The sequence below is a fragment of the Leptidea sinapis genome, chromosome 1 (assembly GCF_905404315.1).
Source record: "Leptidea sinapis chromosome 1, ilLepSina1.1, whole genome shotgun sequence".
In the NCBI taxonomy this organism is placed as follows: Eukaryota; Metazoa; Arthropoda; class Insecta; order Lepidoptera; family Pieridae; genus Leptidea; species Leptidea sinapis.
Genome location: NC_066265.1, coordinates 13,652,207 through 13,796,385, shown reverse-complemented (window position 1 = coordinate 13,796,385; position 144,179 = coordinate 13,652,207). Strand labels below are relative to the sequence as shown.

The 144,179-nt window shown below is 36.8% G+C and overlaps 2 protein-coding genes and 1 non-coding gene across 5 annotated transcripts; all 3 read left to right on the top strand.

The window, feature by feature from the left end:
* Nucleotides 1-17,814: 17,814 nt before the first annotated feature.
* Trnas-gga (transfer RNA serine (anticodon GGA)) lies at nucleotides 17,815-17,887 on the top strand. Its single transcript has one exon. It is a non-coding gene; the product is annotated as a tRNA-Ser (tRNA).
* A 31,007-nt stretch (nucleotides 17,888-48,894) lies between these two features.
* Nucleotides 48,895-108,203, top strand: LOC126966731 (luciferin 4-monooxygenase-like). 2 transcript variants are annotated; one of them, XM_050811009.1, is made up of 12 exons: nucleotides 48,895-49,027; nucleotides 75,089-75,246; nucleotides 87,724-87,931; nucleotides 92,812-93,010; nucleotides 93,576-93,698; nucleotides 95,856-96,030; nucleotides 97,724-97,858; nucleotides 100,033-100,158; nucleotides 101,416-101,499; nucleotides 103,932-104,078; nucleotides 105,188-105,353; nucleotides 107,083-108,203. In XM_050811009.1, exons 2-12 carry the CDS (start codon nucleotides 75,091-75,093, stop codon nucleotides 107,217-107,219), a joined length of 1,656 nt encoding a protein of 551 aa, XP_050666966.1. In that variant the 5' UTR covers nucleotides 48,895-49,027; nucleotides 75,089-75,090; the 3' UTR covers nucleotides 107,220-108,203. The 2 variants fall into 2 exon arrangements, with proteins under 2 accessions (XP_050666966.1, XP_050666957.1); XM_050811000.1 differs by lacking the exon at nucleotides 48,895-49,027 and adding an exon at nucleotides 54,028-54,287.
* A 5,373-nt stretch (nucleotides 108,204-113,576) lies between these two features.
* Nucleotides 113,577-120,966, top strand: LOC126967135 (ubiquitin recognition factor in ER-associated degradation protein 1). 2 transcript variants are annotated; one of them, XM_050811565.1, is made up of 7 exons: nucleotides 113,577-113,716; nucleotides 113,782-113,902; nucleotides 114,187-114,341; nucleotides 116,060-116,189; nucleotides 117,341-117,483; nucleotides 119,279-119,491; nucleotides 120,740-120,966. In XM_050811565.1, exons 1-7 carry the CDS (start codon nucleotides 113,714-113,716, stop codon nucleotides 120,899-120,901), a joined length of 927 nt encoding a protein of 308 aa, XP_050667522.1. In that variant the 5' UTR covers nucleotides 113,577-113,713; the 3' UTR covers nucleotides 120,902-120,966. The 2 variants fall into 2 exon arrangements, with proteins under 2 accessions (XP_050667522.1, XP_050667532.1); XM_050811575.1 differs by having other exon boundaries at nucleotides 113,663-113,716; nucleotides 113,788-113,902.
* The last annotated feature ends 23,213 nt before the right edge of the window (nucleotides 120,967-144,179 follow it).

Here is a 144,179-nt window from a genome sequence, read left to right as displayed (position 1 = left end):
ATGCTAAATTTAGAAATAAGTGTAATAAAGCTATTATTATGTGTAACTCAGAGCATGAAAAACAAACTATATTAAACTGTAATAAAAATATAGGATAAGATAAATAGTTTATTGGGTAAGCTTAGACAATCTTTAGATGATCTATATTAGGTTCATATCGATCATATTGATACTAACGAATATGGTAAAACAAGGCAGTCAAAAAGAGATTTGTGAGAAGTTTGCTTCAAATTTTTTAAATTAAATAAACCTTATCAAACATAAAGGTAGTGATAATTTTCTACAAAGGGCAGCTATGTGGTAAAGTGTGACGTGGGCATGAGATGGCAACCAGTCACTCAGAGTAGTGATATCAAAAAAGTTATTATCAATATGAATAAAAATAAATCAGTAAAAATAAATAAATCAATCTGGTAGCGATCTCCTACGCATGTCTAATATAAAGTCAGTTATTGATAAAGTCTGTCCTGTCATAGCTAATTTAGTTATTTTATTTATTTATTTATTCAATGAACAAAATTATTTTAATATATATAATAATAGAGACAAACTCGCAAAACCTCTAAGGTTTATGTGGGAGCGGTAAGTTCGCATTACAATTCTTGTTTTAATTACATAAGACTTAATATAGCATATAGTAGTATTATTAAAAATATACATCATAGGTATTTCTGGTTATTGGCTTCTAGATAGTATTTTTTTAGCTTTACTTTGAAATTTTTCTTTTGCAAATATATATCTATTAGATCATTAGGTAATGTATTTAATATCCTAGGTAATATATAGTTAGTAGTTACAGGTTCTTTTACCATATACATTGTTATATTTAGGTAGACAAAACTTATTTAGGTAGGCTAGTTTCCTCATATTTTGTTTTCTTTCATATTTCTTAACATTACAATATGTATTATTATATTCTACAACTAAAATAGCGAATCTTATTTTAGAGTGTATCGACATAACATTACAATAGGAAAATAGTTCTTGGTGGTTATTAGTAAATTTATATTTAACATGGTTAGGCACAATGGTTTTAAGTAATCTTATTTGTAAGTTGTGAATTTTTTCTAAATATGTTTTATACGTTCTGCCATAACAGCACAACCCGTATCCAACAACAGAGTCAGCCAGGGCAAGATATAATAGTCTCAAGATTTTGTATTTAAGTATTGATAATCTAGAAAGTATTGACCTTAGTTTATTACATACAAGTTCTATATGAGGACCCCACGTAAAGTTATTGTCTATAATTAGCCCAAGGTACATAGGTTCTTTCACTACATACAGTGGTGTACAGTTTGTGCTGTTATGACTGGTATTATTGTGCTGGCAGTCGTGGCAGTGGGCTAATATTAAAGGTTTATATGAAGATTTGTTATGAGGGGATTCAATGCACATTAACTTGGTTTTTGCGCGTTAATGGCCAAACCAACATCGTGAGACCATTGACACATAGCGTCGAAGTTTTCTTGGAGTTTTCTTTCTGCTATTTTAATATCAGTGTCGGCCACAACTATACACGTGTCATCAGCAAACTGGTATACGGAACCGTGTTTGAATAACCTGCACATATTGTTTACGTATATAAGGTATTCGTTCGTTGCGATCATCGAGCCCTGAGCAGTTCCTCGATCAGTTACAAATAACGAGCACATTAAGTTTATTATTCAAATGGACATTAATTTCATTTGCAAATTGACACAATAAATGAGAGGTACTCTTTCTTTTTTGAAATCCGAACTGTTTTTGATGTATGATATTGTTTTGTTTTAAAAAAGTGCTTATTTCATCTGCAATATACCTCTCAATTATTTTGTCAATGCAAGATAATATTGTGATAGGACGGTAGTTATTACAATTGCCGTGGTCACCTTTTTTATAAATCGGTCTAACAATACCTATTTTTAAATCATCCGGGTACTTGGAGGTTGCAATACTGGTATTAATTAAATGGGTCAGCACAGGTGTTATGTTTTTATTAATATTTTTTAAATCTATTGGTCTTATTCCATCTATACCTGGGCTTTTGTTGTTATTTAAGTTTTTAATTAATTTAAAGGTCTGTTGATTTGTAATTTTTTTTATCCTCATTGATACCTCCAAGCATTCCGGGGATAAGGTAGGTAGGATAGGGTGACAACAGGTTATTCCTAGGTTTTTTAGGTTACTGCTAAATTCTTGTGCAAACTTATTAGCTAAGGCTACATCTGGTATACTAAAATATTTATGTACAACATCTTCTATTATATAAGAGTTAGATAGATAGATATTATTACAAAAGAGTATAGTCAATCAACTTGGAAACGTTCTACAAAAAAATAAAATACTGAATGTATGCCAACATGGATTTCATATACTAATGAAATAAATACACATTGAGAAAATAAAAAAATTGTTGTCGCTGTATTTTACGATTTCAAAAAAGCTTTTGATACACTCGTCTCGGACACCCTTTTGAATGGATTGGATGAGTGTGGTGTGGGACAGCCGCTGAACCACTGGTTCCGCGACTATCTGACCTCACGCTCTTATCGTGTTAGAGTGGGTGACACGTTCAGCGAGGAGACCAAAGTAAAGAGCTTATGCGGAGTAATTCAGTACATGTTTGCTGACGATTTATCGCCGCCCCCGGAGAACAAAATGATAACTGCGAAAAAGCGATTTTACAGAAAAATAAAAAAACCGATTTTTGACTCTAACTTTCTAAGCAATAGATGTAGGGTAACGAAAAAAATGCTCAATGATAGCTAATTTTTTATATTTTATTATGTTTGAAAATATGTTGTGCTACCGTTAACCGAAATGAAGATATTTAGAATTCAAAAAGTTACCAAAATTCTATGGTTGGTGTTATTTACTAATAACATTTACCATTTTATTCTCGTTACATTCACTACAGAGATTGTAAGTATTGCATTACTGTTTTACAATAATATTCAACGAATATTATTATTCATTGACGGAAAACAATATCACTTGCCATTATATTATAGTTAAAACAGAAAAAACATTGAACGGTAATAGAACCCTGAACTTTAACTCCAGGGTTTACAATAAAAACAATGTTGTAGTAATCAACCATTGGCTTATCGAAAATTTAAGTAATTAAACATTAAAGAGAAGTCCCCTTGAATAATTCCTTATTAAAGTAACATAATAACAATAATCTCGTCGTGTCTCTCTTAAAATAACTAATTTTCACTTCTAAAATAACTAATCTTTCACTTCTTCATCATTACTATCACGTAAATGGTCATCAGAACTATTAATAAAAGTAAGAGTGATGATAATAAGTGAGTATGGCTTCTGCTCTACAAAGACTCAAGATCGGTGTGTAAATCCTTGCTTACTACTAGAATTGTGTGGTATGATAGTTTTAATTGCGGTTTACTATAAGAAGCTGAAGTATTGTTTGCTGTTTGTCTGGTACCTCGTTTGCTTTTTGCCGTGATTTCGTGATGAATGTCAAACATTCATCTGAGAATAGTTGGCATCAAATTCATATTAGAATGTTGTAATTTACTTCCATTACTTTACACTATTCTATTTTCTTTCCTTCCTCATCCTTGACCCAGTTCTTATTTTTAATTAGTTATTTTTAATACAAAAATTCATTCTGCGCTATTTCCCTCACATTTCTTTCTTCCTTCATTTTTACTTCTCATCATTAACTTTTGTATTCATAATAATTGCGTACATCTTTTCAGGAGTATATACAACTCTATGCTTTCATTAATATTCAATATTAGAGTGAGATCACTTTTCACGCTTTGACCATGACAGGCTTATAAAATAGGTGTATAATATTAATTTGAAGTTTCTGAGCTCCAAAATATACACAAAAGCAGATATAAACTAACTTTTATTTTGCCCTCCGCTACCTTCAGAGTAAAAAGAAATAATGATTGATGCTTTCAATTTCACCTAAGAGAAATCGCCATAAACAGCTGCCAATTTCTATCACCCCTCTTTTTGATTCAGTTGTGCTAAACATAGCAGTAACATTTAAGCCGAGTACCTAGTACTAAAGTAGACAGTAAAGTTATATAAAGGATATTTTTTTTTATTATATTATGAAATATTCCTAAGTGGAATATATATTCCACTTTGCATATGCAAAACCTTGTAATTGTATCTCAAATTTGAACAGATTCTTTTTCTTCTTTTTGAATTTGATATACCTGTTCTTTATTATTGTGTATACTACCGATCATATTTCTCTCGCAATCTCTTTTCGGGAGTATAAAAAGAGTACTTAAACACAGGTTTGGTACAGGCCGTCTTCAGGATCTGGTCGCATCTTTCCCTCTTTAATGGACCTCTATTGCGGAGAATAGTTAAACATGGTGGATGATGTTTTCTTCTGTTTCGATAGACATTTTACGTGTTTTTCTTTTTTGGTTTGGTTTGGTTATCATGGTGTCTTTTTTCATCAATTAATCCTATGTCAGTCTTGGCCTGTTCTAATGATGTATAAACTATAAGTTGTTAAATTTAAAGTGTTGATGTCAATGAACAATGTCCTACACACTTGCACTTTCTCCGCGTCTACATTGAAATAGTATTTGATACAGTCTACGATTGTTCTATTGGACTGGTGTTACTATTTTTGCTTTCACAGCTACTTTATGGACGGCAATGTATTGCCAGTGTTGCTCGTGATATTCGAGTCTATAATATTGCTGCATAATTTCCTCTGTTTGCACTTATCACTAGATTTCTTTTTACACTTATATTTTGCATTTATAGCCTTTTTTCAATTATTTTTATCTGCATCCTACATAAGCTTCTCCTGAACTCTATACCTTTTCACTTCTCTGGTTTCACTCTCATTTCGAATCCATTTTCTAGTCAATACCTAAGCATTACTTATATTCGTCGTAGAATTAATACAACAGCAGTTTTAGTTTATATTGGCTCTTTCTCTGGAATGTCCTTCATATTTTTTTTATGATAAGCATCATCATTATCACCATAATCATATCAGCCGGAAGACGTCAATTGCTGGATAAAGGCCTTACCAAAGAACTAAACTATTATTATACTTAAAGTTATATACATATATACTATCGTTTACCTCTGAGTGACATATCTTAAATCTAAATCATTTAAACTAGATGTCACATTTGTATAACTAACGTACATTAATGTATTTTTACTATAAATAGGTTCTGTTTTATGTTCTGAAGCTAATGGTGTTAATTTAAGACATTGTATATGTCATGACCTGATAACTCACGATTTTCATTTACTACTGAAGGCTGCTATGAAATCTACTTACTTTAAATTAAAAAAAAACGTATAATATGGTCGACGGCGTTCTTAAAAATATAACGGTAAACTGGAAACTGTTATTAAATAATCTGACTCTCCTCCAATACTTGATGATCTTATCTGAGCTGAGGCTGAGTTATCGTCGATTTGTCAGTCGATTTTGACTTGGCACATATTCGGGTGCATCTGGATTGAAGTCTTCAGTTATATATTCCATAACTGTATCTGTTTAAGTTCTTTTTTTACTATTTACTAACAACATGTTAATCCCCACGCCTATGCGGATTTTTACGAGAACAAAATGACATTAGCGTTCAAAATAATTTCGTCCTTTTTTTTTCCGAGAATATTATTGCAAAAGTTTTTGTCATTAATTTAATGAAGAAACAGTTTCACTAACATGATATAATATTTTTATTCTAGAAGCCTTGCGTGTTAAGTGACGAATATTATTGCATTATTCCATAAATTTTTGAATAATGGCTGGAAATTCACGAAAAAAATTGGGTAGATGTATTCGGCACCACAGACTTCAAATATGGGATAACACTAATACTATGGCAATATCACTTATCATTTTATTCTCCGGGGGCGGTGTTATGTACATTGATAGCCAGCACCAACCTCGCTGAAACGTGTAGCTTAGTACAGTTAGACATAGATAGCACGTCGTTAAGTGGTCTCACGATAATACAGTTATGAATTTGCAAAAAATTCAACTAGTTATTATTCACTCACCATATTTACCCTTACAGATTCACCCCCGATATGTATATACATAGTCTACTGTGCCTTCAAATCGAAGCATTGCAAATACGGTTTTTAAAATTTCTTGTTTACAAAAAAACAAAAGCAAAATTAAAGGCAATTACTCAAAGTTATTTAAAATTTGTAATATACTCCCAATAAGTAAAAAGCACAAATACCTATTAGCCTTAAATAACCATGACTCTCAAGATCATACCCCATTGGCAACCGTTCGATGACATCATCCAAACTTGAAGTACTTAGAGAGAGAGAAAAAACTATTGAATTATTATAAATTATTGTTGAAGTAATATTTGTAAAAAACGTTTCAAGATTTATTTTATGAGACTCACGATCCTAACTCGAGACAAACTGTGTAAACAGTTTTACAGGCCTTTGTATTATGTTAAAAAGAAACTGTATGTGTATAATAAAAAATGAATGTTTTAGGGTCTCCAAATTATCATGGCGTTTAGATCAAGCCGTACTCTCAAAAACTGACCATAAATCATAATCCAGCGGATTAAGATCGGGACTAGATGACGGCCAGTCTCCAGCTCTGATGAACGTTCGTTTCCAACCCGGTGCAAAGTCTTGCTGGAAGGACCTTTATTGGTTATTGAACATGGTGGTTATGAAATGTTGCTCAATTGTAAAATTTTCTCATCCGTAAACAAAATTTTTGTGTCTGTAAGTGAGAGCCCCTTTGCATACCGCTTCAGTAGCTGTTGTTTCGATTTAGCCATCCTATTCTTTTTAAATTATCAATTAAGAAATGACCAGTACAGTACGTCTCATTTAGGCTGCAAGTCCTAAGTCATTTTGTAAGATACGCGACATTCTTGCATTTGCCATATTCAACTCCCGAGATAAAATCTTTTGCTTTCGGACAGAATTTCTTCGAATTCTTTCCCTTACTGCTTTGACTACCTTTTTCGTACGAACACTACGTGGACGGCCAGATGTTGTTGTGTCACAAACAGAGGAGATCTCATTGTACCTATTAAAAGGTACACAAACATTTTACGAATACAAAGCTTAAGGAGAGTTTTAAAAATGTCATTTTTCTCCATACCTACTTCGTGCATTACTTAATACACAAATAAAATTATGCTGCTTTTTAAATTTCTACTTAAAATTTATACATACAAATGTTTTTGTCAGTTTATAAATAAGATAATGTTAAAAATACTAAAGCCGAGAACCATCATACTCTGAAGCAATTAACGCACAATTACATTTGATCGTAGATGACGCTAACGGCCATATTTCTCATAATTCATTAACACTCGTTTTATTAAATGTAAATGAAAATTCAGCGTCTGAAAATTTACTTTTATAATTTATACGGCTATACTTTCTGCGTTCTTCAGACGATATATTTGCCACCACAGAGCAGATGTCTATTACCTGTTTTGTGTTTGCCACAGTATCAAACATACCGTCCATATACAATTCATTAGCACTGTCGTCACTAAACAAATCCATTATATTTAATAAAAAATGGCGTGCGTAAAAATTCACGTCATATTGTCAGAAGTGAAACTTCTTTGGAAAACTAATTTTTAATCTCGTTTACTTATATTATTTATCCTAATCTGTTCTCTAAACCAAATATAACTGTCAATATTAGCAATTATAGGAGGCCATATTAGTGTTTCCTTACGGAGACGCAGATATCTGCCGGGGTATGTGTGTACGTTAGGGAGGATATCTGCTGTCGCCGTCTCGGCAATTTTGAGGGTAGGGACCTGTCTACTCTCTGGGTCCGCGTAGATTAAGAGGATCGCGTCCGCATCTATGTGTGTGTTTACAGGTCCCATAGTGGTAACGCAGAAACCGATCATCTCATGGGCTGTGTTCAAGCGGCAATTGACGACGTGCTTGCACAGATCCCCTCCGCTGAAATCGTAGTCTTGGGTGATTTCAACGGGCACAATGCCGAATGGCTTGGATCACGTACCACAGACTACACAGGGCGATCTGTGCATAATTTTGCATTGGCGTATGGTCTGTCCCAATTGGTTGAGTCACCTACGCGGCTCCCGGATGTGGATAGCCAAATGCCGTCCTTATTAGATCTTCTGCTGACTACACATCCCGATAGTTAACAGGTCTCTGTCGACGCCCCTCTCGGAACGTCCGACCATTGCCTAATCAGGAGTGTAGTGCCCATCCGACACCAACGTCGCAGACCACCAGCGACCCGCCGCGTTTGGCACTACAAGTCAGCAGATTGGGATAGGATGCGTTCCTTTTTTGCATTCTCCCGTTGGGACAAAGTTTGTTTCCCTTCGGATGATCCTAGTGCCTGCGCCGTTGCAGTAGCCGATGTGACACTGCAGGGCATGGATATTTTTAAACCAAGCTCTGTAGCACCGATCGGTGGCAGATCACAGCCCTGGTTCGATGCGTCAGTTAAAGCAGCATCTGACTGCAAAAAACAGGCGTATCGAACTTGGGTTGCGGCGCTGGGCACAATGGATCCGAACTGCAAAGTTCTTAAGAGAAAATATTACCGCGAAGTCTAAGCACGTCGTCAAAATCGGCGAGCAGCTTTCCACCCGGAACCCCGACCAGAACACGCAAGTTCTGGTCGTTGTCGGAAGCTGCTCTCGGTAACTTCAACTAGCCGTCCATGCCACCGTTGCACGTGATGATGAATGACACCCTGGCCCATACGGCAAAAGAGAAAGGCGATCTCCTGTGCGCTCTTTTTGACTCCAACTCGACTCTTGACAACGGAAAAACACCGCCGACCATCCCGCGGTGTCAGAGCTCTATGCCTGTAGTACAGTTCAGACAGAAAACTGTTCGGCGACCTCTTTTTTTGTTGAACGTCAGGAAGTTGAGCGGGCCGGATGGTATTTCTCCAATCGTGCTTAGAACGTGCGTCCCTGAGTTGACGCCGTTGATGCTAACGCGTTTATTCCAGCGCTGTTATTCCAAAGGCGTAGTCCCTGACGTCCTGACTTCCATGAAGTCAGCCCTTGTACATCCGATCCAAAAAAAGGAGACAGTTCGGATCCGGCAAACTACAGGCCTATTGCTATTACCTCCCTGCTCTCCAAAATCATGGAGAGCATAATTAGCCGCCAGCTTTTGTTATACCTAGAGGGTCACCAGCTGATCAACGACTGACAATACGGCTTTCGCCATGGTCGGTCTTCAGGTGATCTTCTGGTATACCTAACACATAGATGGGCGGCGGCTATTAAAAGCAAGGGGGAAGGCCTGGCAGTTAGCCTGGATATAGCGAAGGCCTTTGATCGTGTATGGCACAAGGCGATCCTCTCAAAACTTCCATCATTTGGGCTTCCCGAGAGCTTATGCAAGTGGACCTCCAGCTTCCTCACTGGGCACAGCATACAAGTCGTTATCGACGGTTTTTGCTCGAATCCCAAGCCTGTGAACGCTGGAGTGCCCCAAGGCTGTGTGCTATTTCCCACGCTGTTTCTTCTGCATATCAATGATATGTTGGACACCGCCAACATATATTGCTATGCAGACGACAGCACTGGTGATGCCGTATACACGGGCCATGCAGGTCTCTCTCGGGAAAACGTCGACCAGTGCCGGGAGAAACTTGTGTCTTCTATCGAGTCCTCTCTCGATAAGGTCGCGGAATGGGGTAAATTGAACCTTGTCCAATTTAACCCCCAGAAGACTCAAGTTTGCGCGTTTACCACTAAAAAAACTTCATTTGTCGTATCACCGCTCTTTGACAACACTTCCCTAAAAGCCTCGCCTAGTATCGGAATACTGGGTCTCGAAATCTCGAGCGATTGCCAATTCCGTGGCCATCTGGAGGGCAAAGCCAAATTGGCTTCGAAGAAGCTGGGCGTCATCAATAGAGCACGGCAATACTTCAAGCCGGCCCACATTCTAGCGCTCTACAAAGCGTAGGTCCGGCCACACATGGAGAATTGCTGTCATCTCTGGTCTGGCATACCCCAGTATCAGCTCGATCCATTTGACCGCGTGCAATGCAGATCAGCTCGAGTTGTCGGGGACCCAGTGCTCTTTGAGCGGCTGGATCACTTGGCGTTGCGTGTGGACGTCGCTTCACTGTGTGTCTTCTACCGCATTTATCACGGGGACTGTTCCGAAGAGCTGTTTAACCTGATTCCTACCGCCGAATTCCACCTTCGCACGACATGCCACAAGTTAGGATATCATCCCCACCATCTGGATGTGTGACGCGCTAATCCTGCACGATACAACGCTAGTAAGGAAGATGTTCTGCTTTTTCGCGGCCGCGTGCTAAATTTGCACGATACAACGCTAGGTGGAAAGATGTTCTACTTACTCAAGGCCACGCGCTAAGCCTGCACGATACAACGCTAGTAGGGAAGATGTTCTACTATTTCGCGGCCGTGCACTAAACCTGCACGATACAAAGCTAATGGGGAAGATGTTCTACGTTTTCGCGGCCGGGTGCTGATTCTGTACGTTATAACTCTAGTAGGGGAGATGTTCTACTTACTCACAGTCGCGGGCTAAGCCTGCATGATACAACGCTTGTAGCGAAAATGTTCTTCTTAATAGCGGTGCCATGTGCTTCATGCTCCGTTCGCCATTTCTCACACTATCTCAATCGGTCTAAATCTCGCTCTCCCTCTTCTTGAATAAAAACGTCCCACATTTTCGTGACACTTTATTGGCACATAGACACTGGATTTAAAAAATTATCCTAAATTCGTTACCTGCACTCTCGAGCACCTCGGATACGGTATCCATAATGTTGAAATCATTATTTTTCGCGGCGGCCATCTTGGTTTTAAAAAAAAAATGCGTTTACTGCACGCGACGTTATGCGACAGAATTGACATCTAAAGTTCTAATATTTAAGTATGAAACGAACACATCAACCAATAGCGTGAATTTTATTCTCGATCTCCCTTACTCTCTCTCTCAATCTTTCTTACTAGCTCTCTCCAACCTCTCGCTCCATGGCTATATGATTCATGCTACCTTCGCCCTTTCTCACTCTGTCTCGATCGGTCTCAATCGCCCTGTCCCTCTTTTTCAACAAAAACGCTACACATCTTCGTGACGCTAATATTATTTTTATTGCGTTTCATATTATTTCAATTCAAAGTTATCTTTAAACGCGCCTCAAGAAGTTTCACTTCAATAAAATTCGAAGTTATCTTTTAAATATAGAAGATAATCGCCCGAATTCGAGAATTAATAAATTTTCGAATGACAGTAATAAAAACAAAGTTATGCTAAGCGGTAAGCTCTCCCAAAGGTAGATCAAAGTTGAAGATATAAATTTCTATCTATCTTAGTTTATTGAAACGCATAGATGCGGCTACAGCTATTTATGGTAGCTAATTTAACAAACTGTTAAAGATAAGTAGGTTATTGAGATCGGCCGTAAGTATTCAGTATGGATTGCATAGCTATCTGTGAAATAAATAAAAATATAAGTAATACTAGTCCGCAGACTATACTGTACTGTACAGATTACGTACTTCTGGAACGACTCAGAATAACGGAAAAAATAAGTCTAATAAGAAATACCTTACAATTACAGTTTATAGATACTTTTTCAAACTTATTTAGCAATTATTATTTTGGTAATGCCTACTTGGGTAGGTACTTAGGCTAGGATACAAATATTTTTGTCTTTTTCTTTATTTTATGAAAAAGGAGGACAAACGAGCGTACGCGTACGAGTCACCTCGTGTTCAAATTCAAATATTTTTATTCAAAATAGGATTTATAATCACTTATTGAACGTTAAAATCTACCACACATTCAAAAGAGACTGCCTCAGACCTGAGAAGAATGGGCGCAAGAAACTCAGCGGGCTTTTTTTTTATATATAAAATATGGATTACAATGTAATATCATACAATAAACATTTATAATTAAAGAGCCTGAGGGTGTTCGCTTTAATCCCAGTCCGTGGTGTCATTAAGCAAATCGTTTATGCTATAATAACCTTTCCCACACAAACGTTTTTTAACAATTCTTTTAAATTTCGTAACACATTTGTTTTGTACATTTTCTGGGATCATATTGTAGAAGCATATACATCGCCCAACAAAAGACTTACTAACTCGACCCAACCGAGTAGTAGGCATAACAAGTTTATGTTTGTTCCTCGTGTCAACATTATGAATGTCACAGTTTCTAGAAAATTCCTCAATGTGCTTATGAACATACAAAACATTATCAAAAATGTATTGAGAAGCAACAGTCAAAATGTTTATTTCTTTAAATTTTTCTCTTAATGATTCTTTAGGACCTAGGTTATAAATCGCGCGAATAGCCCTCTTCTGCAGCACAAAGATAAAAAATCCTTCAATATGGGGGCCCCACTGCAATTTGGAATCAAGAGTAATGCCAAGAAATATAGCAGATTCCACTGGTTTTACCACCTCTCCATTTAATAAAATATTCGCATCTAATTGGCGCGGTGAACTTAATATATTTGGTTTTATGATTATTTAACAATAAGTTATTTGCGCTAAATCAGTACACGATGTCAGATAGAGCATTGTTTACTTCGTCATATAAAACTTGGCTTCGTTTCACTTTGAATATAAGTGAATTGTCATCCGCAAACAATACCACCTTGTGTTTTTTTTTCTACAAGGTTAGGTAGATCATTTATATAAATTAGGAAGAGGAAGGGACCAAGAATAGACCCTTGTGGTACCCATACCGAGAGGAGTCCCAGGAGATCTCCTGCCATTCACCTCGACCCTCTGAATCCTATTATTTAAATATGAGATCAGAAGATCGAGTGCAGATCCTCTTAAATCATAGTGGCATAGCTTCCTGACCAGCGTTGAATGTTGAACACAATCAAAAGCCTTAGATAAATCACAAAAGATACCAAGTGCATTTGTGATTCCTCCCAGGCCTCAAAAATATTCCTGATGAGTTCAACACCTGCATCCGTAGTCGAGCGTCCCCTAGTAAAGCCAAATTGTTTTATATGAAGTAACTTAAAGTGAGTAAGCATTTGGCTTAAAATAATTTTTTCAAAAATTTTACTAAGGGTCGGCAACACCGAAACAGGGCGATAGTTATTCGGGTCAGAAGTGAATCCCGATTTAAATATTGGTTTAATTTTACTATACTTCAGAAGGTCAGGAAACACGCCATGTTCAATACAGCTATTAAAAACTAGTGCTAGATATGGTGCTATGACATCAATAACAGAACTTATTATTTTTACAGATATGCCCCATATATCAGCAGTTTTTTTCATTTCTAAGGATCTGAAAGTTTTAATTATTTCTGCTGGGCTAACAACACTGAATTTGAAATTTTGTTTACATTCCATAACATTTTCCAAAAGACGTGACTCGGCAACACTGGTGGAGGAGACAAGGGTGCTTGAGATGGAAACTGGAATGTCAGAAAAAAATTTCTCAAAAGCAGAAGCTACTTCCTGCTCAGAGTGGATTTTTGTATTGTTTATTATTAGATTATACTCAAACTTGCAGTCTTTCGCTCTTCCAGATTCCCAGTTAATAACTTTCCAAGTCATCTTTATTTTATTTGAAGCATTTTTAATTATTTCTCTAATATGCATTGACTTAGCAATAGTACATACTTTCTTAAATAATTTTGAATAATTTTTCACATATACAAGGAAAGATGCATCATGATTACATGATGATCTCTCACAATACAGTTCATATAACCGTTGTCTGCTCCTATGAATACCAGCTGTTGCCCAGTTGTTATATGACAAGAGACCACCCGAGTTGACTGTCTTTGAAGTAAATATAGAAGCAAACTCTGTTTTAATTATTTTAAATAACTTACCATACATCTCATTTGGAGTACTGTTATAATTCAAATACAAGTTTGAGAGTTTTTCTGAAACATTTCCTCTATATTTCTCCATTCGCCTATTGTTTACCGGAACAAACATAAACTTTTTAGTTGAAGTACATTTGTTCCCTTCAATATTAAAAGAGGCTAATTGACCAAAGTGGTCTGAGCTCAGTTTACTAATTATTGATTGAGAAATAGGTTTATAATTAGTAAAAATATTATCAATACAGCTTTTAGAGGTGCTGGTTACTCTAGTAGGTTCTAAGAAAATGTTTGATAAATTATATGATTTAAACAAAGATTTGAATCTAATACTTGTGGTGGATTTTTCTAATAAGTTAATTTTAAAGTCACCACAAATCATAATATATTTCTTAGATTCTGATAATTTTGATAGAACCTTCTCCAATACACTCTCACATAACTCATATAATGCATCGGGGGGTCTGTATATACTTACAACAATGGCACACTCAAGCTCTGCACAGGCTATTTCAATGGTAAGTTCAACAGAGAGGCCCACAATATCTTTACGGTCTTTGAATTTAAATGATTTACTTATAAGTATAAGAGAGCCGCCACGTGTTGCCTTTTCTCTGCTAAACACACTTGCCACCCGATGACCACTGGAGTTAAAAATGAGCTCATATTTTCTAAGCCAGTGTTCAGTAAGAAATAAGATATCAATATTTTCATGGTTCATTAGTAACTCCAGTTCCAGTTCTTTATATACATATCTTATCACACAATGAAGCGACATCTCTGACATAGAGCACCAGGTCCTCACAATTCCAGCTGCTCTGCGTTGCACGCAAAATCAAAAGGATCGAGGTGATACTGGGCTCATTCCACAGCATTGTAGTACGTGGAAGAAAGCTCCTTATAAAAGGCACTGTGGAGCACAGCCACACATCCTCCGTAAATGGATCAAGCTGATACTAGGGTGCGCCAGACCAGAGATGACAGCAATACTCCTTAAGTGGTCAGACCTGCGCTTTGAAGAGCGCTATAATGTGGTCCTGCACAAATTATTGCGTGCTCTATTATAATATGAGGTCACAAGAGTTTTTCTAATTAATAATTTGATTATCCATGAATATAATCAAATCTAATTAATCTCCTAAGCTATATTTAGGTAACCTGGCCGATAACTTTCGTATTAAACTCTTAGATAATAAGTAATAAGTAGTGATATCAATGTGTGACGTGTTCGTTTGATAATAGATTTTAGTAAACAACTATGATTATATAACATACCAGTACCTATCCAAAGTTAATTCCGAACATGAATATAGATTATAAAGGGTCCTCTTAACAATTGTTGCCTCAGCATAATTAAGTTTTATACATATAGATAGTTCATGTCGTATAAAAACAACTGTATGACTGTATTAGGTCGTCCAGGTCGTTCCAAAAGATTTCTTTTTCAGATGTTGTGCACCCAGTTTGTGGTGCGTATCCTGATACGACCATCATGCATGGCTGATTATCGAGGACAAATTTGATTGCCATGAGCCTGTCACTTCCACTACGCGCTCCTGTAGGTCTTGATCGATTACAATGGCCACTCCGTTTTCATTTGTGATTGAGCCGTTATAGAGTAGCTTGAAACCGTTTCCAATATCACGGGATTTCGATCCCTGCCATCTTGTCTCTTGTATACAGCAGATGTTTACACGTCTTCTTAGAAGGAGTTTACTTAGCTCTTAGCTACGTCCGGTCATTGAGCCCACGTTCCAGTTTGCAATGCGCGGTTTCTGGTTAAATAGGTGTGCGGCAATGACCTTTGCGTAGCTTCGGGGGAACGTCCTAGCATTAGCTACATTCGTGATCACAGTGTCGTCGCTTGAGGGGGACGCCCTTAGCCCTTAAATTCGCTCTTGTTTCCGTACTTTTCATGATTAGGAGTAGGTTGTCGGCTGTAGATTTTTACGGCCGGTTGCCTCCTGACACCAAGCTACTAATCCTGCTTAAGACTGTGAGCGTCAACATAGAAAAAAAGATTCTTTGCCGTCGACTCTTTTGCATCGCCGCGTCTTGCGATACAACTCCAACAGGGCCTATTTGACCCAATAGTGGGTGTAGCCCGCTGATGGGTTTGTGCCTCCACCGCCTGATCCGCCGTTCCAATGGACTCCATCTCCGCCTTCATAGCCGTTGAGGTCTTCACCCGTAACCCTGGGCACGGGTTCCACGTTATACCCCGTGGGACTGGGTCCCTGACCGAACTCGGCCACCGACATTATTCCGGCCTACTGGAACAAGTAGTGCCCACCCCCGCGACGTGGACGCGCCAGCCAGAATTTGCCTCAATGGATAACAGACAGGGACTGCATATTCCCTGGGGCCGGGTTAATGGTATGTGTACTTAAACCAAAGGCTTTGCAAAACATAGTCTCGATTTCAGACACAAGTTTGTTCCGGTTCTCGTCGACGCTATCCCGGGACATGTTGGCACGGCCGGTGTAGGTAGCATGCCCTGTGCTGTCGTCTGCATAGTAATGAATACTGCTGATTTGCACCATATCATTGATATGCAGAAGAAACAGTGTAGGGGATAGCTTGCAGCCTTGTGTTTATGGGTTTTAGGACTGAGCATGCACCGTTGATAAGAACCTTGATGCTCCGATCGGCCAAACCGCTAGCGATCCATTTGCACAACTTCTCGGGAAGCCCATAGGATGGCAGTGTCGCTATAAGTGCTTTATGCCAAACCTGATCTAAGGCCTTCGCTATGTCCAAACTCACCGCCAACGCCTCTCCATTTGACTCAACCGCTTGCGCCCATTTATGTAAGCAAGAAGATCACCAGCTGAAGGACCCTGACGGAAACCGTACTGGCAGACGCTGATCAGCTGGTCCTCCTCTAGGTATCCCAAGAGCTGGCGGTTGATGATCGACTACTTATATACTTTGGAGAAAATGGAGGTAATAGGGCGGTAGTTCAGGGTAAGGGTTTGATTGGCACAGTGACAGTTGGACACACGACTAACGGCCGTTCCCAATATTCAGTCTATCTCTTACTTGAGGTAAAAATCGTATCTATCGTTGACTTTTTTATCCCAATAAACTTATCGACGGTAACTCACCTTATCTATACACGCTGTCTGTCAATGGGACGACCTATTACTTACCAGCGCTAGAAGTTTGTATAGAAATTGCAATTCACGCGTCCCAATATAAGGCGATAAGAATAACTTATCGAGTGTATTGGGACTTCAGATTATTGATAGCTAATTGACAGAAACTGACAGTACAAGGTAGTAATTGATCTCTATCTGTAGATAGTATATTGGGAACGGCCGTTAGGATAAAAAAAAGCGTGCTAACATTGTATTTGCCTATCCGCTATTGCACTGTGAATACGTCATTGCCTGAGCATATAAAAAATAAATTTGATATTAACTACCAAGAACAATATTTTAAAATTTAGCCAACAGGGGATTTTGGGGGCGATAAATCGATCTAGTTAGGTTTCAATTAAAAGAAATGTAGTTCAAAAAAATGTTTTAATGAGAAACGGCTACAATAACATTAGAATACAAAGGTAATTTTCGCCACTATATACAAGACTATAATAGCTCAGATTGGGTGATTCAAAAGCAGAAGACCCCGGTTCGAATCCAGATGTCCTATTAGTTTTTTACATTCTTATAAATCGAACAAGGCTCGGTCGTCCGGATATTTAAGTATTAATTGAAAGGGCGGGCCTGAAAAAAAAAACTCAACAACTCAACTATTCCAATCAAAATGTTACAATTCATAGGTAATTCTTTATTAACGAATCTGCTGTTTTTTTTTTAAATATTTTATAAAACAGTATGTAAAAATGACAAACTGTTTAGATTGTAAAGTGTGACATCTCAAGTCAATACCCTAATATGTAATTATTGGGGCTGAGCAGGTTATCAATTGTAAAATAGATCCTGTAGATGAGACCTAAGAGTTGAACAAGATATACCAAGATTTACGATCGATGTGTCTCTCGAACGGTTAGCTCAATTGGTAAGAGCGTTCGGATGGAACCCGAGAGGCGCGGGTTCGAGTCCCGCATCGTTCGTAAATTTTAGTATAAATTAAATTTGCTATAATATATATGGCATGGCATAATGTATATGGCAATCAGTTTTACTGGTAGATTCTTAATTTTATTGTTATTGCTACTCAAGTCCCTGTGAGTTCTTTTTAAATTAATACTAAAAGGCTTATATATTTTTCTTAATTAATTCATGTTGTATAATTGTATGGCCAATTTTCCTATATATTGATAGGCAAGGTATGCTATTAATCAAATGAAAACAAATGTTCATTGGCGAGTAATATTTATTTGAAGGTATTAAAAAGGTAGATATAGATTATTCGTTACGTCGCTACATCGTTACGTCAAAATAGAATATGTAGTGATTACATTTATCAATATTGTCTATACATTGTCTACGAGTAGATATTGACTGATAGGCAACTCATAATAACGTTGGAAGCTTCAATCAAAGCAGGACTGATAGCTAGTTAGATAAATAATAATTACCGACATGGAAATTTCTAGTTAGTGTTGAAATTTATTTAGCAGTAGGTAAGTCTTCATCAATATTTTACAATAAGAGTTATATTTCAAATTAATCGAATAAAATTATAGTGAAAATAGCATATTGTATTAGGGGTTAAAGCGTGAAATGAGCGGTTTGTACTGAAAAATTTTAATTCGTTATTATTATTTAACATTTAATTACCCATATTATCTATAGGTACATTGCTGCCATGTTTACGAATAGGAAGTTCATTTATGCCTTTGCCATAGAGCTATTGTGATCTAGATTCGACAAACTGTGTGAAAGCATTTTGTACTGCCTCCAGAGAAGAAAACTTTTTATCACGTTAAGAATTGTCCAAATCACGAACAATATAGTAGGCCGTTGGTCTGGCGAATACGGAGGGTGTTGAATGATTCCTGTAGAGTTAAAATGGTTTCTCGTGCTGGATGAGGTCTCGCGTTATCATGGAGTAATAATGATGAAGATCGATTCTTCTATTCTATTCGAGGCTATTTCTCAGCTAGTTTTGTTATCATTGTTCGGAGTTCGGCACAGTAGACATCTGCCGTTATTGATGAGACCACGAAACAGTTACCATTATCTTTTTATTGGAAAGCTTTGCTTTAAGATACGTTGTGGCGTGTGACCTGGGGTCAGCCATTGCATTTTTCGCTTCCGGTTATCGTAAAGAATCTACTTTAATCGCATGTCACAATTCGATCCGATATTCCTTTATTTCTGTATCGATTCAAGAAGGCAACACGCGTTTCTTTCTGCAGATCAGTCAAATCATGCGGCATCCATTTCTCACATTTATTTAACCGACTTCAAAAAAGGAGGAGGTCCTCAATTCGGCGGTATGTTTTTTTTATGTTTGTTTCCTCATAACTTTTGACTGGGTGAACCGATTTTGATAATTCCTTTTTTAAAGTTGGTGCTTCCCGTGTGGTCCCATTGCAATTTGGTCCAGATCTGATAATGGCAACCATGAGAAAACCATAAAAGTATGTGCGCAACAAATTTACGAATAACTCAATATCGCGCCAACCGATTTCGATAATTCTTTTTTGCTGGAAAGGATATGCTTTTAAGGTAGTTTGGTGAGAGTTTTTGGTGAAAGGTTCTGCTAATGGGATCCATGACAAAGTAACGGAACTCTTCAATTGTTAGGAGCGAATTAACGATATGTAATCGTACCGTAAGGGTGCGATCTGTGGCTGAATTTCTATCTGTAATTAAATTGCAATGCGCTTACATTCATTGCTGCAGTACAAAATTTTGTAGATCTACACAAATAAAGACAAATTATTAGTACACTCACTTCAGTTCAGATTCACTTAAATTCTAAAAATAAAAAAAAATAACCAAAAACAACCGACCTCAAAAACACTATTCCAAAACAATAGATATAATATGCACTAAAAAGTATAAAAATAGTTGCGTATTTTATACAATCTAATTAAGAAATCGAATTCTAGTAACGATTATTGTTTTTTTTAGAGTCGCTGTGAGCCAAAATAGGTTTGTAACTACATACATTGTTATAGTTGAGATGTGCTTGAGTCGCACGCGCTACGTGAGGAGGCGAGAGGTAAGAGCGGGGCCGCGGCGGGAGGATACCGACCTTTTTAGTGCATTAATTTATTGTTTTTTTTTATACATTATATCTATTGTTTTGGAATAGTGTTTTTGTAGTCGGTTGTTTTTTAATTAAAAAAAAATATTTTATTTATTTGACGCAAATGTGTTAATGTTGTTGGTAAGGTAATGTTAAACTATGTTGCATAAAACTAAATAATCAAGCTGAATAAAAAGAACAACCTAAAGTCTATAATCGAATGGTGCACATTTTTAAAAGAAGTACTACAAAGATACCACGTGAAAAAAGTTTCATTCAAAAATCTCAAACCATAAAGGTTCTATGTCAATTTGAAGTACTTATTACAATAAATCGCCAATTACATACTTTAACCCCTATTACAATAACTAATTAAGAAAAGTTTTGACCACAATTAGTTTTAAAATTGTCGTTATCCTATTTACAGGTATTGAGAACCGATTGTTTGAATCCTTACGGAAACTCTGAGTGTTTTCTATTATTATGGACTTTCGCATTGATGAAGAGATAAAGCCATGATAAAACGTAAATCATCGTTGGAGGTGACGCTACGGCTATCCCAAATATTAGCCGTGGCACCTATACGGTTCAGAACAGCATCTTCAGGTCGATGTATAAGGATAAAACAAATAAGGAAATCAAAAGCTATGTATCTATATAGTATAATAGCATCTTTTATAATTGGTATGTTGTACTTTTATATTAAGTTGTATGTATCTGATGTTGCTTTGGAATTAAAAGGTCTTTTTATATTTCACATGTTGTGTTAGCACCCAAACTACAAATTCTGTACAAAAGTTAATTTGTTTAATTATAATAATATAATAAATGCAGTTGAGATGAGAGCGTTGAGGAGTATGATAGAAGTTAAACTGAGTTACAGGATAAGAAATAGTGAGATAAGGAACGTTGTGGTCTGAAAGAAGATGTTGTGACAAAAATTGGAAAATGTATGCTGAGATGGTTTGGCCATGCCAAGAAAGTGTATAAGGCCAGTGTGAATGAAAGTGTTGGAAGGGGTAGACCTAGGCGGACGTTTCGAGATCAAATCAGGGACATCTTGGAAAAAGGCCAGGACAAAAGTACCCTAACCCGAAGGGCATGGATGAAAGGAATAATGAAAGTGGACGAAGCGAAACAAGTATGTAAGGATCGTAGCAAGTGGAAAGAAGTGGTCTCTGCCTACCCCTACGGAAAACAGGCGTGATTATATGTATGTATGTAGAAGTGACAAATAAGAATAATAGCCTTGATTCCTGTATTACAATGTTTTAAATTATAATATAATTCAACAGGCAACCAGTTTGCTTACTGTACAGCTTGTTCTTGGACCTCGCTCTCCTCCAGCATCTTCCAACTCCTTTTTATGTCAAGCCATACATAGCCACAGGGGCCAGCTATACTACGTACATCATCCTCCTTTTACCTCACCATATAAACTGTCTTCCTCTTCGCCTTTTTTCGGTTAGTGGTATCTACTCTGTAACTTTCTTTGTCCATTTGTCTCCTTGATCTGTAAGTATGTGTCCTATCAATTTCCATTTTTGTCTCTTGCTAAAATTAATGGCATTTCTGAACTTGGTTTTGCGTGAAGAAGAGACAAATATACATTTCTTTTGAAAGAAAGAAAGCAATTTCTAAACAATAAATGGAAATATTGCACTTTCTGACCGGAATTGCATTAGAATGAATATTTAACAATAACAAGTAAATACATTTTTTAGGTATCATCCAGTTGTATAATGTCTTTTATATAGAAATTTCATTTAAACCAGCTACATATTCAGAGTCACAGTCAATACCCAGACATATCATTAGACCATTGCATCACTGTATATCTCTTATAATATTTATAATGGCATCGCTTGGAGGATTTAAAAGAATGGCTATAATAATACGTATCTTACAAAAAAACCACAAAGGTAATTTTTTTCTTCTTAATTTTCATATTAAAACAAAGTTATACTGTTACGAAGGTCACGTCGAATATTTTGTGTAGAATTCCGAACGAACAACTGGCGTAAAGGAATCTGACATACCTTGTTTGTTGGTTATTACCACAGAACAGAAAAAACTAGCAGAAGTGGCATCATGTCATTTTACTGTAGAAACCGATGTCGCCGAACTCACACATTAATCTAATAAATATGTAATACACACACTTAATTCCGGCTTTATGATAGGCCTAAATTCACAATAACGAAAAGACATAACTACAATTTTTTTTATATCAAATTCGAATTTAATACAATTACGCTAATCTCATATTCTTAAAGTGATTGTTACAACCTTAGAACTTTTTCTTAAATTGAGAAAAATAACGTATAAGAACTTGAAGTAATAGGAACTCTTTAACCATAGATTTGACTTATGTCAAAATACCTAGTGTTGTATAAATATGAATAAACATATCGATAGTTTAGTGAAACCAAGAAATGATCTAATCAGGGTTGATAAAGTATATAATTACCGATAAAGTACGTCGTAAGCTAAAATAATAAAAGGCCAATATTTTTTCTTAGGTATAGTTTTATTTAAAAGGATGGACAATATTTCAATTCAAATAAAATCAAGACAGCATACAAGAAAAGTCTTGGAAAGTTACAATCAATATTATATTTACCTGGGAAGCAAGACACGCATAAAACATAGTTTTTTTTATAAGTATTCATCGTTATTCTGTATAAACCCAAGGGGCCAGTAAGAATGAGATTTTATAAACCATACTGCTTCCATACGTAATGTGCGTGCGGAAAGAAAATTTCCAATACAAACAGTAACGAATGATTTATAAAAAGGGAAGTTATATTACTGATGAAGTATTAATAATCTTGTTAGTCTTATGATATATGATATTTTATAATATCATGTACATATGCTAAAATGATGGCAAACATTCCCAGAATTCATGGTTTTCGATCTATGTTTTACAATTAATACTTCACTAGTGGGAGGCTCCTTTGCACCGGATGCCGGCTAGATTATGGGTACGCCGTAGCTAGTGAAATTACTGGGTAAATGAAACTTGACATCTTATATCTCAAGGTGACGAGCGCAGTTGTAGTAACGTTTAGAATTTTTGGGTTTTTCAACAATGCTAAGCGGCACTGCATTGTAATGGGCAGGGCATATCAATTACCATCAGCTGAACGACCTGCTCGTCTCGTCCCTTATTTTAATAATAAAAAATTTGATGAGGTGTTTCTTCTACTCCACCTCGGCTACACCTTATCGTTGGAACATCAATAAATGAAAAATATTTAAATTTCAAAAAAAATTGTTTGTCTATATTTAAAAATAAACGCTTATTTAGTTTAACTGGTATCTTACACATATTTGTTAAATAATTATTAGCTGTACCTAAGCGCACTTAAAACTATTAATTTGAATTCATCGTAGTCTCGAGTACACAATTACCACAACCATAATGCTTAATTACACCCTTATCGCATAATGCATGGAAAAGAGCAAACCTTGAATACAATTTATAAAGATAAAATTTATTTCGATAAAATTATATCGATATGTACATGCATGCAGTTGTTGAGTAGCAAAATATTTTTATTGTTTACATTAATTATTCTAACATAAGTTACATCGATTAAACGTAATGTTAAATGAATCATGCGTCGTAAAGTTATGGTTCATTTTTAATTGTATATTTTTCACAACTCAAAGAATGTAAAACGGAAAATTATGATTACCGATGATAGGAAATCCCTTTGTTGGACATATTTTTATTGCGGCTATGATTTCTACAGTCAAACATGGCACAGTAATTTACACATATTTGTATTTTTTAAAAAGATAATTATGCTTCACTTGACATCAAACGACTGGTCTCACTTGAGCCTCGAGTAGGTACATTTGTACACAATAGTGGCGACAGGGTAACGCCCACATGCCACTTCCACTAGTTTTTTCTAATCGAGAGCATTCGAGCATAATCCTTAGGCACATATAAAGCACTTGCAATAAATTCATTTGGCCATTCAGTAACTGAGGGATATCTTTATCGCCCTAATAATGCTCTTGAACATTCAGTGCGATGTACAACTACTAGTGGGTTATTGGTAATAAGTATTGCTATTTACTGAGTGAAATCGCTACTTAATAATAAGTGTATTACTGACAGCTAGTACGTGTAATGAATTATACTTATCGGAGTTTTCAAGACTGATGTAGTCATGCCACGTAACAGTATTAATTTGTTAGTTGTAACTAGTTATTACAATTTATTACTTGTTTGTAATTTGAAAGCAAAACTTACTTGTTCGTTGTTCCGGAAGTCACTCAAAAAACTTACATGAATTACTTTTTCTACAAAGCTTATCCATTCATTAATTTATTAATTGTTAAAAATATTAAAACATTCGAGTAAAACAAAAATACTAGTTTTCAATGCCTTGTTTAGATTGTTGGTATGTCATTGTAAATTAAGTATCATTAATTATTAAGTTAAATTAAGTATTCAGTAATCAGTTTTCCGCTAGCTTTCGGGATGTGTGTTCGATCTGTCGGAGTATCCGTGATTCCAAGTGGGCGACTTACGCAGCGCACGAGTGTTTCAAGTGATTGACTGTATTTATTAATTTAACTTTCTAAAAGTTCAAGTGAAATGTTTAAATCAATTTTCATTAATTTTAATTCCCTAATTGTTAAAAGCTTGTTTACGAGAAGAGTAGTAACAGCCGATTTGCCGCTTGTGTGCTACGTTGTTGCTCCTCGGGGTAAGTACGTTGTCTAAACAGACTGTTATCTTTTTTCAACTTCAATTTTGATATTTATTTTCTTTGAAAATTTCACTTTTATAATTAGGGATTTTACTTAAATAAATAATTTTACTTTACTTCTATGGACCAACTACTTGTATTTTCATTTATTTCACATAATATATGCAATCTATGCTGTATATAGCCCTCTATGATGCGGTTCGATAACTGCATATTATGACCACCATAAAATAGACTGTTTTGTTAAAACAAATTTACTATATGTGGCAATATTATTATTTCTAAATAATAACATCGATTTCGATACTAATAATGCTGATTATACCAATAAATAAGTTCATAAAGCCTCATAGCAACCAGTTTGCATTTCGACCTGGATTGTCTATCCGAGAGTGCTATACTTGTGTCAACAATATAAGCTACGCAGACGACATGGTGCTGCTCAGTGCGTCTATTTGTGGTCTCAGACAACTGATGGCCATATGTGAGGCTTATGTGGGAGGACATGGTCTTGCCTATAACGCTAGAAAAAGTAAAGTGATGGTCTTTGAGGCCGGTGGTAAAACACCAAATAAAGTACCACCTGTAATGCTCAATGGTACAGCGTTGGAGAGAGTATCTACGTTTAAATATCTTGGTCATATGTTGACTTCCGACCTCAGGGACGACACGGAAATCGAGAGAGAACGGAGGGCGTTGTCGGTGAGAGCGAATATGCTGGCTCGCAGATTCGTGCGTTGCTCAAACAGCGTCAAGATTACGCTGTTCAGAGCCTTTTGTACAACTTTCTACACGTGCAACCTGTGGGCCATGTACACTCAAAAATCCTACAACGCGCTTCGTGTTCAATATAACAATGCTTTCAGGGTGCTGATGGGGCTGCCCCGATTTTGTAGCGCATCAGGGATGTTCGCGGAAGCACGGGTCGACTGTTTTTATGCGACTGTACGCAAAAGATGTGGATCCCTGGTGAGCAGAGTGCGGGGCAGTACCAACAGCATTCTAAAGATGATTGCGAGCAGGTTGGATTGCAGATATGTGGGTCATTGCTGCAGTATTTCGAACGGAATGGTGCAGCGGTGACACACATCTGTAACTTAATAAGTAATAGGTTTAGGATAAGTACTAACATAGAAAATAAGTTTGCTGTATTACTAACAATTAATATGAGTCATGATACTCGAAATAAAGATTTATTATTATTATTATTATTATTATTATTATTATTATTATTATTATTATTATACTGTGTGTTAAGCATGCTGTCACATAATGTCACAACTATACTAAACGCAAGACTCCAGTTTATGCCTGTTTCCTTGACTTGTCGAAGGCATTTGATCTGGTTTCATACGATATCCTATGGTGAAAAATGGAAAAATTGAATAACCTTCAGAACTGACCAATATCATTACATTTTGGTATGGGAACTATGTCAAGAAAGTCCGATGGGCAAAGTCTTGTCACGTCTATATGGGTTGGAGTGTCGGGTGAGTTTGGGAGGATTGAGCTCACCAACGCTCTTTATTCTTTATGTGAATGATTTGATTGACCTGCTCAGTAGTGTCATGGTCGGCTGCTTCATAGACGGAGCTTGTATCAATAATAAGAGCAACGCTGAAGACATGGTGCTGTTGAGTGCGTCTATTTGTAGTCTCAGACAACTGATGGCCATATGTGAAGCTTATGTGAGAGAACATGGTCTTACCTATAATGCAGAAAAAAGTTTATTGATGCTTTTGAAAACACCAAATAAAGTACTACTTGTAATGCTCAATGGTACAATGCATTGGAGAGGATATTTACATTTAAATGTCATGGTCATATTATGTTAAAAAGGCATAAAAGGCATTCATTTTCTCAAAATTGATTCCTTTAGAATTCTTTTTGATGTCAATTCTTATACTACTAGATACTACTACCACTTCGGAAACAAATGGCGCTCTGAGAGAGAAGAAGCGGCGCAAGAAACTCTCCCAGCATTCTTTTTTGCGCTCTTTTCAATAAAAATATACAATATTGTACAGTCATTTCTATCGCTATAAAATAATCAAAATCTATTCCCAGGCTGTCCGATCATTTAGATATTCAGCAGTGGAGTAATAGGATTTACGACAGAGCCATTTTTTTATAAAACATTTAAATTTATTTTTGATAATGCCTGAATAGTGGCTGGGACTTTATTATAGAAGTGTATACATTTACCCTTAAAGCTATTATGTATCTTATGAAGCCTACTAGAATAAGATACAAGCAATCCCTTATTTCTAGAGTTATAATAATGAAAACCACTATTAAGAGCAAAAAGGTGACGATTTTTGTGAACATATATTAAATTTTCATAAATGTACTCACAATGAACAGTCATAATATTTATTTCTTTAAATTTTTCTTTGAGAGACTGTCTATAACCAAGCTGATATATAGCACGAACAGCTCTCTTTTCCAGAGCAAACACTATATCAATGTCATCAGCATGACCCCATAGTAATATACCGTACGTCATGATGCTGTGAAAATAACTGAAGTACACTAATCTAGCGGTCGCAACATTCGTGTACTCTCTAATCTTTCTAAGTGTATATGCCGCAGAGCTGAGTCAATCTGCTAGATGGGCAATATGTGGACCCCACTAAAGCTTTTTATCTAACGTGATACCCAAGAAGACCGTAGTGTTCACAAGTTCCAATCTCTGGTCATTTATAACGTTGGTTTGTACCTCCACTGTGTTTGGTGTAATGAACCGTAAACACTTTGTTTTTTTACTGTTTAAGTGCAGATTATTCGTCTCAAACCAACGCACTATCTTTGAGAGTGCATTGTTTACCTCGTCATCAATATCCGCACGTCGCTTCACTTTAAAAATGAGTGAAGTATCATCAGCAAACAATAAAATCTCATGGCTATCATCTACCACAAACGGTAGATCGTTAATATATATAAGAAAAAAGAAAGGACCGAGAATAGAACCCTGTACAACACCTATTCCCACAGGTTTACCCGAAGACCGTTTGCCATTTACATCGACTATCTGAACTCTTTCGCTTAAATATGATTTTAACAGATTTAGGGCTCTTTTTTTCACTCCATAATGTTTTAGTTTTAGGAGTAAAGTTTCATGGTGGACGCAGTCAAATGCTTTGGACAAATCACAAAAAATGCCCAATGCATCCTGTGACTCTTTCCAGGCGTCAAAGATGTGCTCAATGAGTCTAGTACCCGCATTAATTGTTGATAAGCCCCTAGTGAAACCAAACTGATTTTTGTTCATTAATTTACAAAAATACATTTTTAGCTGTTGAAGCAAAAGTTTTTCAAAAATTTTACTAAAAACAGGCAGCACTGAAATAAGTCTGAAATGAGCAGGGTCAAAAGAACTGCCCGATTTGAACAAAGGTATAACTTTGCTGTATTTCATGAGGTCAGGGAACACACCCTCAGATGAGGGAGAGATGCATTCATTAAATATTATTGCTATTCAGGTGCTATAATGTCAAGTATGTATTTACAATATTAGTCGAATGGCCCCATAGGTTTTTTGTATTTTTTAGGTTAATTAATTTGAAGATTTTTATTATATCGCTACCTGTAACATACTTAAATTTCAAATCAGTGGAAGATACTGGTACGTGTAATTTAAGCATATCATCGCTTTTGGCGAAGAGTTAAGGTCTTTGGTCGTGACAATCGGGATTTCGGAGAAGTATTTATCAAATTCATTTGCAATTTCTATTTCCGAATTTATAACGCGATTATTAATATTTAAACAGATAGAGGTGTTACGGCAATTCGATCTACCAGTTTCATTGTTACTTACACTCCAAGTCGCTTTTACTTTATTATTACTGTTTTTAATTTTATCTGCAATGAAACGTGTTTTCGCTTCATGACAAACTACTTTAAAGAGCTTGGTATAAGAGTATTTTTTACATATATTTTAAATTCTTTACTATTATTGTAATGTTTCTCATAATAAAGGTCATATAAGCGTTTACGACTTTTGTGGATACCCATTGTTGTCCAATCATTAAAACAATGTTTATTGTTTACTGTCACCGTTACTGGAGTAAAAATCCTGTCAAATTCCTCACAGATGGAATTGAAGACTAAGTTATAGTGAAAATTAGCAGCTTCACCACAGTGTAAGAATGGTATCGTATTTACCAAATTATTTCTAAACTTCTCAAGACGGCTACCCGTAACTGGTATAATCGTCACCTTTTTTGGTCTGACATTGTCCAATCTTGTATTTACTTTTATAAGTTGCCCACTATGGTCGGACTGAAGATTATTAATTATGAGTTTACTAGTAATAGTAACATCTGTAAAAATATTATCTAAACAGGTTGCTGTTGTAGAAGTGATTCTAGTAGGTTCCCAAAATACATTGAACAAATTAAAACTTTGAAATAAATTTTTAAGGCTAGTACAATTGACCAAAGGTTCAAGCAAGTTTATATTAAAATCTCCACACACTATAATTGACTTGCTGGTTTTGCTAAATTTTGATAGTACCTCCTCCATTCTATGTTGGAATTGTTCATATGATGCAGTGGGAGGGCGGTATATACTTACAATAATAAATTGCTCTAGTTCTATACAAGCTACCTCAATTAGTTGTTCTATAGAGAGATTAACAATATATCTTCTATTTTTACATTTTAATCTATCATTAATAATAATTAGGAAACCTCCATGTATTGCCCTACTTCTACAAAACGAACTGACTACTTTATGTTCTCTAAAACTAAACTGGAGCTGATGACTCTTACGCCAATGTTCTGTAATACATAATCTATCTATATTACAGCAGCTCAAAAACAGTTCAATTTCTAATTCCTTACTTGAGATACCTTGTATATTCTGGTGAACAATATTTATGAGCTTTATATTATGATTACCCCTAGCAGTAACATTTATATTTGGTGAATGTTGCCTATTTTGTATGATATTGCAAGAGCTGTTCTCCCTTGTCAAATAACTTAATTTAAATTAATTGAAGAATAATCTTCATTGTTATATTTTTGTTGTCTCCGACATCAAGGGTGACACTGATATCGAGAGGGAACGGAGGGCGTTGTCGGTGAAAGTGTATTTGCTGGCTCGCAGGTTCGTGAGGTGCTCGAACAGCGTCAAGATCACGCTATTCACGGCCTTTCGTACAACCTTCTACACGTACAACCTGTGGGCCAAGTACACGAAAAAATCGTACTATTGCTGGGTGCTGATTGGGCTACCCCGATTTTTCAGCGCATCAGGGATGTTCGTGGAAGCATAGGTCGCATAGGTCGTTGTTTTTATGCGATTATGAGCAAAACACGTTGATCTATGGTGGGCAGACTGCGGGGCAGTACCAACAGCATCCTGGAGATGATTGCAAGCAGGTTGGACTGCATATATATAGGTCATTGCTGCAGTATTTCTAACGGGATGGCGCAGATTTGACACGCATTTTTATCTTAATGAGTAATAGGTTAAGGATATGTACTGACGTAGAAAATAAGTTTACTAGTATTACTAACATATATGAGTCATGATACTTGAAATTAAGTTTAGTTTTACTTTATAAAAATGCCCGAGCGGCGTTGTATATACGTATACATTAACTTATACAGATAACACTAAAAGATTCATTCAAATTAGCACCTTATTTCGTGGTAGTAATGTTCAAAGTCCATTGTCTACGTTCATTAATTATGGTGCGGAATGTTGTGTATATTGTTTTAGCAATTGAAATGTAATTATTTAGCAAAATGATTAAAACGTCAAGTTAGTAACATAATTTTACTAATTTAAAGAGGCACTTATCGAAATACCACACTCCATCCTTTTTAAGTTTGGATATGCTCTTATTTGCGCAATTTTTCGCTGGATAATTTGTCATTGCGTTGCGTATTCAAAGTGCGGTCAAAATACAACTGAACGAACACACTTCCTAAGCTAAGACGCGTTTCTTATAGTTTTGCTTCTGACAATTTAAAGCGCGATTGTTAGTGTAGTTGGTTATTGTACGTCAAACGTATATTTTTAGTGACTAAACATCGAGACAACGTTACAACGCTGCCACTAATGTACACTTAATGGCAGGACAAAGAGGCTGTCTTATTATTGGATTTATTACATATTATTATATGACTTCCCATAGTTTAACACTAAATGGTATTATAATTATTAACAGATACGGAAACATATGGTCCTGGATGAAAAACTTAATACTGAGCAGTTCCACCGATTTGCGGTGGTTGCTATCTGCTTATACACTTGGCTCATTATTCTATTTGACTTTTACATGCATAAATCACTTTGTAAGTAACTTTATCCTTAATCAACACACATTATAATTACTTTATTTGAATTCTATTTTAAAAAATAATAATTTGATACTTTACTTCACGACCTTATAATAAATATTGTGGCTCGTGTTTATTCGCTAAGGGCTTTTCGATGTTGGAGAGTCACGCTGCCGAGTCACGTACGATGGAAGCGCAAACAGGGCAGAATGGACCGATAAGTACCACTCTAGTATAGAACGACGTAAAGTTGCTACCTTGTGCCTCTATGTTACCCATAGTTCACTGTCGAGAACCAGCCACCCCCCCCATACCTCCATTTTGATAACGGTCATCAAAGAGATTTAACTCCAAGAGAGTAGACAGTAGAGAGTATGGCTCTAGAGGACACGGGGAATCCCACCCCAACCCATAACGCTGGGGCCAGTCGTATTCTGGATGGGTATAGGTATGGTTGGGTATCCACTTATAGCTGAAGATAAACAAGGCAACAACACCACAGCCTCCCATTCCGCTCTTAATATAGACTTGTCAAGGTAAGGGAAATTTATTCCTACATAAGTAGGTGTATAAACAACGACTTTGTTATTCCTTAAGGAAACACAGTCATCTCGACCTAGCGACACAGGGTATGAATCCCCTGAGTACAAAATTTAACCTAATTTTTGCCTCATATCGGGGTATTTGTGTTCGTTAGGGAGAATACCTGTCACTGCTTCGGAAATTTTTAGCGTAGGGGTCTATCCTCCACTGAAATCGTAGTCTTGGTTGACTTCCACAGGCATAATGTTGAATAGCTTGCATTGAAGATGGTAAATCTAAATTTTTTGAGTCGCCGAAGTGACTCTGGGACAAAGACATGCTATCCTTTTTGTAAATTCTGCTGTCAACATCCCCATTATCCCGAGTTGCCAGGTCTCCTTCGACTCCTCTGTTGGAACGACCGATCATTGCCTGATCAGAAGTTTATTGCTTATTAGGCACCTACGTCATATAAAACCACTATTTCACCGCGTACAAGTCCAAAGACCCTTAGGGCGAGGTTTATTCTCCTTTCGATAGTCCTATTGCTTGTGCCATTGCAGGCTGACGTGAAACTATAGGTCATTGATATTTTTCATACAAACTCTGTAGTACAGATCGGTGTGGCAGATAACGTACAATTAGTCAAGTAGTAATACAGCAGCTGAAACAACAAGTAACAGGCATAAAGAAGTACTTAAGAGGAAATGCTACCCAGAGAAGTAGAAAAAGTAATCAAAAGTAAAAAAAAAAATGCTAAATCGCCCACACTGGACTATATTACAATATATGAACTACTGCAAGCACCTATGGAAGACCTATTTCCTGCCCTAAAGCAAATTTTTAAGGACGTACTAAATTCTTGTGATTTCCCAGAACAAGAGGCAAAACGCAAATTATTTTGATACACAAAAAAGTGGCGAAGAAGATGTCGAAAACTACAGTTCCATTAGCTTAATATCAAGTATATAAAAAATAATTGCAAAAGAAGCATAAATAGAGAGAGCATTGAATAGAGAGAATAAGCCTCATAAGTCGAACAAACGGGCTTTAGGAAAGGGTTTTCAACTATAGACCACATCCATACAGTAAACAAAACAAAAACAGGAAATCTAAAAGTATAAAGTAATAATAATAAAATATAGCATAACAAAACCACACACATGGCGTTCATAGATTACCAAAAACCATTCGATAATCTGAGTCACGATCATAATATGGAAAATTCATTCAACAAGGAATACCAGAAGCATACGCCAACACCATCCCACCTATACCAACAGTAAAGCTAGAATTCAATTAGAATCCTTGGGTGACGAGTTTGATATAATGAGGCAGGGGGACCTACTGTCTGACCTACAAAGTTGTCTTCCGCAGTTATAGAAAACATTTTCCGTGGATTGAACTGGAAACAGTTTGCTATAAAATAATATATAAACGGGAAAACAATCCATAACATCAATAAACAAAGATTTATAGTTGAAATAATAACAGTGTGATACTTGGTATAAAAATCAATACAGAAAAAAAAACAAAATTTATAACCAATTCCCAATTAGCTCAAATAAAAATAAGGGATGAAACTTTAGATTGCCTAGGAAACTGCACATATCTTGGACAAATTATTTCAATCAATGACCAAAGCTCACAAGAAATTAACACGAGGATTGCAATGGGATGGAAGAAATACTGGTAATAATGGAGTATGCTGTCACCCATAGTCTGGCTCAAGCCAGTATCAGCTCAAACGACGTTTCTAAAAGGCCGGTAACTATTCTATAAAAAAAAAAACAAAGGCTTTCTCATAGTCTACAAACGCCAAGCATATTGGCTTGGCATATGTATGTGGTCTATGGCACTAAAGCCTTTTCGGATTATGGCTTGTTCGGGCTGGAAGTCGTCGAACCTGCGTAGTAGAAAATTCCTGACTTCCCTTAAAAACAGGTTATATTAATGGATCTGAAGTGATATAGGTCTACAGCTCTTCAAGAGCGTTTTATCGCTATTTCTTTTAGTACAGAATCTGTGTATGAATACTTCTGTGTAATGCTTGTGGCATTATGCCTTCCAGGATGACGGAATTGCATGAGGATCTTAAGTATCAGCTCTTAGAAGCTCGGCTGTAATTCCATCATCACCCGGCACCTCCTTATTTTTAAGCCGATTTAGGGCCATACTAATATCGTCCAGTATGACGTCGGGATATCTTCGGCATAGTTTCGGGTTAATTTGGCTGTTGGTTCTCTAGTCTTGTTGAACACTGTGTAGTCCTGTATAGGTGTCCGTAGAACTTCTCAACTTCCGTCAAAAGTTCGAGCTTAGACGAAACGACTCTGCCGTCGCTGGTCTTTAGCTTCTCGTGCGCATACTTTAGAGCCCTTGATACGCTCAATGGTCGCCTTTACATACTCTGTGTTATGGCGGCATATTTCGCGAGTCAAGGACTTGGCGATCTGTCAATTTAGCTGCCTACACTGGGAGGCATCGTCCGGGAATTGAAAGATCATTTGACGACTTACATCCATAAATCTGAGATTTTTCTGATTAAGGCCAGATTTCGTTCAAACTTCGTAGATTTATAAAGGACCGATGACAATATAGTATTAATTTGATAAAATTTTTGCATTTTTCAATGTGCAAAATAAGATTTTTGTTAATTTATAATATAATTTTTTCATCGATCAAATGAACATTAATTCCTGCCTTATCAAATAAGGCAGGAATTAATGTTCATTTTAAATTTCAACCATTATCTTTTCAATCAAAGCGAATTCACTCCTTGGGTAGGTTGGGTAAGCAACCGCACAGCAGGGGCTTCGCATATTCTGTGGAGAGGGAGCAGCATACAGTGCAATTATCACTTAGGAACTTGACGCAGCGAGGTTTCTCCTCGCAATTGCGGTCAGAGTCTCCATTTAATTGATAGTGGAAGGAACAATAGCGAGACACTTGCAGTCGTTGACTGAATGATAACAAACACAACATAATACACGTAAAGAAACCTGGATAAACGAACAGTAATAATAAAGTGTACTTAATATGAGAATATTATGATGGTTGATAAGGCATACAACTGCATGGATAGCTATAAATCAAGACTAACGACTAAGCATTATAATTATGATTATCACGCATAGACATCATTTTTCACATGTACGGTTTGAGACAGAATCAACTAAAATATATATATATAGCTGCTTAAACAAAATATTAATGGATTCTTAGATTTTTACTAATTTATTAATCATAAAAATAATTTTTCAGGATTATCTAACTGTAAAACTATATCTAACTGTCACATTTACTATACAAAAGAAATTATTCCAGTGAGATACATTAATGTGAGGACTGCTAGGCCACAAATGGCTATGAATGCGGGTAGGAGAAAACTTATAAAAAATGGATATTTTCTTTACATACGAGTCAATATATGTGAATATTACTAAGTTTAAAAAATATAAAATATGGTACAGCAGTAACTAATGTTAGTAAACAAACACACTGAGGTAAGAGGTACAACTGGAACTAATGTTCAAAGCAGCTGATGTCATCTTACTCGTGGAGGTACAAATTTTTGGGTGTCACTTGCCCCTTTGGTGGGCGAGCGGATGCATCCTTTTATGGTCAATCCGGTAGTGAGATTCTCGCCCTAGGTTGGGACTAGTGATCTTAAATCAATTAACTTAAACTAAAAACTCCAGAAGTACTTAGATACAGTAGATATCAAATCTTAAATGGGAAGATATTTCTAAAAAAATTAATCATGTAAATTAATACTAACATGTATTTTTCCAATAGTTGGAGAAAGGAAAGCGAATAACAATTATATCGTCACACTCCGGCTCATCATTAGATCGTATGTTGAATTTTGCAGCCAGATGAGAGATCTAAATAAAATGGATGGTCTAAGTTGGTTCCTGCAGATCATAATTCTATCAACTGCATTCCTCATTAATGTCTTCACAGTACTTTCATATTTCCAGCTGTCATCAAAAGATCAGTTTATCAGTTTGACAATTCAGAAATGTTCTCTGCTGTGTAACAGTAGACATATGTAACAGAATGGAAACTACCTACAAACGATCGAAATGACACACTCACACAAACATTAACGAGGCCCCTAAACGGTTTTCGCGGTACTGCAGTAGCGAGTGTCGCGGCAAGACGTGTGTCCCGTTGTTATTTGTTTCCGCGATCTTTTTATAAATGCCAGCGTATTGAGTGGAAAACGGCTATTTGAATTCGGCTCCATCAAAACCGGAGCTACCATTTAGTAACTATAAAGATGTATAGTACATTAAGAATGATTTATTATAATTAGTTATATTATAATTATAATTAGTAGATATTCGAATTATAAGTGCGTGAGATCGATTGTAATAAATTTGTGAATCTTATTCAAAATGTTAATCTAAGATTGTGGCTGCAATATTTACGATAAACTTTTTTTTAGTGTGGTTTAAAGGTTTTCGAGAATGTTTTCATGGTTTTCAAGGGTGATGAAATAGAGAGTACTGTCTAAACTCAAAACGTAAATCCAAGATGGCGTAGGCGTGAAACGCTATTGCATCATGGGTCTTGTTTTCGTGGTTTTTGAGGATGTTGAAACTGATAGTGCGTTGGAGCTACATGAAATTATTAACTTTTTTATCATGTGTGTTGTTTTCATGATTCTCGAGGGTGTTGAGGCCGATAATGTTGGACTTTTAAAATAAAATTGTGTTTTAAGATTGAACTTTTTGTTTATGCAAATCAACACCTTTTATGATTAAAATGACTAAGAGAATATTTTATTATACTTTTCAGATGTTCGCAATGGCTTCGTTTTAAAGTCACATCCGCCATCTTGGATCTCAAAATATATGTCATATACGTAACTTATTGACTCTGTATTTTCTTTGATTAACGCGAGTGTTACACAACATTTTAAACGCATGTAATTGTTACTACGTTTTTAGATTTTTGGGTAAAAATTTTTTTTTTTTATTATTATACTTAAGCCAACGCGTCAAGACCTTTTCACAAATGAAAATCAAATCTGATTATTATGGTTATTGATACTCCCGAAAACCTCGAAAATGATACCCATATTGATTTAAGTGTAAACGTCACATCTGCCATCTTGGATCCCAAAAAATTTTATGTCTTATTCGTTATTGACACTCATGAAAACCTCAAAAATTATACCCATATTGATTTTGTTGTAAACGTCACATCTGCAATCTTGGATAGTAAAAAAACAGATGTCATATTCGTTATTGACACTCCCGAAAACCTCGAAATTGATACACTTATTGATTTGATTGAAAAAGTTATTCTAAATTGACACTGACGAAAACGAGAAGAGTTTCATAAGACTGTGGTAGAAGTGACACGTCAACGGACAAAGTTTAAAAACAAATATGTCAAAAACAGTTCCCTCTCAATACTTCAAAGAGCAATTCAAAAAAGTGTTTTCAAGAAAAATATTCAATAAAAATCTTTTTAAAAAATTTACAAAATAGTCACATGTAGACTATAATAATACATTGATACTATATAGCCATCATACATACACTATTCTTCAAAATATTACGCTTTTTACTTTTTACGCTGCGCAACTACAAGGAACTTCGTTCCAAAATTACAGTCGAATTGAGAACTTTCTCCTTTTTTAAAGTCGGCTAGAAAAATAATATGACAACCCTATTGCTATGCAATGAGGTGAAGGCACGCGTACGTAAGTATTCTATAAACAAGGCTTTGTTTGTATATTGTCTATATCTATTTATATATATACGAGCTGATCGTATCGACATAAAACTCCCACCGTTCGATGCAAAATTATCCTGGATGTTTTATCGAATTCCGACCTTTTTTTCGAATTCCAACGTTCCCTCTTTTTAAAATTCGTCCAGCATATATATATATTTTTCATATCGTCCATGCCTAATTACTTATAATAGGCATAGAATCCCATCCCAACAAGGCCAATTTGGGAATGCTTAGTCATATTTGGGCCCCGTAAATTAATAATATAGGTGTTCTGTTAAAATGTAATAATCTTTTATTTTAGATAATATTAGTCTGCCAATCGCCATAAGTGGGGCATGTTGGCTTGTTCTAGATGGTTGTATATTAATATTGTTCTCGCTGCCTTCATATCGAATGGAAACAGAGGTACCTAATTATTTGTTCCTTTAGTTATTTTTTCTTAAGAAATTTACTGAGGGGAAAATGTTGGCGAATCCTATAAGGATGCGGGTTGTGTAAGCACAAGGCGTAGTCAAAGGCCTTCAATACACCCGAGTAGGGAAATGGCACATTCTCCGAATGATAATATATTATATGTAGTGAATGATTCTTGAAAAACCTAAAAATTCTGAGTGGCGCTACAATTGCGCTCGTCACCTTGAGACATAAGATGTTAAGTCTCATTTAGCCAGTAATTTTACTAGCTACGGCGCCATTCAGACCGAAAAACAGTGATGTTTAAACATAACTGCTTCACGGCAGAAATAGTCGCCGTTGTGGTACCAATAATCTAGCCGGCTTCCTGTGCAAAGGAGCCTCCCACTGGTATATAGTATAATAGCACGGTTCAAGTTGGGTTGAATATATTTGTGGAATTTCTTACTGTGGGTTGTGCTCTTAGTTTTGACCCTCGTTTGAATGGCTTGGGAGTTGTCGCGACCTTCAGATAAAAATGTCGAAGCATAAGGGTTATAAAAACTTGGGGGTGAAAAGAAATTTAACTGAGCTCATTTAACTGTTGGATAGTACAGTTTTGATAAAACAGACTCAACAGAATATATACAAATCATATTATTAAGAACTAACAATGGTCCGAGGTTTCATTCGCGTACATACCGTGCTCGTGCTAAAGGAAAGTCTACTACTAAGTCGGACTATACATTTATTTTAATTTTATTATTATTTATAAAAGTTTTTTTTCACTTAGTTATTATTTTATTATTGCATTATTTTCTTTAGGACGACATTTAAAAATTATGGGTCCTAAATCGAAAAAAAAACTATTCTATCTCTTAAGTTGGACTAAACTGCACTCCATGAAGTAATTAATCTCCATTAAAATCCGTTCATTAGTTAAGGAGTTGACTGGAAACAAACATCAGGACCCTGGATTTACACATACAAAGACTTCTATTATTTATATATGGATTTAAATTTCCTGTGCTCAATAAAGATTTTATTCCACAGCTGCTGCAAACAAAACTATTATTGGCGAAGATATATAACGTTATTGACGGGGAAATAGAGTTGTTAAATGAATTGGATTTGTTTTGGCGGCAATTACGTTACAATGAGCCACAATTCATTGCTTTTAACGTCTGCAGTGTCAATACAAATTTTTTAATCACAGTATGTTTTCATTCTGTTCATTTTTATACAATTAGCCAAACACTTCTCTGTTTACTACTAGACAAGCTCAGTGGTCTTAAATAATTGCTCACTGAGTTTCGGTTCCGACGCCGCAACTCGTTGAGTCCACTGCGAGCGAGCGAGAAGACCAGAGCACTGTTTTGTAAGCCTCAAACTCACACCGATTTTGTATTATGTGACCATTAAAGCATTGTCATTTTTATAACATCTAAGTTTGCAAGGCATAATCGCCATGCCTGCTTCCCTCTTTTTACGCCCGCGTGATCTAAAATTGCGACACAATTGTTATTCCAGATTTCTTGTATAGTAGTATAGATAGAATTGGGAGGATTCCTTGCACAGGATGCCGGCTATATTATGGGTACCACAACGGCCGCGGCACCTATTTCTGCCGTGAAGCAGTAATGTGTAAGCATTATTGTGTTTCGGTCTGAAGGGTACCGAAGCTAGTGAAATTACTGGGCAAATGAGACTTAGCATCTTATGTCTCAAGGTGATTAGCGCAATTGTAGCGCCGCTCAGACTCCTGAGCGGCACTGCATTGTAATAGGCAGTTTGGTAACACGTCTTTTACTCTAAAATAAATAATGTCTTCTTAAGACCGACCATGACAATAGAATTATAGAGAGGCTTCATTTTCTATATTTATCTATTTTCTGCTTGTGTCTTGTCTATTAATATTTTTATTTTATTTCAGGTACTTAGCACAACAAGCACATATTTAGTTATACTCTTTTAGACGACGAGACCATCGTTAGCATTGGGTTAAGTCCCACATAATTAACTTAACGTTTTTAAAGGGCTGTTATTAACGGTTATGTGTGATACAGTTTTGATATGCTCTGGAGTTCCACAGGGATCAATTCTTGGTCCCATTCTTCTTATTTATAAATGACATATTAAGGTCACGTTTTCAATTTAGCTATTTTCTTCCGTATGCTGATTATCTTAATTAAAATATATCACTCCATAGGCAATTTAGATTAAAATCATCATCTACATAAAGACTTGTATCGTTTTCTGTTTTATTGTAAGAAGAACAAGTTCGATCTTAACTTAAATAAACATAAGTTCATGTACTTCACACGAAAACAAAACATAATTCCACTTACTTTCTTGTTAAAGTCGTTAATATGTATGATTTGGGAATAAGTCTAGACAGTCAATTAATTCATCATGGAAACTTATAAATAATTGTAGAACGTAACAAAACTAAGAAAAAACAAATCGTAAGTATGTCTAAAAAAGTGGGAGAAAAAAGATATATCTAAAAGTAACAATGAACTATTTACATTTCAGATAATCGGTCTGGCTATCACGTTTATAACGACAGTCGTACAGCTGAACTTAAAGTTTTAAGAAGCCATCTTTAGTTTTGTTTTGGTGTGATTTTCTTCTCATAGTCGAATCTTATGCGACTATACGACTCGCACTGGCACTTTTCAAGCGTTTTTAGCAGCACTATGAATATTGTAAGAATTAAAATGAAATAAATATTTTACAAACAACTAAACTATGTGCGTTTTTGTGAATCCAGTATTATGTGATTGTAGAAATTTAATATATGGTAGTAACCATAGATTAAGACGCAGTAGCGTCATCCGAAAGCATGGATTAATGGTCAAAGCGCTGCATCGTATCCCGAGAGGTGCCGTTGAATGCCGCATCGTTCATAAATTTTGGTATATAAATTAAATTTCTAAAGGCAGCATCTGATCTCTAAATTGACTGGGATGTACTGCTTAGACCTCGTGTCAATGATGTTTTAATTCCTTTTAGTAGTAATGACAAAAATCAAGGCTTACATATAGATTCAAACTTATTTTGGCAGACGCAACTCAAATAAAGTAAGTAAAAAAGTTTTCTCCGCATATGGATCCCTGCGCCGGTTACGTAATCTTCTCCCGATAATGATAAAACACGGCGTAAATTGTGAAGCCAAATGGCTTCAGAAACTGCACTTTATAGGGATGAAATTTTAGGTCTTACACCAAAATGCGTCCCAAAAATGTTCTTTATACAGTGACCTGACCTGCAGATGCTCAGCTCAGCTCTAACTTCGTCATTTATTGTTTCCATCTTCTTGCTGATCTTGGACGTCCCGCAGGATCGTGGTTAATAGTCAAACCATTGGATTAGATTTTCTGACCTATGACTTAATCATATTTCCACTGGGAAGACTGCTTGAATTTATGTAATCCGAACTCGAAACGAGATAAACGACCAACCACAGTGCACGGATCGCCATTTTTGCAATAATTTTCTACACAGACGTGCAGTCTGTATAGAAAATTATTACAAAAATGCTGTCTTGTACTGTTAGATATTCTTTGACGCAGTACACCTACTTTGTGTACTTGTCCCCACCTACCACGCACCGGTCCCTCATAACGATTCAATGAAATAGTGTTTTTAGATCGTACTTTTTTCTGGCAAACGTGCAAACTTTCGTGCTAAACAATGGCACTGTTTATGGTACTTTAATGATAACATTCACATCAAACTTGTGCACGAATATAAGTAATATGTTTTAATTAAAATTAAATTACATAAGTTTGAGAAAGAACTATATTTTAATATTATCAAAGTCAAAGTCCAATAAAATTTATTCAATTACGCTTAAACTAAGTGCTTTTGAATCGTCACTACAAATATTTCTTTTAAATTACTGAATTTTGCATATATATATTTTGGAAAAAGTTGAGCTCGTGAGAAGAATATACAAGAAACTCAACGGCCACTATTTTCAATCAATAGAGTATTTAACATTACTGTAATATAACAAATTAGTTAGTAAGGTGCCGCATCCAATTTATGTATCGTGTTGAATTACATATATTATTTCATAAAAGTGTGGAAATCTCTTATATATATATATATATATATAGATTGACCATGGGAAATGGATTTTCTTGATTCAGACCACAAATTTTCAAGAATTGGCCTTGAGATTTGTTAATGGTCATGGGGAATGCAAGACGGATCGGAAATTAAAGATTTGCGGGCTAACTCGACATGCAAAATGTTCATGAAGTAGTTGCTGCAGATCATGAAGAATTGCTATTATTATTGCTGCATTGATCTCTTCATGTCGTTGTTCCTTCATGGTGCCCATGAAATATAATTGTTAAAATTTATGGTGTGCATCTTCGAGAGATTGCAATGATCCAATTCGATGGTGAATCTGTCCTTGTATCTACAAAATCAAAAGCAAAGTCCGTATTACTGATTTGTAAACACTTATTTTTAGAATTAGCATACATAATACATAGGAATAAGTATAGTGGGTATGTTATGCTTCTACTGTATTGTGTGTAAGAATATAATAAATTAATACCCTGAATGTCAGATTATATCGTCGTTCTTAGATAATGTCTGCCCCAAATGAGGACATTTGGAAACAAACATTGTATTTTTGAGTGTAGTTTCCTACCCGAGTGAAAAATTCATCAAAAACCACCAACTGAAGGCCCAATTTTGGTTGTCACTCCAGACGAAGTCAGAGCGTCCATCGGACTCATGGCAAATAACAAGGCCACTGGGCCCGATGACATACCAGCAGAGCTCTGGAAAAAAAAGCACGGAGAATCCTTTCTCACGTACTTCTTCAACAGAATTATCACAGACCAGCTACACGGCGTGACAGCTTTCTTGTGCCATTTTATAAAAATAAGGATGACATAAGACTATGTGAAAACTATAGAGCCATCAAACTAATATCCCACACCCTTAAAATTTGGGAAAGAGTAATTAGCAGAAGGCTCCATTTAATCACCAGTGTGGCTGAAAACCAATGTGGCTTTGTCAATGTCATGTCAAATTATAAAAATTGTACATACTTGACTTTAGCAAAATCGTACCCTGGCAAGAAACACTTCATTCATGATTTTTGTTATAGAATAAATAAGCTTATCGACTCAATGTATTATTGGCAAAAATATTTAGTACCCGGTAGTAAAATTATCATGGCTCGTAGTGCGAAAGGCAGTCAATATCAAGCTCAAATATCGCAGTCTGCCAAAACTATCACCAATAGTAAAATAATAAAAGGTACTATACCATATTATTTCAAACTAAAAAGTAAAGAATAAAATAATGATCTCAAAAGCGATTCATTTTTTCGAGTCCAAATTTTATCTTAATATAATGCATCAGAATATAGCAAGCGTTTTAAGTAAAAAATATCTACTAAACATAGCTCTAACTGAAGGCAACCAAGGCGGCAGCGCCTTTGCCTTCATGCTCGAGCTGTCAGAGCTGTTCGACATAGATGAAATCACAGCCCTGGCCAGCAGGCTCGAGGCTGTCCGGGACGACCCGCCGTCGCTCCTGCAAGTTATGGCGGACAACGCCAAAATATTCCGAGCCCTCACCGCTATAGGGCAAAAGTATAAAAACATTCGCGATGCCTAATTACGTAAGCGGACGGGTTAAACCACATACGCTCCGTATTGCGTATTTTAACGCCCAAGGCCTTAAGCGTCAACTATACTTGGTGAAGGAGTTCGCTCACGAACATCAATTAGACCTATTCTTAGTGCAAGAGACATTTCTAAAACCACGTATACGCGATCCGCGTATCGCTAATTACAACTTCAAAGTCAAAAGTCAGAAATGATCGCACCACCCGTATGGACGGTACCCTCATTTATTTTAAAAGGTCTCTACACTGTATACCTATAGATCCTCCGGTCCTCACTAACATCGAGGCCTCTGCCATCCGAGTCAGTATGGCGAATCACCAGCCGATCACTGTTATTTCAGCTTATCTTCCGCCCAACAAACAAGTATTAGACACAGATATAGAAGCATTACTCGGCCACGGGGCCGCAGTCATAGTGGGCGGCGATCTTAACGCCAAACACTCCAGCTGGAACAGTAGAGCCACAAATAGAAACGGAATCTTATTAGATTCGCTGACAGACACGCTGAACTTTTCAGTAATAGCACCCGACGAACCAACACGTTATCCGGATAACGTCGCGCACCGACCCGACATTCTAGACGTTGCGTTACTTAAAAACGTAACGCTCAATGTAAATTCAATCGAGGTTTTTCACGAACTAGAGTCAGATTACCGGCCCGTCGTCCTAAATCTAGGCCCACCGGTTAACCTTCAACCACCGACGAAAAGAGTGATAGACTGGCAACGGCTGGAAAAGGATCTCGAGTCTATCAAGTCCGACGACCTTGACCTTATACCGGACGTCATCGACTCGGTCGACACGGCTCACAGTGCTATCTCTCATGTGACGTCACATATACAGAATAGGATCAAGGCCTGCTCCAGGCAGGTTCCGACGATGCAACCGCTTCGCCTAAACCTGCCTCCAGAGGTCAGGAACTTACTCACACAGAAGCACAGAGCCACTAGACTTTACGATAGGTATCCGTCAGAATAGGCGCCACCTCCGCTACCTACAGCGGGTGGTACGGGAACGTATCGCGGAACTCCGCGGCGAACGTTGGGACCGCTTGCTCGGCAACCTTAAGCCATCACATGTGGCTTTCTGGAAGCTGCTTCGCGCGTTCAAACAGGAGCCGCCCACTGTCATGCCTCCTTTGGACAGACCGGGACTGCAGCCGCCGCTCGATGACGATGAGAAGGCTGAATGCCTCGCCGATAGTCTCGAGAGTCAGTGCTCTCCAAATGCAGCAGCCGACCCGACACAAGTTGACGAAGTTGATCGTGAAGTTGAACGTCGCTCCGCTCTGAGCCCTTCAGGCGATGTAATAAAACCCACCTCTTACGAAGAGGTGAAGCTAATAGCGCGTTCCCAGAACAATGGAAGGATTCCATTGTTATCGGTATCCCAAAACCCAATAAACCTAAAGCGAATCCGAGTAGCTATAGGCCTATTAGCTTAATTAACTCGATCGGGAAACTTTACGAAAGATTAATTCTCGCGCGTCTTAATCATTACATCGCGGAGCTCAACCTGATACCCGACATACAGTTCGGATTCAGAACCGCTCACTCGTGTCCCCAGCAGGCTCACCGACTCACCGAGTACATTCTCGTACGGCGTCAACTTCACGCTACCACGGCAGCCGTGTTTTTCGATGTCGCGAAGGCATTCGACAAGGTATGGCAATTCAAGCTGTATCAACTGGGAGTGCCAGACAGGCTCTTGCGCATCATACGAGCCTACCTTACTGATCGCTCCTTCCGATATCGAGTAGAGGGCACCCTATCCTCACCTAGACCCATCAGGTCTGGCGTGCCACAGGGTTCAGTCCTCTCTCCCACTCTTTTCTCGCTCTTCACGAGCGACATTCCCTAGTTTCCGAGTGTCCAGCTCGCTCAGTACGCTGACGATACGGCACTCTACTTTGGCTCCGCTCTATTGAACCGCTCAACCTTGAGCAGGAACATTAAAGTGCTTCAAGCCGCCGTCGATGAACTAGGCAACTGGTTCAAAAAATGGCGGATTGAAGTGAACCCCACCAAGAGTGCAGCGGTACTCTTCGGTAACGCGAACAGCATCCGCGCTACAAAACGACCGATCGACGTCATTAAATTGTATGAAACACCCATACCGTGGGTGAAGGATGACAAATACTTAGGAGTCACGTTCAACAGCAATATGAACTTCAAGAAACATATTGATACGGTATGCAATAGAGCCCGATTTGTCCTCAGTCGCCTTTATCCACTTGTGTGTGGGCGAAGCAAACTTCCGCTCAAACACAAAGTGATGCTGTACAAAACCATCGTACGGCCCATACTGTCATACGCAAGCGTCGTTTTCGCGCACACCCGACTGAGCTACTTGCGTCGTTTGCAAGTAGTTCAAAATAAATTCACGCGCATGGCAACCGGAGCCCCGTGGTTCATCCGAAACGTTGACCTTCACCACGACCTAGAGCTTCCGACCATAGCTCAACACTTTAAAGAGATCTCGCGACGCTTCTTTGACAAGGCGCCTAACCATCCCAACATATTGGTTAGGAAGGCATGCGGGTACACCCCCCTTCACCATAGTCTCAACCCAATAAGACGTCCCAGACACGTAACGGTAGACCCGGATGACGACATCACCATCGCGAACGCGACACCCACACAAACACCGACACAGACACACCGCCTTCGCAGGCGTAGGCGCGGTCAACCACCGCAAACCACTGGCACTCGTCACTCTGACGATGGTCAGCGGCCCGCACCCTAGATACACCACACATTGTTTTGATACCCAACGAGACGCTAGTCCTCGTCCTGTAATCGTTTCACTACACTCACTCACACACGGACTGACTGACGGACTGACATACAACACTTACACAATCACAAACACACTCCACAAACAGACACAAACACAAACATACATGCACACAAACATTTACTACTTACATACATACAAACATACATACATACAATCATAAACACATACATACACACTTACATACATTACACAAAACATCACCACACTCGCCGGCGAGTGTGTTCTTATCACCTTTTCATCTTTCATCTTCATTTTCATTCTCTCTCCTTCCCACAAGCACACAGCCGGTCTGAGGTTCGAGTCTCCTTAGGAGACGCCCCGCGACTGTTGTTGCGTAGTCTTTGCGGCCTCCACGGCCCACGTCCTACTTCGCTGTGAAAGCCAGGGCTGCTAACAGCACAGAGGAGGTTTTAGTCGGTATGGGGTGTCCGCCTACGCGGACACTCGAGTCCGACATATTACGCCCCGCTCCGGGGCGTAAATACGTAACCATATTTCCTCCTCTCAAAAAAAAAAAAGCTCTAACTGAACTTTTTGAAAATGGAAAAGTAGTAGATGTTATATGTCTATCAGAAACATTCGTGAATGCAGAAAACAGATCTAATATTAAGTTGAATGGATATACAATGGTATCTGCTTTTTGTAGACTTAAGCAAAAGCGTGGTGGGGTCTGCATTCTAGTCAGAGACTATATTGAGGCTGTAAAATTTGATGTCATGGATGAGCTATGTGTAGAATATTCTTTCGAATGTTGTGTTTTAAGAATACCAAAGCACAAATTAATTGTAATATGTCTATTCAGGACGCCGAATTCGAACGTTGCTGAAGTTTTGAATAAGCTTGCTTTACTTTTACACAAATTAAGATATTGGGAGACCAGTAATATTGTGATTGTTGGTGATTTTAATATCGACACTATAAAAAATACTAAAACGAATCTGGAGTTTACTAATTTATTGCTAAATTATAATTTTTTTAAACATATTAATGAACCTACTCGGCAAAAATCCTGTATTGACCTCTTTGTTAGTAATATAGAAAATGCCACAGGGGAGATTCGTCAGTTAGGCCTGTCGGAACATGACACAGCACAATTCTTAGTAGTACCGACAAAAATAAATAATTCAACACCTTCGTATAAGTTAATTTTCAAAAGAGATTTATGTAATCAAAACTTAAACAAATTTAAGGACTGTATAAAAAGTCTTAACTAGATAGACGTGTATGACGCCCAGAAATTGGACGAATCTTTTGATGAATTTTACAATACATTTACGTTTTCCTCTTCTTAAGTATAAAATTAATATTTCAAATTCAAAAATAAAATGGTTGTCCAAAGGAATAAAAAAATCATGTGCAACAAAAAGAAAATTAAGGTATCAATATTATAAGAATAAAATACCTGCCAACAAAAACAAATTTAATAATTATTCAAAGATTCTCAACAAGTTTATAGACCTAGCTCAGAGAAGTAGTAACAACAAATATATACCTTACTCGAAAAATAAATGCAAAGCGTCGTGGAATGTGATTAAAAATAAAACTAACTCTAATGTAGGAATTATCGATGAAATTAATTATGAAAATAAAATTATAAATAATCCAACTCAGATTGCTACTATTTTTAATAATTATTTTATAAATATAGTCATACAAAGTCAAAGTCAAAATGTAAAAAATAAAAAACCTATATATAAATTAAAACATAACAATTCAAATATTTTCTTAATGCCAACTGATGAAATGGAGATAATAACCGTTATTAAGTCACTTAATAATTCAAATTCCACGGGCTGCGATGAAATAGCAACAAAGGTAATGAAGGAATGTGCAAAGGAACTAGCTCCAGTCCTAGCCTACTTAATAAATCTATCTTTTGAAGAAGGTAAGTTCCCATCAAATTTAAAAAAGTCAAAAGTAACACCTTTACTCAAAGCCGGTGATAAAAAGGATGTTAACAACTATCAACCAATCACACTCATTCCTGTTATCTCAAAAATGTTTGAAAAGATACTGCACAAGCGATTAACATCTTTTTTAACAAAACATAATATCATTTTGGAGGAACAAAATGGTTTCCAAAAAGGAAAATCAATAACTTTAGCGTGTTTTTCGCTAGTAAAAGAAATATCGGAATGCATGGACACACAAATTCCAGTAACATCAGTATTTTTTGATATGAGCAAAGCTTTTGACAATGTTCGTCATGAAAAACTATTAGATAAATGCGCTCAATATGGTATTCGAGGTCTAGCAAATGACTGGCTTAAAAGTTATCTTTCAAACCGTACTCAATACGTTGAAATTGCTAAATTAAATAATAAACAAGAAGTAATACCTTATCGATCAGAACTTAGACTTAAAACAAAAGGTATACCACAAGGAAGTATATTGGGTCCACTTCTATTCATAATCTACATAAACGACTTACCTAGCATTACTACTAATAACTGTACTCTTTTTGCTGATGACATCTCTATTGTAATTAAATGTAACAATGAATTGACATATGATATAGAAATTAATAAAACAATAAAGGACACAATTGAATGGCTTACTGAAAATAACCTGACTGTAAATATAAAAAAACAATGTATATGCAGTTGTTTGCGCCGTTATTGTTCGCATTCAATAGCATATAGCGCCATCTGGGGGGCTGATGTACAATCCGAGCAATTGGCATCACCCTGGTCTTCGCATCGGGCGCTGAACGACTCTCTGGCCGCTTACAACGCGACACTTACCGATTGACCTTGTTCGAGTGGACACCGCTGACCACGTACGCGCCGCGTTACGCATTCGAGCATCATTGTCGCACGTGGTTTTTTATACTACTTTTTTCGCATTATCGTAGTGCCAAGTGAAGTGCTTGTCTGAGGAAAGGGCTGACCAGTATCAGGTGAGTACTTCAGCCACTTGGCGTTTTATGTTTATTGATTGTGAACAGGCCAAACTAGATTACCCGCAACCTCACTTAACCTGGACATCTAGCATTACACCGCACCCCATTTTGACTCCCTCGCATCATCATTAATTTTTGATCCATTCGACCCGGATAGAACCAGCAGCTTTTGCTATTTAATTTGCTTTTATTTTTGCTTACCTAACTTAGAATCGATTCGCAATTTACACCTATTTCCAACCTTCGCATTGTGTTAATATATTTAGCTATTTACTTTAGTTTATTATATAAATATTTGTTCAATAATAAACACGTTACTCATTAATTTCGCATAATCTAACAGTATCATAACGAAACACATACATTTCATAAAAAAACATTACAAGTTTACAACACATTTTCAATATGGTGCTTGAAACAAAAATCAAACTTGTAGTTGGTAAGAAACAGGCAATATTTTCGCATATAAATGAACTGTATAGTACTGCAAAAAAGATTTCTATCTATACAAATACGCGAAGTTCACAAGAAATTGTGGCCACGTCGGCGAATATTGAGAAATTATATAGCGAATTTAACGATCTATGTGACCAACATAACGCTTTATTATTGGAACAAAACCCAAAATTTGAATTGAATTTTAACAATTGGACCGCATTTCAAACATTATTTTCTGTTGTACAGCAAACTCGGAATGAGTTATTACAATCTCGTCGTCATCAAGTTGAACCGGATAAATCTAATTCGGTTAATAATGATTGCCGCCTACCACCACTTGACTTGGTTAGTTTTTCAGGACAACCCGAAAGCTGGCCTCTCTTTTATCACAGTTTTAGCACAAACGTTCATAATAATAAGCAACTCAATGATTCGCAACGAGAGCAATATTTGGTAGTCAAGCTAAGTGGAACCGCGCTTAACATTTTTGCAGGTATCATGCCTAATGAACACAACTATTCGACAATATGGCAGTCGTTAGTTGATAAATACCAAGACAAGCGAGCATTTGGTACTATATATTTAAATAACATACTCGACATTAGGTATGCATCTGAGACCCCCTCCCACTTCAATAGTTTTGTTGAAAAGTTTCATGCGTCTATGTCCGCATTAAAACAATTAGAAATTTCAGATTTAACAGATTTTATTTTTCTTCATCTCGCGCTTAAGAAATTAGATACAAATTTAGTACAACGCTTTGAATCATCCATTAAAAAAGATATTCCAGCGAGTGCCGACTTAGTTGATTTCATAAGATACCACGTTAAGGTTCTAGAACGAACAACCAACACCAGTCGACCAAATAATATATCGAACGTTCAAAGATCTCGCGGAACCGTTTCTAAACCATCGCATAATTCTCATACCTTTGCAATAATACACAATGACAACAACACTTGCAATTTATGTAAAACCGCAAAACATTCTCATATATATCAATGCCCGGATTTTATAAAACTATTAGTTAATGAACGCTTCAATTATATTAAAAATAATAAGTTATGTATTAATTGTTTAAGTTCAAAACATATGGCGATTAATTGTAATTCAAAAAATACTTACAAGCAGTGTAATAAGAAGCACCACTCATTAATCCATTTTGTTAACAAAAAACCGGTTCCGCAACCGCTGTTACATACGGAACATCACACAGCTGTAGGCTCGTCCAGTACAGCTGAGCGGCCGCATGAGGATGGTGCGCAGTCGCTCTGCATGCATTCGGCTAATAGTAACGTCGCATTACGTCATTTGCATAGCTTTGACACTTTATCTATTTTACCAACCGCGCAAGTATATGTTGTGACTGGTGGTCGAAAAAGTACTATAAGGTGCTTAATTGATAGCGCCTCGCAAAATAATATTATCACGCGCGCTTCTTGCATTAGATTAAATTTAGATGTTAAACCTCTCATAAATTCATCGATTAAGACATTAGGGTCTATTTCCACTCCTATTAAAGGTTACGTTTCGCTTACAATACAGTCACGTGTTTCAGACGCTCAATACAATTTAATTCTTTTAGTTGTAGATAATATAACTGAACCGTTACTGGCGCACACGATTGACAAGTCGACTGTACATTATTTCGAACATTTATCGCTCGCTGATGAATCTTGGAACGCGCCCGGAAATATAGACGCCATTCTCGGTGCTCAGATGTTCGCTTTTATATTATTGGGCGGAAAAGTTATACCACCACCGCTCGGTCGCTCTGCTCACTCGTCCAGTGTCATTTGCTCAGCACCCCACGCGCTTGAAACAACGCTTGGCTATATTGTTATGGGGGAAATACCTTCCACTCATTCTAACGATATAGTCTGGTCCTTCGGCCCTTTAGTAAATAATTTAAATAACATTTTAGTAAATTTTTGGCAGCTGGAGCAAGCGCCTTCTGTTAATAATATAAGTCCTGAAAATAAGGAATGTGAGCAGATTTTTAAATCAATGGTCGCAAGAAGTTCTTGTGGTCGCTATATCGTTTCGCTTCCTTTTAAGAGCGATCCTAAGTTATTAGGTAATTCTTTTATTTACGCTTAACGTCGTTTGACCGCGTTGGAACGAAGATTCCATGCGTTTCCCGCTTTACGTAAAGCCTACAATGAAGTTATTGTAGATTATATTGAAAATGGATACTTATCAGAAATTCCCTATTCTTTAAACGCTATATCTGACGGCTACTTTATTCCGCATCACGCTATTTTTCGGCCAGATAAATCGACAACAAAAACTCGCATAGTTTTAGACGCAAGTGCTAAAACCGATTCTGGCGTATCGCTTAATGACTTATTGCATATTGGGCCTAACTTGCAGGCAGATTTATTTACACTTCTTTTAAGGTTTCGTTATTTTAAAATCGCTTTAAACGCAGATATAAAACAAATGTATTTAAGAATTTTTTGTCAGAAAATGATCGTAAATATCAAAAAATTTTATACCGCTTCGCTGATAACGAACCAAATCGCATTTTTCAATTTAATTCAGTGGCTTTTGGCCTTCGCTCTAATCCGTACTTAGCTATGCGGACTGTACGACAGCTCGCAGAGGATGAACGTGAACACTTTCCTCTCGCTGCTGAAGTTGCTACACAGGAACTATTCATGGACGATCTGACCACCTCAGTACACTCTGTTGACGACGGTATACGCTTTGCGGACGAGTTACGCGCGTTATTCAAATCCGGAGGATTTAATTTTGTAAAGTGGGCAAGTAACTCGCACGTTCTTCTCACACACTTACCGGAGTCACACCGCGCGTCGATTGAGTTCAGCGATGACAATAGTAATTTAAAGGTGTTAGGCTTGAAGTGGATACCTACTACCGATACCTTCACGTTTACTATATCCTCAACATCTGTAGGCAGTACTAAACGGGCGATACTTTCAACTATTGTTGCACCTGTCATATTATACTCAAAACTTTTGATACAAGAACTTTGGCTTGCAAAAGTAGAATGGGATCAGGAACAACCGGAAACTATAACCGAACGTTTTATTAAATTTAAAAATGAATTATCATTATTGGCTAACTTGCAAATACCACGCCACTTAGGTGTCGCAGCTGGCTGTACTGTGCGCATGCTCGCCTTTGGGGACGCTAGTAGCAAAGCATACGGCTGCGTATTATTTTTGCATGTAACACATCCAAATCATGAAGTTTCCATACATTTTGTTTGCGCCAAATCAAAGGTGGCTCCTCTTAAAACAATTACTTTAGCAAGGCTTGAATTATGTGCCGCATTGCTTGCATCTGAGCTTGTGAAACAAGTGCATTCTGCATTACATGACCGCTATTCTATAGACGAAATCAATGTTTTCTCTGACTCCACAATCGCATTGTCTTGGATTCATTCATCTCCACATCGGTGGCAAGTATTTGTTGCCAACCGAGTCAGTAAAATACAAGATATTCTTTCGCCTGAACGCTTTTTTCACATAGATGGGTCACAAAATCCAAGTGATTGCCTATCAAGAGGTTTATTACCCTCTCAATTAATAAATCACCCGCTTTGGTGGTATGGTCCTCCATGGATGCGCCGTCCGACAACGGACTGGCCTATAGTGCCATTTGAACCATCACGTATTGATGGTATAGTTCCCGAGTTTAAAAGTACAGTTACTCTGACTGCTACAGTTAATAATAACAATTCGCCGGTTCTGGAATTATCGCATAGAATTTCTTCTTGGAAAAAATTGTTACGCATCATTGTTTATATACTTCATTTTATGAAAAAACTACCACAACACGTCAACAGTTGTCATGTTATGAAGAATTTTTGACTTTACTAGTGCAAATTGAATGTCTCTTAAATTCGCGCCCACTCTGCTTAATATCGGATGAACCACATACTATTCTAACTCCCGCACATTTTTTAAACACGACACCTTTACAGTCTCTGCCCACATATGAAATGGACGAATCTATGAGTCTCTCGAACAGAAAGAGACTCTTAGATAGTTTAGTTCATAGTTATTGGAAACGGTGGCATGTAGATTATCTACACACATTGCAACATAGACAAAAATGGAACACTCCAGATAGACCAATTCAGCCAGGTACCCTTGTTCTCATTCACCAAGATAATACACCACCATTGCGCTGGCCTACGGGTATTATTGAACAAGTATTCCCCGGAAAAGACGGAGTTGTTCGCGTTGCATTAGTACGCACTGCTACTGGAACTTTTAAGCGTCCAGTAGTTAAGTTGTGTCCGCTTCCATCACAATAATTTTTTTTCAGTAACTATTACATTTATTAATAACATAGATTCTTAAGCATTTTTTTTGTATTCGCATTTAATTTAACGCATCACCGCATCTCATATTATATATTACGCACCGCATTTTTAAATATTAGTATGTTCATGCCAAATTTTCTGATCATAACCCTCTCCTACTTTCTTACACCTTTTCCTTACCCGCGTTTTTCCTTTGAAAATCCCATGGATTTCCAAGCCGGGGAGTATGTTTGCGCCGTTGTTGTTCGCATTCAATAGCATATAGCGCCATCTGGGGGGCTGATGTACAATCCGAGCAATTGGCATCACCCTGGTCTTCGCATCGGGCGCTGAACGACTCTCTGGCCGCTTACAACGCGACACTTACCGATTGACCTTGTTCGAGTGGACACCGCTGACCACGCACGCGCCGCGTTACGCATTCGAGCATCATTGTCGCACGTGGTTTTTTATACTACTTTTTTCGCATCATCGTAGTGCCAAGTGAAGTGCTTGTCTGAGGAAAGGGCTGACCAGTATCAGGTGAGTACTTCAGCCACTTGGCGTTTTATGTTTATTGATTGTCAACAGGCCAAACTAGATTACCCGCAACCTCACTTAACCTGGACATCTAGCATTACACCGCACCCCATTTTGACTCCCTCGCATCATCAGCAGTATTATAATAAGAATGGGAAAGGAAAAGATATTAATGTTAATTATCATAATGAGAATATAAAAGAAGCACAACTTGTAAATTTTCTTGGAATTTCTTTAGACAGCAACTTGTCCTACAAGTCACATGTTGACAAAATTAGCAAAAAAATTAACCAACATGTATTTGTCCTCAAACGCGTATCAAAAACAATAGGTGAAAAAACAGTGCTAATGGCGTATCATGCATTGGTGGTTTCAGCTTTAAGATATGGATTGGTCATATGGAGCAACTCGGTGAGCATAGGGCATTTATTTATTGGACAGAAGAAGTGTATCAGGGCGGTTTGTGGAGCCGGCCCCCTAGATTCTTGTCGACCGCTATTTAAAAAATTGAAAATTCTATCGCTGCCATGCCTATACATTTATGAAATAAGCCTATTTGTTCAAAAACATATGTGTGATATCTATACAAAAAAAAGCCAGAAGGTTTTAAACACAAGGTATCCAAATAAATTCATAATGCCCTTCTGTAGAACTGCATCTTTTAGTAGAAATTGTTACAGCATGTCTGTGAAAATATATAATAAATTGCCCAATGAATTGAAAGATTTACTGTTCAAAGTTTTTAAAAGAAGACTGCATCAGTAGTTAACAAATAAGTGCTTCTATAGTTTAAATGAATTTTTCAATACAAAATGAATTAGTCTATTTGATAATAATATATGTAAATTAATATACTTTTATGACATTGAATTTGTTAATATTATAATATTACATAGGTACTAAATGAATTATTAAGTTATTTACGTCTCATATTATAATATCTAAAAATTTCATTTTATAAATATTATTGATATCATTGTGAAATCCGACATGTTTCGGTATAACAGTACGAGTAGTGTTTAGACAATTTTGTAACATATTTTGCATATCAATTGACGAAACATAATTGATTATCCATTGTATTGTTAACATCTTAAGTACAATGTTTCCTGCAAATAAAATTTCATTTCATTTCATTTCATTTCAATTGTAAGTTTACCATCGACGCTATCCACACAATACGAGTCCTTATGGAGAATAAACAAGATCTATATATGGTCTTCATAGATTTAGAAAAGGCCTTCAACCGCGTCCCCTGAGATCTCATTTGGCAGTCCTTGCGAGCTCAGAACGTACCAGAATGGCTCGTACAACTGGTGATGGACATTTTTTTTTTATTAATTTTTAAATTAAATAAGTACACTTTTAACTTATTAATATATCTTGCCAAACTTCAACAGTTTGTTGGCAAGTTAATGCGCTTAAAAAACATTTAATTATGTGTACATACTTAACTACTACGTACTATAATCTAAACTATTAGGACTTACAACTAAACATTATTAGAATTATTCAAATTAGACAAAAGAAAACATTTACTAAATCTATTGTTGTATCTTGTTATTGTTGAATAACATTGAACAACATTCAGTGAGAGTTATTCAATGCTATTCAACAGCGCATTTTTCATCTTAAATTTAACTGCATTTTTATTTAGTTTGGGAACACTATCTCGTTGTATCTCGTTGTATATGACTGGCACCACATATTCATTCAATCTTTTGCCGTAGTAATTTTTAATCTTTGGAACCATTAACTTTCCCTCCCTCACGCTTCTGGAGTTATATTTATTTTTTATAGGAACTTTCAGACTATCGTTAAAATAAAAATCTATTGCTATTTGGAATTTGGTTTTTAAATCAACAGGTAGTATTTTAGTTAGTGAATATAGTTTTCGATAATCACCTTTACAATTATTTTTATCTTTTTTGCTTACCAAATATTTTATAAATCTGGTTTGCAAGATATATACCTCTTTAGTATATGTATTGTAGGTACGACCATACACACCAACAGCGTAGTTGATAAGCGAATCAACTAGCGCATAGTACACAGTGCGAAGTGTTTGTTTATTATTTACGTACCTTAGCTGATAATATTTGCTTAAAATAGCTCTCAATTTTATGCATAGCGCGTCAATATGTAATTTTAAATTATAGTTCTTATCAATAACTAATCCTAAATATTTGTATTTTTCTACGTATTCTATTGCGGAACAGTTACAATTTGCTTTATTTCGGTGTACAGAGAAATGAAAACTAAGGTGCGCAGCCCCGCCGGTCTGAGTGACCAATTTGACGTGGAAGTCGGCGTGCATCAAGGTTCAGCTCTCAGCCCATTACTCTTTAACTTAGTGATGAGCCACATTACAGCAGACTTTCAGAAAAAGCCCCCATGGAACATCTTGTACGCAGATGACATAGCGCTCATTAGTGAAGACGCGGAGGAGCTACAGACCACACTAGAACAATGGCGCAGTGCTTTGGAAAATGCTGGACTGAGAGTTAGCAGACAGAAGACTGTGTATATGCACTGTAGCTTCTCCAACTCAACACATGGCACCATACAACTCAAGAAAACCCCACTCAAAAGGGTAGAGTTCTTTAAATACCTTGGCTCTATCCTGACGAGCGACGGCACCATAGAGCTCGACGTCTCCAACCGCATTAACACTGGCTGGATGAAATGGAGGGAGCTAACAGGTGTGCTGTGTGACTCTAAAATGCCCATACCAATAAAAGGCAAAGTCTACAAAACTGCCGTAAGACCAGCACTAATGTACGGCTCGGAATGCTGGCCGCTCAAAAAGCAGCAGGAACACAGGATGCATGTCGCCGAGATGAAAATGCTCAGATGGTCTGGTGGCGTCACTCACTTGAACAAAGTGAGGAATGAGCACATTCGCGGCACCTTTAGAGTTTGGCCAATCCCAGAAAAGCTGTTGGAGACTAGATTGAGGTGGTATGGGCATGTCATGAGGCGCCCAAAAGATCATATGACCAAGAGAGTGCTTGATATTAACACCGGACCAAGAGGACGCGGAAGACCCCGATTAACATGGAAATCAGTAATAGACAAAGATCTACAAAAAACCCAAATAGATCCGCAGACGACCCAGGACAGAACGTCCTGGCGAAGACTGATTAGGAGAGCCGACCCCAACTAAAATGGGATAGTTGCTAGGATAAAGAAGAGGAGAGTGTAGTTTCCCACTAAGGCAGCACAATCCTGGTGTTTCTACGGAAAACTTGCAAACAACGTCCATTGACCCAATGTGAACTCTAGTATTCAAGTGGTAATCAGTACTGCAATCGTATCGAAACGCTGCTCTCGATTCAAATCAATACTTCATAAATTTCTTCTTGTGAGTCGAAAATTATCTAGTTGTTGATCTCTGAGGTTTACTGGCTGCCTCGCTTTGCTCTTGTGATTCAGAAAAAAACACAACGTCGAGCCCATACTAACGCGGTGCTTTTTACCTACAATTTCTTGTTCTTCGTCCATCCAATTCGCAATGTTTCGAATCCTAGTTGCATTACGTCTATGTAAGATGGCACAATAAGCTAATAGAAACTCGAAACAAACACACTCACCCAATGACATTCTATGCATCTTATGTATAGAATGTTAAATTAGGTCATTGCACCCACCAGTAAACTTGAATAACATGACGTACACTGTCAGTTGTATTTTATTACTCATGTAGCGTGAAACTAACAAAAAACTTCATTGAATTCTTTCTATTCTCGAGATGTCATGAAAATGTCAATCCATACAAAATGTATGAGAAAATAAATGTTTTTATAATAATATTTTTTTTTGTGATTTTTTCGATATTTTATTACTTATTGTCCTATTCCGGACTAAGAGAAACCTAAAAAATCAAACAACAAAAAAAATGGTCTAGCCGTTCTTGAGTTATAAATGGTATAACTAACACGACTTTTTTTTTATATACAGGCTGTCCCAAAGTTATGGGACATGAAGGGAAAGTACCTTAAATATCGAAGATAAGCTATTTTACTGAAAGAAGACTTTATGTTATTTTTAAAAGTTAGTTATTCTGCATTCAAAGATTTTCTAAAAATTACTTGCCTCGTATGGGAATCGAACCGACTTAAATGTAAAAAATGAACACCCCTACTCTTGTGATGCCACTCGAAAGAATGGCCAAAAACTAATAACTCTTCTTAAGTAACATAGTATTTTAAAAGTTGAAGAAAATGTTTGAATGCAGAATTACTAAATTTTAAAAATAACAAAAAGTCTTCTTTCAGTAAAATAGCCTATCTTCGATATTTAAGGTACTTTCCCTTCATGTCCCATAACTTTGGGACATCCTGTATATAGATATAAAAGAGATTTCCACCGGTAATTTCCTCATCACGAAATCTCAGAACTTACAAAGCCTACAAACTTGGAATTTGGAAGGTAAGTTCTTTCTAGGACATAGGTGTCAGCTAAGAAACGGATTTGCGAAACTCCTCCACTAAGGGGGTGAAGTGGGAGGGCGTAGAAGGTTGTATGAAAGTCGTATATTTTGAAGTTAAAGACGTAAAAATCGAAATTTAGGTTACTCGCTATAAATAATGAAATCTGTACCTATCGTTATTTTGGGAAATCTCCCCTTAAGGGTGGTTAAATAGGGGATGAAATTTAGTATGGGAAAGTTTTGATTATTATTAAATTGAAGTTTGGTTGGTCTTTTTAGGGAGTAGTAGGTATCTGCTAAGAACATATTTTACGAAAACTCTCCTAAGGGGGTGAAATTGGGTTTGGATTATTGGATGAAAGTCTTATGAAGTTCGACCGTAGTGGTATTTTTTGTATAGGTACCTATATAATTAAAGTAAAAGTAAGTAGTAAATATTGTTACACTTAGTCATTTAGCTTTAAAATAGGGATTGCTTGATGAAGTCAAGACGGCTCATTCTGCTTTCAAATTACCTTTGAACCTGAACACGTGCTACGAGATGCCAAAATTATTGTATGGGATGAGTATACTATGGCCCATAAGAAATGCATTGAAACTCTAAATAGGACTCTCCAAGATATAAGGAATTGTAGCCGACTTATGGGATTTGGATTCACGGTACTATTGGCTGGTGACTTCAGACAGACGTTGCCTGTTGTCTCACGAGGGTCAAGGGCAGATGAAGAAAAGGGTTGCCTTAAGTCACCAGTTCTATGCCCTAAAGTTAATATTTTGTCCTTAAAAGTAGATATGGGTGTCTATCGTCAACATGATTCAAAGACGGAGTAGTTCTCCAATTTGTTGCTCACATTGGTGATGGAAACGTTTTGGAGGAGGGATGTAAAATAAACATTTCCAGTAATCTTGGTCATGTTGTTAGAGATCTGACTAGCTTAGCGGACAGAATCTACCCCTATATTGTTCAATCTGGAGTAAATTGCGCTGCATGGCTGAGAAAGAGGTATTCTTTCTCCAAGAAACGACTCAGATAACAGTATTAACCATTTTTAGTTAGTTCAAATAAAATATGACGCTTTTGACACTGTATTGGACGTCGATGAATCTGTGCATTATCCTATAGAGTTTCTGCACACTCTTGAGCCACCAGGAATACCACCTCACATCCTACACCTCAAAGTTGACGCTCCAATTATTTTAATGTGCAATCTAAGCCCTCCATAACTTTGCAATGGAACCAGACTTCAGGTCAAGACCTTGCATAAACATGTGATCGAAGCCAACAGTCTTTATCCCTAGGATTCCCTGGATATTCAAATTCAAATATTTTTATTCAAAATAGGATGAGACATCACTTATTGAAATTCAAAAACTACCACCCATTCCTAAACGAATGTCTCAGACCTGAGAAAAATAAGTGCAACAAACTCAGCGGGCTTTTTTCATCGAAAAAATATGTTTACAAAGTAATATTGTACAATTAAACTTATTATTTAATAGCCTGAGGGCGGTCGCTCCATTCTCAATCTGTGGTATAATTAAGAAAGTAATTTATGTTTACCACACAAACGTGTATTAACAATTCTTTTGAATAACGTAATACTTTTGTTTTGAACATTTTCTGGGATCTTGTTATAAAAGCATACACCGCCCCACAAAAGACTTACTAACTCGACTTAGCCGAGTAGTAGGCATTATAAGTTTATGTCTGTTTCTGGTGTTAACATTATGGTTATGTTAGTTTCTAGCAAATTCACTTACGTGCCTATGAACATACATTACATTATCAAGAATATATTGAGAAGCAACAGTCAAGATGTTAATTTCGGCAACGTTGCCCCATAGCAATATACCATACGACATAATACTATGGAAATAACTAAAGTATAACAGTCGCGCCGTATCTATGTCAGTTAATTGTCTTAATAACTTTTTAATCAGAAGATCGAGCGCAGTTCCTTTTATGCCATAGTGACATAGCTTCCTGTCCAGCGATTAATGTTGAATACAATCAAAGCGTTAGATAAATCACAGAAGTCAGGATTAATACAATTATTAAAGACTATTGCAAGATATGGTGCTACGATATCAATTATTGAAATTATTATTTTAACAGAAATGCCCCATATATCAGCAGTTTTTTCATGTCTAGAAATTTAAAAGTTGTAATTATTTCTCCAGGGCTAACAAAACTAAAATTGAAACTTTGTTGATATTCTCTAACATTTTCCAGGAGAAGTGAATCAGCAACACTGGTGGAGGAGACAAGAGTGTTGTGATAGAAACTGGAATCTCAGAAATAAAATCTCAAAAGCAATAGCAACTTCCTGCTGAGATTGAATTATACTATTGTTTATTGATAGATTATATTCAATGTTGCGGTCTATGAATCTGGCAGATTCCCAGTTAATAACATTCCAAGTCATCTTTATTTTCGGAAATTATGCGCGGACGAAGTCGCAGGCATCTGCTAGTATAATATAATAAAGAAAAAAATTGTTAGTAGTACCTTATTAATTTCGTCACTAAACATAAGTCTATTGATGTGTAAATTCATCTCAGCAACTTGCTTATTATCACGATCATTTTAAAATTACGTAATTATGAAATAAGTAATATATACCTAGATGTACAACCTCAGTATTTTAATATGATTTAGATTGAATATTGTGCAAGTGTTCAACATATTCACTGATATGTCTTTTAACCAATTTAAAAAAAAATCGAGGAATGTCTTATTTTTTTAAATATTATTACTTGAAGATAAAAATATAAACCCTTGAGTTCTTGAAGAGCAAATTTGGAGAAATTCTTTTGAAAACTATAATATTATATGGTTTTCTTTTGTTTAAATAGTTTTAATGTTCTGTTTGTTTTCCAAATAAAGTAAATAAAACTAATTCATAGGTGGTCCCATGGTCATCACGCCCTCACATCATTTCTTCGGGTTCCCTGGTCAGAATCTGACGATGGAAACCCGAAGAAATCGAGGTAGCTCTTCATTACCAGTGGGAGGCTCCTTGGTACAGGATATCGGCTAGACTATGGGTACCACAACGGCGCCGATTTCTGCCGTGAAGTACTAATGTATAAGCATTACTGTGTTTCGGTCTGAAGGGCGGCGTAGCTAGTAAAATTACTGGGCAAATTAGACGTCTTATGTCTGCGCAATTGTAGTTTGAATTATTGGGTTTTTCAATAATCCTAAGCGGCACTGCATTGTAACGGGCAGGGCGTATCAATTACCATGAACTGAACTTCCTGCTCGTCTCGTCCCTTATTTTCATAAGGGAATTTCATTCTTATAACCATAAGCTAGTAGCTGATGGTTTACTAACTCTTCACTTGATATTTCTTACTCAGTTTTATTTTATTTGGTACCTGATCTTGACGGAAAAGTGAATGACTAAAAAGACTCACTGTTAAATTATGCAATCCTCTAGTTTGTGGAGTTTTTTTTTTTATAATATTGACACACTTTTACACAAATTATCTTGACCAACGATATATTTAATACAATATACTTACTTATATACTTACAACATACATGACTCGGAAACAAACATCCATATTCATCATATAAATCATTGCACCTACCGGGATTCGCACGCGGGACCTCTAGCTTAGTATCTAGGGTCACTAACCATTCGACTACATCAGTCGTCGAGTTGATCTTCGAAGCTCTATAGCCGTTGGAAACCGGTATTCAAAACAGTTAGTGAACAAATTAATTAAAAATAAACAAAAACATTTAATTAATTCAGAACTTTATCCCGTCCTACCACAATTAAATACCAAATATGTGGGTAGTTTGACATATATTGGTCCAATATCGGATAAAATAGCTAAAATATTTAGGAAAAACAATATTAATGTGTCCTTCCGAACGAATCACAATGTCAGTCGAATATGTAATGGCAAAGATCGATTAAATAATTCCGAAAAATCCGGCGTTTATAAATTAAGTGGTGACACTTGTAACGGGGTATATATAGGTCAAACAGGTCGAAATTTCGAAATTAGATTAAAGGAACATATTGCCACATTTAGGAATAATCATCCCGAAAAATCACACTTCGCGAAACATTTAATTGATACAGGTCACTCACTCGGAAACAACAATAATTTTAATATTTTACATACATGCGAAAAAGGATTTCGCTTAAATGTGTTAGAGCAATTAGAAATAATAAAACACAAAAATAACATGTTAACATTGTTGAATGAACAAACAAATTTAGTCCCATCACCTTTGTTACGTGTCTCTTCGGGGGGTAATACGTCACCACAGCCGACCAATCACAGCGTGTCATATAATGCGTCGGCTCATTTGATTCAGGCTCTTGCCAGATTTTGGCGAGACAACACGTCCTGAGGATGCCTCGTGTAGAGGCGAAACACGTGTCGAATTGTTTTAAAAACAAATATTGGCGGAATTAACACTAAAGAACACTTAAATCATTTGTATAATTATGGATTTCCGCAAAGTAACGCCTAATTCAATAAATATATTATAATACTACAAGTACGGAATCTCACTCCGCGAAATCATTTAAGGAAAAAGGGAATCTTGCGGTCATACAATAAGGTGTAATTTAGATCGCACGGCGCTACTAACCGCCATTCTTATTCACCTGGAAGTTGCTTCTCTTTCTATAGCGTGACTCTTACCTCTTCTGACGACATTAGATTTGACTTCTTTACCTAAAACTGTATCTACCTAGTAAGAGGTAATTTTTTAAAAATAGCTGAGTTTTTTCTATAATATAAATAGGTATGTAACCATAATTTTAAAGCAATATTCATTCGTTGTTAAACCTACATTAGTTGCAGATAGTAATAGTCAAACCTACTTGTAGAAAATAATAGGCTACTATCATTGAATTTGAATTTGCTTAATTTGTGTTTCTCCATTTTTAAAATATCGTTCGGATCGGTGAAGTAGGTGACAAGAAATCTCACGCGTGCTTCACTGCTCGCTGTTAGTCCCTACTAGCTGGCCTACTGTGCAGAGGCCGCCGCACCTACTTACGATATATATACCAACACAGGGAGTGAAACAGGCCTGTCCACGGCAAGTCATAATAATATTGTGAACTGTATAACATTATGACTATATTAGTTATGTGTCTATATATTATTTGTATTAACTATTTTACAATCATTTATAGTATCGGCAATCGACTCCATTCTAAATTTATAGCACTGTTGTAAACATAACAATATACTCATATTATACTTATTAATTATAATTATTTTATCACAGTCTCTCTATCTATTTGTTCTGCAATTATAGGCATATTGGAAAAAACCATTCTATAAATAAATAACAACGTCGTGGTCATCTGCCATTCAGCCACAATTACTTTAAGTATGTTTATTTTATAAGTACCTCCTTTGTTCTTGTAGTTCTGTGTTTACATTTGCTTTATGCCCCTTTAGTTCGTAATGTTACACTGCGTGAGATGTTCGATAAGTGTTAATTTAATTGTTGTTGAAATGTTATGGGCTAAATAGTTTTCTTCACATATTTATTACAAGTGTTTACACTTAACATTTTCTAGTAATCCTTATAAAAGCTGTGTGCATAATAATTACTTATGAAACACGAAGACTACACTGACTGAAGAAGGTATAATTTTTTGATTGATAATATTATTCAAAAACAATTATATTTACGAGAGCAAGTATTAGGTAGTTGTTGACATCAGATCCGTCGGTCGTCGTTAATGTTCAAATTTTTAAGTAAATCAAGGGCTGTTGAAGATGTAAAACAATATTTAACCTTCTTACTGCGATTTTCAAATTGTCTACTGAAATTCTTATGCGGATTAACAGGTCAATATGACCTAGGTACAAGGTATAGCTACTGGTTTGGCTTTGGATCAGCTGACGAGTTGCTATTCTATTAGGAAACTTAAGCATGATGATTCGTGCAAATTACTAGAGCATCAATTCCGATTAATTCGGATGGAATTATTGGTCTAAGCTTTTTCTCTCTCATTCGCTTCGTGGGTCAGATCGTCATTGACCCTGTATAGTAAAGGAATGGCAAGCTGACAGAATATCTTCAGATAATCTTGGCAAGTCACAGGAACACATGAGGTCCCGAAACAAGGTATCCAAGTGTCTTGCCTATTCGGCCAATGTGCTTCGATTTCATCTCAACAATAACCTCTTTGGAAGATCTCTGAGCGATCATTTTAATGTTTTTTAAGTTCACCAATGCTTGCATCTTTGTGCCATTTGACCTATCCAGCCATACATCAATTTGAGCCATCCAAACTAGTTTAACGACGCAACGGCACTACATCAGCAACGAAGTCAGCAACGGCATCTAGATCATCCGGAAATCTGCCCACAGGTAGGTTGCAAAAAAGGACCTGTAGTGTCATTCGTGACGACAACCTAAAAAGGACTATCTTCGCATCTTTTATTAGTTTTATAAGTAGGGTTACAACAACAATAACCGCAAATATCTACCGGAACTTTTGAATTATTTGTAACTATAACAAACCAATTCACGGACTATGTTCCCAATATTCAGTCTTTAACCGGTTGTGGCCTACTTGAGATAAAAATCGTAACTATCGTTGGCTTTTCTGTCCCAATAAACTTATCGACGGTAACTCACCCTATCCGTTCACGCTGTCTGTCAATGGGACTATGTATAGCTTACCAGCGATAGAAGGATGTATGGAAATTGCAATTCACGTGTCCCAATATAAGGCGATAGGAATGACTTATCGAGTACGTTGGCACAGCTTCAGATTATTGACATGTAATTACTGAGAGTAATATATCTCTATCTGTAGATAGTATATTAGGAACAGCCATTGAACAACTAAAATCAACAAATTTTAAATAAATACTTGTATAATGAAACAAAATATCTTTGTCAATGATTCCCGCACAAACACATTAAGAATTGATATAATGTAAATTACATTCGACAGAACTGAATACTAGATAATGGTATATCATTAGCGGACTGGCCTGTAATTCGAAGATAACTATGTGAGCTTTGTTAATGAATAATAGAGTTGAATCAGGCTGCAAAATAGTAAATAGCCCGCGCATTAAATTATTTTAACTTAAAAAATAATTTTAATTAATTTGCTCATCGAGTATTTTTATCACCTCAAAAGTCATTAATTACATCCATCATATTTACACTTTAATCAAAAATTTTATTTTCATCATCATCATCGGTCTTGCTGCAGCGAACCGAGCAGGCCTCGCAGTAAATTATTTAAACGAGCAACCAGTATTTTCATTTTCTTGCAAGTTATTAATTTCATTCATCACATTAACATTTTGTTTAAAAACTACATGTTCATGGTATTTCCCCAAATCACCACTCAATATTTTTTGAAATATGTCGTAGGATTGCTCAAAAGTTTAAATAAGTTTCGTGTAAACTGGACAGCCGGCCGTAAGCTACATTATGTTCAATTACTCCAGATTACATACTCTATCGCGCTTTCTATACTTCTAAGGTAAGTACGTTTATTGAGCTGTCTACACACTGGTTTCTGGTATAAAATTAGGTCAATGTGTAGGTCAATATTAAATTAGATGGGTCGAAACTGAAAAATTTTGAATAGGTACTGCAATCTTGGTTCCACTCCGACACTTAAATGTCATCAATGGAAAAACTAAGTTTTCTCAAACATCACGGAGCATGATTATGCAAGACCAGTTATTTCACTATTTTTTTTAATCTTCAGTTTTACTCATTAAAACGCCTAGATGTACCTAATATACTAACCTTTGCGTTAAGAAAGAAAAAAGTATTTCTAAGACGACGCGTCAAGGCAATTAAAATACAGAATAGAATTATTTTAGACCGACCGATGTGGTCGTTGAACTATTTCAATGGTAGTTTACGCACTAGATCCGGCTTCCGTCATCCGATTTCTTTTTCGAAATGGTTCTACGACTACTACGGGCAGTATTTTCACGGATACGGATCGGATTCGGATCGGACGTAGTGCGAAAGTGCTCTAAGATCTATAGAGCGTACTTAGCCTTCACTCAGACTTTACTTACGTGAAACTTAGCTGAGTGCTAGCTTAGCATAATTCTCTAATTTCATTTTTATACTTATTTGACAGCTGAAATTGTAGTGAGCTTAACACTGGCCTCTTCTATATAGTGGTATATACCACTGGACTGGCGGGTGTCAAAGTGCTTTTGTGTTTGTTTGATATTCGCCTATATTTTGGCGCTGTTGTCTATGTAGCACATGTCTGCGGTACTAAAACAAGTGATGACAACCTAGTGGACAACATAGGAAGAGATTTACAAAAAAAATGTGTACTCTATTACGTTGATTATTGAAGTATGAATAACGGAAAACGAACGAAATTTATTCAAAATATAAAATTACTTCAGAGTATTGTACGTTCCTTGGCAGCCATTCGTATTATACGTCAAAATTAGTTCTCTGGACAAAATTCAAACATATGGAACAGCCTGTCCAGTGGTATTTATACAGGTCAGTGTGAGCATAAGCTAAGACAGCCCATTGCAAAGTTCAGTTCGTTTCATCACACCCGCCTAAATTTTATGTAAATAAAGTCTTAGCAAACTCTAAGTAGGTTCTATAGATTAGTCAAGTCTTGGCCTAGGCCTTAGTCAAGTCGAGATGCCCTTATGAGCGTAAATCAGCGTTGTCACTTTAAAAACCTTTCTTGTTTCACCAGTCTTATCATTATTTAGCTCCTTGCTTCATCCACCTATTCTGAATGTAACAGTAGCAGGCTCCTTTGCACCGGATGCCGGCTAGGTTATGGGTAGGTACCACTACGGCGCCGAAGGTTCGAAGCACCCGGTACTGGCGAGCACGCAAGAAAAGAGTAATGAATGTAGAGGAATTGGAAGGTTTGTAAGGATAGAAATAGCTAGCTAGTGAAATTACTGGGCAAATGAGACTTGACAACTTATGTCTCAAAGTGATGAACGCAGTTGTAGTGCCGCTCAGAATATTTAGATTTTTAAAAAATTCTGAGCGTTACTACATTGTAATGGGCAGGGCGTATCAATTGCCATCATGTCCGTCCTGCACGTCTCGTCCCTTATTTTCTTAAAAAATAACAGTATCCAGTACCCAGTGGGTCAGTTTCGGTTCAAACACTCGCTCAAATGCAAGAACATATATAGAAGATACAATAAAGCCATTTATCATCTCTTGTGGTATGAGGTCTTTTACCTCATTAATGTGTTATAATTAATTAATATCAATATTTATTATGAATACATTTATTACGCGTTCGGGACCAACATACTTAAGTATTTTGTATCAATATTGTCATGACCGCTTGTTAACTTAAGTTATTCATGACAATTTGAAAAAAAAAAAACGTATTCAGTTTTTTATTTAATTCTTAAAACTACTTTATTGGCTTCGTTATTGTTTGGAGAGCACACAACAGGTAATATTTAAAGAAATATTTTGTAAGTATAATTAGTAAACAGATTATTAAAATCGGCACTTCATTATATACACATTAAAATTAACATTTATAAGTATAAAATTAACATTATCAATTCTAATACCATGAACACCTATTGCAGAATAGCACAGATTTACTAATATTAATTAAAATCATTTTGATTTAAAAAAAATGTGAATGGCAAAGTTTCTTACCACTTCTTCTCATTAAAGCTCAACCTATTCCGAAGTAGTGGTAAATGTAAAAAGAAAACTTTTGGCATTCATATGTATCATTTCCTTGACCTACATAATAAGGTGATTTTGATTTAAGATTTTAAGTAAGCCGATAGAACCATTTAACTGTTAGTATTTGTACAGTAGTTGCATCAAACACATGACATGGATACCATAAATAAAACTGAAAATATAATTATATGAACGATGCGGGACTCGAATCCGCGTCCTCTCGCGTTCCGTGCGAGCGATCTTTCCAAATGAGCCAACCGATCGAGTGAAGTATTGTTTATAGAATCTTGTATGTCCTGTTCAACTCTCAGGTTGTGGCTTCAAAGAGACAGAGTTGAGAGTTGAACCAAGCAACAATACGTCACTCGAACGGTTGGCTCATTTAGAAAGAACGCACGCACGGAACGCGAGAGGTTGTGGGTTCGAAAATATTGTTTTCTCATTTATCACTTTAAAAATATACCAAATCATATGGCTAGCATAATGAATACAGTATGAAAAATATTACTACCGACGGTCAAAATATTTTCTTTTAAAAAAAAAAGTTTGCAATTCGCTATAACGATCATATGTATACACCTTAACCTTTGTCCACTTAAAGTATACTAATATATAAGGACAGAGTTTACTTTGTCCTTCCTCACAGTCTCGCATAGAATTGTGCGATCTTCAATATTATACGCACGAGACAACAATCGGTAAGTATCGTTTATTTCAAATACTAGATATTAATCAGCTCAAAAAATGTGAAAAATTACGTATATATAAACAAATATTCAACATTATTATTAAAAACATAATATTGTCACTTAGGTACATGAGAACATAAAATGATGTAATAACTTATACGCCGCGCCGTCCTTTACATGTTCAGTTCATACATATATACTTATTCTTCTTCACAAAATTTATAATTACACACTTTTACAGGTCACTGTCACATAAACTATTTCAGACATGTTTTTTTTATAAAATCTTTGAAATAATATAGTCTGATAACTCACTTTAAATGTTTTTAAAGGCTGAATCTTTTGGAGAAAGGAAGGTAGACTATTAAAAAGTTGTATCTTAATTATTCTGATGAGCTAATATTACATGGTTAGCGCTTAGCAGAAATGAACCAGTCTACAAAATCATAAAAAAAAATTAAGTGTTTGACAACCCGAACAAAACGCTGACCTGCATCCTACGCTGACGATATGGTGCTTCTAAGTCCCTCAATCAGAGGCCTCAGGAAACTGCTGGCTATCTGTGAAAAATATGCAGGGCAGCATGGCCTCAAATATAATGTAAAAAAACACAAATGATGGTGTTTCCGGCTAAGAAAGGTCTGGAGGGAATTCCGATGGTCTTTTTAGACGGTGTATCCATAGATAGAGTGGACCGATTCAGGTACTTGGGGCATATCCTAACTGAGAATTTGTGTGATAGCGAAGATATAGAACGCGAGCGGAGGGCTTTGGCTGTTCGATGCAATATGCTCGCACGCCGGTTTGCACGGTGCAGTCCTGAGGCGAAGCTGACACTGTTTAGAGCATATTGTCAATGCTTCTACACGTGTCAGCTTTGGGTCAACCGCACTAAAACTGCACGAAGCAGCATCAGAATGCAGTATAATAATGCATACCGTATTCTGATGAGACTGCCCAAATATTGCAGTGCGTCGGGCATGTTTGCCGACGCCAGAGTCCCTGATTATTTCGCAGTGATAAGATCACGAGTTGCTGCTTTTTGGTCTCGCATTCGCGAATCCGAAAACTAAATTATCAGTGTATGCTCTGAGCACCCAGAAAATCCTATACTACCTTACTGGCTTTCGGTGCATCGTGACATTAACCGGATATAGTATTATCAGTACATTACTTTTTGTACGAACCCCCCTTTGGGGCAATTTTAGTTTTAAGTTATTTAATTATTAAGTACTGTGATGTATACAATTTTTATTTTTAAGTACATCTTATTCTATTTTATTCAATTTGCTGTAATGGGTTTAAAATGCCTGAAATAAATGAAATATTATATATTATTATTAAAACTTATACGATATTTCTAATTTAAAAAGGAACCAGTTCACTTCTCGCATTTGTAGCAAAGATATTGAACACACCCACAAAAAATATACTAAAAGTCTCAAAACAAAACAATAACTATCTTTTGACATTGGACCTCAAATACTGGTCATGTGGACTGGTTCCATTCTGCTAAGCGCCTACCCATATGTTATAAAGCAATATTTTGAAACTACACTTATTAAACTTCTTGGGTGATTCTGTGAGGTTCTTTCACGAGCAATCCTTAGCCTGCAATGATAAGTGATTATTCTGATTTGCCTACTCTTAATTCTTCTCTACTTCTTTATTTATTTATCAGAACACCAGCAATAGATACACATGACAATTCTAGTATATCTTTAAAAGCGCTCACAGCATTTCACAGTATATATTTTCAATGGGCCATACTGCCTCTCAATACAAATATTATAACACTAGTGAATAACTAACATTTATTTGTTATATAAATTAAGACAATACTTAAATTTAGAAACACGCATACGTCTGTGTGATGCTCTCGTCCTTTCTAAATTTAATTATATGGACACCGTTTATGGCCCACGACTACTGAGTAAAACTAAAAATGCCATACAGCGAGTGCAAAATGCGTGCGCTAGATTTTGTTGCAATATTCCTCCCCGTAGTCACGTTACACCATATCTCAAAGAGGCAAAAGTACTCAAGATGGACGGAAGAAGGCATTTACACCAGCATACTTATATCAAAAGTTAGAATGGCTTGGACAGCATAAAGCTTTGAATATGGATACGAGGTCAGCTTTTCGTATATTAGCTATTCCTAGCCACCGAACTGCTGCGTTTCGGGGAAGTTTTAGATATCAAGCCACCAAGTGCTGGAATGATTTGCCACCTCCACTTCAACTTAGTAATACCATTCAAAATTTCAAAATAAAAACTAAAATTTACCTACTTAATGATATTTATAAACCTGTTTAACTGCTTGTACCTCTTTTAAATTTAATATTATAATATTAACATTTATAGTAACCATAATATATATTAAAACTTATTTATTATTAATAACCTCATTTTTTATGATTTTTCCGTCGTAAAGATCTAAATGATCTTCTTTTAACGTTAAATTTTTTTTTTTTTTTTAATTTATATATATTTTTTTAAGAGTTAAATATGAATAAAATAAAAAAATTAGATCTATACTGCATTTATTTATTTATATTCATAATTATAATTTAAAAATTACTAGTCGCTGCTACTCCCAGACTCAATAATGTTGGGGCTACTGAAAGCCAGTGCTACATTGGCACCACGCTATTGCAGCTTTTTACTGAGTTAGCTCCATTTGGTGACATTCACTGGCGCACAGTACCTTTTTCGTTTTAAGCTATGAATTGTATTATTTAATTTGTTTTATTTGTTAGTTCTAAGAAATTATTACTTATTTTGTTTTGTATCATTTTAATAATTGTGTGGTGGTGGTTTTTGTTATCAATAAATTTTTATTCTATTCTATTTTTTAAATATAATATAACAAAATTAACCAATTTATAAATGATACAACAATAATGTATAAGTACCTAAAGTAGCAAATTTTCATGGCCTAGATAAATTAATCGTAACAAAAAAGTTCCGAGTAACACATATTGCGTATAAAAATCACTTCTTGTAACTAAATTTGAATGAGCATAAGCGAAATTGTCATGAGCCTTTCATAATCTTAATATATATAAATTACGTGTCACGTTGTTTGTCCGCGATGGACTCTTAAACTGCTCTTTACTTCATGGAGTGCAGTTCAGTCCGACTTGAGAGATAGGATAGTTTTTATTTAGATTTGGGACCCATAATTATTTTTATTTTCAATATTTGTTTTGTATGGACATATTTTCTATGAGAGAATTTATTGACACACGGTTTGACAGTTCTGCTGTGAAACAATTTCATTATAACAACAGGGAGCATTTTTTATCGAAATAATTCTTGATAAATATATATCGAATATTATTGACAAATTCATAAAAAAACAGTATTTTATTTATTATGCACAGAACAATGTCTGTCGGGTCATCTAGTTATCAATAATTCATAACATAAAATAAAATAAACATAAACAAACTATGTACAAAGCATTATAGTAGAGGAGCCCAAGTGGTGATTTTGGGATATACTCGAGCGCGTCAGAATAACATAAGAGGGGCAAACTTGCACTTTAAAAAGTACTCCCACCATATCAGAGCCCTAAGGTCAAAAGTCTAGAGCAGCCGATCTGATTAGTAAAAAAACGATCGTTAGAAAAATTTGAGTGCGTCAGATTGAGATAAGATAAAATTTATATGCAGAAAAGTAAACAATAAAAATATCGAAAAAAAATGGCGGGGATTCAAATAATCTACTTTTTTATTACGGCGCGCGGCGTTCTGGTAGTGTGGAAAGCGCGTAAACGAAAATGTTCATTTTTTGAAATTCATACAGATACCACGCATCGAGCAATGAAAATGTGGCTGTCTGTTGAAACTCTTTACGCATGAAGGGATCGAAAAAAAAACATAGGGGTGTTGTTATGAAATTTAGTACAACATTACAACACTCGTTTGGATGATGTAATTTATTAGACGATTAGGTGTAGGTTATTAGACGATTGGGTGTTTTAATGTTGGCAATAAGCTAACTGTTTCAGAATCTTTAATAGAGGTTTTAAAGCATGGGTGTAGATAAACAATATTAAACAACACTGCGCTTCATTGAGATACTTATACGAAACATACAGACATATATAGTATAATATGAGATCATCCAACCTTTTAATTGCGGTCAAAACGGTAAGTTGATCGTCACTTATTTTTATCGGTTTTAACGTTTACATGTTCACTTACTTTTTTTTTTAATGAAAATAAGGGACGAGACGAGCAGGACGTCCAGCTGATGGTAATTGATACGCCCTACGCATTACAATGCCGTGCCGCTCAGGATGTCAGTCGGTTAGCTCAGTTTCTTAGAGCACTGGCACGGAACGCCAGAGGTCGTGAGTTCGGGCCCCGCATCGTTCATAAAATTATGTTTTTCAAATTTTATTTGTCTATTAATCCTAGAAGTGAGGGTTATCACTTTAAAAACGTAACAAATTGCTAAGATTTATAAAAGCGACATCTCAAGTCAATTTCCTAATATGCAAATATTAGGGTTGAGCAGGTTATCAACTCTAAAGTAGATCCTGTAGATGAAGCCACAACCTGACAGTTGAAAAAAGCATAAAGGATTTTATGACGATACGTCACTCGAACGGTTAGCTCTGTTGGTTAGAGCACTTACACGGAACGCCAGAGGTCGTGGGATTGAGTCCCGCATCGTTCATAAAATTTTGCTTTTCAAATTTTATTTGTATACTTAGACTTTGCTCAGATGAAGTAATCTTAGCATAATTTTTATTTTAGTCATATGACAGATGAATTTATGGTGAGTTGGTTAAGCTTAGACAGCCCAATACAAAAGTTAAATTCGCGTTTTATCACACTCAATTAAGTTCTACGTAAGTAAAGTCTAAATACGCTCTATAGGTTTATTAATATGTGCGAAGGGAACGATGGCTGGTCCATGCGTCAACGTGTGTGAACGGATGCTGCTTGTGGTGCTATTTGACCTTTTGTAGTTAATAAATAATTGTATTTGTTGGATGCAATTACTAATTATAACAGTAATAACGACCACTATGTTCACGAAGCATCCTTACACAAACAATAAAATCAAGCTCTTAAGGTTGATCCATCCAATATAAGTACGATAATTTATATGAATACAATTTATTACTTTTTATGAAATGTTTGATATCATATATTGACGACCCATATAGCCGAATGACCGACCCTGACAACTGAGCTAGAGGTCCCGGGTTCGAATCCCGGTAGGTGCAATCATTTATATGATGAATATGAATGTTTGTTTCCGAGTCATGGATGTTTATATGTATGTTTAAGTAAGTATATTGTACCCATAGTACAGGCTATGCCTAGTTTGGGGCAAGATAATTTGTGTAAAAGTGTGATAAATATTATTATTATTATATAAACATGATTCATTTATTATAAACAGCACCTTACAAACTAATTTATTTTGTATATATTAGTTTGTAAGCTATATAGCTAGTTTGTATATATTATTTTTAATTATTTGTTAGCCGGGCCGTTGATTTTACTTTTCTCCAGCTTTACTTTTTCCGAAAATATTATGATAGATTCAGTAATTTAATAGAAATATTTATAACAACGATTCTAAAGCGTTTAGTTTAAGCTCAATTTAATAAAGTTTATTTGATTTTAACTTTGATATTTGAAGTAAATTAAACCTTCTAGCTGAGTGTAATATAACTTAACTATTACTGTAAACAGATAATTTATTGAATTAGGCAATTTCTTGCGGAAATTTATAATCATCCAAATTTTATGAGTTTTCTTCAGAATAAATTCCGCAAAAATTTGCCTTTAGCCAATTCGACATGTGTTTTGCCTTCACGAGGCATTATCAGAAGAGGTCGACTCAGAATACAGAATTCGCGTATTCAAATACGAAACACGTGTCGAATTGATTATACAAAAATCTTTAAATCGATACAAATAATATTAAGTAAATAATAAAAATTATTAACATAATATTATGTGAATAAGGAATGGCGCCAATCAAACGATCGAATGATTCGGTTTTCTGGTTCATGAACGATCTTACATCAAGAATAGTAGCCGAATCCGGAATTCCAAGCGACCGGCATCATCTTGGGAAAATGATACTGCAGGGGCTTAAAGATTTTCCTGATATGGTTATGCAGGTTGGTTTCCATCTTTTATAATCGTAAATAAGATTCAAACATGACTGTATTACAATTTAATAATTGATTCAGTCTAACACGTCTCTATTAGCAATAAGTGTACGCTATTTTCTTGAAGATACCCATGTCGTATTTTTCCCGGAAACATCGCACAAGGAAGCTCATTCCATAGCTTTGTAGTGCGTGGAAGAAAGCTCCTCGAAAATCGCACTGTGGAGGACTGCCACACATCCAGGATACCCATACCCACGCCACAAGTTAGGATATCATACCCGTGATGGGTATGATATCGTCGTGCGGAGGTGGAATTCGGCGGCAGGAATCAGGTGAAACTGCTCTTCGGTTCCCCGTGATAAATGGGGTGGAAGACACACAATAAAGCGACGTATCAACGCAACGCCAAGTGATCCGGCCGTTCACAGAGCACTGGGTCCCCCATTAATTCGAGCTGCTCTGCGTTGCACGTGGTGAAATGGATTTAAAACCCACTTATTTGTACCTGAGCGTATTGATTTTACTTATGGTCAAAAAAACAATCCACGACAGATACTAACGAACTACACTGGCCTGCAAAAGTAAGTATCACACTTTTCAAATTAAATTTTTTTCTTAACTATAGAAGGTAGAGATTTAAGATTAAAAACGTTTTGTTGCAAATTTTATAGGCTTTAATTCTTAGAAACTAAAATTATACATTAGTAACATTTTTAACTTAAAAAAGATAAAACAATGAAAATAGACATTTTTAGTTTAGTGTAAAAAAAATCAACTAAAATGTATTACATGTTATTTAATTTTTAATAACTGGTATTGCCTCCTCGAGCTCTGATTACAGCTTCGAGCCGGTTTGGCATACTGAACACTAGGTTTCGGAGCCGATGTGAGGGTTATTCTCTCATTCTTCTACCAGGGCCTGCTTTAGTGCCCTGAGGGTAGTAGGTGGTGGTCTGCGATTTCTAACTAGCCTCCCAAGCTCATCCCAGGCGTGTTCAATCGGGTTGAGATCAGGACTTCTTGATGGCTAAGCCATCACGCTGATACCGACCTCCTGAATATACTCTTGTACGATATGAGCCGTGTGTGGCCGGGCATTATCATGCATCAGCATCGATCCATCACCCATATTTGCTAAATACGGCCCTGCATACTCATTGAGAATCTTGAGCATATCTTTTCCCAGTGAGGGTGCCATTTTCTATGGCTACTAGCTCTGTGCGACCTTCTGAAGATATGCCAGCCCATACATGTGCACCGCCTCCACCGTATTGGACTCTTTCTGAGATGCAGGCTTGAAGGTATCGCTCACCAGGTCGCCTGTAAACACTTCGCCTTCCATCAGAAGTGTAAAGGGAGAATCGAGACTCATCTGCAAACAAAATTCTTGACCATTCTTCTTCATCCCACTGCATGTGTTCACGGGCGTATCGCAGTCTCGCTACTCGATGCTGTCTCTCGAGTTTTGGGCCACTCGCTGGTCTTCAGGGTTTCAAATTTGCTTCAGCAAGTCTTCTTCTCACTGTACTGTCACTAATGTAGTCCCTCCGGGTCTGAAGTAGATGTTGCTGGACTTCAGCTGCATTTTGGTGGCGATTTATTAACACAGTGGAAATAATATAACGATCTTCTCGGGCACTGGTACACCTGGGTCTGCCATTACAAGGTCTCCTCAGATGGTGTCCAGTCTCTTCGTACATTCGCTTTACCTTCTGGACCGTTCGTACCGTCACACCCACCATTCTTGCAGTGCGACGCATACTGATGCCTAGTTCCAGAAAAGCCCTGATCCTAGCACATTCTTCAACTGAAAGAGGCATAAATAAATGTTATGTGCTTTTTAGCATAAATTTTTAAAACAAGACCCATCGATCTTGAATTAAAACAGAAAGAAAAATGTGAATGGTAAAATTGTAATTCAGCAACGTCCACTTTGAATAAGGAATGGTTTTGTTTTTGAAGTTTTTTTTCAGCCAATTCTTAAAAGAAGGTTACCGACTATAAAGTTTTATGTACAAAATTAAATTCTCTTTGGAGTCCTTTTTATTTCGAAAGTATATCTTGTGAACTTAAAACGTTATCCCAATTTTAAAAGTGTGATACTTACTTTTGAAGTCCAGTGTATTTCCAATATAGATCAAGGGGTCTTTGAAATAATTTGCTACGGGCCCCACGCTTGCTTATCCGGCACTGCCGCATATATAATTGACGCTCTTACTGTGAAGGAAAACTTTGTGTGTTTAGATATATATAAGGCGAAGAGTAAGCAGAAAACATGCAAACATGGTGTTTTTAGACAAGTTTTGTGGTGGAAGTACAGCATTTCGAGCTATGAACACTACTTAATCCTGTTACACATATCCTTAAGTCTAATTTATAGGTTGCTAATGGTTGCTGTTGGTTATAGTTAACACTGCCGAGCCTTTTTGAACTACCACTTTTCTTTGAAGTTAAACATGTTTTTTGGCATCGCGTGACACATTTTTTTGGTTCTTCTTCTCAGAAAATTTATTCTTATAGCTTGTACTTTTTTGTGTAGGTTCATTTATTCACATTAATAGTGAATAAGGAGGAGTGTAAGCACATAAATTGTTTTCCACGCAAGAATTTTGAATATATTGGCTTTGTTACATAGTTAACGGGCCGGCAGCCGTGAACTCATATCGCTCAAGGTCGCTGGCATTTAGTGTCGCCTTAAGGATTGGTCTCCGCTGCGCTCCAATATGATAACGCACTACCTAAGAACAATAGGTTTTTTATTACCACATTAATTAGATGCTTGTGTGCGAGGCATCTTGACACTCAATGGCATCTTTCAAATATTGTAACATACGCTTCGTGTTATTTTACATTGAAATTAATAAAATACTTACTGATAATGTGTGATCCCAGTGTGTTTCTTATTTCTTGTAGTATTCTTTTTACAAAGTCTTACCACGCAAGCAGGCGTTTTAGTTTCAATTATTAGCAAAGGTTAACGGAACATGTAAACGTCACACATTGTTCGAGACTGGCTCGTTAGGCCCACTTGGGCGTAGTATGCGTTGCCGCACTTTGAACTACGCCTGCGTTATCTAGTCGGAGGGCAGCGGAAACCAATCCTTCATCTTGTTGTGTGTGTATTAAGTTGATGAGCTCACAAGGGCTTACAAGGGCCCGGGGTAGTTTCACGCAAAATAGTCGAATTGCAAAAAATGGGCTGTAAATACTAATCTATTTATTTATTTAGCTTATTTTAGTTAGATACAAGTTGAAGGACTCCCTTTTGAGTTCTCAGAATCTATGTTCGATAAAGATAACCGTTATATATTTTAAAAAATAATATCGATCCATGTTTTAAAAATAATAAACATACAATATACACGGGTTACACCATGGACTTGCAGGAGAGAAAAGGAACATCTCTTATATAGGAAGAAATACAGCAAAATGAAAGCGAATCTCAGCCTCGCGAAACTCTCTAAGAAAAAAGCTATTCACTCGATTATATGAAACGTGCAGTCATAGATAGATTGACAGATGACGGCTATAATCTTGTAAGAAACGGAGGTAGCCGAAATCCACTACGTTGCAACTGTGAGCTTTCAAACTTAGCCGGATAATACTTCGTCGCCAATTGCTATACTGTAATTACTACAAATTCAAACTTATGTCAAATGACTGCACGTTTCGTGCTAAACTAAATTTCAATGTTTACTTAGGCAGTCCCGCCTCTTTTAATTTAAATTCTTTCTTCTTTTCAATTTTATTTGTGTAATAAATGTAATCCCAGAAGTGTGAGTTATCACTTTTAAACATAAAAAATTGCTAATACTATGTCTCAAAGTGTCAACCGCAGTTTTTTTTTTATGGAATAGGAGGACAAACGAGCGTACGGGTCACCTGGTGTTAAGTGATCACCGCCGCCCATATTCTCTTGCAACACCAGAGGAATCACAAGAGCGTTGCCGGCCTTTAAGGAAGGTGTACGCGCTTTTTTTTAAGGTAACCATGTCGTATCGTCCCGGAAACACCGCACAAGGAGGCTCATTCCACAGCTTCGTACTACGAGGAAGAAAGCTCCTTGAAAACCGCACTGTGGAGGCCACACATCCAGATGGTGGGGATGATATCCTAACTAGTGGCGTGTAGAAGGTGGAATTCGGTTAGGCAGGAATCAGGTTAAACAGCTCTTTGGAAAACTCCCCGTGATAAATGCGGTAGAAGACACACAATGAAGCGACGTCTCTACGCAACGCCAAGTGATCCAGCCGTTCACAGAGTACTGGGTCCCCGACAATTCGAGCTGCTCTGCGTTGCACGCGGTCAAATGGATCGAGCTGATACTGGGGTGCGCCAGACCAGAGATGACAGCAATACTCCATGTGTGGCCGGACCTGCGCTTTGTACAGCGCTAGAATGTGGGCCGGCTTGAAGTATTGCCGTGCTCTATTAATGACGCCCAGTTTCTTTGAAGCCAATTTGGCTTTGCCCTCCAGATGGCCACGGAATTGGCAATCGCTCGAGATTTCAAGACCCAGTATTCCGATACTAGGCGAGGCTTTTAGGGAAGTGTTGTCGAAGAGCGGTGATGCGACAAATGGGGTTCTTTTTAGTGGTAAACGCGCAAACTTGAGTCTTCTGGGGGTCAAATTGGACAAGGTTCAATTTACCCCATTCTGCGACCTTCTCAAGAGAGGACTCGATAGAAGACACAAGTTTCTCCCGGCACTGGTCGACGATTTCCCGAGAGAGACGTGCATGGCCCGTGTATACGGAATCACCAGTGCTGTCATCTGCATAGCAATGAATGGTGGAGGTGTCCAACATATCATTGATATGCAGAAGAAACAGCGTAGGAGATAGCACACAGCCTTGGGGCACTCCAGCATTCACGGGCTTCGGGTTCGAGCAATGTCCGTCGACAACGACCTGTATGCTGCACCCAGTGAGGAAGCTGGAGGTCCACTTGCACAAGCTCTCGAGAAGCCCAAATGATGGAAGTTTAGAGAGGAGCGCCTTGTGCCATACACGATCAAAGGCCTTCGCTATATCCAGGCTAACTGCCAGGCCTTCCCCCTTGCTTTCAATAGCCGCAGCCCATCTATGTGTTAGGTATACCAGAAGATCACCTGCCGACCGACCATGGCGAAAGCCGTATTGTCGGTCGTTGATCAACTGGTGACCTTTAGGTATTCCAAGAGCTGACAGCTAATTATGCTCTCCATGGTTTTGGAGAGCAGGGAGGTAATAGCAATAGGCCTGTAGTTTGCCGGATCCGAACTGTCTCCTTTTTTTTGGATCGGATGGACAAGGGCTGACTTCCATGGGTCAGGGACTACGCCTTTGGAATAAGAGTGCCGGAATAAACGCGTTAGCACCGGCGTCAACTCAGGGGCACACGTTCTAAGCACGATTGGAGAAATGCCATCCGGCCCGCTCGACTTCCTGACGTCCAACGAAAACAGAGCTCGCCTAACAGTTTTCTGTCTGAACTGTACTTCAGGCATAGAGCTCTGACACCGCGGGATGGTCGGCGGTGTTTTTCCGTTGTCGTCAAGAGTCGAGTTGGAGGCGAAAAGAGCGCACAGGAGATCGGCTTTCTCTTTTGCCGTATGGGCCAGGGTGTATTCCTCATGTGCAACGGCGGCATGGACGGCTGGCTGAAGTTACCAAGAGCAGCTTTCGACAACGACCAGATATGCGTGTTCCGGTCGGGTAACTGGAAAGCTGCTCGCCGATTTTGACGACGTGTTTTGACTTTGCACGGGCGATTTGCCGCTTAAAAAATCTGGAAGCACGGTTGTATTTCCTCTTAAGAACTATGCAGTTCGGATCCTTTGTGCCCAGCGCCGCAACCCAAGTTCGATACGCCTGTTTTTTGCAGTCAGATGCTGCTTTAACTGACGCATCGAACCAGGGCTGTGAACTGCCACCGATCGGTACTACAGAACTTGGTACAAAAATATCCATGCCCTGTAGTATCACATCGGCTACTGCAACGGCGCAGGCACTAGGATCATCCGAAGGGAAACAAACCTTGACCCAAGGGTAGGATGCAAAAAAGGAACGCATCCTATCCCAATCTGCTGACTTGTAGTGCCAAACGCGGCGGGTCGCTGGTGGTCTGCGACGTGGGCGTCGGATAGGCACTACACTCCTGACCAGGCAATGGTCGGACGTTCTGAGAGGGGCGTCGACAATGACCTGGTAACCATCGGGATGTGTAGTCAGCAGAAGATCTAATAAGGACGGCATGTGGCTATCCACATCCGGGAGCCGCGTTGGCGACGCAACCAATTGGGACAGACCGTACGCCAATGCAAAATTATGCACAGATCGCCCTGCGTAGTCTGTGGTACGTGATCCAAGCCATTCGGCATTGTGCCCGTTGAAATCACCCAAGACTACAATTTCAGCGGAGGGGATCTGTGCAAGCACGTCGTCAATTGCCGCTTGAACGCAGCCCATGAGATGATCGGTTTCTGCGTTACCACTATGGGACCTGTAGTCACACGAATAGATGCGGACGCGGTCCTCTAACTCTACGCGGAGCCAGAGAGTGGACAGGTCCCTACCCTCCAAATTGCCGAGACGGCGACAGCAGATATCCTCCCTAACGTACACACATACCCCGGCATCAGGCAAAAAAATGTGCTCAATTTTGTACCCGGGGTACGTTAAATATGACGTATCGCTAGGTCGAGATATCTGCGTCTCCGTAAGGAAACACAAGGCCGGCTTCGCCGTCTCTAGGTGGTGGTGGACGGCGTTTAAGTTGGAGTGAATTCCCCTGATATTGCAAAAGTCCACGTTGAGTGTGGAGCGGGGTGCCGTAGTGTTACTGCCTCGTTTGTCCTTGGTCATGCGCGGTACTGTGCCCTCCCCAGAATACGAAGGGCAGCCCGAGCTAGAGTGCTCGGGGAGGGATTCTCCGACTGCGGTAGAGCCGGTACCCTCCTGGGGTACTATCTCTTTAGGGACCGCTTTCATAATCTTGGGGAAGTCTTGTATTCTTTTTGTGGTAAATTCAGTGAATGTGCATTGTGCTTAGTGTAGAAAAAAATTGAAATTATTTATTTCTATCGAGCGTGATTTGATCGCGGAATTCAATAGTCAGGTCTGAGTTACCGCTGCGCCATACTAGCGTGACTGACACCGGGCGAAACCTCGAACCAGTTTGAACGCACACCCTGTACCGTGATTTCCAGAGACAGTTTAGCGACAGTTACTGCGATATCGATCAATTGCGAGTTATCTTGGTACCGGCCGTCGAACCTAACAGCTCAACATCTTACGACAATTAAGCAATTATCTAGATATTAAGATACCGCAACGTAATTCAAGCTAAAATATTAGTACCTGCTACCGCATACGCTTCGTGCTGCACTCCAATTTAATAAGTATTTTATTTTTAAATAAAAAAATTTGTTGTTTTTCGAAAATGAGCCTTTGTGGTGCATGTCAACAAGTTGTGAGCATTACTGACAAGATAACTTGCTCTGTCAACAACTGTTCCAAATCATATCATTACCTTTGTGTAAAATTAACAAAAGAAAATTATTCCAAGCTCTCTCACAGGGCAAAAGCTTCCTGGAAATGTCCTGTATGCAAATTACCTGCGAAAAGGACCGATGAAACTCCGATCAAACATACAGAACTTGTTGATATTGAGGACAAAGTGGGATCTCCAGAGTCAGATAGTCATTTCTATGAGTTTGAAAAAAAAATATCAGCCAAGCTCGACATTATGTTGGCCACGCAGAGAAGCATGGAATCAAATATTGAGACTTGGAAGAATGACTTTAAACGACTTCCAGAAGTCATTACATCTGTAGAATTTATGTCTTCTAAGTTCGACGAACTGCTACGTGAGGTAAGCCAGTTGCGATCGGAATCAGTTTATTTGAAAACAGAGAACGCCAAACTACACGAGGCCATCCAAACATTAAACTATAGAGTGGCTGTGATAGAGCAGCAATCTCGCGATTCAAACGTGGAGATTCAGTGCCTGCCGGAATATCCAAGAGAACACCTTATATCAACGGTTATACAACTTGCAAAAGTGGTTAAATGTCCCATAACTGAAAAGGATATACTTGTGTGTACTAGAGTTTCCAAGTCCAACCCTCAATCTGACCGACCTAAGAACTTGATTGTCAAACTTCCCTCTCCGCGTATGCGTGACACTTTGCTGGCTGCCTGCTTGAATTATAACAAGTCGAATCCCGAAAATAAACTTAATACGGCAGACCTAGGAATTGGAGGGAACAAGCAGCAAATTTACGTCGTAGAACACCTGTCCCCTAACAATCGCAATTTACAAGCTCAAGCACGTAAGTTTAAAAGGGACCATCTGTACAAATATCTATGGGTTCGAAATGGTCGGGTATTGCTAAGAAAGGACGACGCTACTCCGGCTATTTGGGTCAAAAACAGTGAAACATTGTCTACACTTAAGGATTGAGCTTCTTCTAATATGTTATTCTCTTTATAAACATTAGATTTAAGATTTTTATATCTTTATAATGCCAAACTTAAAGATTTATTATCAGAACTGTAGAAGCATTCGCGGTAAATTGTCAGACCTTCATTTATTAAGTTTAAGCTGTGATTACGATATTATAGTTTTGACAGAGACATGGCTCAACGATAGTGTCTATGACTCTGAAATACTGAATGATAATTATAGAATATATCGAAGAGACCGATATTCTGCAAACAGTTCGAAAGTTGATGGCGGAGGGGTCTTAATAGCCGTCTCAAATCAGATTGGCTCATATAGATTGTCATCGTTTGAAGGAAATTGTAATGAGGATTTATGGGTAAAAGTGATACCGCATTCTAGTCAGACTAGGAATAAGAAACTTAATATTTGTGCTGTATATCTTCCACCACCGGTATCATGCGATATGTTGGAAAATGAACTAAATAACATTAGTAATGCAATGGCTTTAATTAGCGATAAGGAGGACACTATTTTGGTAGGAGATTTTAATCTTGAACATTTAATATGGTACCAGAATCCTGATTGCGAAATAAGTGCATTTGAATGCAATCGTCGATTGAGTCAACTGCTTTTTGATTTTCAAGCACTGAACAACCTACTTCAGTTTAATTTAATAAAAAATAAAAATGGTAAGGTCCTCGATCTAGTTCTAAGTAATGCACCGTTTCATATATCAGAACAAATTCCTTCCCTCACGAAAATCAATTCTCACCACCCTCCTTTACTCATATCGTCTATATATTTGCCGATAAAATTTCTTAAAAAATCTACAGTTAGCAGAACCAACTTTTATCTAGCAAAGTATGATGACATCAATCACGATCTGAGTAAAATTGATTGGAACGCTATTTTTCAAAAAGAGCTTGATATAAATGCTATGATAAATAAGTTTTACTTAATTATTAGAGAGATTATTAATAAACATACACCAAAAAGCAAATCACACAATCAGAATTATCCAATTTGGTATACGAGGCAACTTGTACTGTTACTTAAAGAAAAAGAGAAATATCGTTTAAGATTTAAAAATATAAGAATTTGCTGGATGAATACGAGTTTCATATCGCCAGAGCGAGATGTCACATTCAGATTAATGCATGTTACAATAAATATCTTCGGGCAATAGAAGAATCAGTTCTTAATAACAATTTAAAGTCATTTTGGTCTTTTATCGCATCAAAACGAAAAAATAAAACAAATTTACCCCAGGAAATGCATTTACATACGGCAAAATTCTCTACACCACAGGGTATTTGTAACGCATTCGCTACTCATTTCTCTTCTGTGTATTCGGATAGCACTCAGGTGTCTGTGTCGGATCTGGCTACCTTGAAGGGAGAAACTAATGATACGTTAAATCATATAGTAGTAACAGAAAAACATATTTCAGTTGCAATTAAAAAATTAAACAAAAACCAGGGCGCAGGCCCTGATCTGATACCTGGAATTTTTATTATTAACTGTGCAAATAATCTATCTTATCCTCTTAGTATTATATTCAACGCATCACTTAATCTTGGGGTATTCCCTGCAGCTTGGAAATCAGCCAATGTTGTACCAATTCTAAAAAATACTAGTAATAGTAGTGATATATGTTCATATAGACCAATTTCTATTCTCTCATTGTTTGGAAAGTTATTTGAATCTGTTGTTTGTTCCGTTCTAACAGCTCACGTTAAAACCAATTTTGATTAATCATCAGCACGGGTTTAGATCTAAAATGTCTACCTTTACCAATCTTGTTTGTCATATAACAGATGTATCTGAGGCAATAGACATGGGGCTACAAGTTGACACAGTATATACAGATGTAAGTAAAGCTTTTGTTAGAGTCGACCACGGATTAATTATATCAAAACTCGTAAAATGTGGCCTGTATGGCAAACTTTTGTCTTGGTTTTCCTGTTACTTGTCTGTCAGATCCCAAACAGTGGTAGCGTGTGGGCACCAGTCGGATGCTTTTCAAGTAACATCAGGAGTTCCTCAAGGCTCACACCTAGGTCCTATACTTTTTTTAATTTTTATAAACGATTTAGGTAAGATAATCAAAAATTCCACATTTTATTTTTTCGCCGATGATTTAAAAATTTCGAGAGTAATTAAGGACGCAAATGATTCCCACCTTTTGCAAGAGGACTTAACAAGAATTTCTCATAGGTCATCTGCAAATAAGTTACCATTAAACATCGATAAATGTAAGCATATAAAATTTACGAGGAAAAAGTCACCATTAGATACTAAATATAGTATAAACGGAGTTGACCTCGAAGAAGTATGGCTTATTAGAGATCTGGGCGTGATATTAGATAGACAACTAAATTTTAAAGCTCATCATGAACTAATAGTAAATAAATTGTTTAGAGTGCCGGGAGAAACTTGTGTCTTCTATCGAGTCCTCTCTCGAGAAGGTCGCGGAATGGGGTAAGTTGAACCTTGTCCAATTTAACCCCCAGGAGACTCAAGTTTGCGCGTTTATCACTAAAAAAACCCCATTTGCCGTATCACCGCTCTTCGAGAACACTTCCCCTAAAGCCTCGCCTAGTATCGGAATACTGGGTCTCGAAATCTCGAGCAATTGCCAATTCCGTGGCCATCTGGAGGGCAAAGCCAAACTGGCTTCAAAGAAACTGGGCGTCATAAATAGAGCACGGCAATACTTCAAGCCGGCCTACATTCTAGCGCTCTACAAAGCGCAGGTCCGGCCTCACATGGAGTATTGCTGTCATCTCTGGTCTGGCGCACCCCAGTATCAGCTCGATCCATTTGACCGCCTGCAACGCAGAGCAGCTCGAATTGTCGGGGACCCAGTACTCTGTGAACGGCTGGATCACTTGGCGTTGCGTAGAGACGTCGCTTCATTGTGTGTCTTCTACCGCATTTATTACGGGGAGTGTTCCGAAGAGCTGTTCAACCTGATTCCTGCCGCCGAATTTCACCTTCGCACGACACGCCACAAGTTACGATATCATCCCCACCATCTGGATGTGTGGCGGTCCTCCACAGTGCAGTTTTCAAGGAGCTTTCTTCCTCGTACCACGAAGCTGTGGAATGAGCTTCTTTGTGCGGTGTTTCCGGGACGATACGACATGGGTACCTTCAAGAAAAGCGCGTACACCTTCCTTAAAGGCCGGCAACGCTCTTGTGATTCCTCTGGTGTTGCAGAAGAGTGTGGGCGGCGGTGATCACTTAACACCAGGTGACCCGTACGCTCGTTTGTCCTCCTATTCCATAAAAAAAAAAAATGCTTGGCTCCATTTGGAGAAATGCTAAGAAATTCAAAAATACTCTTGCTTTAAAAACACTATATGTGTCTCTGGTACGTAGCCATTTAGAATATTGTTCAACTGTATGGAGTCCTCACTACAAGTGTGATATGCAAAGACTTGAGAAGATTCAAAAAAGGTTCATGTTTTTATGTGTGTCCATCAAAACAAGCTACATCAATTACAATCATACAATGAGCGCTGTTTCTTTTTTGAATTGACAACTCTCTCGCGTAGACGTTGGAATTCAGATCAGGTTTTTCTTTTTAAAATAGTTAATAATTTGATTGAATGTCCTCAATTACTGGAAAAAATAGCGAAGGAAATATTATATAATGTGTATATTATAATATATGGATAATATCCATAACATGTTCTTCTCTACCTCTGTTATTATCTAGTTGTACTAGATAACTAATTTGCTGTGTTTACCCATAATTGGATGTTCACTATAGATTTTAAGTTGTGTATATGTATTGTAAATAAGCTTATGTGTACTATCTGTCGGTAAACCTTATTAAATAAATAAATAAATTCTAAAAAGCCCTTAATCGCCTCTTACGACACCCATGGGCCTGGGACTCCCCTATTCTTTTTATGCCCCGGGGAAAGTACAGGGCAGTTGTAGTGCCTCTCAGAACTTTTGAGTTTTTTAAGAGTTCTGAGCGGCACTGCACCTGGCAGGGCGAATCAATTACCATACCAAAATCAGGTAAAATGAATAATTCCTAGATTGATGGAGCGACTGGTGAGACAGAGACAAACAGATCGGCACTGGAGAGATCCGTGAGATGTGCCGAAAGCCTACGAAGACACGGCTTGCAAGCTGGTGACGTCATCGTGTTGATGGCACCCAATCATTTAGATATAGCTATACCGTTCTACGCTGCTCTATATCTTGGAGTCATGATAGCTGCTGTTGATAGAAACTTGAGTATCGGTCAGTATTACATTCAATTAAATAACATTCACAAATAATAGGCAGAGTCTATTAATACTGTACGAACAATTTATAATAATATGAGGTCCTTACATATGAAATTGGCGTATTTCGTACTGGCCACATTAATCACGATGTTCTTCTCTTTGGTAAGGAATTCCAAATTCAAAATTGTACAGCTATTTACTCATGTATTTGTGCTTCGATGACCGTCATTCTTTTGTTTTTTTCTGTTTGCGTCACTCATTTTACAAAATGGAAAACTTAAAGTATCGCATTATTTACGAGTACGAGTTCCGCCGTGGCACTAGTGCTGCGGAAACGACTCGAAGGGTGAATGATGTGTATGGCGGTCATGTTGCAAAAGAAAACACAGTTCGTTTTTGGTTCCAACGTTTTCGTTCTGGAAATTTCGACCTGCAGAAGAAGCCCCGGTGACGGCCTGAGACCCAAGTTGACAATGAAGTAGGAAGTGGAAGCGGATCCATCGCAAACCACGTCCGAGTTAGCTGCAGGCTGCGGTGTTAGTGATAAAACTGTTTTAATTCACTTGAAGCAAACTGGGAAGATTAAAAAGCTTGAAAGGTGGGTACCTCACGAATTGACTGAAGCAAACCAGCAAACGCGCGTCGACTGCTGCGTTACATTACTGAACCGGCACAATAATGAAGGTATTTTAAACCGAACCTGTGACGAAAAATGGATTATTTACGATAATCGGAAGTGCTCAGCGCAATGGTTGGATCCTGGCCAGCCAGCCAAATCCTGCCCCAAGCGAAAATTAACCCCAAAAAAGTTACTTGTAAGCGTTTGGTGGACTAGTGCCGGTATTGTTCATTGCAGTTTTCTCAAATCTGGCCAGACTATTACGGCTGATGTCTATTGTCAGCAATTGCAAACCATGATGGAAAAGCTAGCGGTTAAACAACCTAGGCTGGTCAATCGCTTCACGCCACTGCTACTTCACGACAACGCTAGACCACACACTGCACAACAGACGGCTACCAAATTAGAAGAGCTTCAATTGGAATGTCTAAGACATCCTCCGTACTCCCCGGACCTTGCTCCAACAGATTACCATTTTTTTCGAAATTTGGACAACTTCTTGCAAGGGAAAAAATTTAACTCTGATGGGGCAGTCCAAATCGCCTTCACAGATTTTATTGATTCCCGTCTGACTGGTTTTTTTAGTAAAGGGATCAATGAACTACCTATGAGATGGCAAAAGTGCATAGAAAACAGTGGTTCATACTTTGATTAATTAAATATATTATTTTTAAAAATATTCGACTTTTTGTTCCTCCCATACAAAACGCCAATTTCATATGTAAGGACCTATAAATACGGTTACCGTACGAACAATTTATAATTATTGAAGTAAAACTTCTTTAGGCGCGACATGGGGGTAACTCAGATTTTTTTTCTAATGGAAGTAACGCTCAGTACAAAAGTCAATTGAAATATTTTTTTCAGCCGAAATATTTAATGCTTTTAAAAATATTTCAAATTGCTCAGTAATATTTCTTATAAATCGACAAGTGTTTTATTGTTTATTTATTACTACTATTGCAATAAATAATATATAAGTTTTCAGAAATTTTCTGACATTTGTTAATTTGTTCATGGTTTTTGTTTTTCGTTTCCATTATTAGGATAGGCAGAGGGTTCGAGCCCAAACAGCCATATTTGTTAATATTCAGTAGCAACGTCATATTTATATATGCTAATAATAATATAACCATTAATTTCTTATTATCAATTATTTTATTAATGATCGAAAATTTTAAAATGTGCGTATGGTCAATGAACTGAATTATAAATGGAATGTACAATGAAAATAATAATCAATTAGATAAAATGACGGAATCCCAGGAACCTTTTACTCTTTCATCAATAAATAAGAATAAAAGAGAGAATCTGGAACCTGATAATAACCTGATCTGTAGGTAAAGTGTGAGTGTTTATATTCTAATGAATAATAATATCAAAATATAACATTATATTACCATTATTTGTAAAATATATAAAATCTCACTTGATAAAATAATATTAATTATATTATATACTAGCTGACCCGGCAAACGTTGTTTTGCCATATAAAGTATAATTCACGCGATAGTTTTATAAGTAATAAAATATTGCCTATATATATATATTGTACATCATTTTGTTCTATTGTCAATAGTTTTTGCAGCGCACGCAAAAATAGGTTTTCGATTTTACACCTTGTGTTACAAAATAGCAATTTTATTACGGGTCCCTAATTTTGAAAAAAAAAAACATAGCCTATAGCCTTCCTCGATAAATGGACTACCCAACACTGAAAGAATCATTCAAATCGGACCAGTAGTACCAGAGATTACTAAAGCCATTTTTTTTAGGTAGAGAAAATGCCAACTTTGCTCAAAAGATGAAGTGATATCGTCAGCTTTTCCTAGAAAACAAATACCAAAAAATTTAACAATGCTCCTAGCTCTTCAGTAATACGTGAGTTCTTAGTTGGTAACACGGCTTTATTTAATGTAATATATTAATGCGTCGGAATAATTAACATTATTCCTAAAGTTAATTATTATTAATTTTTACTTCAATCGCGCGTAAAGATTACACGCACACACTTTTTTTAATACGGGTACTGTACGAATAATTATAAATTATTAAAACGGGTACTGTACGAACAATTTACAATTATTAATACGGGTATTTTACGAACAATTTACAATTATTAATACGGGTACTGTACGAACAATTTACAATCATTAATACGGGTACTGTACGAAAAATTTACAATTATTAATACGGGTACTGTACAAACAATTTACAATTATTAATACGGGTACTGTACGAACAATTTACAATTATTAATACGGGTACTGTACGAACAATTTACAATCATTAATACGGGTACTGTACGAACAATTTACAATCATTAATACGGGTACTGTACGAACAATTTACAATTATTAATACGGGTACTGTACGAACAATTTACAATTATTAATACGGGTACTGTACGAACAATTTACAATTATTAATACGGGTACTGTACGAACAATTTACAATTATTAATACGGGTACTGTACGAACAATTTACAATTATTAATACGGGTACTGTACGAACAATTTACAATCATTAATACGGGTACTGTACGAACAATTTACAGTTATTAATACGGTAGTGTACGATCAACCTGGGACCTACTAGTAAACAATGGCAAATTTGGTTCTTGCAACTCCGCGGTCAACAGTCTATATTTGTTTTTGGGACCTACTAGGAAACAAAGGCAGATTCAATTAGATATCAATTAGTTGATTACATTAAAGCATTACTAAGGAAAACGGCCCAAAGTTACTTTAGTGACTTCAATCAAAAACAAAAATTGATTGAGCAATGTAGATAGTCTCTATACTAAATAATTTATAAATTATCTATTTTACATATTTCAGGTTTCTATTTTTTGTTAGCACCTACTTCAAAATGTTATATAAAATAGTAGTTTATTTGTTGTTAATATTTATATGACGTATAAATTATGGGTGTGTTCCGATATGCACTGCGACCACTGTACAGTGTGACGTCAATTTAGTATACTGTTCACAGTATACTAAATTGACGTCACCTTTGACACCGTTCCTTTATAGCCAGTTATACTGGTTACTATTTAAAACGGAATCCCGTTTACTGTCAGCCGCATTTTTTATGTAAATGTTAAATGTTGTTAAATGTAGTTGATTACATTAAAGCATTACTAAGGAAAACGGCCCAAAGTTACTTTAGTGACTTCAATCAAAAACAAAAATTGATTGAGCAATGTAGATAGTCTCTATACTAAATAATTTTTAAATTATCTATTTTACATATTTCAGGTTTCTATTTTTTGTTAGCACCTACTTCAAAATGTTATATAAAATAGTAGTTTATTTGTTGTTAATATTTATATGACGTATAAATTATGGGTGTGTTCCGATATGCACTGCGACCACTGTACAGTGTGACGTCAATTTAGTATACTGTTCACAGTATACTAAATTGACGTCACCTTTGACACCGTTCCTTTATAGCCAGTTATACTGGTTACTATTTAAAACGGAATCCCGTTTACTGTCAGCCGCATTTTTTATGTAAATGTTAAATGTTGTTAAATGTAGTTGATTACATTAAAGCATTACTAAGGAAAACGGCCCAAAGTTACTTTAGTGACTTCAATCAAAAACAAGAATTGATTGAGCAATGTAGATAGTCTCTATACTAAATAATTTTTAAATTATCTATTTTACATATTTCAGGTTTCTATTTTTTGTTAGCACCTACTTCAAAATGTTATATAAAATAGTAGTTTATTTGTTGTTAATATTTATATGACGTATAAATTATGGGTGTGTTCCGATATGCACTGCGACCACTGTACAGTGTGACGTCAATTTAGTATACTGTTCACAGTATACTAAATTGACGTCACCTTTGACGCCGTTCCTTTATAGCCAGTTATACTGGTTACTATTTAAAACGGAATCCCGTTTACTGTCAGCCGCATTTTTTGACGTAGCATTCAAATTAGTGTATTAAAGTTTTCTAGTTCATAAAAAAAACTTTTGTTGGCGTACTGTTAAATTAAAAATATTTTAGGCACTCGAGTGGTTTTGACTGCTCACGTGATCAAAGTACTGCGAGTACCTTTCCTCGAAAACGCCAGTGCTCACAGTAGAATATGGCGGCGATTTATGACGTCATATATTTCCCTAGGGTACTGCGGCAGTATACTGCCAGTCCATAACGGAATAAATTTTTCTACAGTGATAGCACTGTGCAGTGCTCGCAGTGCATATCGGAACATACCCAATATATATTTTTAACTCCTGTATAATTTTTGGTATTTTAGGTGAGCTCGAAGGGACTTTAGGAGTCTGTACACCAAAACTTATTTTCTGTCAAAGTGAGAAAGCGCCTGACATTCAACTGGCTCTAAACAATATTGAACTGAATTCACAAATAATTACTTTCGACAAAGGCGATTACTTGCTATCCTTCAATGAGTTTCTGGCGATCTGCGAAGAAACCATATCAATTGAAAATTTTAGGTAAGTAAATTATGATTTTAGTAGACGACTAAAATTTGTCATAGTCTATTAATTATTATAAGTTTGAATCCACATTAATGGATTTTGATTATTTGCCAATTAGCAATACTTGCACGAAATAAAAACATTGCAAACACATTTCTAAAGGAGAACAAAATACATAGCAAACTAGCAAAAGATCTTTAAGTAAAAGTCTGTACATATACTGCAATTTATCTTGGGGCGTGACTTTTATTACATCGTCTCAAACTTTTTCGTCTATGTATTGCATGTCGCGCGACGGTCGGGAGGCGCCTATAGTTTGCAGCAGCTGATCGTGTAGTGTGTTACTCATTTGTGCCAGTGCTCCACGCTATTTTGTTTGTTTTTGTCAATGTTTAGTGTAAATGTTGTTATTTATTAAAGTGAAACTTTTATTTGCTTTTGTTAAACAACGGCACAGCTAGTGAGTCCAAAACTGCCGCGTCACATACGCTCACAGTGCCGCGCGCCAAGATGTCTTGAAGTATCTGTAAACTTTTGTTGTTAAGTATACTATTCACTGATCAAGAATATTTACTTTTAGAGCTACAGAATTCAATCCTGAAACTACAAGTGCCTTATTAATAGCTACCAGTGGCACGACAGGGTTGCCAAAGGCCGCGGAAACAACCCATAAGAACTTCGCTATCACTTTACCCTATATCTGGTAAGTGGAGCAATTTTTGTTTTAAAGCAGAAAATTGAGTCACGTCATGCTCATGTAAGTTATCTGTTGTTACATTGGAATATGTGTGACAACGATTGCTTGCTATCAGATCGTAGATGGCCCAAGTCAGACGGGCGTCGGCACTAATCTTGTTATACATGACAAAAGATTACTAAAATGTTGGGCATGGCAAAGAATAAATAATAGTACAAGTAGTATAGGCGCTGAATGAAATATGGAGGGGATATCTGCGCATGAGTACTGTCGCGGACGCTTTACAAATATAACTTTAAATATTTTTATGTAATGACAAATAGTTATTCTAGGGCAGAGCGAAAGGTTAAGTACTTCTATACAAATTTAATTACGCGCCGCAGTTTTCAAAAAAATTCTCAATAATAGAATAAGTGTGTGCGTGTGTGTGTGTGAGTGTGTTTGTGAGTGTGTGTGAGTGTGTGTGTGTGTGTGTATGTGCGTGCGTGAGTGTGTGTATACGTGTTAACATGTATTTTAACTGTCGCCTACAATTTATGATACTCACAGTACTAAGACGCCCTATTCTATTTCTTTCTTTTTATTCCCAGGGGCCATAAATAGTTTTGATTTAGAAGAAAATGTCATAGGATAATGTATCCTTAGGATGCGGTACAAAATAATTGGTTGTATTTCTGGTGACATGAAGTATAGGTGTGCAAGCATTTATATATGTTATTGTATATTGTTTTTATTTTATTTTCATGTAATCTACAGCGTCATAATTTGTATACATCATTAATATATAAAGTAGAAGAATAAGGCCAAAACTGAGTACAGTATATAATAGGTATTAAACAAAAGAATTAACATTTGTGATATATTAACCAACATAAGGTAACAAATTTACAATTACTATACTAAGCTACTTATAAAACTAAACAGAAATAAGTGTTACATATTATGTGTGTGCGTATATGTAAGGGTGTGTTTTGAGTGTGTGAGGGTGTATATTGTATGTGTGTGTGTATGGATAATTATTTTAGTAGATGAATATTTCTTATTTCGTTTTTAGCTGTACTTTGGACAATCGTCGACCAGTGCCGGGAGAAACTTGTGTCTTCTATCGAGTCTACTCTCGAGAAGGTCGCGGAATGGGGTAAATTGAACCTTGTCCAATTTAACCCCCAGAAGACTCAAGTTTGCGCGTTTACCACAAAAAATACCCCATTTGTCGTATCACCGCTCTTCGACACTTTCCTTAAAGCCTCGCCTAGTATCGGAATACTGGGTCTCGAGCGATTGCCAATTTCGTGGCCATCTAGAAGGCAAAGCCAAATTGGCTTCGAAGAAGCTGGGCGTCATTAATAGAGCACGGCAGTACTTCAAGCCGGCCCACATTCTAGCGCTCTACAAAGCGCAGGTCCGGGCACACATGGAGTATTGCTGTCATCTCTGGTCTGGCGCACCCTAGTATCAGCTCGATCCATTTGACCGCGTGCAACGCAGAGCAGCTCGAATTGTCGGGACCCAGTGCTCTGCGAACGGCTGGATCACTTGGCGTTGCGTAGAGACGTCGCTTCATTGTGTGTCTTCTACCGCATTTATCACGGGGAGTGTTCCGAAGAGCTGTTTAACCTGATTCCTGCCGCTGAATTCCACCTTCTACACGCCACAAGTTAGGATATCATCCCCACCATCTGGATGTGTGGCGGTCCTCCACAGTGCGGTTTTCCAGGAGCTTTCTTCCTTGTAGTACGAAGCTGTGGAATGAGCTTCCTTGTGCGGTGTTTCCGGGACGATACGACATGGTTACCTTCAAAAATAGCGCGTACACCTTCCTTAAAGTCCGGCAACGCTCTTGTGATTCCTCTGGTGTTGCAAGAGAATATGGGCAGCGGTGATCACTTAACACCAGGTGACCCGTACGCTCGTTTGTCCTCCAATTTAATAAAACAAAAACTTTGGACAAATAAAAGATATCTAACTTATTGTTTGGCTAATGAGACTTAACATCTTATGTCTCAAGGTGTCGAGGGCAATTGTAGTGCCTCTCAGAATTTTTGGGATTTTCAAGAATCCTGAGCGAGAGAATTACAAAAATGGGCAGAGCGTATCATTTAATATCAGCTGTACGTCCTGCTCGTCTCGTCTTATTGTCATAAAAACAATATTTTTTGACAGGGCAAGCTATATGAATTTTCCTAATCCAACAAGAATGGCGTTCATCTGTTCTCCTCTTCAATGGTTGACAGCGTTGATTCATTGTATTGCGTCACCAATACTAAGCTATACACGTCTCCAAACATCTTTACCTCTCACAGCGGAGCACGCCTGCAATCTCATAGATACATACAAGGTTGGTTAATCATTAAAGTTTACTTTTTAAGTCGTGTTAATGGAGAGAAGTATATGAAACATGGGTCCCTAATCATTTTTTCACTGAAATCCTGTTGCTCTCTGTAAGTATTGTATTAGCGCGAGCGTAGGAAAAAATATAATATTAAAAATGAAAATTAGTTATGGTATAACAATAGACGGACATACCTGATGAGGTTCCGAGTAGAGCCATTATTGCTGGGGGACTCCGCTATTACTCCGCCTGGCGTAGGTGCGAATAAGCGGGTGCCCGATGATTGGTTGATTCAAGTTTAACCGGCGCGAGAGTTACAGTTGCTACTAGATCAGCCAATCAGATACTAAAGCGTCTGTTGTCTATAGGTATCTCCCTATTTCATACTTTTTTGATTTGGTATCTTTATATTACACATATGAATGTAAGTTTGTTATATATCAGGAGTTACTTAGGAACCGGATGTCATTATTTTCCTAACACCCATTACTTTTTAGAGGCCTATCCTCAGTGGGTTTGGGGGGGGGGGGGTATGTACTCTTAAGCGCGTGAGAGGCATCCCACTCTAATCCTAGTCTCACACATCAGTAGAATATGTTAAGGGTGTTTGGTAGATTCATAGCAGAATCGGTACAAGCTGCTGAAGAATTTCGCGAATTTTGTCTAGAGGCAGATTCAGCTTGCAATGGCCAGAGGAAAGGCCTAGCCTAGAAAAAACTAGCCGCTTCAACGTTTACGTTGTTTCCAAACCCAAATGGCTTAGTTGGTAAGAGCGCTGAACCCGAGAGGCGGGTTTGAATCCCGCATCGTGCATAATTTTTTGGTACAAATTAAACTTGTATACTAATACTATTTTCAATTTTTTTATTACTGACGAATGATGAATGATTGCTTAACTGAAATGGCAATGGGCAGGGCACATAGTTCGATGGACACATTGCCGGTGGGGCAGAAAAGTCCTCGAATGGCGACCATGTACTTAACGCAGTGTTGGTAGGCCCCCCACTAGATGGACTGACGATCTGGTCAAGATCGCCGAAATACGTTGGATGACAGCAGCGCAGGACGGATCGTCGTGGAGGCTGTTGTCCAGCAGTGGACGTCTTCCGGCTGATGATTATGATGTGAATTAATTATTTTCGTGCTCTGAAATAATTCTTACGTAATATTGGTCATACTTTAAAATTATAATCAAATAACTAATTATGACGCTAGATTTTCACAAAGTCAAAAAGCACATTGAGTAGCTAGCATATGTAGTAAGTGTAAAATTATAAATTGCGACTCAACACGGTCTCTAGACAGATCAACGATGCAGTGCGGTAATGAAGGAGACAGGCCGCGTTTCCTCCTTCCCGCGCCATTTACGGTCGTATTGATTCATTCCATTGCGAATAGGTACTTGTATGTACACGCAATCAGTTTGATGTTCTCATGCCACATTTCGAAATTTATGATCAAATTAGTACTTTTTTACTTTTAAAACAAATAAATACTTAACAGCTGTGCTATTGCTATACTTCACATCCTATAAGTAAGGTTTTTTGAGAAGCCTTGCATATCTTTAGCGACTAAACGTTGAGATAATGTTGTAGGTTTTTAGCGACAGAACAAAGTGATGCCTTATTTGTACTTACCACACAATTACGACTTGGAAGCTAATTACTAATAATTATTAATATTGTTTGATGTTATTTAGCCAACCTACACCGTACTAAGTCCAACTTTCTTGACTGCGCTTCTTGGTCACAAAGACCTGTGTGACTTTGCGAGTTTCGAGTTGATTATGCTTGGAGGCAGCGCGGTTCCAGTTGAACTTATAACTAAATTAAAGGTAATTTCACATTTAAGTTATTTTTCCCTATTTCTAGGGATATATGTATATATCGATTTCTTTTGGTTCCGAAATATACAGGTTTAAAGGGAAAGTCTTACAGAATGTTAAAGAACGTTATTTTTTAAGTCATTTCTGATGGATTTGTGTTCTTTAGTATGGTCTCCGAAACGTAACCGTTATGGAGATATTAAACTTTAAAATGCTTTTTTTTTTCATAAAAGCACATTTGTTGCTTTTGTATCGATTTTTTTGGTAGTCAATCCTCTTAAGGTCGGAAATTACGCTCGATCATTTTAATACACCCAATACTGAACTGTGAACCACAGTTCACACCAAGGGTCTATTCTTGAACCGTTCCTCTTACTTATTTACATTTAAGATCTACATTGTATAAAACAACTTAGATATTGTTAGCAGATGATACTACACCTCTATTTAAAGTGAAAAGAAACAAAGTTACCAACGCAATACTTAAATTTACAATGGAGCCCCATATTAATGGATTCGTTCGATTTAGCTCTGCAACGAAAATTTGACAATTGACTGACGTGAAAATGGCGCGTCTGTTTTAGTGTTATAAATAAGTGTTGTAGTAAATGTAGTCCATAATAAAACTACTACTACATTTAAGCTACAGAAGAGCACTATTCACGCAATTAATGAACTAGGTTCTCAAGAATTATTAAGAGAACAATTTAAAGACACAAAAAACATACTAACTGTTGTTACTCAATATATTCCTGATAATGTTATTTAGATACTACTAGCGAATTTTCTAGAATTAGTGATTACATAATGATTAGACTAGCAAAAAACAAACTTGTTATGCCTACAAGTCAGTAAAGCCGATTTAGTAGGGCAATGATCCCAGAAAATGAACAAAAGAAGTGTGTTTCAAAATTAAAAAGAATTATTAAAAAAAGTTTATTTGGTAAAGGTACTATAGTATAAATGGCTTAAAAGTTTCTACTGAGTTTCTTGCACCCGTTCTTCTCAAGTCTGACGCATATATTTCAGAGTGCGTGCTAGATTTTGTTACGTTCAAAAGAGATTTAAAATTATATTTTGATATAAAAATATATAAATTTAAATAAAGAAAGTAATCAGATAATTCTTAATTCTTAGATTAACGATTGGTGTCCACTGCGCTCCAACTAGAGACCCCACTACCTATGAGCAATATTTTTTTTATTACGGCAACTATTAGATGCTTTTGTGTGTGTGGCATATTGACGCTCAATGGCATCTTTCAAATTTTGTAACATACGGTTCATGTTATTTTACATTGAAATTATATAAATACAAAATACTTACTGATGATATGTGATCCCAGTGTCTATATTCATTATTATTAGCAAAGATGTCACACATTGTTGAGACTGGCGCGAGTACGCCCACTTGGGCGAAGTATTAGTTGTCCCACTTTGCAACTACGCCCTCGGTATCTAGTTGGAGCGCAGCGGAGACCAATCCTTAACCTAAGCCTATGATTTATGAAAGTGTTAGACATAATATAAGAGAATATAATCTCTTTTCCTATTTACTTATCGTCTAGATCATCAGTCACAACCTAACCTTAACCAACATACCTAATCTAAATTATTATGATTTGCTTTATAGTCTTATTCTTATTTTTATAGGAAGTAATGGATGGAATAATCATATCATATCAATCAATGATTTTTCAAAAATAACATTAATTCTTACGCTTGAATAACTCACATATTTTAATAGATTGATTATTGTTAATGACGAAAAACCTAGACACTTACGGCCGTTCACAATATACTATCTACAGATAGAGATAAATTAGTACCTTCTACTGCCAGTAATTAGTTGTCAATAATCTGAAGCTGCCCTAATATACCCGATAAGTCATTCTTATCGCCTTATAAGTGACGCACAAACTTCTATCGCTGGTAAGCTATACGTCCCCCATTGACAGGAGGTGATTGATAAGGTGAGTTACCGTCGATAAGTTTATTGGGACAGAAAAGTCAACGATAGTTACGATTTTTATCTCAAGTAAGAGATAGAATGAATATTGGAAACGGTCGTTAGTATTTGTGTAATTATAGATATGTAAATTATTTTTTTTAATTATTTTTTTTTTATTTAATCTTTTTTTTGATAAAGAACGATGTTATATAATTATTTATTTATGCCAACAGAGCGTTAGCCCAAATACAGATGTGTACAACGTTTTTGGAATGAGTGAGCTAACGGGAATCTGCTTCACTCCGGATTTTTCTCCACCAGGATCGTGCGGGAGGCCAATGGGATGTTTACAATACAAGGTGAGTTAAAACTTAAACGCACAACAACAAAAGACAAGCCCGTTTATCTAGTGAGACTATTTATGTGCATATGATATGTACCTTAATTATTTCAGGAGTGTTCTCTCGGGGTGGTAGAAAACGAATTTGGGAACGATGTTGAAATTTAAGATGGTCGCGCTGCATAAATACTTATCTTAATATATATATATACAACAGACGAACAAAATAAATAAATATATATACTAGCTGACCCAGCAAACGTTGTATTGCCGATATTAAAATCGCGATACAAAAGTAACTGTTGATCGTAGATGGGTGAAAATTTGAAGTTGTATTTTTTTTAATGCTAACTCATAATCAAACAAATTAAAAAAAAATGTCAAAAAAAATTTCGTGTGGACCATTTAGGGACTTAACATTTAGGGGTATGAAAAATAGATGTTGGCTGATTCTCAGACCTATTCAATATGCTTACAAAATTTCATGAGAATCGGTCAAGCCGTTTCGGAGGAGTACGGGAACGAACATTGTGATACGAGAAATTTATATGTAAGAAGATATATATATTTATAACTATATATATAACTGAACTACCTCCTAAACGGCTGGACCGATTTGGTTTAGATTCTCAACTCCGTCCATATAATATAATTCTCTTGCTCATGTGTATGTTAGTGAACTCCTCTTATGGACCGATTTTTCAAATTTAAAGACGTGTGTACAGGACAACGTCTGTCGCATGCACTAGTATGTATACAGGATGTCCCAAAGTTATCGGACACAGGTACTTTCCCTTCATGTCCCATAACTTTGGGACATCCTGTATATACCATAATAATCGCTCGAATGGAACAACACTCTAGCCGTGCGTCGGAGCCAAAATAGACCACTAATTTTATTCATTATTTTAAACCAATTAATTATACACATATTTGAATAGTTTCCGAAAATTTTAAATTTTTATTTTATTCTTTCAATCTTTAAGAATTAGTATTGAAGAATTTAAAAAGAATTAATATTGAATAAATTAAGAATAAAACAACATACATATTAAGTGTTCAATTTACAGCTGGAGTGAGCAATCAGAATATCCATATAATTTAATACTCGGAGTTCAATACACATCCTAATCAACTTCGTTTCTTGTGGGGTTTTCAAACACATTTTTTATATCGCTTCTTACGGAATTTCCTACCAAACATTATTTTTACAAGAGTACTTTGAGGATATCTAAAGTTATTGACTTCACTATTATTAATTGTAATATATTTTTAGTTACTTGACATTGAAACACAGGATGAAATAGAGGAACCGAATGTACGAGGTGAACTTTGTCTAAAAGGGCCGGGCATTTTTAAGGTAAAATATTATTAAATTTATAATATTATATTCTAATAATCTGTATCTGTATAATGTGTAGCATGTATAAATAAAAAGGCAAGAAATGTTTTTTACGAAAATAAGGGACGATACGAGCAGGACGTTCAGCTGATGGTAATTGATACGCCCTGCCCATTACAATGCATTGCGCTTGTCACCTGGAGACATAAGATGTTAAGTCTCATGCCCAGTAATTTCACTAGACTCGCCCTTCAGACCGAAACACAGTAATAATTTACACATTACTGCTTCACGGCAGAAATAGGCGCCGTTGTGGTACCCATAATCTAGCCAGGATCCTGTGCAAAGGATGCTGCCACTGGTAATAGTTAATGTTCTGCCATTATTTCAGGATGTTGTGCTTAAAGCCATAATTGAATTTGCCGTTGTTATTGGAGTATTTATAAAATTATTTTTTTTTTTTTTTTTCTCATTAATATTTTACCTTACCTTTACTTTTATGGAAGAGCTATTTAACTACACGGAGTAAATTTTAGGTATACCTTCTTGATAGTACAATAAGTAGTGTTTTACGAAAAGTAACAATGACACACACCACACTCACCCACACACACAAACACACAGACATCCTGTTTCTATAATATTTTTCTTTTGTTACAGTATATTTTTAAACTTAATTTCTGATCCCTAGTTTTTGGTACGGTTAATTTTAATTGATATGGAAGAGCGTGGCCTTCTGGCACAGGTGTTTCTCACTTAATAGGAGGTCACATCCACTATTATATTTGTATCATTTTTGTTACTGAAATAAATATTTTTCATTTTTCATTTTCATTTTTTACCTAATTTATGAAAAGTTCTCTCCTCATACTCTCTCTGCTCTCTTTATTTATGTTGTCTATGCGTACATGGACTCCAATGATTATTGCAACACCGACAAGACAATATGGGCAGATGTGATCACTTACCGTACGTGTCACGTACAACGCGTGCAGTGTTTCAAATCAAATCAAATCAAAATCACTTTATTCATGTAGATCAAGGAAATGACACTTATGAATGTCAAAAAAAATATTTCTTGTTGAATCTACCGCTACTTCGTAATCGGTTAATGAGAAGAAGTAGCAAGAAACTCATTGCCACTCTTTTAAATCCAGATTTACATTTTCATTGTTTTACAAATCATTTCAATTTCAACATAACATGTAAAGTTATGCAACAAACCCTGTTTATCCCTCGATATTTTCCTGAAAGAACTATGATTCAACATATGTTACTTAGGGTTACGGTGACATATTTCAAATGGACAAAAAATTTTAAAAATGGAGGTAATATACTTTTTGGTTTAATGAATTATTTCCAAAGAACATGGGATGGATTTTTCTGATGATGTTTACCATTTGTCCTATTGTCCCATTTGGACTTGACGTTGAATTTTGTGACACCTGTATATTAATTGGTAGGCACCATGTAGTCTCCTCATAAAAGTTATTCGTTTTATACCGTGGTATAGTAGTACATATATTAACTGAACCATAATAGTTTTATGATGACTATAGGAATGAATCACATAGTTTATGGATTCATTTTACTAATCAGGTGGTAGAGATATTATGTAAACAAATACAGTCGCCATGACACAGGTTGGTAAGCCTTTGTGCTATTAAAAAATTTTATTTTCTTCGTAAATTGGATAATTTATCAACAGTGACCACTTCCTAACATAATCGAATAGTTTTGCAAAATCAGTCATCAGGCTTATTGTACTCTTTTTCCAGAAGATATCTGAATTCTGAATACGTAATGAATTATTAAATGTTTTGCCACTCTCTTCATGACTGTGCATAAAAGAGACACACACGATATCATAATATATTATTATACTGAGAGTTGAACAAAGCATACAAGGTTTTATGACGATACGACACTCGAACGGTTAGCTCAGTTGGTTAGAGCAGCTGGCACGGAACGTAGGAAGTAGTGGGTTCGAGTCCCGAATCATTCATAAAATTTTGTTTTTCAAATTTTATTTGTATATTACTGTATCAAAATACATACATACTATAATTACAAGACATTCTAACACGAAAGTGGTATGATATTTTATATACATTTACTGTACATACTTCGTATTAAAATACATTTACTTTTTGACTTACTCGTGTATTTGATTTTGACATTGACTATTTGACGTTTGAGTATTTTTGTTGCATCACTTTACATAATATACTGTAATTGTAATGATTTGCAAAACGATGAAAATGTAAATTTTTATTTTAAAGAGTTGCTAATGAGTTTCTTGCAACTTCTTCTCGTAAATTCAATTAGAAAAACATTTTTTTTTGACATTTCCGTGACCTATATAAATAAAGTGATTTTGATTTGATTTTTGATTTTGATATATCTACATTGTCATAATAAGTAGGTTTATGTTCTTGGTAAACTTGCAGGGATATTACAAAAACATTACAGCGACGGCGGAGGCTTTTACGGAAGATGGATGGTTTAAAACAGGAGACATGTTTTATAGAGATGAGAATTGGAATTTTTTCTTTTGCGAAAGGTTAAAACTATTGCTGAAATATAAAAGCTATCAGGTAAAACCATTTCTAAATTTATTTTAATTAATATAGTTGTAATGCAGATAAGAAGGAAAGTACTAGAATTGACATAGGCACGTTAAGTCTGATGCATGTACTCGATTCGCGACGAAAACTTAATGTTTTTGAGTTTTTGCATCGAATGATATGAACAGATTATTCGATAGTCTTAGTCTTGATTAAGTGCACTACAGAGTAAAAATGTAATTTTTAATGACAGTTTTTTAAAGAGAAAGCAATCCCTTCGTGGCTTTTGACGAAAATAGACGTCAGTAAAGAGATAATCACTCTAAACTGTTCTGTGTGATACAACTATTTATTATTTGATGCGTTTGTCCAGCGGAATATATAATCTTAAAGAGCCCAATAACGAAAATATTATGGACATTATACTATATTTAAAAGCAATATTGAAAAAATACAAATTCAATTCACGCTAACCTTTTTTTAACCAGTATTTGTATAGATACAAATAATACAAATAAAAATACAGTTTTTTTTCAGTCAATTTTATGAACCCTATTATTTTTAACGTTTGGATTATGGTCACATAACGGCGCCTATTTCTGCCGTGAAGCAGTAATGTGTAAGCATTATTGTGTTTCGGTCTGAAGGGCGCCGTAGCTAGTAAAATTACTGAGCAAATGAGACTTAACATCTTATGTCTCAAGGTGACGAGCGCAATAATTATAGTGCCGCTCAGAACTTTTGGGTATTTCAAGAATCCTGAGCGGCACTGCCTTGTTATGGGCAAGGCATATCAATTAGCATCAGCTGAACGTCCTGCTCGTCTCGTCCCTTATTTTCATTAAAAAAAATCCTTTAAACCACTACCTAGTACCTAAGTAGTGATTGGGGTTCAGAAATATAATACATATCGAATCGGCGGACGTGTAACGACGCGTAAATATTGCGTATTCAAATATATCTAACTGCGGAAACTCTTTCACAACCCTTACATCGTTATGTCTTTTTTTAACAAGACTGTAAAGGGAATCCATGTACGTTTGTGATCAATTTAATTTAAAAAAAAATGCGGTCTGTGTTTAATTCGTTCAGAAAAGAAACCTTTTAACAAAACTCAAGGTTTTGCTTTTGTTTAAAAGATTTCACCTGTCGAACTGGAGAATGTGATTAGAAAGCACCCGGCCGTATTAGATGTGGCGGTGACGGGCCTACCAGATCCTGAATGTGGTGAGCTGCCTGTTGCATGTGTGGTTCGACGCCCAGGCTATGACGTCAATGATAATGAAATCATTAACTTGGTTCAAGGTATAAATTTGTTTTATGTAAACAATTTATATGTATAAACCATAAACATAGTATTGTAGCATATTAGACATTTTTTTTATATGATAATAAGGGACGAGACGAGCAAGACGATCGATCGATGGTAATTGATACGCCATGCCCATTACAATGCAGTGCCGCTCAGGATTCTCAAAAACCCTAAAATTCTGAGCGGCACTACAATTGCGCTCGTCACCTTGAGACATAAGATGTTAAGCCTCATTTGCCCAGTAATTTCACTAGCTCCGGCGCCCTTCAGACCGAAACACAGTATGCTTACACATTACTGCTTCACGGCAGAAATAGGCGCCGTTGTGGTACCCATAATCTAGCTGGCTTCCTGTGCAAAGGAGCCTCCCACAGGTATGCAAAGGAGCCTCCCACTGGTAAATAAAATACTCTTTTGATTACGGCGAGACCAAATTTAAAATGTGTGCCAGTTTTACAGATGTGTTAGTGAGTTAGTGAAGTGTGTAGTATTTTGTTATTGGTCAATCCCTATGACTAATATTAATAAACGGCGTCATATTCACGTATACAATATTTTATTATCTAACACATATCTCCCTAAATAATTATAATATAGCAGTAACAACATTATCAATTCAACATTATCAATCAACATTAATAATTTACATATTAAGAAAAAAAATTCGACTTCGAATCACTTCTTGCACGAACTTTAATTAGACAAAATTACAAAATGTCTTGTTACTTAATGTTGTTAATTGGTACTAAACTGTTACATTCTTTATTTTTTTTATAGAATGGGAGGATACGAGCGTACGGGTCACCTGGTGTTAAGTGATCACCACCGCCCACATTCTCTTGCAACACCAGAGGAATCACAGGAGCGTTGCCGGCCTTTAAGGTGTAGTTTGTAGTTTGTATTTTCGTTTTATTAACATTTGATAATGTTTTTAATAAATATTATGGAAATATTAAAGAACGACCTTAAGTATTGTTCGAAACGAATTTCCAACTGAAACTGAAAAAAAATTTTTTTCTTCTCGCATTTAAATTTGGACCGACGATTGTTGTTTTAATATTGATAAATAACCAGTGTTTACACGTTATTATAAATCAAAAGATCTTTAATGATTTAAATTGATATTTTTTTTTATATTTGATGTTGCATTTTTTTATATAAAAAACTATGGCTATAGTGGTATCTATGTACATATGTCACACAATCGATTTTCTTCTCTTTTGTTAAGCAATTCTTTGGCACTTGATAACTAAATTTACTATATTATTATTACATTAAATTAAAACTTTCGATATGGGGAAGTGTTCCACGAATACTGGCAACATTTCCGCTGGATAACTTGGCTGACCCGTTGACCGAAATAGTTGCCAGCGCTTGGTCGTTTCCAGTAGCCCTATTGAGGCGAGAAGATAGTACTTTGAACATTCTCTCCGGCGCCACGGGCCAAGTCTCTCGACACCAAACGGCAGAAAGATGTATCGACATATTTGCGACGTTTGCTGTCTTCGGCAGTCAAAGCAGCAGCCCCAGCTCAAACTGAAGAAACTTGGACATGAGAAGGAGCCAGAGTATCGAAACAAGTTGCGCCCCACACCAGCGCCCTTCCCCGTGCCCAAGCCACCAGGGTCATTCCATTAGAAAATTGATTAAGTATATGAAATAGTGCCTACTTATTTATTTATTATGTTAAAACCTTACTTACCTAACTTTTATTATTTTCAGAGAATTTATCCGAATCCAAGCAGTTGAGAGGTGGAGTACTATTTATGAACGAAATACCAATGACAGCGTCTACAAAAGTTCACAGAAGAAAATTAAAAGAAATTGTGTTAAAATCATGCGGCAGTCAGGGTTGCTAACTTTCCTTGAACAACAAGTAGAGTACCTACCTCAGACAATTAATATGTCTAGATGGAGTCTCTTACTGTTAGATAACCGATAAAAACAGGCCAGGAATATTATTAATAATATATAATTTTGTGTGCGTGACAAGCTACGTCTTACACTCGCGATTTGTATGACACTTTATGATAGTGTGCGTGAGTAGAGGTTAGTTCTAAATCCAATTTTATTCCAAGTTTTCACAGCTGCCTTAGTCTATCTAGACGTATAAATGATCTAACGGCCGTTGTCAATAAATGTTGTCTATCCTTCGTTTAACTAACTAGAGGTACACAAATCCATCCTTTTACGCGTACTACATTTCAATAACCTATCGACATAACTATATAACATGACATAACTATGTATAGATAAGATCTTGTCATTAAACGGTGATAGCATATATACACAGCAAGAAATACGTTATTGAAAACGGTCGTAAGTAGAGTACCTATGTCTGACAACCTCGCGAAACTCGCTAAGAAAAAAGCGATTCACTCGACTGTATGAAACGTGTAGTCATTGATACTTTGACAGGTGACAGCTATAATCCTGTAAAAAACGGAGATAGCCGAAATTCACTACGTTTTAAGCAACTGTTCGCTTTCAAACTTAGACGGATTATACTTCGTCGCCAATCGCGTTACTGTAATTACTGCTATTTTAAACTTATGTCAAATGACTGCATGTTTAATACTAAAGTAAATTTTAATTTTTACTTAGGCAGTCCCGCCTCTTTTTACATACCCCCTTATTCATAATAGTCTGCTAACTTAAAGCATTGCTAATAATTCTCACTCTGTCTTCTTCTATTGACCTAAGTCAGAATGAGAAAAAAACACTCCGTGGTTAGTATTTACATCTTCTTTGATGTCTGTTTTCAAAGATTGCAAATAAACAGCAGGGCATAGTAAATCTGTGATAATAGTACATTACATACATATTTTTAAAACTAATCAAAAGACGAGCTCCACTAATATAAACTTATTGTTAGAGTTGTTTGTTTCAATTGTTATTTTTATAGTTAGTTATTTAGATATTCGTAAACAATATTCAATAAATTTGTTATTAAACATTATAATATTGTTTTATACTACGATTGTAGTGATATATCCCTACTTATATAATATTAATAAATAAATGTGAATACAAGTTTGTTTGTTACGCTTTCACGCCTAAACCACTGAACCGATTTTAATGAAGTTTAGCACACAGATAGACAAGAACTTGGGAAAGGAAATAGTAAATAACCTTTTATCGTGAATAAAAGGTTTGGCGGGGTTAAAACAGGGGGTGGAAGTTTGAATGAAAGTTAGTTATTATTGAATATAGCACCATGAAACTTTGTATTTAGACCCATGATAAGAATTAAATAAATATTTTTTCTAGCATTTTTAAAATTTAGACCTGTGTTGGGTTATGGGGGGATGAAAGTTCTATAGTTTGTAGCCATTAAAATTTATTAACCACAGCAGTTTATTGTGTATTATTTTCAAAATGAGTATATTAAAAAAAAATGCTGCCAGAGTAACTATTGCACGCGCACGAAATCGCGGGTAACAGCTAGTATAATATATCAGAAAAGTTGAAAAATTTGTTTTAGTAGATCTTCCGTTTACAATAATATGTTCTATAGCCGAAAAAACAAAGATTTCGACTGGTAGTGTGTATAGCATTGAACACGAACGAATACTTAGAGGCCGATGCACAAAGAAATAACAGTGCCATGTAGGGACGCACGAAACATGCAAATGTTTATATTATTGTCACGAGAGTGGGTCAGGGATTGGAAAGTAATATACAGCTTAAAGGAACGGGCCTTTATTTGCGTCCACTTCCATGAACTTGCACTCTCACGTCTGCCGCTGTTCCTCTTCAGGTGGCGGTGCCTTCAGCAGATCACACGCACCGAACACTCGTTCTCTTCTATCTTCTACTCCTGTTTCACTTTACACTACTTCTTCTTCCCTTCCTTATCACTTTCGAGTCAGAACTTCCATAGGCCACGCCTAGTACGGCTTATATAAATGATTCTCTACAATCTTTAAATTTAAATTGTACTTGAAATTTCTTTTATCTATTATTATCCTGATTAAACATTTTCTATCCTTTTTTTCTGCTCGACTTGATCCCGAACTCAATAAAAATTTCCTTTAATTTTTTTCTTCTTCTTAACGTGCCGTCTCCTTGCGAAGGTTGGCAATCATTAGGACAATTTCAACTTTCGACACAGCTGCTCTAAATAAAGATCTTGTGCTCTTCCCAAACCATTGGCGCAAGTTTTTAAGCCACGATATCCTTCTGCGGCCAGGCCTCCTCCTGCCTGCCACTTTCCCTTGCATGATTAGTTGAAGGAGTTCATATTTCTTGCATCACATGTCCAAAATATTCTAACTTTCGTTCATTAATAGACGTAAGTGTCTCTGTAGCCTTTCGCATTCTCTCTAACACGATGCTATCCCGTACGCGATCTGTCCAATTCTCAGCATACGTCTGTACACCCACATCTCGAACGCTTCCAGTTTTTTTTGTCATAGCTTCTGTCAGCGTCCAAGCTTCTACGCCGTATAGGAGTACAGAAAAGACATAGCACCGCGCTATGCGTATACGAAGAGAGATGTTTAGGTTCCGGTCACAAAGTACTTTTTTCATTTTTGAAAAGGCGTTGCGTGCTTGCTCTATTCTGCATCGTATTTCGAGGCTGTTATTCCCGTTGACCCTAATGTTTGCACGCTGTTTCCAATATAAGTTTCTGATGAATCGACAGTCATTAAAGTCCAAATCAATTTTCTGGAGCACTTCCATCAATTTGACATATTGAACTCGGTCAAATACCTTTTCATAGTCAATGAAGCAGACAAATAGATCTCTATCCATATCCCAGCATCTTTGTACCAGCACCTGATAGCCGAAAAGTGCATCTCTTGTACCCAAACCGCTTCTAAAACCAAACTGGGTATATGATAGTAAAGACTCACATTTCGAGTAAATTCTGCTATGAAGTACTTTTAAAAAGAGCTTCAAAACGTGACTTATGAGTGAAATTGTGCGGTAATCACTGCATTTTTTGGGATTATTGATTTTTGGTAGGGTGATAAATGTCGATTTGAGCCAGTCAGAAGGAATCGTGCCCGAGTCGTAGATAGCATTAAAGAGGTTAACGAGATAATCTAGATTGCACTCTTCGATTTCTCTAATAATCTCGACTGGTATGTCATCGGGACCACATGCTTTTCTTGTTTTTGCATTTCTTATGGCATGATAGACTTCACTTTTCGTAATGGCTGGTCCCGTGTCATCACAAACGAAATCTACAGGATCAGATCGAGTGTCATGAAACAGCTCAGTAACATATTGTTCCCATGTTACTAACATGTCATCGGTGGAAAATGCATAATTGCCATATTTATTGAGAAGAGTTACTTGTCTGCGTCCTTGATGTTTAGGAGATATAAGCTCTTTAATCTTCTTATGCATATTAAAACAGTCAAACTTCCTATCCAGTTTCTCTATCTTAGAACAAAGATCACCATACCATGTTTCTTTTGCCTGTCTTATTTTTTTCCGTATTAAACGTTTTATTGTGTCATACTTTTCTTTGTTCGTTTTATTTTCACCTCTTTTATCCATTAAATCCAATATTTCGTCAGTAATCCATTTCTTTTTCTTCGTTCGTGGCGTCGACGTCAAGATCTTTTCACTTGTGTCTTCTAGGTGGTAACTTAAATAATGTATTAGTGATGACAAACTCACGCTCCTGGCAGAACTGCACCAACCTTTCTCCTTGATCGTTTCGAACCCTAAGCCCAAAAGTACCAACAACATCGGGTACTGGACCTTGTCCGATTTTGGAGTCAAAATCACCCGTAATTATTGTTGTATCATGTTTTTTAGTTATTTTGAGGGCTGTTTCTATGTCATCGTAAAATTCCTCATTCATATCGTCGTTTTGTCTGCAGTAGGTGCATAAACTTGGATTATGTTGATGTTAAACGGCTTAGCTTCAAGTTGTAATAACATTACCCGGTCCGAAATGGGAAGAAAATTCCTTACAGTAGATCTACTGTAAGGAATTTTCTTTCAGCCTACGATCGTAGAGCGTCTTTTATAATTACTGCAACACCATTTCTATGATGTTGATTATCATTGCTACCCGAATAGTAGACTGTAGCATTTTCTGAAGTTACTATACCATTCCCTTTCCATCTTAATTTACTTATTCCAAGGATATCAAGCTCTAATCTATTCATTTCCATTATAACATTTTCCAGTTCCTTTAATTTTACAAAACCAAAATATTCCTTGCACTGGTTACATCGTGTGGTTATCGAAGCCGGGTCTCCAGCATCTGCAGTAAACAAACGCTGAGCTACGAGTGTTGAAGACGGAGCTGTCGAAATTATCAATGCCTTGAAGTTTGAACACTTTCGTCATGTAAAATAAAAGAGTAGGAACCTAGCATTAAAAAATAATGAAAAAAAATACGTGATAGCTGAATTGATACGGATTATTTATAATCCGTATCAGAAAGGGTAAAGTAGCTGATCGGAACGGATATTCAAAAGTGACTGGTGTGGATGCATAGAGTAGAGAAAAAAATAGAAAGCGACGCCAGCCACGTACACTGGCATGAAAGAAAAAAGCGCGTAAACTTTCTTTAAACGCCGGCAACGCTCCTGTGAATCCTCAGGTGTTGCAAGAGAATGTGGGCGATCAGTTTGTCCTCCTCTTCCATAAAAAAAGAAAGCGAGACAGAAGGCCACGTACGCTGAGGTGGGGTATGCCGCTCTGTATACCTGTATATATCGTGTAACGGTACTAAATCTGACGATCTCGTACAACGCTAAAATCTGACGTTCCGCATGCATGAGAACTTCACTTCAACAAATGAGACAAAACTTTCATGATCTAAGGAAATGTTATAACAAAATCCTGAACATTTCTTATTTCAATTTATAACCATGGATGAAACGTGGCTTCACCATTATGTGCCAGAAAGAAAAAGCCGCAAACATCATTGGCTCTCATTTCTGGGATAGATCTCCAATAAACAGTATAAATAAACCACCACTAATTAATTAATTATTTATTAACCACCACTAACATTAACCACCACCACTATTTATTAATAATTCTGTTGGATGTCGTAAGTAACATGTACTAGAAATAGATTTAATTATTACATAACACGGACGAGTAACAAAATAAGGACTCCGTGTCATCTTACATAACAGTGAGGCACCAAAACAAGCCGGTAAACGTGTAAATATATAGCCCCATGCATACACTTACACTAATACAAGCCGATCGGCCGCCATTATGAGATTTGCCATCATCAGTGACAGATCAGTATGCGTCGCAATAAAATATTTTAAAAATCCCGTCGTGCGTAGTGCAAAAATTTAAAAACAATACTATAAAAGTATTTGTGGATATATGATTATTTAAGGGAGAAAAAATTGTGTAACTGGTATACCCCGTAACACACACACTAGCATAAAGGTGCTTCACTTGCTAATATCACGAGGCGGATTTCTTCTTTTTTAACTATTCCGTGTTACATAATTAGACTTTTATATCGCGGCTTACGCGTAATAGCAACAGAGAACGGCAATATGGCCAGAACATCTAACGTATTGTATTCAAAATACCTTTAGCAAATCTGTCAAAATAACAAAAGCTTATAAAAAATAAACGCTATTGCCGATAAATTATTTGTTGAGTTTACTTAGCCTAGAAGTGGTAGTTTATTTGGATTTCTAGTATTCATATCATTTGTACCATATTTTATGTTTTAAAAATTATTTACTATAATTAATAGACTGTCAATGGACCTAGCAATTTCCAAAATCAAAAGAACTAGAAAACATTATACCGTTAAGTCCGTTACATACACCAAAATCACACTAGCAAAGTTAAACTCAATATTATGTAAATTAGTGATTACAATAATAATTATTGTACTGATTTGAGATTTCAGCTAGAAAAACATCTGACGTTCTGTCTTTGCTACGATAATTATTATACGATTTCCCTAAGTCGGAACGTAACTTCATCAACTGAACCGTCAATATGTGTTAGAAGAATACGAAATACTTGCTGACATAATACTAATAGGTCGCTTCGATCTTATTTTCGTTTTGTTAGGGCTACTGAAGTCTGGAACGAGCGAGTCCCAATATCCCACAACTGAATGTTCGGTGATCGGTCGCACTCGGTTATGAAGTATGAACGACGAACGTACCTGCGTTAAATAAGTCGTTAGATAAGTCTTCGCAACTAGACTTCAAAATTTCAATTTTCAAAAAACCTGTCAATTGTCATTTGTCACTTGAGAGATAAAGCTTGACTTTTGCTTGAGTTGTGTTTGTGACATACTTCAGATTTGTTTTACTTTTTAATTCGTGATTTGCAAAATATTTACAAATAGTTATTTTTCTGTTCTATCCTATATTAGACATAAATATTCAAAATGGTAATTATTTTACACAAAAGTGCTATCAATACCAACTTGATTTTTGTATTATCATATTTTTACAGTTTCAGTTCGGGTTCAATATGTTTCAAGAAATAACTAGACCATTTAATATGACCTACCGTTGTTTTTCTGTATCCATGTTACCAGGAAATGAAAGACAGGATGTAGAAAGGGGTGGAAAAAGTAAGATATTTTAATGTTCTTCCTTTATGTTATCAAACATTAAATTAAATTTTGCCTAAAATATTCTAAAACACAAACTTACCACCTCATTCAGTATGAATTACAATATTATCCTTATTATACAAATATTGTACTGATCATTATCAATTTGGATAACTTATAACTTTTTTTTTAATTATCATTACATTTAGATTTGGCTAAGTATAAAAAAATCATCAAACTTTTACAATCAATCCTAATAACTATGTTACTATAGACTAAAGGGCCACCTATTTGGATTTCAGTAATCATGCCACCATCAGCACTGGAACAGCTCACTAGATTGAACATTGTATATCCAATGATCTTCAAGTTAACAAACAAAAAATCAAAACGACTAACACACTGTGGAGTCCTGGAGTTTGTTGCAGATGAAGGAAAAGTCTATCTACCACATTGGGTAAAAAAATCATTGAGAACAAAATTCAAAGAAATAAACATCTTGACTGTTGCCTATCAATATATTCTTGATAATGTTATGTATATATATTGGCACATAAGTGAATTTGCTAGAAACTGTAATAACCATAATGTTAACACTAGGAACAAACATATACTTATAATGCCTACTACTTGGCTAAGTCGAGTTACTAAGTCTTTTGCGGGGTGCTGTATATGCTTTCATAACAAGATAACAGAAAATCTTCAAAACAAATGTTATGAAGTGTTTATGTGATAAAGGTTACTATAACATAAATGATTTTCTTAATGATACCAAAGATTTGAATTGAGCGACCACTCTCAGGCTATTAAATAATAAATTTTATTGTACATGTTTACATTTTGACCATATTTTATATTAAAAAAGAAGCCCGCTGAGTTTGTTGCACCCATTCTTCTCAGCCCTGAGGCATACCTTTTGGAATGTGTCGTAGTTTGTGTGATATGTAGTATTTTGAATGAACGAAAAATACTTGAATTTGAAATATAAGTAGTTCATATATTGACAATCCTATTAGTTCAATGGTATAAGTGGTTGCCTGGTAACTTGCAACCACCGTTCAACAACTTGTACCGTGCTAATGAGTTGAATTGTCTGAAAGAGACCAACACAATTGTGATACTGCACAGAATTTTGGTTTCAAAAATGAATGTTGAGTGATGGGAGAGTTTCTTGTGCCACTTCTCTCTCAGAGCGCTATTAGTTTCCGAAGTGTTAGTAGTATCTAGTATATTAGAAATTACATCTAAAGGTATCAATTTGAGGAAATAAATGCCTTTTATGTACATTGTGTTGGGCAGGGTGTACCTGCTATGATCAGGTGAATATCTTGCTTATCGAGTTACAGTTTCTCATAAATAATTATCACATTATCTCGAAATATTTTTTTATCAATATACTATCTGAACCAATTACCTATATGAATATATTATATGTTTAGATACAGTTTAACATCATGTTCCTAAATGAATGAAATATGAATTTTTAAAAAAATGTGTGCTGTGTAAAAATTTCCAAACAATTGGTACCTTTGTGACATTTCTAATTTTGATCAACCATTAGATTTTTTTTTAAAGTCCCAACTATTTTTTTCATTCTGTAAAGAGTACCTACAGTTTCTATAGGAGTAACTTGTATGTCTAAACATTTGTAATACAGTCTTTACTAGTACCACAGAGCAGGGGTAGATACTCAATGTATCTAGTACAAAAGGATTGGGTAAATTAGTTAAATGAAACTTAATATTATTTTGTTATACTGTGTATTTGTATAGATTAAGGAAATATAAAATTGTTGTTTCTTACACAAATAAAATTTGAAAACTTTATTTTATGAATGATACAGGACTTCAACCCACAACCTCTGGCGTTCTGTGTGAGTGCCCTGCCAACAGAGCTAACAGCCACAACCTGAGAGTTGAACAAAGCATACAAGATTTTGATATAGAAGATGACGATGTGTCACTCGACCCATTAGCTCAGTTGGCAGGGTACTGGCACGGAAGCCAGAGGTCGTTGGTTTGAGTGTGGGACTCAAACCATTGTTCATAAAATTTTGTTTTAAAATTTTATTTGTGTATTAATCCTAGGTGTGAGGGTTATCACTTTAAAAACATAACCTATTGTTTTTTCTAATTTAATAAAGATTATTAATTAGATTAAATTATTTCTTTGCAGATGATGGCGAACTTGGTATTAGAAGAAGGAGCTTTACTACAAATAGAGAGTGTTTCTCTTCCTGTGGCTACATTTTCAAAGTTCCAACCGCTGTCTGAAGACTTTCTTGATATCACAAATCCTAAAGCAGGTATTGAAATGTCATAGATTAAAAAATCTAAAAGAATTTGTGTAATATTTTTTTTTTCTATGTTTTTGAACAATAGAATGTCATGTTTATAGTCTCTTAGGAAAGACTCACACAATTATTACTGACTAGGATTTAAAATCACTTATTGCATTGTCAGTGTTTAATATCAAAATTTGGGTTTTTTATTTATGAAAATTAGGGATGAGACGATCATGACATTCAGCTGATGGTAATTGATACACCTGCCCATTACAATGCAGCTCGGGATTCTTGAAAAGCCCAAAAATTCTGAGTGGCACTACTAATTGCGCTCGTCACCGTGAGACACAAGATGTTAAGTCTCATTTGCTCAGTAATTTCACTAGCTATGGCACCCTTCAGACCGAAACACATAACTGCTTTACGGCAGAAATTGGCTCTGTTGTGGTACTCTTAATCTAGCCTGCCACAGCCTCCCACTGGAAATGGATAATTCTTGTTTGACTTTTATAAAGTTTAACTGGTTACATTAGGGATTTTCAATATCAGTTTAAAATTTTTGTTACCTGTAATAGTTAGAAAAATTACCTGGTCACACGTACCAATTAAATATATTATTATATATTACATACCCTGTATACACAAATGTGTAAAAATCTCATATAGTTAGTAATATACTTACACATTTCATTAACACTATTATAGTCATCCAATGTATTTTATGCCAAGGTTGTTTTTGTAGTCTCTGTCATTCTTCATCTGTTGAGCTGTGTGAGCCAACCGTTCGAGTGACGTATTGTTGATAAATCTGCTTTACAGCTGATAACCTGCTCAACCCCAATATTTGCATAATATTAAATTGACTTAACATGTTGCTGTTTCAAATTTAAAATAATTGTAATTTTTTTTCGCGTGTTCAAGTCCCGCATCGTTCATAAATTTTGTTTTCAAATTTAATCTGTGTAATAATTAATTAGTCCCAGAAGTGAGGGTTATCACTTAAAAAAATAGATCTTGCTCTAGTTTTATTTTAGTTCTAAGACCCCATTTAATCCGCATATTGGTTGCTTTTCGATGGTAGGTATCAGATAAGTGAGGGTAGTACAGTAATATGAATCTATTTTCAGGATTTATTTACAGTTGTATGATTCTAATATAATGTTTCCTTATAGTATTGGAGAATTGCTTAAGAAACTTTTCATGCTTAACAACTGGTGATGTTATTGCAATAAAATACAATGCTAAAGTGTACGAGCTATGTGTGCTGGAAACTATGCCTGGCAATGCTGTGGTCATCATAGAATGTGATATGAACGTGAGTTATTTGATCAGATTTTTTTTAATTTGACCACACCCAGGTGACGGTTTACTAGACTTAATCCCATGCCATGGCCTCTGTTTGTTGGTTATTACGACGACCTGTATAGCCGGGTGGTTAGCGATCCTACCTACTAAGCTAGAGGTCCCGGGTTCGAATCCCGGTAGGTGCAAGCATTTATATGATGTATATGGATGTTTGTTTCTGAGTCATGGATGTTTAAATGTATTTTTCTATGTTTATATGTATTTATGTATGTTTAAGTAAGTATATTGTATTAAATATATCGTTCTCTTGCAACCCATAACAAAGGCTATATATGCCTAATTTGGGGCAAGATAATTTGTGTAAAGTGTGTCAATATTATTATGAGCTATGCTTGCACTCACAAGCCACACCATAATGGCAGATTTTTTTCAATATTTTGAGCTTCTAGTTCTAAATTAGGTACCTACATAATATATTTTTATTAAAACAGGCGTGATATACCGGCTCTGCCGCTGTGTTTTGTTCGATCTGTTGATTATCCGGAGCCCTAACCCGTCGGACCTCTGTCTGATCAGGAGAACTATGACGCTCACGGCCCGCTTTTTATGTTGCCGCCGCTTGTAGCACTATAGGTCAGCAGAATGGGATGAGATGCGTTAATTTTTTGCATCCTACCCATGGAGGCAGATCTGTTTTTTGCTGGGTGATCCAGATGCTGCTGCTGCCGTTGTTGCTGATGTTGTACTGCAAGGTATAGAAATATTGTTTCCACCCTCCTTGGTCCCTATCGGTGGCAAGTCTTCACCTTGGACATTCATAAATCGAGCGGGCCTGATGGCATTCCCCCGATGTGATGCGGACATGTGCTCTGGAATTGGTGCCGGTCCTTACCCATCTTTTCCTGCTGTTTTCTCTAACCTTTACGAACTAGGGCCCTTCAAGAAAAGAGCATTAAGAGTACCTTAAATGCTGGCAACGCATCTCTTGACACCTGTTGTTGCAGTTACCTCTCCACTCTAGGGGGCAAATAATCACAGGATGGGTCCTGTGATAATTTGCCCCCTTTTGACTGACTATATCAGTGACAATATGATCGTAATCATAAATCGAGCAAAGTCTACATATAATGTATGTCCGGCACTTAAAACAGAAACATAACACTAGAAATAAGGGATTGCTTGTAACTAATTCTAGTAGGCTTCATAAGATACATAATAGCTTTAAGGGTAAATGTATACACTTCTACAATAAAGTCCCAGCCACTGTTCAGGCATTATCTATAAATAAATTTAAATGTTTTATAAAGAAATGGCTCTGTCGTAAATCCTATTACTCCACTGCTGAATATCTAAATGATCGGACAGCCTGGGACTAGATTGTGATTATTTTATAGCGACTGTACAATATTGTATATTTTTATTGAAAAGAGCGCAGAAAAAAGAATGCTGGGAGAGTTTCTTGCGCCGCTTCTTCTCTCTCAGAGCGCCATTTGTTTCCGAAGCGGTAGTATCTAGTAGTATAAGAAATGACATCAAAAAGAATTCTAAAGGAATCAATTTTGAGAAAATAAATGCCTTTTTACGCCTTTATTACCGTCATATCTGGCAAGAATAGGTGTGGTTGCTGAACAAACAAAATAAAATCCTTAATAAAATTTATTGCATAGTATTATTGCCATAGGTAACCTTTCTAAGCTATAAGTGTCTATAGCTTCGTAGATGTGAATGCGTCACAAAATACGGACCTCTACTTTGCTTGGGAAAACGGTTTAGAACTCTCATAAGCGTATGTCTTGTTTGTGTAGGTCGAATTCGCTCCTCCTGTTGGATACAAAGAGGAGGAGCACATAAGTCGCGGTGAAGGAAGTACAGAAGATGGTATGGACGAGGATCCGGCTGTTATGATGCCAGACCCCGGCTTTAAGGCGTTCAGCGGCGAAGGGAACAGACTCGATGGCAAGAAAAAGAAACTCATAAGCGAGAGTGATTCGGAGCCGCAAACATCTACTTCGAGACAGGTTGGTTTTATGGTAGCCTTATTACCCTATACCACCGAAATTATTCTCGGCCGTGTTGGAGATGATGTTTAGGAGACTAGACTGGGACACATTTGGGATTAACGTGAACGGAGACAAGTTAAGTCATTTGAGATTTGCGGACGATTTAATACTGTTCTCCGAATGTCCAAATACACTGGAAATACACACCTCTATTTTGACATTAAGTTTTATGGTAGCCTTATTACCTCCGTGAATGCTGCCGATACCTGGTTAACCTGTATTAATAATACTAGAAATAGGGTATTGCTTGTAACTAATTGTAGCAGGCTTCATAAGATGTATAATAGATTTAAGGGTAAATGTATACACTTTTACAACTAGGATGCCGCAGTCGCTCGTCGTACCGCTTTACTAAGTTACGTTAACTAAGTCTGTGTACAAAAACTGATGCTTATAGATCATGAACATTCGAAAATGATCGAAGGATAGCTGTGTTACAGTTAAAACTTATTGTGATTAATTTTTTAATAAATATAAAAAGCGTCTGCTAATTTAGAATAAATTGTAAATCATGTTCGTTTTTAATTATAATAATAATTAAATCAAGTTGAAATTAAAAAATTATGTCTCGGCAATAACCTAGCTAATTTCGAAAGCCTTCTATAAGTTCAGAAATTTTTAAAATCGGTCCTGAAATGGCCGAGAAACAATTTAACACAGAAATCAATTGGAGTCACTCGGTGGGAGCTCCGCTCAGTTTCGCTTCGCTTCGCTCAATAAAGTCCCAGCCACTGTTCAGGCATTATCTATAAATAAATTTAAGTTTTTTACTTAAAAAATCGCTCTGTCGTAAATCCTACTACTCCACAGCTAAATATCCAAGTGATCGGACAGCCTGAGAATAGATTATGGTTATTTTATAGCAATAGAAATGACAGTACCATAATTATTTATTAAAAAGAGCGCAAAAAAGAATGCTGGGAAAGTTTATTGCGCCGCTTCTTCTCTCTCAGAGCGCCATTTGTTTCTGAAGCGGTAGTAGTGTATGAAGTGACATCAAAAAGAATTCTATAGGAATTAGTTTTGAGAAAATAAATTCCTTTATATCAAATCAAATCAAATCACTTTATTCATGTGGGTCAAGGAAATGACACTCAAGAATGTCAAAAGTTTTCTTTTCTTTTTACATTTACCACCAGTTCGGAAAAGCTTTTAACGCGAAGAAGTGCCAAGAAGCTTATTGTTTTATTATAATATAATTTACAGGCGTATGTGAGAGGGATACCGGATTACGACTATGTAATCGGCACGTTAAGATTTATCAGAAACTCCCGCCCAAGTAGCGCTAAGGAGGAGGCCCAAACCGACTCGTTCCAGGCGTTCAAAGGAGAGGGTTTCACTTTAAGAACTGCTAAGTCGCAAAACTAAAGGGTATTCATTAAAATTATATTTAAATGTATGATAAGTTGGTAAATTAAATTTTTCGAATAAGATGTATTTTTTTTTTTCAAATTTAATAAATTAAATATTTTTAGGCTGTGAAAACGTCAAAAAGATTTGACAGTTAACCTCTATTTTGACATTAAGTTTTGCCATGAACTGCATTAGGTAAGTAACTCATTAGATATGTTTCGATTTTTGGTTTGTTATTGACATATCCAAGTGGAACTTTGTGTCCTACGGGTTAAACAAGTATCTATGAATGAAATACCAAGTGACATACACATTGCGAGTGTAAGACGCAGCTTGTCACGCACACTAAAGTAGTAAGCCTGGCCGGTTTTCATCGGACGTCTAGCAGCAAGAGGCTCTATCTAGGTATATCTAGGTATAAATATCTATGTTTTTAGGTTTCCATGTCCGAAGAGTGGTTGTACATCCGTGTTCGTCAGTCATCAGTCTGTGGAAGGCTTTATTATGGAAGAGGAGGACACACCCAGTTTAACCGAATTGATACGACTTAGGGACCTACAAGAGAACACTACCTTATTTTGTAAAAAAAAATTCCTTTAAAAAAATTTTTTTAAAGAAATCATAAGTTCATATGCCCACGTGTCCACTTTAGTTAAAATAATACAAATAGTTCAATTGCAATATTTTTGTTTTGACGCGTTTAGCAAAACAGTCAATTTATCGTACAACTCTGAAAGAGCAGCGTCATTCACAGCACGAATCTATCATAAATCACGTTTATTGTTTACAATAACCAAGCTTGTTTATCTTCTTCTTCGCGTGACTCTCCGACTAGCGAAGGTTGGCGGTCAGCTTGGTAGTTTTAATTGTTTGTCCTTCGCGAGGCGGAATAGTTCTGCCGCACTCGCAATGCCAGTCCACTCTCGGATGTTGCGCAGCCAAGACTTTTTTCTGCGACCTACGCCTCTTCTTCCGGCAACTTTTCCCATCAAGATGAGTTGTAAGAGTTTGTACCTCTCGTGCCTAAGCACGTGCCCCAAATATGCGACTTTCCTCATCTTGATAGTTTGCATGAGTTCGCGTTTTTGATTGACGCGGCGCAGAACTTCCACATTTGTGACCTTGTGGGTCCAACTTATGGCCAACATACGTCTATATGCCCATATTTCAAAAGCTTCTATACGTTTTGGCCCCCCTTATATAGAATGAAATAGGTAGGTGTGACCATCTCTTATACTAAACTAGTTGACCCGACAGACGTTGTTCTGTTCATAATAAAAAAAACTCTTGCGGATGGAATTTTGGAAAATCTGTTCTTAGCTGACCTCTACTCGGTGAAAAGAAAATTCCTACCAAATTTCAAGTAATTAGCTCTAATGGTTCCAGAGATATCGTGATGAGTGACTATATACGTGGAAATCTCTTATATATATTATATAGATGTATGTTTAATATCAAAATGTTGGATACTTCTCGTCTGATTTTTAAAATTTCAATGTAAGTACTGATTAGGTAACGTATTTTCGATATCAGTAAAAAATTTAAAGTTTTTTGATATCTGTAATACTTACGAAATAATCACCTGGTCACACAATGATGACATCTTGTATATAAAAATAAATACCAGTGGGAGGCACCAAATGTAAACAATGGTGCTGCCAATAACAAATTCAGATTTTTCAAATTCAAATTCAAATATTTTTATTCAAAATAGGATGTGAAATCACTTATTGAAAGTCAAAAAAACTACCACCCATTCCAAAATGAATGCCTCAGGCCTGAGAAGAATGGGCGCAACAAACTCAGCGGGTTTTTTTTTTCATCAAAAATATGTTTTACAATTAAAGTAACATTTACAAAGTAACATTGTACAATTAAACTTATTATTTAATAGCCTGAGGGCGGTCGCTCCATTCCCAATCTGTGGTATCATTAAGAAAGTCATTTATGTTATGGTAACCTTTACCACACAAACGTTTTTTAACCATTCTTTTGAATAACGTAACACCTTTGTTTTGAACATTTTCTGGGATCTTGTTGTAAAAGCATATACATCGCCCCACAAAAGACTTATTAACTCGACTTAGCCGAGTAGTAGGCATCATCAGTTTATGTCTGTTCCTGGTGTTAACATTATGGTTATGACAGTTTCTGGCAAATTCACTTATGTGCCTATGAACATACATTACATTATCAAGAATATATTGAGAAGCAACAGTCAAGATGTTAATTTCTTTGAATTTTGCTCTCAATGATTCCCTAGGACCTAGGTTATATATAGCGCGAATAGCCCTCTTCTGCAGCACAAATATTGTATTAATATCGGCAGCGTTGCCCCATAGCAATATACCATAGGACATAATACTATGGAAATAACTAAAGTATACTAGTCGCGCCGTATCTATGTCATTTAATTGTCTAATTTTTTTAACCGCGTATGCTGCAGAACTAAGTCTGTTCGCCAATCCTTCAATATGTTTTTGATTTATGGACCCCATTGTAATTTGGAATCTAGAGTTATGCCAAGAAATATAGCAGATTCCACCGGTTCTATCACCTCTCCATTTAACAAAACATTTGCATTTACATTTTTGACATTTGGTACGGTAAATTTAATGAATTTAGTTTTCTTGCTATTTAACAATAGGTTATTAGCGCTAAACCAGTTCACGATGTCAGATAAAATATCGTTCACTTCGTCATACATAGCTTGGTTTCTTTTCACTTTGAAAATCAGTGAAGTGTCGTCCGCAAACAATACTACCTTATGTTTTTTCTCTATAAGATTAGGAAGATCATTTATATAGATAAGGAAGAGGAACGGTCCAAGACTAGACCCTTGTGGTACCCCCATACTGAGAGGAGTCCCAGGAGATCTACTGCCATTCACGTCGACCCTCTGAATTCTATTGTTTAGATATGAAGTCAGAAGTTCGAGCGCAGTTCATTTTTAAATAATAACCTTTTCCATTGTGCGTGTTGAAATGTACTAAAATACATATAATTAAATATTACACAACATTTTCTCTTTGTAATATAGCATAAAATACATCCAAAAATTAAAATATAAATTTATTGTGCAAACTTTGCTTTGACACTGGCAATAAGATAGAAGCTGTAAACATTTGGCTCGTCTACAGAAGAAAAACGTAAATAATGTTATAAAATATCTTGGTCGTAGTGACAAGCATGACAGGTCGCCATATTGTTTTTTTTCGTTCGGTTTCTGACGTTCGTTGTAATTGAATGTGCTCGTCTTGCTTTCCCATAGTAGTTGTTAAGTTTTCTTTATTTTGTTTATATATTTTTTTCGTTGTTGTCACTAACATAACGAAGCATGGATGCTGAGCCAGGTTAGTTCACCAACCAGGACATTCTGTCACCGCTGAAAAACGCGCGCAACGCACTCCTATTTCTGTGTCTGAAAATGATATGCCTTATAGGCATTATTTATCATAACAGCATGTCTACAAAAATTGGCCGAAGCATCAGTATTGGTCTTTTTTTATAAAAATACGGGATGAGACGAGCAGAAAATAATATTCCAGACAAATTTGATGAAATTACTTTTTCAGCAATAAGACGAAAAGTGCATGCTTTCTTTTACAGAACTCTACTACCTACAGTAAAAAAAGGTTAGTATGTTAACAGTATAAATTTTATGTAAAACTTAATCTGTAATGATATTATTACTATGATAGTTTCGACATTTGGTTTTATCTATGTATGTTGGCTACTCTTGCACTCTTAAGTTATTTGATATGGGTGATTAAAATATTGGTCAAGCTGTTAACTCCGATCTTGATCTGCTTAATTTTTCAATGCTCACCATGAGAATCAAAAATTTTAAATATGCTACCTGCAAGCACCACAGGTCACGCAACATCGAAAATGTGGTTTGATACTCAAATTAAAACTCCTAAGTAAGCAATCTTAGAGTGCCTTACCACAGGCTTAAAGCTTGAACCGGAAAAGGAAGGCGTCTTATAAATTATAATATCGCATATAGGCAGCAAGGATGGTTTTGTGGATGGAGCATTATTAATGTTTGAATCCAAATAAAACACTGAAATTTCGCTCATTATGAAAAGTGATTAAAGGGCATACTGCAAAAGCTAAAAACCAATTCGGTATTTGTTTAAATGTCCCTTACCACTTCCGAAGGTTAAAATCGAACTGCACAACTGCCTGACGGAAAGCGCAAATTATTGAATATATACAAAAATGTTAATTATGAAGAAAATATGATAAAAGCTCAGTTACTAGTAATCGTAAAAAGAGAAAAATCGAATTATCTAACTTTTGTTGGGGACAAGTTGGCTGCGGAAAATATAATTTATTATAAAATTAACCAATTCCGATTCGTCAACACCAAACTCTTCAGACCCCGAATCAGAGAGCGAATATTAATATAGAAATTATATATTTTACGCTTGGTGACCATTATCAAATTAAGACATTTGTAAATGTTTTATATGTTTTATGTATTATTAATCGAAATAAGTTTATTATAAAACTACCTAGAAAAATGTTGATAATCTCTGAATTGTCATTTTGACAATGACATTTCTTTGTTTACATTTTTGATCTCGAATTACAATCCGACTATAGATTAGTGTATTCCTTCAAAAAAAAAGCGTATTCTTTTCTAAAAGGCCGGCAACGCTTCTGTGATCCTCTGGTGCTATAGGGGAATATGGTCGGCGATGGTTTAATTAAATAATTTTTGAGTTTTCAATGTTTTTATTTTTAAATTATAAATGAATTGTCTATACTAAATCAAATGTCACCAGAATATTTATTAAAAATATCAAAACGAATGCAGACAAAACTAACAAACAAGATTGATATGGTTAAAAAGAAAAATGTAGAGACACTTATTTTTACAACACTGAATATAATTAATTATACGCATATAGTAGTAATTACAATATCGCGATTGGCCACGAAGTATAATCCGGCTAAGTTTGAAAGCGAACAGTTACTTATAACGTAGTGGATTTCGTCGATCTCCTTTTTTTACAAGGCTAGCTGACCCGGCAGACTCGTTCGTACTGCCTCAATCGATAAATAAAAGACCTAAACTTTTGTATAAAATAAACTTAAAACAAACAAAAGGAATCCTTTTTCTATTAAAACATATAAAAAGAAATGCTTGGTATGAATGAAATTAGTAAATATAATATATATATGTCGGAGGAAGCCATTGAAGGAGTTGCTTGTTGATTGTACGACACTGCATAAAATTGTCTCTTTATCATGTAAACACATTTTAGAAATCTTAATATAATTTAATACGAATTTTTACATTGTTGTAAAGCCTAAAACATGTTTCTAATAACGGATTTGTGATTATATTTAAAGTAGGAAGTTATTAAGTAGCCATTGTCAACTGAATTACTGTTTAACGCATAGTGTGCAATGTTTAATGTTTATTGAAAATTTAAAAAGCTTTTAATAACTTTTAATTTGATCTTACTTTATAAGTTACGTTTTCCTAGACTAAATAACATTATTATCGTAATTTAAGTAACGACCAATCAGAGCAGAGCACGTGGCTTGAGTGAGGTCGAGTCGCCATCTTTATATAAGGCAGTTTGACAGTTGTTACGGGTTCAGTCGTGAAGTGAAGACGGATCGAGTCGGGTCCTTGAAGTTGGTTCGTTAGTGGTGTTAAAGAGTGGCGCTTTGAACTCACTGCTCGGTCTTAACAGTTATAATTTCTCTTTCTGATTATTAATTATCGGCTTGAATGTGTAACTGTGATTTAAACGTGCTGAAACTAAATTAAATATTGTGAAAACTATAATCATCGTGTTTTGTGCTCGCACTTTACCCTCATGACGCCCACCAAGTCCTCAACCACTATAGATGATGTCGTTGAGAAAAGTGTTTCTCTGACATATATAAAATAGTTTGTTGTCAAATGTCAAATAATACTAGTTACTTATTTGCGTTTATAAATTTAGTTTGTGACAAAACTTAAGATTTATCAATTTACCCAAAAATAATCTGATATATAGTTAATAGTAGTAGGTAATTGTAGTAAATTTACCTACTATAGTTATCTTAAATTAAGTTTATTTTTACCCCGTGAGAAAGTTGTTAAGGTATAAAAAATCTTATTAGTTATTCATTTTAAACTATTATATTAATTATCGGCTTGAATGTGTAACTGTGATTTAAACGTGCTGAAACTAAATTAAATATTGTGAAAAGCAGTCATATGTCAATCTATCAATGACTGCACGTTTCATACAATCGAATTAATCGATTTTTTCTTAGAGAGTTTCGCTAGGCTTGTTGCGACTCCGGTCTCCGATTTCTAATATAATAAAATTTTGTTTTTCATATTTTATTTGTGTATTAATCCTAGAAGTGAGGGTTATCACTTTAAAAACGTAACATATTGTTTAGATTTTCAAGAGTGACATCTCAAGTCAATTTCCTAATATGCAAATATTGGGGTTGAGCCGGTTATCAACTATAAAGTAGATCCTGTAGATGAAGCCACAACCTGAGAGTTGAACAAAGCAAACAGAATTTTATAACGAGGCGGTGCTCGAACGGTTAGGTCAGTTGGTTAGAGCACCGGCACGGAACGCCGGAGGTCGTGGGTTCGAATTCCGCATCGTTCATAAAATTTTATTTGTGGATAAATTACTACCTTCTACTGTCACTAGCTATCAATAATCTGAAGCTGTCCCATATACCCGATAAGTCATTCTTATCGCCAGTTCACTGTTGCAATTTCCATACAAACTTCGCTTATCCCTGGCAAGCCATACGTCGTCCCATTGACATACAGCCTGTACGGATAAGATGAGTTACCTTCGATAAGTTTATTGGGACAGAAAAGTCAACGATAGTTACGATTTTTTATCTCAAGTAGGCCACAACCAAAGATAGACTGAATATTGGAAATTTATGTAAATGAGCGCTCTATTGACAATAATAACTAACTTCAATCGTGTTATAGACATTGACGTACACAGTGACAACTTCAAACTGTCTTTGACATATGACGTTCGGCATCAGTTCAGCCACAATTTATTATCCTGGTGCAGATACAACTGACAACACCAAATAAATGAGTATTGTGACCGGTTCTTGAAACGTTGTGCAATGTGAAAATGTCGTTTCTACCTATCGTTATCTAACTAATCGACTTGAACTGTTATGTTTTTGCATTTTTGTTTATGTTAACTGAAGTGTAATTAGGGTTGCCAAGTCTTTGTCGGCCAAAAATAGTAGTTCTAAAATTATTCCCCACAAAAATACAGTATGTAACGAAAAGATGAAAAAATAATAGTATCTAGATTCCAAAATACGTATTTTATCTCTTAAAATAATATTTTTTGCTACTTTAAGCGTTAATTAATATTTTTTTTTATATGAGAGGGGGCAAACGGGCAAGAGGCTCACGGGATGGGGAGAGGTGAGGCAACCGCCCATGGACATCCGCAACAACAGGTGTGTCAAGAAATGCGTTGCCGGCCTTTATCTTGATTATGCTTTTTTCTTGAAGGTCCCTAAGTCGTATCTGTTCGGGAAGACCGCTGCCGGTAGTTGATTCCACAAAGTGGCTGTGCGAGGCAAGAAATTTCGGACAAAACGCGCAGTTGTGGAATGCCAGACGTTTACGTGATGCGGATGGTACTTTGCACGTAATGTCCGGTTGTGGAATTTGGCCGCTGGAATCAACCTGAACAGCTCCTCTGAGCACTCCCCGTGATAAATGTAGAAGCTGCAGAGAGAACCCACATCTCTACGCAATGCTAGAGAATCAAGCCGATCGGAGATGACTTGATCGTCGATGATTCGAGCCGCTCTTCGTTGTATGCGGACAAATGGAAGAAGCTGGTACTGGGGAGTACCCGCCCAGAGGTGAGAACAGTACTCCATGTGAGGCCGAATTTGGGCCTTATAATGTTGCAGGCGGTGGCTTTTAGTGAATTACTGTCTCGCCTTACTGAGTACACCAAGCTTTTTTGAGGCCAGTTTGGCCTTCTCTTCCAAGTGACCACGGAACTGAACGTCGCTCGCTATATCGACGCCAAGTATGCAAATACAGGCTGTGGCAGTTAGAGGAGTGTTCTCGAATTGAGGGGATACGACAAAGGGAGACTTTTTAGTGGTGAACGCACAAACTTGTGTCTTCTTGGGGTTGAATTGGACTAAATTTTGTCGGCCCCATTCCGAGACTTTGCAAAGCATAGTCTCGATTTCAGACACATGTTTGTACCGGTTCTCGTCGACGCTATCCCGGGACATGTTGGCACGGCCGGTGTAGGAAGCATACCCTGTGCTGTCGTCTGCATAGCAATGAATATTGCTGATTTGCAGCATATCATTGATATGCAGAAGAAACAGCGTAGGGGATAGCACGCAGCCTTGCGGGACACCAGCGTTTATGGGTTTTTAGTCGGAGCATGCACCGTTGATAACAACCTTGATGCTCCGATCAGCCAAAAAGCTAGTGACCCATTTGCACAACTTCTCGGGAAGCCCATAGGATGGCAGTTTCGCTATAAGCGCTTTATGCCACACCCGATCGAAGGCCTTCGCTATGTCCAAACTCACCGCCAACGCCTCTCCCTTCGACTCACCCGCTTGCGCCCATTTATGGGTGAGGTATGCAAGAAGATCACCAGATAAGCGACCCTGACGGAAACCGTACTGGCAGTCGCTGATTAGCTGGTGCCCCTCTAGGTATCCCAAGAGCTGGCGGTTGATGATCGACTCGATTACTTTGGAGGTAATGGCAATGGGGCGGTAGTTGGACGGATCTGAGCGTACACCTTTCTTAGGGATCGGGTGCACTAAAGCCGCCTTCCATAATTTCGGGACTACGCCTGATGAGTAGGAGAGCCGGAAAAGACGGATTAGGACCGGCGCCAGTTCCGGAGCACATGTCCGCAGCACTATCGGGGGAATGCCATCGGGCCCGCTCGATTTGTGAATGTCCAAGGTGGGAAGCGCCTTAAGCACGGCGCCATGCCGGATTTTTACCTCCGGCATGTATGACTCGCACCGCGGAATATGCGGTGGTGGTGCACCTTGGTCATCCAGAGTCGAGTTGGACGCGAAAAGGGAGCCCAGGAGATCAGCTTTCTCTTTCGCGTCATGAGCCAGCGAGTCATCATCCCTGTGCAGTGGCGGAATGGCTGGCTGGCAGAAGTTTCCTTGGAAAGCCTTGGCGAGCGACCAGAACGCACGAGTTCCTGAGGGATGGCGTGCAAGTCTCTCGCCAATTCTGCCAATGTGCTTCGACTTCGCGTCAGCAATAACTCTTTTGAAGGACCTGGAGGCATGATTGAAGTGTGTTTTAAGTTCGCTGGAATTCACATCCTTAGATACCACCGCATTGACCCAAGCCTGATAGCACTCCTGCTTTCGGCGAGAGGCCATTTTGCAGGAGCGGTCAAACCATGGTTGGGACCTGCCACCGATGGGCACAGAGGAGGATGGAATGAAGAGTTCCATACCTTGCAGTACCACATCAGCAACAGCGTTAGCAGCGGCATCTGGATCTCCCAGCGAAAAACAGATCTGCCTCCACGGGTAGGATGCAAAAAAGCACCGCATCTCGTCCCACTCTGCTGACCTATAGTGCCACACGCGGCGATAGCCTAAGAAGCGGGCCGTGTTAAGCGCGTGATCGGCACGGTGCTCCGGATCAGGCAGTGGTCCGACGATCCCAGAGGAGGGTCAACGGAAACTAGGTAGCCGTCCGGATGTGAGGTCAACAGAAGGTCCAACAGTGAAGGTGTATGATCTTTCACATCTGGGATTCAAGTTGGCGCAATAACCAGTTGCGCCAGACCGTATACTAAGGCGAAATCGTGAACAGATCTCCCTGCATGATCGGTGGTACGTGAGCCTAGCCATTCGACGTGGTGGGCGTTAAAATCGCCAAGAAACACGATCTCTGCCATGGGGAGACCCCCCACGGCTCCAACACGGAATCTGTAGCCATTTGGATGTGTTCGTGGAGCCGGTCAGTCTCTGCGTTACATCTATGGGACCTATACAGGCATGCGTAGATTCGCGGATGGTAATCGCAGTCTACACGCAGCCAGATGATACAGAACAGACATCCTGCCTGACGTAAACGCACATGCCAGCCCGTGGTATAAAGGAGTGTTCCAAATTATACCCCGGGTATGAAAGGTAAGATGAATAAGCCAGGGAGGATATCTGTGTCTCGGTTAAAAAGAGCAGGGCCAGCTTCGCCGTCTCCAGATGAAAGTGGACTGCATTTAAATTTGAGCGAAGCCCCCTGATGTTGCAAAAGTCCACAGCGAGTGTGGAGGAGGGTGGTTTGAGCCTCCTGCTCTGTTTGCCCCGAGTCAGCGCAGATTTGCCCCCTCCAGAATACGCGGGGCAGCCTGGGCAACCACTATTAGGTACAGGCCCTAATTGTGGACGCCAAGGGACGGATTCTCCAGGGCTGCATAGCCTGGTACCGTCCTGGAGTAGTCTATTTTTAGACCGTGCTGCCATTTGTATTTGGGAGGGGGGGTGTAGGCCTCCGGATACCCCACTCACCGGACGAAACACAGCGGCATAACCGCTATTTCACGCCGGTTTCGAGTGGGATTTTTTTGAAATTTGTCCAAAATTTTTATTTTTAAGGAATGCCTCATTGCTACTTTTGCAATTTACAAATACTATTAGCTCAGCTTTACTTAATTTTAGACTGGCTCTATCGCACTGATCTTGTCATTTTGTTATTTCATTACAGAAAATATACGCTCGAATGTACAGTTCAATAATTTTAAGGATGACCAAATAACTTAAACAAAGAAGAAACTATTTTCAAGTTTCTGTTTGAGGTAGTAGAAAACAGTCTGGAAAAATACTCATCAATATTTAACGAATTAAAACTAATTATTGGATCAAAGCTGAGAAGTGCATGTTGCCGGAATTGAGAGAAGAAATTATACTATTTTCAAAAATATTTGTGAAGTCTGCATCACAAAACAGTCAACGCAAACTTGACAATCGAGAATCGAAATTGTCAATGTGTCAAACTCAATGTGAATTGCACATTTCGAACCGAACATTATTGCTTTGAGTTTGATGCCATTGAATTAAAATAGTAGTTTCACCGATTATATACTTTTTTCAAAAATATAGTTTTTGGGCCTCTAATACAATACCATACAATATTATGTAGTAGACTTGGCAACTCTAAGTGTAATCCCAAATCATTACCAAAAAGATTACCATTTTGAATAATAAATCGATAAGCAACTAAATCAAGTAGATATTGGTCTACATTTAGAATTTAACTGTTTGGGTGCGGTTAAAGGTCAGAATAGCGATCAAGAACAGATTGAAATGCCAAGAAATCTCATTGCGGCATTTGTTTCATAATTCGTTTGTGTGTGGTTTTAAATTGAGTTATGACCGATCATTACGACACTCTGAAGTGGCAGTGGGCAGTGCACAAAGTTCGACGGACAGATGGCCGTTGGCGCAGTAAAGTCCTCGAATGGCGACCACGTACCTGAAGACAATGTTGGTAGGCCCCCACAAGAAGAACCGACGATCTGGTTAAGATCCCCGGAATAGGTTGGATGAGAGCAGCGCAGCACCCATTGTAGTGGAGATCTTTGGCCATTGTCTAGTAGTAGACAGACGTCTTCCGGCTAGTGATGATGAAGATTAACATACAAGATGCATTGGTGAAGAGGGGCAGCCCCTAAAAGTTTGAGGCTGTTATTATTCAGGACAGCAGGGTGTTCCAAAGAGCTGTTTCACCCGTACAAATTGGCTGTAAAGCTTCACGACTGCATAGTAGAGTCGAGGGTCAGCGGTGGAGCTCCTCTTCAGTTCCAGATGTTCGACAGAGGACACAATGACCTCTGCGAAGCCCCAGAATTGCCTGACGTCATAAGGAATTTCCTCAAATGTGTCAAATAACAGGAGACCTGTGGAGCAACTGTGATAAAATAATATAGCTTTTGAAAAAAAATTGTTTCTTACTTTTTTATCATTTTTACTGTAAATATCCTTAAATAAAATTATTTCTCATGCTGTTTCACGTTTGTAGATAAAACAATAATGGAATATTGGTGGTATTAAATACCACCAATAAAAATAATATTATTTACCCGATTCTTGCCGCAGAGTTCCCCATTCGCACGACACGCCACAAATTAGGATATCATCCCTCTCACCTGGGTGTGTGGCGGTTCTCCACAGTGCTGTTTTCAAGAAACTTTCTTCCACGCACTACAAAGCTGTGGAATGAACTACCTTGTGCGGTGATTCCGGTACGATACGGCCTTCCTTAAGTGCCGGCAAAGCTGCTCTGTTGTTGCAAGAGAGTATGGGCGGCGGTGATCTACATATAACACCAGGTGACCCGTACGCTCGTATACGTCCTTTTCCATAAAAAAAACACTTATCAAGAAAGACAAATTTACCAGTGGGAGGCTCCTTTGCACAGGATGCCGGTTAGATTATGGGTACCACAGCGGCGCCTATTTCTGCCGTGAAGCAGTAATGTGTAAGCATTACTGTGTTTCGAACTTAACATCTTATGTCTCAAGATGACGAGCGCAGTTGTAGTGCCGTTCATAATTTTTGGGGTGTTTCAAGAATCCTGAGCGGCACTGCATTGTAATGGGCAGGGTGTATCAATTACCATCAGCTGAACGACCTGCTCGTCTTGTCCCTTAAAAAAAAAGACAAACGTGTCGGCTCTCCGATTCAATAATAGATAAGATATTAAATTAAACTATATTTAATAAACAGTTGTCTATGATTTATGTGCCCCTATAAATAAATTGATTGTCATGCAAGCGCGTTGTAACAAATTGTTTATTGCCTGCATTGTCACTGAGTCTTTGGTAATATATAATGTTTGATTTGTTGGTCACAATTATGGCGGGCTTGCGCTTTAGTTGAATTTTGGATTATTAATTTTTTATTGTACTTTATCCCCTTTTCTTGAGTAACGTTTACATCGAGGTATTGTATACAGGGCGTCCCAAAGTTATGGGACATGAAGGGAAAGTACCTTAAATATGACCTTAAGATGACTTTATATTATTTTGAAAAGTTAGTAATTCTGCATTCAAAGATTTTCTAATAATTATTTGCCTCGTCTGGGAATCGAACCGACTTAAATATAAAAAAAAATCCCTACTTTTATGATGCCAATTGAAAGAATAGCCAAAAACTAATAACTCTTCTTAAGTAAAATAGTATTTTAAAAGAATGTTTGTTATAAATGTTTGTCTGTCAGGATATTTTACGCCATACCATGTTTTTGACCATTCTTTCGATAGGCATGACAAAAGTAGGGGTGTTTTTTTTATATTTAAGTCGGTTCGATACCGAAACGAGGCAAGTCATTTTTAGAAAATCTTTGAATGCAGAATTACTAACTTTTAAAAATAACATAAAGTCTTCTTTCAGTAAAATACCCTATCTACGACATTTAAGGTACTTTCCCTTCATATCCCATAACTTTGGGACACCCTGTATATACCTAGCCTTGGCTAAGGGGATGTAAATACAACATAATAAGAGGCGGGATTGCCTAAGTAAAAATTGAAATTTAGTTTAGTACGAAACGTGCAGTGATTTGACATAAGTTTGAAATAGTAATAATTACAGTATGGCGATATGCGACGAAGTATAATCCGTTTTTTTTTCCAAGATTATAGTTGTCATCTATCAATGACTGTACGTTTCATACAATACATACAGTAACCTACTCCCTTATGCTGGAGAAAGTACAAAAAGCATTTTTGCGTTTCCTGTATAAGCGGAAGCGGAGGTTACTACCCGTACTTGTACCCGACGGCGTATCTCGTCGGTTGCCTCGGATACAACACTCTGGAAACCAGACGGGCTCTCGACCAGGCAACTACCTTGCTGAAAGTTATACGGGGCTTAATAGATGCCCCTGATATTCATAATGAGCTGATTCGATTGTATACACCTGACAATTATATTCGTTGTAGAAATCACCGTCTGTTGGCGGTACCCGCGTGTCGCACGGTAGCACGCACTGCGGCGCCCGTGCCGCGAGTCTTGAAATTGTTTAATCACCTCGTAGAAGCCCGCCCTGATTGTGATCTATTTACCAATAGACTTGAGGTGTTGGTGCAGTTGCTGCTCCAACTTTGTGAGTCCTCGCATAATAGCGTCTAACAATGTTTAATGTACTTGATTATTGTTATTGGTGTTGTAACCGTTTTAATCAAAATAAATAAATTAAAATACAATCGAGTGAATCGCTTTTTTCTTAGCGAGTTTCGCTAGGCTGACCCTTGGTGGAAACCCAATTTTATTTATTTATTTAATTCAGAGAGATCTCCATATATATTAGCAACAATATTTCTTATGTACTACGTTAGTATTATTAGTGAAATATATTTATAAACCTAGAGCTAACTGTATCCAGTGTTTCTGGAAGGAACAGTCAGCTCTGGCAGCAATCATCTTTAGGATGCTGTTACTGCTAACACGAAGACGCTGCAACATGGAAACCGCTTTTTTGCGCATTATGGCATGGAAACCATCTACAGATGCCCCAGCAAACATTCCAGAAGCGCTACAACGCCATGGTAGCCCCAACAGCCTCCTAAACGCATTATTATATGTGACACGTAGAACGACACGAAGACCCGCGCGAATATCACACCCACAAGCCGCTCGATTAAAAAGACTGGCAGAATGCATTGAATTTATTATTCAAACTATTCTTGCTTTGACATTATTTGTGCTTCGAGCAAACCTGCGGGCGAGCATATTACTCCTCACTGACAGCGCTCTACGCTCCGGCTCTACCAATACCTTGTGAAAGAATTAAATTTAAAACATTTTAAATCAAGAATCAAAATCATAATAGCTACATTTATTTACAACATTTTATGATTGCGATTTCTTTAAGCTGTAAAAAAATAAGCTTTTAAACCTTTGATAATTTATATGTCTAGATAGAGTCTCTTGCTGTTACACAACCGATAAAAACAGGCCAGGAATATTATGCACAGCTACGTCTTACACTCGCGATTTGTATGACACTTTGTGTTAGTGTGCGTGAATTGCTCAAAATAGAGTTTAGTTCTAAACTCTATATTTTTCACAGCTGTCATAGTCTATCTAGACCTTAGATTAAGGATTGGTCTCCGCTGCGCTCCAACTAGATAACGCATTTATTAATTTCAAGTTAAAATAACACAAAGCGTATGTTCCAAAAGTTGAAAGACGTTATAAGGTGTGAAGATGCCACGCACACAAGCATCTAATAGTTGCCGTAATAAGAAAAGCTAATGTTCTTAAATAGTGCGGTATCTAGTTGGAGCGCAGCGGACATCAATCCTTAATCTAAGATCTAGACGTATAAATGATCTAAGTTCTGGCCGAACTAAAATTCTCTAGAATCCGTGAAAATTAATAAAATTTAAGAGGTAACATTAGTGGCCATACAAACGTTCTGGATTCTCTTCAACCAAGGAGAAGTTTTCATTCCTAGATCAAAATTATTTTCAGATTTTGAGGCCGCCAACAAAACTCGACCACAAAAGCGACAAAATATTCTGAATTTATGTTGCAGCCGTTAATACTGTACGACATTAAATGAAAATTGTTATATTTTTTAAGAGTTTAACCAAAATTATACTACTATGAAGCCTACAGTAGGAAAAAAAATTTTTTTACAAAACTAGATATGTTTAAATATCTCTAATCTCTGAACGTTACTCTATTTTAATTTGTCGTGTAACGTCGTGCTAGCTTCATACTGGTGAAATTATTTTGAAATTTAATTTTCAAGCCACAAAACCAAAAAAAAAAAAACAAATTCTAATAATTTTCAAACAAACAAAATCATCAAAATTCACCGTATAACGGCGTTTGATTGTTCAGTGCCGCGCCCTCGAATCTATCCGAGTCGAATCCGAAATCGGAAAGTGCCCCGGAGCCGCGGTATGCCTCAGATCGGCGTGACATTTGGCGCGCGTTCTGTCGATGCGTATTATTTTTCGTGATTAATAGATTGCTTACAATTAGGATAATTTGAGTGAATGTATCTGAAAGCTATTGAAACAAGCTATAAGTACAATGCAAAATAAACCATCTTATAAACAAAATATGGGTCAGAACTTGGTGAGGGAATAGTGTGACGTACGAAAAATTTTGTGCCCTGGGGCACAGATTGGAATGTGCCAGTTCAATGGCTCCTGTTTTTATACACTAAGCACGAGGTACTATAAAATTAATTATGGTTCTGTGAAAATGTTAGCAGTTACAATCCTATTCTATAGCAGTACAGGGTGCAGTAGGTTTGTTTTAGGGAACTTGTATGGTACGCAAATATACTAAGCAATTTTGTACTCGTGCGGTACCCAAATATAGTAAGCAATTTTGTACTCGTGTGGTACCCAAATATACTAAGCAATTTTGTACTCGTGTGGTACCCAAATATACTAAGCAATTTAGTGTTCGTGTGGTGCCCAAATATACTAAGCAATTTTGTACTCGTGTGGTGCCCAAATATACTAAGCAATTTTGTATTCGTGTGGTGCCCAAATATACTAAGCAATTTTGTACTCGTGTGGTACCCAAATATACTAAGCAATTTTGCACTCGTGTGGTGCCCAAATATACTTAGCAATTTAGTTCTCGTGTGGTACCCAAATATACTAAGCAATTTTGCACTCATGTGGTGCCCAAATATACTATTTATTTATTTATTTAAAACATCACAAAATCCACAGAACTTAAAATAGGTTATAATAATACTATTTTGTAGGACTTACATCTAATAATGGATTTACAATATTTATAAAAAGACATGATATTTGTGCGTATGGGGTTTGGTGAGAGTGCGTGTGTGTGTGTGCATGTGTGCATGTGTGTGTGTGTGTGTGTGTGTGTGTGTGTGTGTGTTTGTGAATTACTCTAAATTTAACCTTCCTTTAGATTTTTACTAACACTCCTTTTAAAGCAGCCTTTACTGTTATTAAAAAGTTCAGTACTGTTGAATTGCTTATTATAGTTGCATAGAGTGCGACAGATTACCGAATTTTCATAATAATTAGTATGACTCAGCGGGGCTTGGAATAGAGGCGTGTGTCTAGTGCGAGCTGACGGTACTCGTAATTGTATGAATAGTTCAGTTATCTCTGTACTGTCGATCCTACCATGAACTATGTTATGAAGGAAAGAGAGATCCAGAACCATGCGCCTGTCCTCAAGTGTCATCATATTGTGAAACCTGCAAAATTCGGGGTAGTCCACATAATTGTGTCGTGCGCGATAGTTGATATGTTTTAAAAATACTAAGCAATTTTGTACTCGTGTGGTGCCCAAATATACTAAGCAATTTAGTGCTCGTGTGGTACCCAACTATATTGAGCAATTTTGTTGTATCTAGCTTTTTACAAATGGATCAAAACAGCTTACAAAAATGGCGTCTGTTTAATCCGTAACAGGGCGACCAGGGTGAGGATCTTTGACATCAAAATAACCGGATTGAAAACGCTTAAAACGACTGTACTACTAAATACATACTATTCTTACTGTAACTAAATTAAGTCTATATAAAGGTTTTCGACCTTACATTTTTTGCGGCTTGCGTTGCAATTTTCATTTATTATAGCTATCTATATATAGAAAAGAGAATGTATGCTTGTATGTCCTCCCTAATAACTCCTAAACTATTCGACCGATCTCAATGGTATCTTTTGTAATAGATTCGTTCAAGCTGAAGGAAGGTTTACATATATAATTTATATGGCAAAACAACGTTTGCCAGGTGAGCTAGTCTATAATAAAACCATTGTATGTATCGAACATTTTTTTATGTAAAAAGAGGACAAACGAGCGTACCTTGCGTTAAGTGATCACCTCCGTCCATTCCCATCACATTCTCTTGCAAGACCAGAGAAATCGCAGAAGCGTTGCCGACCTTAAAGGACTATGTATCCACTTTCTGTCTATTATATTATATATTAGTTCTATGAAGTAGATGTAAGATTCACTCATATTCAATCAAATGAAATATAGCTGGCAGCAGATTTTACGAATTCGTTTCTTTTTTTAAATTTAACCTTTTAAATGTTATCAAAACCAGCCAGATAGAAATAGTACAGTCATATAGATTCTTAATGTGAAAACACTTTTTCCCGACCTATAAGTAGATAGTAGGTACCCTATATGTGTGGGAACATTCATCGTACTATCGCAAAATTAAAAATGTCACCGCATTTACCGCACAAGTTTGACTACGCGTAAGTACCTCAATTTCGCAACTATTTCATAGCGATAAAACCTATTTACTGACTTCTCGAATCTGATCGAATAATTACCCGTCGAAACTTCAAATTCCGCAGTAAAAGCAATCCTGATACAGTTCCGTTGTTATTGACCAACAATTCATCTGGAACAATCAAGTACGCCACACCCATTCGCGTTCTTGCCCTAATATCTCAATAGAAATATTCAGTAGTAGACGCTAGTTGCAACAAGAGCTATTTAGTAATTTGATGTGGGGCAACACGCACTAATACGCAACACTTACAAACAACCATTTATGTTTATGTTACGGACTAAGTGATTAATAGGAATTTATTCATAATGCCCGGATAGTTTGACACAATGATTTTTTTTATACGCTTTATATTAGCTTCACCTGTATGTATGTTTGTAACCGACTTCTTTGGGCGTGATTTTGACCCACTTTAAACGGCTAGATTTCGTTCAAACTTTGTAGATTTATCGAGGACCGATGACATTACACTAATTTGACTAAAAAATGAAAAATAAATAATAGTTAAAAAAAACTAAAAAGCACGCTTTATTATAAATTCAACTAAAAATAGAAAATATAATAATATCTTAAAAAGCACCCCACGCTTTTTTTACAATAAAATATATTTTTTTTACACTATTTTCAATTTAGTTGAATTTTATATAAAGCGTGCTTTTTAGTTTTTTTTAACTATTATTTTTTAAAAGGAAAACTTATTTATTTTCTTCGGAAAATTATTTTTTGAGAAAGAAATCATGAGTTCATATTATATCGTGCCCACTATAGTAAAAATAATACAAATAATTCAATTGCAATATTTTTATTTTTTAGCAAAGTAGTCACAATTTCTCGTACTACCCTGAAAGAGCGGCGATATCACAGCATGAATCTATCATAAATCAGGTTTTTTGTTGAAGATAACCATGCTTGTTTATCTAGCAAACCGTAATATATAAACCGCAGAATGATACTTCGACTACTGTAAACACAAGTAGATATAGCGTCTCAAGTGGCCGCGCCGGGTTTGTTGCCAAAACAGTTCAGCAGCTGGTGGCTTCTGCGCGTGCGCGGGACGTGTTGTCATATCAGAGGTGAACCTCGCCTTACTTCTGTTTTTAAACACATACCGTTTTTTTTATTTTTCGTTCTAAGTCATAAAGGCTGACCTGGTAACCTATTGCGATACAGGACTTTGACTTATATCTAGATATTTAAACTGTGTTAAATATAAACATAATAATATGTATATGATTGTTTTATTTTCGCAAAACAACTATGGCACGGACGTCTCGCCTAAGATTTCTTCTGTTATGCGGAATTGTGATTTGCAGGCCTCTGGTTTGGCAGATATTCTAGAGCGGTAGTTCACGTCATCTTTCGTTCTTCCCTTCAGGTGAAATGAAGGCAATAATTATTTTTTTTTATTCAAGAGGGGTACAAACAGAATAGTATGTATATATCGCAATGTGATTTTTTTATTGAAATAAAAAAAACGAGATGTTAAGTAATCACCGCTACCCACATTTGCAAGAGCAAAACCAGAGAAAACTCAAAATGAAAATCAATTTGATTAGATCAGGTTAGTTAACGTAAGGTTTAATAACCTATGTACTTAACCGACAACCGTCCGTAGATGTTTTAATTACTCCTCCTCACACCCTACAACTTTTTCTTAAACCAACAAATTGCACAATTACTTTTAAATAATCACACAATGGTTATTAATTGATCAATTAATCATTAAATATTATGATTTAATAAGTACCTACCTATTGATTATTTACGTATTTCATTTTATCTATTGGGCATTATACATAGTGCCTGGTCTGCTCACTTGGACCGCAACATTTACCTACTTATACTGTGACGATTTCTATGACAAGACAGACCAAAACTTAATCTAGTTTGTAATAAGTAGACTTACTTTATTGTATATTAATAATTCTGATGAATTTGTAACGAAAGGATTCATGAAGTCTAAATGTTATAAGTATTATGACGATAAAATTTTGGGAGAAAACGAGCAAGTGGTTTAAATGATGGAAAGTAATAAAAAGCCACCTAAAGATAGTTCCGAAAGAAAATTCATTAATCTCTAAATAAATATAAATCTTGGGAAAATTTAGGAAATTTAAGAAAAAACATTAGTAGACATTATTTTTTAGATATAACTAAAAGACGTCGATTCTTTTCTCTTTGGTTTTGAACGCCAGATTAATTTTTTTTTCAAATAAGAGCAATATCGTGATTATCTGTATCTCTCTGTTTTGCTTTTGTTGATATTCTTGTTTTTATAATTGCTAGAGTACCAAATTCAGAAACTGCTTTAAACTTTATTGAATTAGGCGTTACTTTGCGGAAATCCATAATTATACAAATGATTTAAGTTTTCTTTAGTGTTAATTCCGCCAATATTTGTTTTTAAAACAATTCGACACGAGTTTCACCTCTACACGACGACACAGGTCAAATAGGTCGAAATCTCGACATTAGATTAAAGGAACATATTGCCGCATTTTGGAATAATCATCCCGAAAAATCACACTTCGCGAAACATTTAATTGAAACAGGTCACTCACTCGGAAACAATAATAATTTTAATATTTTACATACATGTGAAAAAGGATTTCGCTTAAATGTGTTAGAGCAATTAGAAATAATAAAACACAAAAATAACATGTTTACATTGTTGAATGAACAAACAAATTTAGTCCCATCACCTTTGTTACGTGTCACTTCCGGGGGTAATACGTCACAACAGCCGACCAATCACAGCGCATCATTTCATGGGACGAGGGTATAAAAGAGCGGCTTCCGGCTCATTTGATTCCATTCCCAGCGGCTCTTTTATACCCTCGTCCCATGAACATTCCCAGCGAACACTCCCTAGGGAGTGCCGCTTGCGCCTCTCTTCCCCGAGAGATGGTCGCCTACGATGAAGGCTTAGAGGGCACACTGCCGAAAGCCAACCTCAGGTGGTGTTAGTGGGTAGGCACTTAGGTTCTTACGTGAGTCCCACATAACCAATGCAGCCTTAGGCTGCGTTGGTATGCATGAGCATTCACCACCTCCCTCCCTTCGTAATCCCGGAGGGTAGCCCTTTCCCTTTGTCTGGGCGCAAAAAAAAAAAAAAATCATTTGATTCAGTCTCGTGCCAGATTTTGGCGAGACAACACGTCCTGAAGATGCCTCGTGTAGAGGCGAAACACGTGTCGAATTGTTTTAAAAACAAATATTGGCGGAATTAACACTAAAGAAAACTTAAATCATTTGTGCTTTAAACTTCCTAATCTTAAAGGCCGCAAGCAGTCCTAGTATGCAAATTACGATGACGAAATCGAATGACGACAATAAGCGAAAAAATTGTAAAATCTTCTCGTCCCAAATACCACAGTGTCTGAAGTCTTTCAACCAGTGTGTGTTGCCAGTGATGACTTACTGTACGCAGACGTGGTCGCTAACTATGGGCCTTATGAGAAAGCTCATTGTCGCTTAGAGGGCAATAAGATGGCTATTCTCGGAGTTTCCCTTCGAGATCGAATCAGAAATGAGGAGATCCGTAGGAGACTCAAAGTCACTGACATAGACCAAATGATTGCGAAACTGAAGTGGCAGTTTGCAGGGCGAATAGTTCGACGGACGGATGGCCGGTGGGGCCGTAATTTCTTCGAATGGCGACCACGTACCGGAATACGCAGTGTTGGTAGGCCCCCTTCAAGATGGACGACGATCAAGATCGCCGGAATACGTTGGATGAGGGTAGCACAGGACCTATCATCGTGGAGATCTTTAGGTGAGGTCCTTGTCCAGCAGTGGACTTCTTCTGACACAGAATATTTTCTTGCCATTCCGATTCCAAAATTTCGTTACAATTGGCTAATTTTGGAGGAGGAAATTGCCGAGAACGAAATCCTGCGTTTTGAGTTTTTAACTCGAGTTTTTTAGTCGTAGCTGCAGCTGTCCTTACCGCATTGATAAATAATTTCGCCCGTGTTAGCGCCATGGTATGTTGTTTTAGAATTCTTAAAATCAAAGTCAAATAAATTTTATTCAATTAGGCTTAAGCTAAACGCTTTTGTATCGTCACTACAAATATTTCTTTTAAATTACTGAATTAAGCATATGTTCGTAATAATTTAAGAACATACAAGAAACTCAACGGCCACTCTTTCCAATCCAATAATGTATCTTAGAATGGCTGTGATATACGAAACAAATTTATTTTGTAAGGTGCTGCATCCAATTTATGAGTCGTGTTTAAATAATATAAATTATTTCATTAAAAGTAATAAATAATTTACTGTATAAATATAAATAATGGTATATTGGATACATCAATCTTTAGAATCGAGCGGAGCTAGGTTACCTCTCCTGTTCAAGATAGCCATTGTTTTAATTCGGAAGTAGAAGTATTTTTAATTTATAACAAACATAATACAATTTTCTTTACAAAACTAACAAAACCATGTCATGTTAAATAGTATTGGTGTCCATTTAATAAATTTTCGTACAGTTTATATCTAGATTTAATAATAATAATAATTATTCCTTTATTTCAGGCTACATGGCCCATAAAATAAATACCTTATAGTCTAACATACATATGATATATAACTTAAATCTACGTCACATTTTCCCGGCGATGTGAGGCGCGGATTCGGTAGCTTCCGGCGGTCGGCGACGTCCGCGATACTTGCGGAACACGACCCCCTTCGGCCACAGCTGCACGTCCAGGAAGGTTGAAATATGTTCTGTCGGGACGCGAACAACAAAAGAGTTGAAGTCTACTGCGTGACGCGTCACCAACTTTTCGACACCCAACCGGAACCTTGTCTTCTCCACCAAGTACTGAACAATGTCGGAGGCCTTGGTGGTGTGGTGAAAACGAGAGACGTAGATATACGCCGGATTACGGGACGCAGGAGCTGGTTCTGTCCTGTCGGTGCTGTGACACATTGGTTATGACTAGGAGGTCTCCTCTTCTTCCGCTCCACCTTAATGAAGCCCTCCTTA

Excerpts from the sequence above, each read along its gene's own strand:
- LOC126966731 (XM_050811009.1), top strand. The coding sequence starts at position 75,091 with ATGGCGCCAATCAAACGATCGAATGATTCGGTTTTCTGGTTCATGAAC. Across the intron at positions 87,932-92,811 it reads TGATAGAAACTTGAGTATCG|GTGAGCTCGAAGGGACTTTA; the intron begins GTCAGTATTACA and ends TTGGTATTTTAG. Across the intron at positions 101,500-103,931 it reads AAGGGCCGGGCATTTTTAAG|GGATATTACAAAAACATTAC; the intron begins GTAAAATATTAT and ends GTAAACTTGCAG.
- LOC126967135 (XM_050811565.1), top strand. Across the intron at positions 113,903-114,186 it reads TGTAGAAAGGGGTGGAAAAA|TAATCATGCCACCATCAGCA; the intron begins GTAAGATATTTT and ends TTTGGATTTCAG. Across the intron at positions 116,190-117,340 it reads TATCACAAATCCTAAAGCAG|TATTGGAGAATTGCTTAAGA; the intron begins GTATTGAAATGT and ends GTTTCCTTATAG.